Source organism: Juglans regia, chromosome 15, assembly GCF_001411555.2.
Source record: "Juglans regia cultivar Chandler chromosome 15, Walnut 2.0, whole genome shotgun sequence".
Taxonomy (NCBI): domain Eukaryota; kingdom Viridiplantae; phylum Streptophyta; class Magnoliopsida; order Fagales; family Juglandaceae; genus Juglans; species Juglans regia.
The window spans coordinates 4,456,076-4,600,254 of record NC_049915.1 but is presented as its reverse complement, the minus strand read 5'-3'; the positions used below and the strand labels follow the sequence as shown (position 1 = coordinate 4,600,254).

General features: G+C 34.6%; 6 protein-coding genes and 1 long non-coding RNA gene across 14 annotated transcripts; 3 read left to right on the top strand and 4 right to left on the bottom strand.

Moving 5' to 3' along the window:
- Positions 1 to 924: 924 nt before the first annotated feature.
- LOC108990350 (probable carbohydrate esterase At4g34215) lies at positions 925 to 2,044 on the top strand. Its single transcript, XM_018964292.1, has 2 exons — positions 925 to 1,518; positions 1,838 to 2,044. Exons 1-2 carry the CDS (start codon positions 925 to 927, stop codon positions 2,042 to 2,044), a joined length of 801 nt encoding a protein of 266 aa, XP_018819837.1.
- A 54,954-nt stretch (positions 2,045 to 56,998) lies between these two features.
- On the bottom strand, positions 56,999 to 60,799 carry LOC108990378. Of its 3 annotated transcripts, XR_004798482.1 has the most exons (7): positions 60,735 to 60,799; positions 60,522 to 60,620; positions 59,931 to 59,986; positions 58,274 to 58,432; positions 58,056 to 58,170; positions 57,885 to 57,959; positions 56,999 to 57,291 (listed from the first exon to the last, which is right to left on the bottom strand). It is a non-coding gene; the product is annotated as an uncharacterized LOC108990378 (long non-coding RNA). The 3 variants fall into 3 exon arrangements; XR_004798481.1 differs by lacking the exon at positions 56,999 to 57,291 and having other exon boundaries at positions 57,595 to 57,959; XR_001995969.2 differs by lacking the exons at positions 56,999 to 57,291; positions 59,931 to 59,986 and having other exon boundaries at positions 57,595 to 57,959.
- Positions 60,800 to 78,306: 17,507 nt separating this feature from the next.
- Positions 78,307 to 93,564, top strand: LOC108990383 (kinesin-like protein KIN-4A). Of its 6 annotated transcripts, XM_018964327.2 has the most exons (27): positions 78,307 to 78,647; positions 80,178 to 80,324; positions 80,402 to 80,551; positions 81,352 to 81,605; positions 82,209 to 82,396; positions 82,483 to 82,607; positions 83,300 to 83,336; positions 84,798 to 84,889; positions 85,052 to 85,159; positions 85,521 to 85,634; positions 85,753 to 85,846; positions 86,062 to 86,183; positions 86,543 to 86,641; positions 86,722 to 86,835; positions 86,939 to 87,055; positions 87,729 to 87,809; positions 89,105 to 89,176; positions 89,721 to 89,814; positions 90,061 to 90,092; positions 90,179 to 90,276; positions 90,357 to 90,455; positions 90,804 to 91,025; positions 91,306 to 91,468; positions 92,085 to 92,255; positions 92,337 to 92,652; positions 92,868 to 92,955; positions 93,082 to 93,564. In XM_018964327.2, the coding sequence occupies exons 1-25, from the start codon at positions 78,528 to 78,530 to the stop codon at positions 92,553 to 92,555; spliced, it is 3,132 nt and encodes a 1,043-aa protein (XP_018819872.1). In that variant the 5' UTR covers positions 78,307 to 78,527; the 3' UTR covers positions 92,556 to 92,652; positions 92,868 to 92,955; positions 93,082 to 93,564. The 6 variants fall into 6 exon arrangements, with proteins under 6 accessions (XP_018819872.1, XP_018819877.1, XP_018819875.1 ...); XM_018964332.2 differs by lacking the exon at positions 92,868 to 92,955 and having other exon boundaries at positions 86,071 to 86,183; positions 92,100 to 92,255; XM_018964330.2 differs by lacking the exon at positions 92,868 to 92,955 and having other exon boundaries at positions 86,071 to 86,183.
- A 511-nt stretch (positions 93,565 to 94,075) lies between these two features.
- On the bottom strand, positions 94,076 to 97,196 carry LOC108990384 (probable inactive receptor kinase At5g67200). Its single transcript, XM_018964333.2, has 2 exons — positions 95,510 to 97,196; positions 94,076 to 94,748 (listed from the first exon to the last, which is right to left on the bottom strand). Exons 1-2 carry the CDS (start codon positions 97,002 to 97,004, stop codon positions 94,177 to 94,179), a joined length of 2,067 nt encoding a protein of 688 aa, XP_018819878.1. The 5' UTR covers positions 97,005 to 97,196; the 3' UTR covers positions 94,076 to 94,176.
- An 8,565-nt stretch (positions 97,197 to 105,761) lies between these two features.
- LOC108990339 (uncharacterized protein At4g06744-like) lies at positions 105,762 to 111,398 on the bottom strand. The gene is made up of 2 exons (XM_018964280.2): positions 111,061 to 111,398; positions 105,762 to 107,025 (listed from the first exon to the last, which is right to left on the bottom strand). Exons 1-2 carry the CDS (start codon positions 111,353 to 111,355, stop codon positions 105,953 to 105,955), a joined length of 1,368 nt encoding a protein of 455 aa, XP_018819825.1. The 5' UTR covers positions 111,356 to 111,398; the 3' UTR covers positions 105,762 to 105,952.
- A 5,839-nt stretch (positions 111,399 to 117,237) lies between these two features.
- Positions 117,238 to 119,523, bottom strand: LOC108990349 (zinc finger MYM-type protein 1-like). The gene is made up of 2 exons (XM_035685756.1): positions 118,651 to 119,523; positions 117,238 to 118,554 (listed from the first exon to the last, which is right to left on the bottom strand). The coding sequence occupies exons 1-2, from the start codon at positions 119,521 to 119,523 to the stop codon at positions 117,238 to 117,240; spliced, it is 2,190 nt and encodes a 729-aa protein (XP_035541649.1).
- Positions 119,524 to 129,498: 9,975 nt separating this feature from the next.
- Positions 129,499 to 132,292, top strand: LOC108990394. The gene is made up of 2 exons (XM_035685744.1): positions 129,499 to 131,451; positions 131,625 to 132,292. Exons 1-2 carry the CDS (start codon positions 129,777 to 129,779, stop codon positions 132,170 to 132,172), a joined length of 2,223 nt encoding a protein of 740 aa, XP_035541637.1. The 5' UTR covers positions 129,499 to 129,776; the 3' UTR covers positions 132,173 to 132,292.
- The last annotated feature ends 11,887 nt before the right edge of the window (positions 132,293 to 144,179 follow it).

Genomic DNA, 144,179 nt, shown 5'->3' with positions numbered 1-144,179 from the left:
AACAAATAAGTAATTTTAGTGTATGTAACGTTGGCAGGGCAAGAAGAGATGAGGGGTTATATTGTGACCTTTCAAATTTTATTATTACAATTTGTTTTAATTTAATTTAAATGATAAAAACAAGGAATGACGTGGCTCAAACAGGGATGGACCTGCCATGCATTTTGTTATTTAATTTATTGGTATAATTATGATATTTTTTTTTTGTTAATTAGCCTTTTGACAATTGGTAAAAGAGCATTAGATCCAATAAAATTCACTTTTCACAACTTTTGCAAAAATTGTCTTAAATAATATAATAACAATCAAATTAACTATTAATGAAAATGAGTTTAAAAATCACGAGTACTGTAATCAAGTTTGTTTTCTCAGTTACAGAGATGGGGCAATATTTTATTTAATTTATTGGTATTATTAAGATAATTTTTTCTTGTTAATATATATAGCAATTGAGAAATAATAATTAGCACCTGACAATTCGTATCAAAGCGTTTGATCCAATCGAAACCGATTTTCATAACTTTTTTAAAGAATGGCTTCATGATATATATAACAATCAAATTTACAAGAAGTACTGAAAACAAATCTCAGTTATAAAGACGAGGCAAAAAAAGGAACTAAATTAATTGAAATCAGAAATCAAAGGATCACAAGCGAAAAATACTAACTACTTTGGTGGTTTTGTTTTATTTTTATTTGTTTACCTTTAATTTGGTGGTCGAAAGTTCCTGATTATATTGAGAGCTAGTTAGGTTGTTTCCTTGGTTAGAGAGTTGAGGGCTAAAAATATATCACACACCCTGTGCTGCTAATAAATTGCATGGAGTTCCAGTATGTCTATATATATATATAGGCCACCAACTTGTATTCCATTATTGCACAAAGCTCATGTACTGATCAATATCTAAAAGACAAGCAAAAAGGATGTTTCTCTTCGTTATCTTCTTCGTGCTTGTTACTCATGTTGGTTCTATTATGCCTGGGGAGCTCAAACCCGACAACATATTCCTCTTAGCAGGACAAAGCAACATGGCTGGTCGAGGAGGTGTCTATAATGACACCGTAACCAACTTGCTCAAGTGGGATGGATTGGTTCCTCCACAATGCACTCCCACTCCCAACATCCTCACACTCTCTTTAAACAAGACTTGGGAGATAGCTCGTGAACCTCTCCATAAGGAAATTGATAATCTGAAGACCTGCGGGGTGGGACCAGGAATGCCCTTTACCAACCAAATATTGGCAGAACGACCAGACTTTGGCGTGATTGGTCTGGTCCCTTGCGCAATAGGAGGAACAAAGATAGAACAGTGGCAAAAGGGTACAATACTGTATAATCAGTTGATGGATAGGGCAAGAGCTGCAAGCCAAAGTGGTGGACGTATTTGTGCACTGCTTTGGTATCAAGGAGAGAGTGATTGTGGAGAGCAAGACGCCATGCTCTATAAGGGAAGGCTGGAGAAGTTTTTCAATGATGTTCGAGAAGATCTCAACTCTCCTTACCTCCCTATTAACTTGGTATTTTCTTTTGTTTATTTATTACTTTCCTAGTTCAATATGTTTGTGTAAAGTTTCTTAATTTTATGTATGGTTTTAAACTCATAAACTGACATAGTTTCATATCATTATACGTTAGATCTAGCTTATAATAAAAGTGATTTTACAATCTAATGAAAGCTTTTTGTGGAAGCTTTTTGTGGCTAAATCATTTCTCCTTTCACAAATTAGTTAGAGTACACGCAACAAACACACACACACACACACACACACACACACATAATGCCTCTTTGCAAATCATTATAAAAATTCTAAACATATATATACGTATTTGTTGCAGGTTGTAATTTCTAGTGGAGAAGGAGAGTTCCTAACATCTGTAAGAGATGCTCAGCTGAATATAAACCTGAGTAATTTCAATAGCGTTGATGCTGTGGGCTCAACCTTTATAGCAGATCATCTGCATTTGGATACACGTTCTGCTGTTCGCATTGGTCAAAAGCTAGCTGATAGTTTTCTATACATCATTAGCCCTAGAAGTAATTAATCCAGTAAAAAAAACCCGATCGATCGTCGAAACTCATTGATTTAAACAAATAACATATGTTTGTATGGGAGTAATGTACTTGATTTAGACTTAAGGTATCCAGTAAATAAACCTGATCGATGGTCAAAATCCAATAATCTAGATAAATAACATGTTGTGTCTGTATCATCTTAAATAATGTAAGATCGATCAAAGAGAAATGGGAGAAATCAACTAGTGATCAATATTGTCCCATATCCACGAATATTGCTCTTTCTTTCTATGTTTGTGATGTCCTCTGTCAATGCTTTGATTTTCTATGATTATGATGTACTCTAATATGCTACCCTTTGGTAGCTAGAGAAATGTAATTTGAACTATCTTGAGAATTAAGGTGCCGTTTGGATAGTGAGTTGAAATTATATGAGATAAGTTGAGATAAAATTTGAAATTTAAATAAAATATTGTCATAAAATTATTTTTTAATATTATTATTATTTTGAGATTTGAAAAAGTTGAATTGTTTATTATATTTTGTGTGAGAATTTGAGAAAATTGTAATGATGAGATGAGATGAAACACTTTTATTATCCAAACGAGGCTAAAACTCATGCATGGAATGAGTTACCGACTAAAAATGTGCGTACAGGAAGTGTTGTGCCTCAGTTGCATGGAATCTAGCTATGATGATCGATCAACATGTTTCTCCATTATCTTCTAATAAGGTTTCTGCCTTTAGTTGCGCTCACAACATTCTTATGTTGAAGAAAATATCAAATCCAAGTGATTTGATGACTATGAAAATTAAATCAAGATAATATCAAATCAAATTATTGATTTGATATATATATCAACCACTTAAATTAATAACCACTCAAAGTATGATATATTTGCTAATGTATTTGAAAATGACAAAATTTAGGTTAAAATAAGTCAGTTATTGAAATTTCTGCTCAAAGATTATATATAATAGCATGAGATATATATATATATATAGTATTTTATCTTATAATTGGATCATTGATCAGATTAAAAGGGTGGTGAGCACCTTCATGCCGTTTATTCGTTGAAAATTGTTAATTTAATAATTTGTGATCTTGAATTATTAATGTAAAATAATGTATGAAAATTTTTGTCTACTACAGCCGTTAATTTCATGAGTTAGCCTTTTGCGACTATAAAAGAAAAATACGATTTAGACGGCCAATTTATCTATAAGTTCATCCATGGAGGCAACTCTAGTTGTAAAAGCAGAAGTAGAATTATGGGCTCAGGCATGATCACAACCAAAATCTCTAATAAGGAGGTTGAACTCGACATCCTTAATTAAGGCCAGACGTCAGACGCGTTTGTTTTCACAACCATTCTCAAGTCATCTCATCTCATCATTAAAAAATTTTTAGATTCTTATTCAAAATAAAATAATATTAAAAAAATATATTTTAGCAATATTTTATAACTTTCAACTTTCATATATCTCAACTCATCTCATCTTATTTCATATTATCTATGAAAACAAATGAGACAGCTAACCTCAACCTATTAAATTCAAGCCGTCCAGTAAACCAAAAGTCCTAGAATTAAATTCTTAAGGCCGTGTACTGGCCCTACTGGTTATGGGATAATTTCATAATTATTATAAAAAATATGAATATTTATAATGAGTTATTTTCTACAAAAATGATTATGTTTGACGATAAATTAATTTTGACAAAAAATAATTATTTTCGTAAGAATTAACTTACAACAAATAAGCTTTTTCTTATAGTACATGCAACAAGTGACGTACCTCATGCTGCATTACTGTCACATTATTATGGTATGTTTAGCTTGAGGAATTAATGGAATAAAAATCTATTGGTTAAGTTTCAAAACAAATAATGGAATATTGAATATTTCATTAATTTCTTAAAATAAGATATATAACTATATATAAGACATTGTTATATGAATTGTACGTTAAAAAAGATCCTTATAGTTTTAGAAACTTCTATATTTTTATTTTTTTAAAGGTTAATTTGGTTGGCCAATCAGCCCTGGCCCACGTAATCATGGGCCATGGGGTGGTGGAAACAACCCCGGCCCACATAATCCTTAAACAGGATTATGCTACTCAATATCTCATATCACAGACCATATATTTTAAAAATTTTATTTTTTTTTTAATTTACTTTATTCCTGTTAAACTAATTGAGTTGTTCTACTCATCATGCATATACCACATACTTATTATAGAAAAAAGGAAACAAAAATGAAAAGAAATGTGAGGTGTGTGATGTGTGGGATGCTAAGTAGAATTATTCTAATATATAAATTTTTTTTTATAGCCCAAATGAAAAGGAAGAATTGTGGGTGTAACCAGTCCAATTCGGTCCGGTTTTGGACTTAATTTAGAACCGAACCGGTATACACCTGTTTTGAGATTTGAAGGACCGATACCGCACCTATTACACCCCTAAATCAGTACTTTCAGTTTTACCAGTTCTGGTTCGATTTGGTCCGGTATATTATATATATAGTACATATAATATGCTATATATATTATAGTACATAATAATATAGTGACAATATATTGTAAAATAGTATAATATATATTATGATTGTATTATAGACTATAGTCATATATTATAATATATCATATAGTTATATATTATAGTGTATTATAATATATAGAGATATTGTATTAGTATAACTACTAATACTATAGACTATAGTAATAATATATAGTTATTTATATATGATTTTAAAATTTAATGTTATTTTAATTAGTGATTTTGCTTATAATACAAGGTTATTTTATATATTAGATATAAAATTTATATATAATATAAAAAATCATATAAAAAATATTTTATATAATATAAAAAATTTAAAAAAATATATATTTATATGATCCGGTCAGTTTGGTATAAGAACAAAAAAAATCGAAATCGGATCAATTTCAATCAATTCTAAAAAATATAAAATCATTATCGAACCAAACCGATTTAGAACCGAGCAGAACGTTCTGTCCCTTTTATTCTTTCACCCCCACCAAGAATCGATTAGAGAGAGATAGAGAGTTTTCTAATATATATAGCGTACTTGACAGTATCGATACGTACCCTTGAATTAAGTACAAGACAAGTGCATCATCCGTACATTTTTTAATTTGTTTTTAGCTTATATCTTAAGCCATTATTTGTTACTTTATTTACACTTTTGAAAGAAAGTTTTTGAATTCCAACTGCACCGGAGGATTGTCCCTAAACAATTAGAGCGAACTGGGCTGTTGTAAAGTTTTGGAGATTGATATATGCCAATACCAAGGCTAATCATTTCGTATGAATTGGGGTAGCGAATGGTGTCTTAGAAAACAACGTAGCAAGACTTTGCAGAAAATCGTTGAAAGAAAATAAAATTGTATTTCTCATATATGCAAGACCTTTTAAACGAAGACATCTAGTTCAAGAAGCCTTTTTAGTCATATCTATCTATTTCTATTATCTATTATCTCAATTATAAAAGCGGCTATCCGCTAATGAATACTAAATTTTTGCCATATTTTCAATCTCATTTTTATCCTTCTGTTTGCCGAATGTTTTTGCTTGAGCCATCGTTGTTTTTTCCCTTTTTGAGGTTAAAATTGGTTTTTAATGACTGGTCCTTTACTGTTATGCATTGTCAAATGTGAGGGATGTTTTCTCCCTACTGAGTGCAGTGATATTATCTCTGAAAAATTTCAGACCCCACTAAACTCTCTCTCTCTCAACTCAGAACCCCTCTTTTCTCTCTCTCCACCTCAAGGCCCTTGCAATCGTCAGTAGCTGCGGAGCACGCCGGACATGAGGGTTTTGTCATCCCTCGCTGTCTGATGCTTCTTTTTCCAACAAACACCAAAGCCCATAGAGAGAGAATGTGAGGCTTCCGAATGTATTCCTAGGAATTGACGGAAACCACTTCTCCACGGTCGACGGCAGCCAATTCGACAAAAACTCTACTCAGAGGCTTCTGATTCTTCACCTTGGGTTCTTCAGGTTCGACAAAAACCACCTTCGGAATCTTCACCAAAGACATCTTTGCCTAGGGTTTCTCTCTCAACACGCCATTTCTCTCTCTCTCTCTCTCTCTCTCTCTCTCTCTCTCTCTCTCTCTCTCTCTCTCTCTCTCTTAAAGCTTGTCTCTTGTTTTTGTTTTGTATTTTTTTTCCTGGTTTTCACAGGCTTTTGAATGTATTCCTAGGGTTCGACGGAGACCACCTCTTCACGGTCAACGATGGCCAGCTCGACGGAAACTCTGCTCAGAGGCTTCAAAATTTTTACCGATAGAATCTTTGCCTAGGGTTTGGGCAGCCGTGGAGTGTGGCGCCCTTGACCCCCACGTGTGATTTGGTGACAATTGTGACACCAGGATGATAACCACACGGATCATACACTCCATCGCATTGTGCAAGTGTGTGCAAACATGGAAAATGTGTACATCATAAATATCGCAGGGAAAAAATATAAGGCTGCCAGAAACTAAGTACCATAAAGTTTAACAACAATACAACCCGAAATAAAGTCCTCTGAGAGGTTAATACAATCATCCGGCTGAAATATAGGAAATGAAAACAAAGGTCAAACGACAACTAATGCGAAACGTCTAGGCCCATCACTCCTCAGGTGGGGCTGGTCCCTTCTGCTCATACCCTTCCTCTGCATCAAAGTCTATAATTCCATGAAACGGAACCATAGGTACTAAAACCACAATGAGATTTCAGTAAATAAATCAACAGAACCACAACCAAGAGATTCAAGCATGAAATTATACAAGAAATCATATTCAACAGTTATGAAAGCAACTACTCGAAATAGCCATTTTTATCAACTTCCCAAAAAATCATTTAATTACAACCACACACTCTGAAAATTTCATTTGTACCCAAACACAACTATTTATTCTTGTGTATAACATGGTCTCCCCTGAGGACCACTTGCACACCTTGGCTCTCTTCATCACACTGCTTGTAACGACCATGTGTGGGACTTCGTTACGAGCGATGCCTAGCTTCTCGTCCGGCGTGTAACGTGACCAGGCATCCTTTAGTCCTCGTTAGCAGAGGGCTCCAGAGGAGTTGTACCAAGACCGTTACCGTCTTGACTGAGCCTGCTGTTGCTTGGAGACAACCTAGGGGACATCATTCAATTTTACATGCTCCAGAGTGACCAGAGGAGCTACATCAAGATAATGCCTCATCTTGGCTTGGGGTTATGAGACGCACGCACCCACACAAAAATATATTTACCAAAAATCTGTTTTTCAGATTACGCAACATAACATAGAACATAGCACAGTTTAATAAGTCAAGACAGATATCAATAACTGTAATATGCAGATGCAGGACATGCAATTTATTGGGTGGCATGGAATAGCACACAACAGTCACACACAACAACGCAGTAGTCACAAATTCGTAGTTTCAAAAACCCCAACTACACGCTTTTCCCATCCTCCATCTGGCCCTTGGCCCAAATTTCAACAACAACTACGTCAAATAATCCTAACACTTTCCCGGCCCAAGCCCCAGACTGCAACGAAGTTTGCAATAATTTCATGTTAGAAATTTATGGGTCGTGCTGGAGCGTTACTTACAAAGCGGAAGGCAAATATTCTAGATGATCGTGCGTGATGGTTTACGGGGTCCCACAATAGAATTATTGAGCGCGTCGCTACGAGGACGAACAAAGTTGGCTAGATAAAAAACTGGACATTCGATAAAATGAAACACAAGGCGAGAGGCATAAAGGCTTACTGTCATGGCGTCTAGAGGAACAGAGCAGCGGCGACAAGTGGTGGTATTGGTGAAACGGCCTGAACAGATGGGTTAAAATGGGTTTCTTTTAACAAAGATGGCAGATCTGACGTGATAATGGGTGAAGGTGAGGATTTTTGAGGTGGGATAGAGGCTCTAGTGAGCTTTAACCCAAGGGTTGGGTGGAACACAGGGGAGCGAACGACGGGAAAGGGAATTGTGGTACACGTGGGTGGTTGCGCGACCACTAGAAGATAGCTAGGAGTGGCAGTGAACAACAGTGTTAGGGCAAAATTGAGCCTAAGGGTTTCGAAATGCAGATCAAAGGGTGGGGAAAAACTAGAACACGATTTTGAAGAGGATGAGGCCGATTGAGGGGTGGTTTGAGGGATGAGGAGCTCAGCCTATTTATAGGCCGATGGGTGGTTCTCGACAATTGCGGCACGGGCTTCATGAGTGTCGCATGCGTGGCATGCGATGAGTGGCTCGTGGAGTCGACAAGGCTTCACCATGGCCGATGCGAGCTCGGGAGCAGAGGGAGTGGGAGAAGACTAGAGAAAAAGGGCGCTCGGATTGAGGAAGAAGAGAGGTGGGGTAGTCAACAATACAGGTTCGTGCTCGATGCACGCGTGAAGAGGAAAAAAAATGATAGGAAAGGAAAAGAGAAGGGTGCATCGCCTAGGGAAGAAGGAAGGAAAAAACATTCACTTCCTCATGCCACAAAACGGCACCATTTTGAAGGAAGGGACTGGGCTAACAGCTAGTCCACGGGTTGGGTCGAGTTCTCCTCTCTTTCAAGCCTAAAACAATTGGCCCACCGCACCTACGAAACCTAAAAAAACCCACATGCATCCAATTGGGCTCATATTAAGAAAAAAAAATAAACCCTTAAAAAAAAGAATAAAATACAATAAAATAAAATAAATCACACTAAGTTTTTGGGGTCTCACACAGAGTGCGCCAAACATTAGCCCCTCTCTCTCGGTTTCTCCTACGCTTCCCTCCTTAAACTCTGTATGGTTTGTGAGAAAGTTGAAAAGGTACGATTAGATATACATTCTTACTGAGCTTGTTTTGCCTCAAGATTTTTATCCCCTGTAAACATAAAGATCCAGATTTTATTGTAAGGGTAAATGATTTAATGATGTGCTTGTTTTCTCAAATTTTCTGGTATTTTTTGCTCTTGTTTTTTTTTTTTTTTGTTTTAATAGTACAGAGCGTGTGAAGAAATGGGGAAAGGAAAAGCAATTCTGGATGAAGCATGTGTTGTAGACATGGTCCAGATACTCCTTTAAGCTTTCCACAAAGCCACTTCTTCAGCATTGGCGGTACTAGCAAAATATGTTCTCGATCATCATCCAAACGTGCTTTCAAAACTCACAGTTTGTAAATAAATATTAATGCTTAATGAAGTGTAATTTAGTGAACTTTCCACATTTCCTTAGCCTTCTTAATATATCTAACTAACATTAATAGTGCAGAAAGAGCACGAGGCGATTCTTAAAAGCAAGAACACTCATGAGCAATCTGAAATTACATGGCAAGAGTATAAGTCAATGACTTCCACCCATATGGTACTATAAGTTGCTTAAATGATGTGCATGGTGTGAGACTTCTGTGTACCACAACTCCACATATATATATATATATATATTAAACCCTTCAATATGTATTAGAGTTTATAGCTTCAGTTTAGCTATTGATATTTGCAAAATATTCAATGGTCTGTCAAAAGTGAAGTACCATGTGGCCATGTGGCCATGTGGTCATTTGTTTGTGGGGAAGTTAAAATTTTAAATCTATTGTCAAAATCATTGTATATGATTGACTATATACGAATATTTTTGTGCAGGTATTGTTGCACGTGATGAAATAATTGGCTTGTACCGGGGTTTTGTTCCCAATGCTTTAAAAACCCTACCAAGTAGCAAGTTCAGATTAATAGCAATTTAATTTCATATGGAATGTAACCTTGGATTTTTTTTCTTGTATTGACTTTTTAGTACAGTAGTATAATTTTTACAATCACTTTTAAAAATTCCAAGCATGGTTCTTGTATAATTGAGTTGATTCCTAAATCTTTGGTCTTTTTCTGTCCTTTTTCTCAAGCAAATGAGTATAATTTTATCATTATCATTTTCCTACACTTTGTACATGGTAAATCATTTGAGAATTGACTTTTTGTGGCAGTAAGGAATTAGGATGCTGATTCTTTCTAAGTAAATCATTTTCCATCAAGATACCAACCCCTTGTGTGGATTAACTATGATCTGTCAAGAGTCTTTAGCTTGAACTGACACCTTGTTTGAAGGCTATGTTTTGTTATTCAATCAATTGTGCACATTTTGAACTTTCCACATTTCCTGTAGTAATAAAATAATTGAAGATGAACTAATGACTACTGCATAATATGCATGGAAATCTACCTATAGTGTACTGAAAGGACGTAAGTTGCTATGTTCTGAGTTATTACAGCTTTAATACCAATACCATTGTGTTATTTGTAATGAACACGTTTCTTAATCAATTTGTGCTATTATCTATTGTGCCAGACTGAAGTGGATGTTTTGATGCCAAGTAAAACTGTTATTTGTCTGGTCATGTTTTTGCAAATTCTGCCCATGTGGATCGGATAAAGACCATTCTCACTCCTTCCTTGTAGAAGAATCTTCCTTGTTGCAATGTCCTTAACATAGAAATGATTAGAGGTAAGTACAAAGAAACAAGCATTGTCATTGCAAAATTATTGGATTGAAAGTAAATTTGTAGAAGCTTTTGGACAGTGTAAGATATGTTGTAATTTAAAAGATGCACCATTTGCTTGAAGATTAGCAGAACCAATGTCTGTAATGCTGAGATTAGACCCATTTCCCACAGCTACAGATTCATTTCCTTGGAAAGGCTGCTAGAAACTCAAGTTTTCAAGAGAAGCAGTAATGTGTTGATTTGCTCCACTATCTGCAAACCAAGGATCAGTGTCTTCAACCTCAGCATTCGTTTGAGGAACCATTGCCATCCTGTGAAAACAGTCAAGAGCATGATTATTAGTCTTTCCAAAAATCTGACATGGAACTCAAGTATTGCTTTGAAATATGGATGAAGATATTGGTGAGGAGAATGATTGGAAGAATTTGCTGATTTTATTGCTTTGGAGGGAAAGATTTTGAACTTGTGGACAGTTTAAACATTCAACGATTGAAATTTTTATGACCTTTTTTTGTGAAAAGAGCAAATGAAACAGCTTTAGGCACTAAGTTGAAGTTTAGTACTGCGTATCACCCTCAAACAGACGGTCAATCAGAGCGTACTATTCAGACTCTGGAGGATATGTCGCGGTCTTGTGTCATGGAATTTCAGAGGAGTTGGGAGAATCATCTGCTGCTTATTGAGTTCTCTTATAATAACAGTTTTCATTCCTCCATTCAGATGGCCCTGTATGAAGCTTTGTATGGAAGGAAGTGTAGGTCGCACTTGTGTTGGGATGAAGTTGGCGAGAGCAAATTGTTTGGGCCTGAGATAATTCAAGAAATGAAGGATCAAGTTCAGATTATAAGGACTAAAATGGCGGAAGCGCAAAGTCACCAGAAGAGTTACGCAGATACAAGAAGAAGAGACTTATCCTTTGAAGTAGGTGATTATGTTTATCTCAAAGTCTCTCCTATGAAGGGTGTTAAGCGCTTTGGTAAGAAAGGAAAGCTTAGCCAAGATATGTTGGCCCTTTTCAGATCGTAGAGAAGGTTGGGCTTGTTGCTTATAGAGTTGCCTTGCCGGACTATTTTGAGGATGTTCATGATATGTTTCATTTGTTTTCGTTGAAGAAGAGTTTTGGACAGCAAGAGCCACGTTTTGTTGACCCTGAACGCATTCAACTTCAGCCTAACCTTACTTATGAAGTTGCTCCGATGCATATCGTGGATCAGAAAGAGCAAAGGTTAAGGTCCAAGACAATACCCTTGGTGAAAGTAGCGTGGGGCAATCCGTCGGCTCAAGATTTCTCTTGGGAGAGAGAAGCTGACATGAGAGAGCAATATCCATACTTGTTTGATTGATTCTGACGGTATGTTCTAAAGTCTGCTCTTAGTTGAATCTTGATCCTATCGTAGCATTAATTTTTGACCTTGCTAATTTCGAGGACGAAATTTTATTTAAGGGGAGGAGGATGTAACACCCTGTATTTTAGTGTATTTTTACTGAAGGATTATTTTTTATTTATTCAAAGATTTATTTTCTTGTTTTAAAATTGTTGGATTTTTAGTGGGTTTATTTTATGATTTTTAATTTTGTGAAAATTATATTTTGAAGTGCTTTCTTATTATTAATTATTATTATATGTTTAAAATCTCTTTATTCTAAATTAATTACTATGGGATTTAATTATTTTAATTTCACTTTACCATTATGTTTAAATTATTTTATCTAACTTGTGGTTTTGAAATCGTTTCCGTTAGATCATTTTTGTGACCCAAGATATGAGGATTAGACCTCATTTCTTTCCCTCCATTTTTCTTCCCTCTCCTTTTCTTTTCTTCTTTCTTTATTTTTCCTCATTTTTCTCCTTCGGTTCCCTCCCGCACGACGCACTTTCTCTCCCTTTTTTCCATCCGTTTGCTTCTTCTCCACCCAGTGCCGCCTTGAGCCAGCGGTGACCGACACTGCCCAGCCCATTAGCCTCCCCAGCCACCGGCGACCTCACCCCACCAACCTCAGCTCCTCTTGCGTCGCCGTTAGCCACCTCGAGCCTCTCCAAGCCACGGCACTCATTGCGCCGCTGCGACGCCGTCGCACCACCATTGGCCACCATCTTCTCACCACCTCATCCTCGACCTCTTAGCAACCCATTGGACCCAACCCCAACTCCGATCCGTCACCGGTGAAGCACTTCCAACTCTATTTCCGTTTTTGGTGTTTTTGCACTTCAACCGCCTATTGCACCGCCGCCCACGGCCAACCACCACCATCATTAGCTTCACCGACATCCCTAGGCCCTACCCTATCATTCTTGGGTCTTCGTTTGTCTCCGTTGAAAAGTGGGTATTTGAGACCCACGGCCAAAGTGCATTTTGCACTGTTACATTGCTCAGAGGTCACTTATTGCAGCTCCGTGATCCTCCGAAAATTATTATATAGCACTGTAAGTATTTCTCCAAAGAACTTTCATGATTTAAATGTATTTTTGCACTAACTCATTTCACTGTATTTGGTTGGACATGCCGGACTGAGTCCGAGGAGTACGGGGGTCAGATCGATTTGTGGAGGAAGTTTGTTTGTGTTATTTGGGCTGTGTTGAATTGTTGGTTTGGATATTGTGTTGTTCATGTACATTGCATTTTGCACGCATGATCATGTTTGTAAAGGAAACTGGATTTTCATGTATTGTATTCATATTCATGTGTTTATGAAAACTGGGTTTTCATATGAGAATGGATTTTTGGGTGCGTGTGTATCACGACCCCAAGCCGAGATGGGGCATTATCTCGATGGAGCTCCTCTGGTTACTCGAGAGTGGAATATACTAAGTAACGTCCCCTGGATTGTCGCTGGGCGACAATGGGATCGGACAAGATGGTCTCGTGCCGACTCCGCGGTCCTTCTGCTGGCGGGGACTAGAGGATGTCTGGCTATGAACGCGCTGGGCACGGAACTGGGCATCGCTACGAAGCCAGGACGTACGGATGGTCCCTAGGGGAGACCATGGTGCATATGGTAATAATGGATTAATTGGCTATTTTTCGGGAAAATAGTGTATTGGATTTTGTGTAAATCATTTTCTGGGAAAATTTTTTACTGATATTTTGGGCCAAATGAGATTTTGGCGTGTGTGAAAATAATCATTTTCGGAAAAAATGATATTTTAAGAATAAAGCATATTTCATCATATGCATGTATGTTGGTTGCATTAATACATTTTTATTTCTGAGGGTTGTTTGGGTTATACTTACCTGCGGTACCGTTTGTGGTAACGCAGATTTTGATGCAGATGAAGAGGAGGGTGAGCCTGAGGATACGGCTCCGCCCGAGGAGTGATCTGGGATCATTTGCTTAGATGGGGATCAGGGGATGTGTGACCGTGTTGTCATCATCCTGACATCTCGATTCCCGTGTTTGCTTAAATGGAGATCGAGGGCGTCACACAAATCATGTCAATTAAGTATATGTTTGATGAAGAATGTCAAGTAAACATTCGGAATGATGTCATACGTACAAACATCAAGACATTAATTTACTTTAAACGATGTCATACAAATAATTATAGAAACAAAAATGTTATATATTCAAACGTTAATTTACCTGAACTGGTACGTCGTACTAGTTCGAATATGTATTTGTTTAAGCGCGGGTATAAAGCTTCCTTATAGCATTTATGATCTATTGTATTATGTGGCATCATATCAATTCGTACGTGTATGTTAGTTGGATTTGTCCGTTATTATATTTTAATATGGCGGTTCAGATCATAAGGTAGTACAAATTAGCAATCGCAAGTTATTAATTGCTATTAACAATTACTATATAGTTGCATTTAAGTTTATAATTATAATGTAATTTTTAATCTTTAATTGTGTGAAGTTTTTTAAACATGATTTTCTTCGATTACAGTTCTCATGAAATTGTAATGAAGTGGTAACAAAGGATATCACTACAAAAAAAAAAAAAGTATTTGAGACAGATTATTTGCGATGAAAATGACCATTTGGGACAAAAACAGACTCATTTTGACAAAAAATTATCATTTTTACAAAAAATAATTGACAACAAATAAGCAATTAGCAATTTTAGTGTATGTAACTTGGCAGGGCAAGAAGAGATGAGGGGTTATATTGTGACCTTTCAAATTTTATTATTACAATTTGTTTTAATTTAATTTAAATGATAAAAAAAAAAGAATGACGTGGCTCAATCAGGGATGGACCAATTTATTGGTATAATTATGATATATTGTTAATTAGCCTTTTGACAATTGGTATAAGAGCATTAGAACCAATAAAATTCACTTTTCACAACTTTTTCAAAAATTGTCTTAAATAATATAATACCAATCAAATTAACTATTAATGAAAATGAGTTTAAAAATCACGAGTACTGTAATCAAGTTTGTTTTCTCAGTTACAGAGATGGGGCAATATTTTATTTAATTTATTGGTATTATTAAGATAGATCCAATCAAGTGGGATTGGATAAAATTACTATGGGTAACAGCAACACATAGAAAACAATTCATACACTTTTAAAATGGACCGGTAGTATAAAACCAAAGAGAGATAGGAAACAATGACTCCCTTTGTTTGTTGAGAAGTTGTGCAGAGATGGGTATCGCACGGTTGGTGACGACATCGTGCAAAAGGAAACGCTTCTAATGGTGCACCCAATGTTACAGTTCCTTTTTCTCGATTTTTTTTTTTTTTTTTTGGTTTTGTGTTTTTCAGCACCTACTATCTCTGGGCATTTTTGTACCTCTCAAATCACAACAAGGTCTATTTTAGTACTGGTTTGTTGATTTTTGGTAGTTTTGTTTCTGGTCTGGGTTTCGGAATATTGAAGAAGAAGATGAACGGGTTGGTTTTGGTTTGGATCGAGGGGAATTCTTCGATGGCGATGGGTTTTGTGGCTTCCGAAGATTACTCTACTATTTAATAAAACAATAGAAATGGCTCTTGATACCAAATATGATGTAGGATAAAAGATAAGAAAGCAATAGAACAATGGCGGCAAAAAAGAAAAAAGCCAGAAAATATAAAGAAAAAGAAGACAAAGAAAGGGGTTAGAGAATGACGGTAGCACTCACTTGTTTAATCTAAAAAACTGCTCTTTAATATTTCATTACAAGCATTTAAATAGTAAAATAACACAAACCCTAAATAAACCTTAGAAAGTCTATGTGCTAAAACTCAAGACCATTAATACAAATCCAAATAAAATAAATAAAACATAAGTAAAATAACCAAAATAACAATAATAGGAGATGTCCTCATCAAGAGAACTTTACTTTCTCATTGATATCCTTACATGCAGTCTATCATATATTTATGTAGAATAGACACATCATTCTTCCATATTATATCTGATAATTATATTTCTTAATCTGTTTTGTGATATTATTTGCCTCTACAAAGGATTTATATATTTTAGTGGATTTACTTATAGTTCAAGTAGTACTTGATTTTGTTTTTTTCTCTTTTGAAGGCCTGCTTGACTATAAATGATCTATTAGGTTTGAAGTAATGATATTACTCCAATACTCGCAAATACTTGGTGTTGCTGCATCCATTAGCAATCATTTCTGAATGTTTTATAGTTATAATTCATTAAGAAATCAAGGGAAAATGATTGAAAACTTGAAGAACCCGAGAGAGAAAAGAACTTGTTGCTGTCTGTTATAGTTTTTGCTGGTGTCTGTATCAATTTTTTGTATTGCCTGTTTTGTTTTTTCTGTTGCCTGTTGTTTGTGATTTTGTGTGGCTTATTTGACTTGCACCTTCCATGGAAGAGAAAAGAAGAAAATCATGAAGAGACCTGGAGGTTTGGACTGCAGTTGGACTGGAAAAGAAGTGAAAGGAAATTAAGTTCTAACCAAAGTTTTGAATATCGTGCCATATCGGCCGGTACGAACAGTATTTACTGTGACGGAACAGTAACTAGCATGGGGAGATAGGTCTTTCGTATCGGATCAAATACTGGCAATTTCGGTGCGTTTCGGTCAATACCGGCCGGTTTTCGAAATACTGACCACTTTTCAGTGTACCGACTAGTTTTCAATGTACCGGCCGAAATTTTGTATTTTTATATTTTCAATGTATTTTCATAATTTTCACTCCAATTCTCACATTTAAAGACTATTTCCTTAACTTTTTTTTTAATCCCTTTTCTCGAGAACTAAGAATCAAATTCCTACTCCCATTTTCGTGATAAAGATGAGTAATTATTTTTTTAATAATTGGATTGAGAACTTATAAGTATTATTGAGTTTTATAAATATGTGTTTTTAACTTTTTAAGACTTGCATTGATGTTATTTTGAAATATAATTTATACATATATAATTAATTTATCTATATATAGACTATCTCGAAACGATACTGGTATCGAAATATTTCGTTCCAATACCTTAACCGAAACGGTCACTGAAACGGTATTCAAAACTTTAGTTCTAATGAGATAAAAGACATGTTACTTTTGTAGCCTTTTAAAGGAAAAAATGGTTACTTATAGGAGAAAGGAAATTGAGTTTATAATTTTAATTGTTGAAAGTTAATGTGGTTTATTCACTGCAAGAAGAACATTGTCTTTTTTTCCCTTTGGGATTAATGAACTTAGTACGTGTACTATTAATCATGTATTTAGCATATAATTCTTACAGGGTGGGAGAGTTAAGCTCAATGAAAATTCCATCCTATCACCAAGATTGATGAGCACAAGTGAACTTGAGTAATATGCATAATCTTTTATTTTTTAATTCGTCTTTTCGAAATCCGAGGTTCTCTTACATATATGATTGTATTCAAACTTTGTAGGGAGTTTCAGCCTCTTATTAAATTCAAACGTGATCGCGAGACTGACACCGTTTTCAAAGTTCTTGATGGTCTGATGTTCAAGGGTGTATATTTGTTCAAGAAAATGCCAACATATTCTTTAAGTTTTTGGGGAGTTAAGCCATCAGAAGAGGAGCTCCTGAAGTTTAAACCTTCTATGAATACTAAATATGATAATTTGGAGTGGCTTTCACAGCTTTATGGTGAACAAAAGAAAAAGTTGATAATAAGAAGTGATAAATGGGGTGGGAAACAAGAGGGTTCCTCAAGATTTGGTGATGTGAATAGCTTTGAGCTGTATGATCTTGTTTGTTTTGGTTTTCAATTTGAGCAATTTCCATAGATGTTTGTTGATATTATTTTCTATGCTATTGTGCATTGAGCTGTTTACTAATGATTAATCTTACATACTCTTTCGATTTTCTTGTTGATTGTGAACTAACATTGAATTACAAAGATTTTGTGCCACATGCAATGAGTCACAATTTGTTGATGTTTGGACACATTATTTTCACAATTTTTTTCTTTCTAACTAGGTAAATGTGCCTTGCATGTTAAACCATTGTTAGTATATATAATATGAGGAGGAAAGGAAAACTTTAAACTTATTCTCTTTGAGAGAGAGTGATACATATTGACTACATTTTCTTCTCTTTTCTTTCCAATGATCAGATAAAAGTACTGATCGGAAAGATTTGAAAGAATAATCTCACTTTGAGGGTGAGGACCTCTAGGAAGAAGAAGAAGAAATTGAACTTTTGATTCAGATTTTACTACCTTACAAGTGCGTACTCCACGCTACAAATACTAACCCCCCTCTGGGCTTCTACTAACTAATGGGCCAGAGGTCAACTTAACCAGACAATGAAATGAGACAGTTCAAACAACTCTATTAAATAGTAAAGGAGCCTTGGCCTGACTTGAGAATAACATTCAAATAAAAGAAATGGCCATACTAAAGGACGGAGGCCCACACACAACTAGGGGACTGTGGCCAACTACTAAACCTTTATTGCTTAAACCCAAGCCCACAATGCCTTGGTCCACTACTGTGACAGACAAAATAACCGATCCGGTCATGTTCTTGTCGCATGCACAGCTATTTAAATCGGACTTCAGGTCCAGGACGCCCTAAATCAACGGTCTTGAAGTGCAGTACGTACGACCTATAAGACATGGCTGCAAGTGGAATAAGAATTGTAAGGATGACAAGTTCTCGGTTTAAACAAGCAGCACCGTGAAGGTTTGAGGTAGTTGAAATACCGTATGCAACGGAAAATGAGACTAAGCCAATCAATACCTCTGGGAAAAAGGGGAATGGGAATAAAAGAAACAGAATGACGTAGATGGACGTAGCAAATGCTATCGTATTAAAGAAATAGAAAACTCTGCAATTATGTGGGTAAGAACCCAAAATTGCGGTGCCCGCTTCATGATTTACCCCATGGTCTTTCGTGGTGTCTTGCCAAACCCCACCGGGAGGGTGTAGTCCAACTTGGAAGGTAGCGGCAGCAATCAGTGCCATCACCACTAAAAGTGCATTTCGTACCTCACTGGCGTTCTCTCGTCCTGACTTAAATCTAAAGTTGGGAACCAAATTCGGTCCGGACGTTGAATCAGGCTGGATAGGCGGCACGATGGGCGGGGCATCCATTTCAGGCGAGGAAACAGCTGGTTGGTTGGGTTGGGTAGACATCTCTATACTAGGCATGTAGCAAATAGCAAGTTAAGTCGCGATGCCAAGGTAAAGCTTTAAATAGAGACCTAGCCTAGTACCTACCTTTGGTGTGGCGTAATTCGTTAAATTGGTGGCTGCAAAAAGTTGATTATCCAACACATGAATTTTTATTCATCTTCATGCATCCTACATTACATATATTTTTTATATTTTTAAACTGATTAAATTATTCTACCCATCATTCATATCGCACGCATTTGATAAAAAATAAATAAATAATAAATAAAAAAAATATAATGTGTGATGTATAAAAATGATGAATAAAATTTTCACCCAATATATATATTATTATTCATTATTCAAGCGAAAAAATTTATTATATCCAGGATGTTAAAGTCTTTGGAATATATTAGAAGAAATGATATTTACAATCTTGAAATGTGAAACATTGTACAATTCCTTTAAAAAAAATAAGTAAATATGTAATTTATATTAAAAAAAAATTAATATTTGGTTCTCACGTCATCTTCCTGATCATTGTCAAAATCCATTAAGCACCTTGTAGGATATGGTGCCTTCTGATCATATTTTCAAAATACCTATATCTACAGCTAGCTGTCGCAACCTCCGGACGACTTGTCTCTATGCATGTCTTCCAAGCCAACACTTTCTATGATGAGAAACTCATGGGAAGAGTTCGGTGCATACGGGTCACACTTATTGCGTGATTTCTACATCTTATAACCTCACGAAGTATCAAAGATTACATACTTAGGAATACACATACGTATGTAGAAGTGTTGTAGTTACAAAAAAAATTTATAAAAATTAATTTACAAATTAATTTAGTGATTTCATATAATATGCTATATCTATTTTAGAATAAAGATAATTTTAAAATTAAACGTACCACATCAAATCATATAAATTTATAAATAATTTATTTTATGAAATTTTTTATAGTTAAAACATTTTTCATATATATATATATAGAGTAAAGTTACTTTCACTACCAGTCTCGCTATATTTTTTTAATTTTTTTAATATTATTTTTTACTTAGTGATTAAGTAAATATTTTTTAATAATATTATTATTTTTTTATTTTTTAAAAAATATTTTACAGTGTTAAAAAAATAAATGTATAAAAAAATAAAATAAAAAAACACAATAATTTACGCTAACGGTGAATCCCAGGAGCGGTCGAGCCACCCATACATATATATGTATGTATGACAAGTCCTAGATCTTTAATTAGGCTTTGTTTGGTTCCTCAACTCATCCCAACTCATCTCAATTCACCATTACAACTTTTTCAAATCCCAACATAAAATATAATAAACAATTCAATTTTTTTAAATTTTAAAATAATAATAATATTAAAAAATAATATTCTAATAATATTTTATCATCTTAACTCACTTTAACATCCAAACACAACCTAATATTTCGTTGGTTCATTTTTCAATTTACTAGACGCGAGGTTTTTGACCAATTCAAAGATCAAGGTATATACTAAAATCCCTTAATATGCATTGTACGTGATGTGATGTCTGACAACTTGGCAATTAAAACATTTTTCATATATCTATATATATAAAGAGTCTATGAAACGAAATTTTCTTGTTTTAACAAAATTTCTTATTTTAACAGAATATGTTAATTTTTATTAATTTTCCATCCGTTTATAATAATTACAGAACACAGAGATATAATTGTGTTTTTATTTTCACTCTATTTATGATTATTTTTATGATTTCTGTTAGTTTTTATTCCACTATTAATATCTTTAAATATACTAATAAAGCATATTTATTATAATAATAATCATGGATTCAATTTTTAATTTAAAAATACGTTATAATAGGAAAATATATTTATGTAAATTTATCTTTTCGTATTTATTATAATAAGAAATTATTATAATAATTTACAAATAGTCTATCTTTTAATAACTTTTAAAATATATATTAATAATTAAATAATAAGATATATGTATTTTATTTTTATTTTAATAAAATATATTAATATTTTGAACTACACATTACGTACGTAACATCTTACTAATATATATATAATATATGAAAAGTACTCCAAGGTTTTTAATTAATTTTTGGGTCAGACTATGCCGTCCAGCCAGCTCAAATGCCGCCCAGCCAGCTCAAAGTTATCGCCTCTTCATTTTTTAAGTTTTTTATTTTTATTATTTTTTCATATTTTTAATATATTTAAATATTTTAAAAAAATAAAAAAAATATATTAATATATTTAAAATTATTTTTTAATTATTAAATAAAATAAAATAAAATTAACAAGCGATTAAATGAAACGATTTAAATGGAACGGCAGAGTAGCTTTTTTCTTAATTTTTAGTTGGTTAATTTTTAAATTTATTAGACGCGAGGTCGTCGATCAATTCAAAGCACAAACTAACAACCCTATTAATTATGTAGTGTACAAGAGGATGTGATGTTTGACAATTTGGCACCCGACATCGAAATATGACTAAAAATTTTTCGTGTGAATTGCGAATGCTCTATTTTAGAGTGAGTTCAGATGCAAACTCATCTCAATTTATTTTAATTTATTATTATAATTTTTTAAATTTTAATATAAAATATAATAAATAATTCAATTTTTTAAAATTTTAAAATAATATTAATATTAAAAAATAATATTCTAACAATATTTTATCACCTTAACTCAACTCAATTCAATTCAGTTCAACATCTAAACACACCCTTAGAAATCACTAAAATTTATTTTTTCTATTTTATCTTATCTTTTAAAATATATTATTAAAATATATTTTTTCTATTTTAATTTTTATAAAAAATTATACATAAACTTATCTATTTTTTTATATCATTTTAATATTCTTTTTTTAATATTTTTTATTCATTTATAATATTACTTCTGACTACTAATAAATTTGTAACTGAGTGAAAAAATAATTAAAAATATTTTAGAATTATAAACAGTTATCTCTACATCTAGAAGATTATTATAGTAAAATATAAAATAAAGATCAAAATACAAAATCTATTTGAATAGTCTTTTGATAAACTTTCTTTATATTTTATAAAAAAATATATTTTATATAAGCTATTGTGAATGCTCTTACAAGTGCATACTCCACACACTACAAATACTGACACCCCTTTAGGCTTCTACTAACTAATGGCCAGAGGTCAATTTAACCACACAAAGAAATGATACAACTTTATTAAATAGTAAAGGAGCCTTGACCTGACTTGAGAATAACATTCAAATAAAAGAAATGGCCATCGGCCCACACACAACCAGGGGACTGAGGCGGACGACTAAACCTTTATTTCTTAAACCCAAGCCCATAATGCCTTGGTCCACTACTGTGATGTCCTGAACTGTGACAGACTATAAATAACCGATCCGGTCATGTTCTTGTCGCATGCACAGCTATGTAGATTGGCCTTGAAGTGCAGTACGCGCTGTACTGGCCACGCTTTCTTTATACGTATGGTACAACCTAATCAACAGGATTACCAGTGGAAGCAAATATGCAACGACGAGTAGTGATTCGTTTAAACAAGCAGGACTGCAAAGGTTTAAGGAGATAGCTGAAATAGCGTATGCAACGGAAAATGAGAGCATGCCAATATATACCTCTACGAAAAAGGGCAATTGGAATACAAGAAACAGAATGACGTAGATGGACGTAGCAAATGCTAGCGTATTAAAGAAAAAGAAAACTACGCATTTTTTGGGGTAAGAACCCAAAATTGCGGTGCACGCTTCATGATTTACCCCATGGTTTTTTGTGGTGTCTTGCCAAACCCCACCGGGAGGGTTGAGTCCGGCTTGGAAGGTAGCGGCAGCAATCAGTGCCATCACCACTAGAAGTGCACTTCTTACCTCACTGGCGGTATCTCCTCGCTTAAATAGGAAGTCTAAAACCCGATTCGTTCTGGACTTTTGAAGCGAGGACACAGCTGGTTGGTTGAGTTGGGTAGACATCTGTAGCACTAGGCACGTTGCAGTACTAGGCACGTAGCAAATAGCAAGTCAAGGCGCGATACCAAGGCAAAGCTTTAAATATAGACCTAGCCTAGTACCTACCTTTGGCGTGGCGTAATTGGTTAAATTAGTGGCTGCAAAAAGTTGACTACCCAACATGAGCTTTCTTATTTATTATCTTTACACATTAAATTTATTATACATCATATTTTTTTTTATCCTGCTTAAATTAATTAAATTATCCTACCCATTATTCATATAACACACATTCGATAAAATAAATAAAATATAATATATAATGTGTGAAGATGATAAATATAACTTTTCATCCAATATATATACTATTATTCATTTTTCAAACCAAAATATTTATTATATCCTGCATGTTAAAGTTATTATAATTTATTAGGAGAAATGATATTTACAATTTTGAAGTACGTAAACGCCCCACAATCCCTTTATAAAAAATATGTAAATATTTAACTTATTAAATGAAAAAAAAACTATTTCTATAACATTACTCTTTAATTAATATTTGGTTCTCGCGTCATCTTGCTGATTACTGTCAAAATCCATTGCGCACCTTGTTGCATGGCTATGGTGCCTTCTGATCATATTCTCAAAATACCTGTATCTACAGCTAGCTGTGGCAACCTCCGGAGGAGTACCTGTCTCTATGCATTTCTTCCAAGCCAACACTTTCTATGATGAGAAACTCATGGGAAGAGAAGAGTTCGGTGCACAGTGTAAGGGAAAATAGCCTGCGTAATGCATGGCTTGTTCTCTACTTAAATAATGTTTTACAGAAAGGAAAACAGAGTATATCAAGAGACATGCTGCTATACAGAAAGTAAATAAGGAAATGAACACCAAAAATAAGAATATATATGCTATTTACACGAGTGCGAGAATCATGCACTGCTATGGTAAGATTACAACAACCATTCACGGAGAAATATTAGCAGCCATTGATGGAGAAATATCAGCAACAAATCAGAGATATGTCTCTTCACACTAACCTTTATAAATTTGGTGGTTGAAAGTTCCTGATTATATTGAGAGCTAGCTTGTTTTCTTGGTTAGAGAGTTAAGGGCTCAAAACAAATCATACGCCCTGTAATACTACTGCTACTAAATTGCATGGAGTTTCAAGCTGTATATATATATATATATATATATATATATATATATATATATATATATATATATGCTTCCCTTTAATTAGTAGCTAGCTAGAGAAATATTTGATCTGTTATGAGAAAATGAAAGGAAATTATTGAAGGAAAATGTTGCAAACTAGAAGATCAGTACTTTTGAACTTCAGATCAGGAAGTGAAGATCATATGCCCGAGTTCTTAATTATTCTGCATGCTTCTCCATTATGATCTTCATCGGTTGCACTTGCATCAACTTTAATTTGTACTGCTCTTCAGCGTTGATTTTATCTTCTTCTTCTTCCCTTTTTTTTTCTTTTTTTTTTTTTTTACCACACTGACATATTTTAAATGGTTTTAGAAATCAGTTACTTATATTATAAGCCACCCAAAGTATAACGCCCTAGGTGGTGTGACTGGAAATGAAAAAATAACATATATCTTAAGATCATGCATGGCCGCTTATCTAGTGTTTGGGATGCGATGCTTTCCATCTCTATCGCATGAATACTTCAAAGTCAAGATATTTGCATGCGGTCCCGTCCTAATAAATCTTGCAATAGAAATATTCTTACCCATCAAATTAGACGTCAAACCCAAATCTATATCAACCATGCAAACATCTTATTTTAGCATTGAAAAAGGTTGAGTCATTCAAGAAGTGCCATTTGGCAAGAAATGGTGAATAGTTAGAGTAGATTAGGACTGTTCATCCAGGTTCCGACTCGGGAACCCGACTATACCTGGAATGGAACGAGTCGGAACCCGACTATACCTGAAATGGAATTCGGGTTTTAAATTCGAGCCGGAATCCGTACCGTGTTAGTTCGGATTTAAAACTCTGGATGAATAGTCCTAGAGTAGATCTATATACAGCCTCAAACAAGATTCTTGTAAATAGTTTGTAGAAGTCTCAATTGTTGGCAATCTCATGTACCTTTGTGTTCACGAATAGATATTTGTTTAAGTTTCACTTGCCTTTACAAAAATGCCTTTAATTTATAGCAAAGTTGTGATATATATAATTGAAAAAGAGAAGTTACACTTTTGTAGTTTCCTAATTGTGTTGTTTATAAATACGTCTCGCTAGTCACCATTAATATTACTTTTAACTGTTGTCTTTTTTCAGGAAAGAGAGATTTATAAGATTATTGGCTCCACTTTCCAACCTCGAAACTTCAATTGCCATTTAATTTTTTTTGTCATTATTTCGTCGAACTTTAATTTCCTACAAGGATTCTTGGGTAGGAATCGGTTAAGCCAATGGATCAATTGATGGTCCTGCTGGTAATACAGACGGATTTCTTTCATGACTATGACCAATTAAAATTATGATTATGACATTATAGAAAATTCAGAATACTCAACAGTCAACAATATATATATATATATATATAACAATTTGAGAATATAATAATTTTTAAATATTTTTTCTTCTTAATTTTTCAATCTAATTAGTGATTCATTGTAAGTACTGGTGATGAAAATTAGGTTGGTTAATTTGGTTACACAAAACTAAACTATCTTATCTCATATAATCATTATAATTTTTTCAAACTCGAAATTTTCACACAAAATATAATAAATAATTCAAAATTTTCAAATTTCAAAACAATAATAATATTAAAAATTTATATTATAATAATATTTTATATAACTTTGAACAAAATATATCATCTCAATGCATCTGAACTGTGTAACCAAATAAAACTGTTAGTTGAAGGCATAAATTCAAGAATTTATGATTGGCAGTCGAATTAGGTATAAAAGAGAGTCAAGCATTTGGTCTTTCTTCATTCTAATGGTTTAATTAATATTGCTAACGAGAAAGCAGTTGTTTGATTAAAGTCTTTTATTCACGTGGTTTAGCTGTTTCTTTGGATATGAAAACCTCTTGAGATTTTTATAATCATCGAGAAATTGTACGTATGTATAGTTATTATACTCTAATGTTTCATTAAAATCAATTTTGACAGCACCAAGCTAGGTTGGTTGTTGTGAAGTGACATCTTTCCCTCTAATGCATTTTTTTTTTTTTTTTTAGAAAAAGAAAGTAGCACAGATAGAGATTCTATGAAATTAAAATCATAAAACATGTTTGGTTACAACATTTCATCTCATCTAAATCTTATATAATTATTATAATTATTATAAATACTAATATAAAATATAATAAACAATTTAATTTTTTAAAAAATTAAAATAAAAATTATATTCTAATAATATTTTATTTAATTTTCAACTTTTATTTCATCTCATCTATATAACCAAACGAGGCCTAAATTAATATTGCCCTTCATATGATACGTTAGTAAATTTACAATCTAACATATTACAATAAATATATTATATCAAATTAAGTTAATTTAATTTATCAAATTAATCCTTCTAATAAAAAAAATCTAAGAATATATATTCTTTATAAAAATTTAATGATTAAGCTACAATTCTCTTTATAATTTTTTATATTTTAAATTGAGAGTATATATCATTATTATATAAGTTATTTTATAAAAATGTAATTCATTTAAAATATATGTAAAAATAATATATATTTTTTATTAAAAAAACCAATACGATGTCGTACCAAGAGTGGGTGGTGGTGTTTTGATCACCATCTTCAAATGCGGTCATCAAGATGTACGAGGGAAAAAATAAAACAATAAAGACTAGCCACATATATCGGACTTCCGATATCCTCTCTCGATCTGGTAAAGAATCATATCAGGCATTTAAATTTTTAATTAGAAGCAATCCCGTCCTTTTCACTTTTCAGGTATTTAAAACCCATGATATTATCAGAGAGGCATGAATATGAACAGATTGACTCAGTTAATTGCTTCAACATAAAATTATGCTCTGAAAAGCAAAACTATGGAACCAAAGCAATGACTATTTTGTGTGGTAGATCATTGAGAATTTTTGTGAGAAGCAAGTGGCAATGTTAAGAAGAGAACTTTACTTTCTTATTGATATCCTTAAAGGAAAAAGTTTATGTAGTTTATAATTTTAATTGTTGAAAGTTTATGTAGTTTATTCACTGCAGTCAGAATATTGTCTCTTTTTTCCCCTTTGGGATTAATGAACTAAGTACATGTACTATTAATCATGTATTTAGCATATCATTCTTGTAAGGTCAAGGAAATTCCATCTCATCATCGAGATTGATGAACACAAGTGAACTTGAGTAATATGCAAAATCTTTAATTTTTTTTAATTCGTCTTTTCAAAGTATGAGGTTCTCTTTCATATATGTTAGTATTCAAACTTTGTAGAGAGTTTCGGCCTCTTGTTAAATTCAAACGTGATCGCGAGACTGACACCATTTTTAAGGTTCTTGAGGATCTAATGTTCAAGGGTGGATATTTGTTCAAGAAAATGCCAACAAATTCTTTAAGTTGCTGGAGAGTTGAGTCATCAGAAGAAAAGCTCCTGAAGTTTAAACCTTATGTAAATACTGAATATGATAATTTGGTGTGGCTTTCACAACTTTATGGTGAACAAAAGAAAAAATGGATAATAATAAGTGATAAAGGGGATGAGAAACAAGAGAGGATCTGGTGATGTGAACAACTTTGAATTGTATGATCATGTTTATTTTGGTTTTCAATTTGAGTAATTTCCATAGATGTTTGCTGATATTATGTTTTATGCTATTGTGCCTTGAGTTCTTTACTAATGATTAATCTTATATACTCTTTCAATTTTTTTGTTGATTGTGAACTAACACTGAATTACAAAAATTTTGTGCCACATGCAAGGAGTCACAATTTTTTGATGTTTGGACACATTATTTTCACAAATTTTTTTCTTTCTAACTAGGCAAACGTGTCTTACACGTTAAACGACTACTCATTCTGTTTGAGAGAGAGTGATCCATATTGACTACTTTTTTTTCTCTTTTCATTCCAATGATCATATAAGTATAGTAATACTGTAACACACCAGAAAGATTTGAAAGAATAATCTCACTTCGAAGGTGAGGACTTCCAGGAAGAAGAAGAAGTAGATAGAAGAAGAAAAAGAAGAAGAAGAAGAAATTGAACTTTTGATTCAGATTTTACCTGCCGTAGAGCATTCCTAATGGCTACTTATATCCTATCATTCAAAATACATTACCAAAATCTACTTTTTCTTTTTTACATACCGATTTTTACAATAAGTCATACATAAGATTATCTATTTTTTCTCTATATCATTTAAATATTATTTTTTTAATATTTTTATTCATTTTAAATATTTCTTCTAACTATCAATATAATGAATTTGCAAAGGAGAGAGAAAATAATTAAAAATATTTTAGAGTTATGAACAATATTCTTTACATCTACAGGATCACTATAGCAAAATATAAAATAAAGATTAAAATACAAAATCTATTAGAATAGTCTTTTTGATAAACTTTCTTTATATTTTACATACAATGTTACGAGCACGAGTGATTGATCGCGTAATTGGAGGTTCAACAGGAAAAGACGCAGGATCAACCCGGCGTGCTTTACCTATTGTGAATAAATCAAAATAAAAGAATGGGTTGTTTGAGAGGGACCCAACCTCGGCAACACGTTACTGGAATAATTTTTAGATACCCTTTCAATAATTCTTCCCAAACTTATAAGTATTGAACTTACAAGGAAAGGATTTTACATTGCCATAGGGGACTTACGTACGTAAACAACGGACGCTACTTACGTACGTAAACGACGCATGCAACTTAACAAAATTGAACTAATTGATTTCAAAACCAAATAAAGCAAGTCAATGCCTTACTTTCCTTATTCAGAAAACAGTAAATGGAAAGTAATAACTGTGGCGCTAAACTTCCGTATCATACAAATATATTTTATATGAGCTATTGTGAATGCTCTTACAACTACAAATACTGACACTCCTATAGACTTCTACTAACTAATGGGTCAGAGGTCAACTTAATCAAACAAGGAAATGGTACAGTTCAAACAACTCTAATAAATAGTAAAGGAGCCTAGGCCTGACTTGAGAATAACATTCAAATAAACAGTAAACATACCTTCGCAACACGGGCTTAAAAATCTCGTTCATCAACGACTGAAACGTTGCTGGGGCGTTTGTGAGTCCGAATGGCATCACGAGAAACTCATAGTGTCCATGGTGTGCGAAATGCTGTTTTTTCAATGTCCGAACCGTGCATCCTTATCTGATGGTAACCCGATCGGAGATCAAGTTTTGAAAATACCTTCGCTCCGTTTAATTCATCTAGTAACTCATCAATGACAGGTATAGGAAATTTGTCCTTTAATGTGATCAAATTGAGAGCTCTATAATCCACGCATAGTTGCCACGATCCATCTTTTTTTTTCACCATTAAAACAGGCGAAGAATAGGGACTGCTACTTGGTTGCACTACTTCGGATTGCAATAAGCTAGTGATTACTTTCTCAATTTCTCCCTTGATGTAATGTGGATAGCGATATGGCCTCATGTTGACTGGCCCTGCTCCTTGCTTCAAAACTATTTTGTGGTGCTGCATTCGGTCTGGAGGAAGGCCCGTTGGTTCAGCAAACAAGTTTTTGAACTCCTGCAAGATGGCTTTCAAGCTATCTGTAAGTGTTGAAGGACCTGCAAAACTAGCACCCAATTTAATGGAAAAATTTGGCTTCTCTGCATCTCCATTCCGTGGCTCGAATGGAAGTAACTGGCACAACAAACCATTTTTTTTCCGCCTCAACTCCTTGGCCGCGACTCTGCCTTCCACCACTTTATGTGTGGGTGTGTGGGACCCTTGATCCCTTTCAACTCCATCCGTTTACTAGAGTAATCGAAATTCATCACCATTTTGTTAAAATCCAAACATATAGGTCCCAAAGTCCGCATCCATTGAGTGCCGAGAACTACATCACATCCTTCAATGGCTAATAGAAAAAAATCAATGGTGAACAAATTACCATGGAAAGTTATCTGAACTCCATCACACCTTCCCTTGCAATCTAACTTCTCACCGTTGGCAACCATTACCTTCATCCCGTGCATTTGCTGTTGTGGCAAGCCCATTGTATCAGCAAATGAGGTGTTCAGGAAATTGTGAGAGCTTCCTGTGTCTAGCAAAATGGTGATACTATGACCCTTCACCACTCCTCTGATTCTCATGGTCTGTGGCGATGTTGATCCTACAATTGCGTGGAGTGAAATAACTGGATCATGCTCACTATTTATCAATCGTTCCCCCTCTCCAACGTCCTCCTCATCGTCTTCGTTTACAATGATTCCTTCAATAAAAAACAATTTTTTACAACGATGGCCTGGTGTAAAGTTCTCGTCACAATTAAAGCATAGTCCTCTTCTTCTACGTTCTTGTATTTCACTTGGGCTCAATCGCTTTGTTTGTGGTATTTTGTTCCTTGCTAAACTTGCCGAAGGCAGCGGTGGTGGCATTGATTCTATGTTGGTTGGTCGCCTTGCTTCCAAGATCACGGGTCTCTTCGCATGTCTAGTTTCAAATAATCGGGCTAGGCCAATGGCGTCCGTGATGGATGTTGGACGAGCCGCCTGTACGTCAGTTCGCACCGGTTCCTTAAGTCCACTTATGAAACATCCCAGTTGATGAGTTGGGGCCAACTCTCCAACACGGCTCAGTAATTGCTCAAATTGCAGTTGGTATTCTCGAACCGTTCCCGTTTGTCGCAGCTTGCTCAACGAACCAAAGTGATCCTCGAACATTGTTGGTCCGTAGCGAATACGAAGTCCTCTTTTTAACGCCTCCCATGATGTGATTTCTTCGGTATCTTTAAATAATTGATACCACATCTGCACCTCTCCTTCCAAGTGATAAGCGGCTAGTGGTAATTTTTCAATCTCCTCCGTTTGTTGATAGTCAAAGAACTGCTCCACGCGGTAGATCCAACTGGTCGGATCATCCATGCAATTGTATCGTGGAAAATCCAACTTGGCGAGTTTGGGGACTGCCGAGTTGTTCCCTCCACCATAGTTCCGTGCATTCCTATTCCTCGACCCCGATCCTTCTCCATCGCCCGAACTCTTGTTGGCCAAAGAATCCACCTTCGCACTTGTCTCCTCGAATTTTTTCATTAAACGTTCCATAAGGCTCCCAAAATTAGTCATTTGTTGTTTCAAACGCTCGACTCGAGAATCTGCCATGACCGGCTCTGATGCCAAATTGTTACGAGCACGAGTGATTGATCGCGTAATTGGAGGTTCAACAGGAAAAGACGCAGGTTCAACCCGGCGTACTTTACCTATTTTGAATAAATCAAAATAAAAGAATGGGTTGTTTGAGAGGGACCCAACCTCGGCAACACGTTACTGGAATAATTTTTAGATACCCTTTCAATAATTCTTCCCAAACTTATAAGTATTGAACTTACAAGGAAAGGATTTTACATTGTCATAGGGGACTTACGTACGTAAACGACGGACGCTACTTACGTATGTAAACGACGCACGCAACTTAACAAAATTGAACTAATTGATTTCAAAACCAAATAAAGCAAGTCAATACCTTACTTTCCTTATTCAAAAAACAGTAAATGGAAAGTAATAACTATGGCGCTAAACTTCCGTATCATACAAATATATTTTATATGAACTATTGTGAATGCTCTTACAACTACAAATACTGACACTCCTATGGACTTCTACTAACTAATGGGTCAGAGGTCAATTTAATCAGACAAGGAAATGGTACAGTTCAAACAACTCTAATAAATAGTAAAGGAGCCCAGGCCTGACTTGAGAATAACATTCAAATAAAAAGAAATGCCCATAGGCCCACACACAACTAATGAACTGAGGCCAACAACTAAACCTTGATTGCTTAAATAACCGATCCGGTCATGTTCTTGAAGTGCAGTACGCCCGCCCTCTATTGATCAGTTGATTGATGAGTTGATAATTTACGCCACGCCCTCTTTAAACGGTGCCGCGCAAACAACGTTACAAGTGGAAGAAAAAATGCAACGGTGACGAGTGGTTTGTTTAGACAAACAGCACCGCGAAGGTTTAAGGAGCCAGCTGAAATACCGTAAGTAGCGGAAAATGAGAATAAGCCAATCCATATCTGTACAAAAAAGGGGAATCCGTATACAAGATAGATAATGACGTAGATGGACGAAGAAAATGCTAGCGTATTAAAGAAATAGAAAACTCTGCAACTTTGGCTGTGAGAACCCAAAATTGCGGTGCCAGCTTCATGGCCGTCCTTTTCTTGCCAAACCCCACCGGGAGGGTTGAGTCCAGCTTGGAAGGTAGCGGCAGCAATCAGTGCCAACACCACAGTGCATTTCGTACATCATTTGGGCAATCTCGTTCTGGCTTATATTGGAAGTATGAATCCAAATCAAGATCTACGGACTTTTGATCAGGATGGATAGGCCGCTCGATGGGCGGGACATCCATTTCAAGCGAGGAAACAGCTGGTTGGTTGGGTTGGGTAGACATAAGCTAAGGCGCGCAACCAAGGTAAAGCTTTAAATAAAGCTTTATTAAGCAGATAAGATCAGGATACGGATGCAGGCCTGCATCTAATCACCAAGGTCATCATCCAATCAAATGCTATTACCAATAATTTTTATTTTTATTTTTTTACCCGAGCACGTTAAGTGTGTTGGGCTCCTTTACACAGTAGTGTGTGAAGCAGAGTTTTTCATTACCAATAAATGCTTCTAATAAAAAAAACACTAAGAATATATATTTTTTTATAAAAATGTAATTATTAAGCTACAGTTCTCTTTATAATTTTTTTTATAATTATATTTTAAATTGAGAGAATCATTATTATAAAAGTTATTTTATAAAAATGTAATTCATTTAAAATATATGTAAAAATAATATATATTTTTTTATTAAAAAATAATTTGAATAGAAAAAAACCAAGACGATGGAGTACCTTTCTCGTACCATGCGTGGGTGTTGCATCATGTTATTCATGCATGTGTTTTGATCACCGATTCACCAGCTTCAAGACGTACGAGGGAAAAAAACAAAACAATAAAGACTAGCAACATATATCGGACTTCCGATATCCTTAGGCAGGTTTGGGGTGAGATGAGAATTTTATGTTTTATTTTGAAGTTTAAAATATTATGTTTTAATATTATTATTATTTTGAGATTTGAAAAAAATGTATTAGGATTTGAAAAAGTTGAATTGCTTATTATATTTTATATGAAGATTTAAAAAAAGTGTAATGATGAAATGAAATAAGATAAAAATTTTATATTTTGTCTCGAGTATTCATGCAAATTTCAAACGAAAAGATAAAGAAGTCTCCGATGTATTTATTGCTTTATATAAATTTAATGCATTTTGTATTTCTCAACTGCATCCTCTCTCGATCTGGTGAAGAATCCATGTCAGGCATTTAATTAGAAGCAACCTAAATAAATGGTCATTTCCTTAATGGAGATGTCCTTTCTTCCTGAAGGGTAAGGCGGGGAGTAGAGTTTGGTACATAATTGTTCTTTAGTTTCCAGACTAGTAAACATGATAGAAGAAGTGACGAGCTTCTGGGCAAATTTCAACCTAACAGAGACTCAGAGAGAAGTAACTATGACTAAGATTTGGATTTGAAGATGACTTAAAATGATTTGAGATGAGTTGAGATGGATTGTGAATAGTAATGAGATGAGTTGTGAATAGTAGTGAGATTTGTGAGTTAAAGTTGCTGAATAGTAGTGAGATGAGTTGAGATGAGCTGAGATGAGTTGAGATGAGCTGAGATCACTTACGAATCCAAACGAGTAAGAAGCTTTCAAAGTAACTATGACTAAGATTTGGAATTAGTATAATTTTTTATGAGGTGGGACATCATCGATACCTAGTAGAATTTCAGAAATTTGTGGACATAGAACGTGAATGAAAGGTGGTAGACCTTGGTCTTTTGATAAGCGCTTAATCTGTATACAACCATTCGAAAGTAGCAACCCTCCCAATGAAGTTCTAAGAAGTCCCACACAACTTAGGAACAAATTCATCCTGGGTTTGATAAGGAGTTACTTCACTCCTCCTATTAGGCCTTATAAAGCCCAGGATGAGTTTGTTCTTAAGTGTTGTGGGACTTCTCAACACGCCCCCTCATGTGTGGGCTGATATTTTCGGTACCATCATCGTGGGTAGGTTGCAGGAGCCCATCATCAGTCATAGGTTAACCTGCTCTGATACCATATAGAAATACATATTTCTATCCATAAAAAATCTAATAGGAGGAGTGAGGTAACTCCTTATAAAACCCAGGATGAGTTTGTTCCTAAGCCTTGTGGGACTTCTCAACACGCCTCCTCACGTGTGGGCCGGTATTTCCAGTACCTTCATCGTCGGTAGGTCACAGGAGCTCATTATCAGTCATAGGTTAACCTGCTCTGATACCATGTAAAAATATATATTTCTCCCCATAAACATAAAATGCCTAATAGGAGGAGTGATGTAACTCCTTATAAAGCCCATAATGAATTTGTTCCTAAGCCGTGCGGGACTTCTCGAAATGAAGTTCTTTTTACACATGAACCATTTTGGATTCAATTATATGGACTGCCTCTTGCAGCTATGACAACGGAAGGGCTCAAAGAATTGGATCATCAATAGGAGAAGTTATAGCTGTGGATGTGGATGAGGAAGGGGTAGGGTGGGGAAAATACTTTCAAATCAAGGTGAACATGGACATAACTCAACCTCTTCCAAGAGGAAAACTGATTAAAGTTGATGGTAAACAAAACTGAATTGATTTCAAATATGAGAGGCTTTCTTTATTCTGCTTTTAGTGTGGAGCAATTCAGCATGTTCATAAGGATTGGTTAGTGGAAAAAAAACAGATTGATAAATAAGGATACTGTTACATCTCAATATGGCCAGTGGTTGAGAGCAATTGCTTTTAATTTAATGGGAACTAGTGATAAGAGAGAAGGGGAAACAGAACAACAAATGATCAACAAGGCTATGTAGAAGGACAAAGTAGCATGACTCCTATGTCTAAGCAGATGACTCATATACATATTGAGGAAGTTTCTCTTGAATCCACTCCTAAGCAACAACCAGAGAACCTGTCCCAAGTCATTGACCCAACAAACAAGGGGAAACACATTATGTAGATAGAGTTGCTAGATCAAGAAGATATTGATGATATACAGAGGCAGCTCTCTCAAGAGGAAGATTATCAAGAGGTAACCCTTACTAATGTATTAATGAGGTTTATGTGGTTTATTCACTGTAGTCAGAACATTGTCTCTTTTTTCCCCTTTGGGATTAATGAACTTTGTGCATGTACTATTAATCATGTATTTAACATATCATTCTTACAAGGTTAAGGAAATTCCATCTCATCATCAACTTTATGGTGAACAAAGAAAACGTGGATAATAAGAAATGATAAAGGGGACGGGAAACAAGTGGGTTCCTTAGGATCTGATGATGTGAACAACTTTGAACTGTATAATCTTGTTTATTTTGGTTTTCAATTTGAGCAATTTCCATAGATGTTTGTGTTGATATTATGTTTAATGCTACTGTGCATTGAGTTGTTTACTAATGATTAATTTTATGTACTCTTTCAATTTTCTTGTTGATTGTGAACTAACATTGAATTACTAAAATTTTGTGCCACATGCAAGGAGTCACAATTTTTTTCTTTCTAACTAGGTAAACGTGCCTTGCACGTTGAACAACTACTTATTCTCTTTGAGAGAAAGTGATACATATTGACTACTTTTTTTTCTTTTTTCATTCCAATGATCAGGTAAGTATACTAATACTGTAACACCATAAAGATTTGAAAGAATAATCTCACTTTGAAGGTGAGGACCTCCAGGAAGAAGAAGAAGTAGATAGAAGAAGAAAAAGAAGAAAAAGAAGAAATTGAACTTTTGATTCAGATTTTACCTGCCTTAAAGCATTCCCAATGGTTACTTTATCCTATCAAAAAACATCACCATTCTATTTTATATATTGGTTTTTATAATAAGTCATACATAAGTTTACCTATTTTTTCTCCATATCATTTAAATATTCTTTTTTTAATATTTTTTATTCATTTCAAATACTTCTTCTAACTACCGATATAATGAATTTGGAAATGAGAGAGAAAATAATTAAAAATATTTTAGAGTTATGAACAATATTCTCTACATCTAGAGGATTACAATAACAAAATGTAAAATAAAGATCAAAATATAAAATCTATTGAAAGGATCTTTTGATAAACTTTCTTTATATTTTACAGAATAATATATTTTACATGAACCATTGTGAATGCTCTTACAAGTGCATACTCCACACAATACAAATACTGACACCCCTCTGGGCTTCTACTAACTAATGGGCTAGAGGTCAACTTAACCAGACAAAGAAACGATACAACTCTATTAAATAGTAAAGGAGCTGGCCATAGGCCGGGGACTGAGGCCAACGACTAAACCTTTATTGCTTACACCCAAGCCCACAATGCCTTGGTCCACTACTGTGACGTCCTCAACTGTCAGAGAAAATAACCTTGAAGTGCAGTACGCCCACAATTGATCAGTTTGATAATCCAAGTTGATAATCTACGCCACGCCCTCTTTAAATGGATCATCGCAGGCAACGTTACAAGTGGAAGAAGAAATGCAACGACGAGGAGTAGTTCGTCTAGACAAGCAGCACTGCCAAGTTTTAAGGAGGCAGTTGAAATACCGTATGTAGTGGAAAACGAGAATAAGCCAAGCCATATCTGTATAAAAAAGGGGAATCCGGATACAAGATAGAAAATGATGCAGATGGATGAAGAAAATGCTAGCGTATTAAAGAAAAAGAAAACTCTGCGATTATAGGGGTAAGAACCCAAAATTGCGGTGCCAGCTTCCTGCTTTACCCCATGGTTGTTCTCGGTTTCTTGCCAAACCCCACCGGGAGGGTTGAGTCCAGCTTGGAAGGTAGCGGCAGCAATCAGTGCCAACACCACTAAAAGTGCATTTCGTACATCACTGGGCAATCTCGTCCTGGCTTAAATTTGAAGTATGAATCCAAATCAAAATCTTCGGACTTTTGATCAGGCTGGATAGGCCGCTCGATGGGCTGGGCATCCACTTCAAGCGAGGAAACAGCTGGTTGGTTGGGTTGGGTAGACATCTCTAGTACTAGGCAAGTAGCAAATAGCAAGCTTAGGCGCGCAACCAAGGTAAAGCTTTAAATAGAGACCTAGCTGCCTACTTTTGGTGTGGCATAATTGGTTAGAGCAATGCTAGAGAGAAGCCACTATAGCAGTGCACACTTTACACTCACTGTATGACTGCTTCTAATTGATTGTTCACAACACTCACTTGGGGAGATGTGTGGTCTAGATGATGCTACATCATGTGTGCAAAATGGATGCTCCCAATAGTGGCTTCTATATATATTTATTCAATTGGTTAAACTAGTGGCTGCAACAAAGTTGATTATCCAGCTTTCCGATTCATTATCCACATACATCATACATCACATTTTATTTATTTATTTGATTTTATTCTTTTTAAATTAATTAAATTATTTACTCATTATCCATATAGCACACATTTGATAAGAGAAAAAAAATAGTGTGTAGTGTGTGAGGATGATAAATAGAATTTTTCATCCAACATATATATTATTATTCATTATTCAAGCAAAAATATTTAATATATCATGCATGTTAAAGTCTTTGGAATTTATTAGGAGAAATGATATTTATAATTTTAGAGTGCCTAAGCATCGCACAATATATTCATTTAAAAAAGTGAGTAAATATGTAACTTATATGAAAAAAAAATATATATTTTTTAAATAGTAGATCTAATTCTTTTTCAAAAAAATTGCACAATACTTACACATTCTTCCGCAATTGCATCTAACATTACTCTTTAATTAATATTGGATTCTCGCGTCATCTTATTGATTACTGTCAAAATCCATTGCGCACCTTGTTGGCTTTGGCCGTGCCTTCTGATCATATTCTCAAAATACCTATATCTACAGCTAGCTGTGGCAACCTCGATCCGGAGGACTTGTCTCTATGCATGTCTTCCCAGCCAACACTTTCTATGATGAGAAACTAATGGAATAGTTCGGTGCACTGTGTAAGGGAAAATAGCCTGCGTAATGCATGGCTTGTTCTTTACTTAAATAATGTTTTACAGAAAGAAAAACAGAGTACATCAAGAGACCTACTAGCTTTACAGAAAGTAAATAAGGAAATGAACACAAAAAATAAGAATATTTATGCTATTTACACCAGTGCAAGAATCATGCACTACTATGGTAAGATTACAACAACTATTCACGGAGAAATATTAGCAGCCATTGATCGAGAAATATCATAAACAAATCAGGGATATGTCTCTTCACACTGACCTTTAATTTGGTGGTTGAAAGTTCCTGATTATATTCTTGTTTTCTTTGTTAGAGAGTTAAGTGCTCAAAACAAATCATACGTCCTGCAGTACTACTGCTACTAAATTGCATGGAGTTTCAGGCTATGTATAATATATATGCTTCCCCTTAATTACTTACTAGCTAGCTAGAGAAATATTTGATCTGTTATGAGAAAACGAAAGGAAATTATGGAAGAAAAATGTTGGAAACCAGAAGATCATGAGTACTTTTGAACTTTAGAGGAAGTGAAGATCATATGCCCGAGTTCTTAATTATTCTGCATGTTTCTCCATTATCTTCATCGGTTGCACTTGCATCAAATTTAATTTGTGCTGCTCCTCAGCGTTGATTTCTCTCTTTTTTTTTTTTTACCACACAGACATATTTTAAATGGTTTTAGAAGTCATTTAGTTATATTATAAGCTAGCCACCCAAAGTATAACGTCCTAGGTGGTGTGACTGAAAATGACAAAATAACATATATCTCAAGATCATGGCTTATCTAGTGGTCGAGATGCGATGCTTGACAATCTCTATTGCATGAATACTTCAAACTCGAGATATAATTTGCATGCAGTCCCGTACAAATAAATCTTGCAATAGAAATATTCTTACACATCAGATTAGACGTCAAACCAAAATCTATATCAACCATGCAAACATCTTATTTTAGCACTGAAAAAGGTTGAGTCATTCAAGAAGTGCCATTTGGCAAGAAATGGTGAATAGTTAAATCAGTAGATCATCTATATACAGCCTCAAACAATATTCTTGTCAATAGTTTGTATATCAAGTCTCAATTGTAGGCAATCTCATGTATGTACCTTTGTGTTCACGAGCAGATATTTGTTTAAGTTTCATTTGCCTTCACAAAAATGCCTTTAACTTATAGCAAAGTTGTGATATATATAATTGAAAAAGACAAGCTACATTTTTGTAGTATCCTAGTTGTGTGGTTTATAAATACCTCTCGATAGTCACCATTAATATTGCTTTTAACTGTTTGTCTTTTTTCACGAAAGAGATATTTGTCTTTTTATAAGATTATTGGCTCCACTTTCCAAACTTGAAACTTCAATGGCCATTTAATGTTTTTTGTCATTATGTCGAAGAAATTTAATTTCCAGCATTAATTTTCTTAGGTAGGAATCGCTGAAGCCAGCCAATGGATCAATTGATGGTCCTACTAGCCGTAATAGTACATACAGGTTTCTTTCATGATTATGACCGATTAAGATTATGACTATAGACTTATAGAAAATTTAGAATATTCAACAGTCAACAACATATATATATATATATATTTATAATATAATATACATATATATTATTTTTATATTTTATTTTATAAAATTATCCATCATTTCAAATATAGTTATGTAAAGTTGTTAACTAATAATTCTAAAATATTACAAAGTAAAATTATATATTACACATTAATCTAATTTTCTTATAAATTAATTTAAAAATATTACAAATAGTTCTGAATAACATTAATATTAAAAATTACAATACATGAAAAAGGAAATAAAGATGGAAAATATAACAAATCATTTACAAAGATCAAATTAATGTGCGGCCAATGTGGATTGAGATGGAGCCTTTCAATCTAATAGATCCACCGACCACGTCCACCATTTTGTAGCGATCATCATCATCATAATTAAGACTGCATATATATTACAATGACTATATTGTCCAAATTAGAATACAAAAGAACAAAACACGTTATTGATTCTTTACCCCATGTATTTGGAAGCTTGTCTCCATCTGTGCGTATTTATCTTTGGAATTTATTGATCTTTATTTATAGATAACATTATAATATAAATTCAAGAATTTATGATAGGCAGTCGAATTAGGTATGAAAGAGAGTCAAGCATTTGGTCTTTCTTCATTTTAGTGGTTTAATTAATATTGCTAACTAGAAGTACGAAGTTGTTTTATTAAAGTCTTTTATTCATGAATATGAAAACCTCTAGAGATTTTTATAACCATCGAGAAATTGTACGTATGTATAGTTATTATACTCTAATGTTTCATTAAAATCAATTTTGACAGCACCAATGCAATTTTTTTTTTTTTCAAGTCATTAGAAGAAATAACGCTTGTTGCGAAGATTTATTGTTTGTAGGGAATAAAATCGCCACAATAAGGTAGCAATTATGGCGATTTGTTTGCCAATGCGGCCTCCAAACAGAAACTTTTTGGAAATACCTTTTGCAATGATTTTAACCCAAAGGCGGTGAAAAAAATTGCCGGAAAAGGCCTATAACATGTTGCGATGGAAACTTTTGCTGGAATTGCACTTTTAATGGAAGAGTTATTCCTGGCAAATTCTTAAGCTTTTGTAACGATATATATATCACTGCAATTGGCAAGAAATGGTGAATAGTTAGAATAGATCTATATACAGCCTTAAACAAGATTCTTGTAAATACTTTGTATATCAAGTCTCAATTGTTGACAATCTCATGTACCTTTGTGTTCACGAACAGATATTTGTTTAAGTTTCATTTGCCTTTACAAAAATGCCTTTAATTTATAGCAAAGTTGTGATATATATAATTGAAAAAGAGATCAAGTGACATTTTTGTAGTTTCCTAATTGTGTGGTTTATAAATACGTCTCACTAGTCACCATTAGTATTGTTTTTAATTGTTGTCTTTTTTCACGAAAGAGAGATTTATAACATTATTGGCTCTACTTTCCAAACTCAAAACTTCAATTGTCATTTATTTATTTATTTATTTTTGTCATTATGTCGAAGAACTTTAATTTCTAGCATTAATTTTCTTAGGTAGGAATCGATGAAGCCAATGGATCAATTGATGGTCCTGCCAGCCGCCGTAATATAGGCGACATTCTTTTATGACTATGACCGATTAAGATTGGTTATGACATTATAGAAAATTTAAAATTGGCAGGAATCGGTGAAGCGAATAGATTAATTAATGGAAAAAAATATTTATTACTTTAATATTTTGGACCTCTTTAACAATATATTATTATAATTAAACAAGCCATGCTTGTTTATGCATTGGAACAAGGTACTCATCTTTCGAACATTTATGTTCCATTCGAATAGGTTTAAGAAAATTCTAGCCAATTTTAATTTAATTTTTCACAAACTATCTGTTCGAATGCACAAATTTGGTATTCGAACAAAATAGTTGTTGTTCAAACAGTCTTGCAACCTTCCCGCTAGATTTTCCTACCAAATCTCTCTTGTTTAAACAAACGAATTACAGTTTAAACGGTTTTAAACTTTTCTCGGCAAAATAAATTACTTACCCACCCAAATTATTATTCGAACAGATTATACACCACTCGAACAGACATTAATTTCCTATTCAAACAAATTTTTTGTCGTTCGAACGATTTTGACTTTTTGAGACACTATAACAGAATTTGGCTTTTGTGACGGACGAAACCGTCACAAAAAATGAGAAAACCGTCGCAAAACCTTTTTTGTGACTCACCCAAACCGTCACCTAAAAGGTATCACAGAACTTTTTGTGACAGTTTACTGTTCAACCGTCACAAAACTTTTTTTTGTGATGGTTGAAAGTCTTTCGTGAGATGTAACGTTCGAACGTGATAATTTTTTGTGACAGTTAAAAATCATAACAGAAAGTAACATTTACATGTATAAACCGACGTTCGAACGTTAACCCGACTGATTAACATTTGCAAGTAAAAAAATTGACGTTCGTTGTTTTTGCTTCACACAAATGATATTTACGTTCAAACAACAACGTTCGAACGTTAACTCGGATGTTTGAATGTAGCATTCGGATGTTAAAGGAGAAGAGTTCGAACGTAAAATTTTTAGAAGTTCGGATGTTAGTCTGTTGTTGGCATGTATCTATTCTAATCATTCGAACGTTTAGATTGTTTGTGCGTTATATGCCTTGTAGTACTACTGCTACTAAATTGCATGGAGTTTCAAGCTGTGTATATATATGCTTCCCTTTAATTAGTAGCTAGCTAGAGAAATATTTGATCTGTTATGAGAAAATGAAAGGAATTTATTGAAGAAAAATGTTGTAAACCAGACGATCATGAGTACTTTTGAACTTCAAGGAAGTGAAGATCATATGCCCGAGTTCTTAATTATTCTGCATGTTTCTCCATTATCTTCATCGGTTGCACTTGCATCAACTTTAATTTGTGCTGCTCTTCAGCGTTGATTTTATCTTCTTTTTTACCCACACAGACATATTTTAAATGGTTTTAGAAGTCAGTTACTTATATTATAAGCCACCCAAAGTATAACGCCCTAGGTGGTGTGACTGGAAATGACAAAATAACATATATCTTAAGATCATGCATGGCCGCTATCTAGTGGTCGGGATGTGATGCTTGACCATCTCTATGGCATGAATACTTCAAAGTCGAGATATTTGCATGTAGTCCCCCCGTACTAATAAATCTTGTAATAGAAATATATTTACCCATCAAATTAGACGAACCCAAATCTATATCAACCATGCAAACATCTTATGAATTTAGCACTAAAAAAGATTAAGTCATTCAAGAAGTGCCATTTAGCATGAAATGGTGAATAGTTGGAGTAGATTAGGACTATTCATTCGGGTTTCGGCTCGGGAACTGAAGTATACCTAGACTGGAACCCGGGTTTTAAACCCAGGCTGGGTTAATCCAGATTTAAAATTCAGCCCGGATGAACAGTCCAATAGTAGATCTATATACAGCCTCAAACAAGATTCTTGTAAATAGTTTGTACAAGTCTCAATTGTTGGCAATCTCATGTACTTTTGTGTTCAAGAACAAATATTTGTTTAAGTTTCAGTTGCCTTTACAAAAATGGCTTTAATTTATAGCAAAGTTTTGATATAATTGAAAAAGAGATCAAGTTACATTTTTGTAGTTTCCTAATTGTGTGGTTTATGAATACGTCTCGCTAGTCACCATTGATATTGCTTTTAATTGTTTGTCTTTTTTCACGAAAGAGAGATTTATAAGGTTATTGGCTCCACTTTCCAAACTCAAAACTTCAATTGTCATTTAATTTTTTAATTTTTCATTATGTAGAAGAATTTTAATTTCCAGCAACGGTGGAATTTTCTTAGGTAGGAATCGGTGAAGCAAATGGATCAATTATTGCTGGTCCTGCATGGTAATACAGACGGATTTCTTTCATGACTATGACCGCTTAAGATTATGATTATGGCATTATATATAGAAAATTCAGAATACTCAACAGACAGATTTCCTTCATGACTATGACCGATTAAGATTATGGCATTATACATAGAAAATTCAGAATACTCAACAGTCAACAACATATATATATATATATATACACACACACATATATATAATATACATATATTTTATTTTTATATTTTATTTTATTAAATTATCAATCATTTCAAATATAGTTCTGTAAAGTTGTTAACTAATAATTCTAAAATATTACAATGTATTCTAAAATTATATATTACACATTAATCTAAATTCATTATAAATTAATTTAAAAATATTACAAATAGTTCTGAATAAAAGTAAAGATGGAAAATATAACAAATCATTTGCAAAGATCAAATTAATGTTTGGCCAATGTGGATTGTGATGGAGCCTTTCAATCTAATTATAATATATCCACGTCCACCATTATGTATTTGGAAGCTTGTCTTCATCTGTACGTATTTATCCTTGGAATTTCTTGATCTTTATTTATAGATAACATTATAATATAAATTCAAGACTTAATTATGATAGGCAGTCGAATTAGGTATATATTAAAAGAGAGTCAAACATTTGGTCATTCTTCATTCTAGTGGTTTAATTAATACTGCCAACTAGAAGTACGCAGTTGTTTTATTCAGGTGGTTTAGCTGTTTAATTCTTTGGATATGAAAACCTCTAGAGATTTTTATAATCATCGAGAAATTGTAGGTATGTATAGTTATTATACTCTGATGTTTCATTAAAATCAATTTTGACAGCACCAATGCAATTTAAAAAAAAAAAAAAAAGTCATTAGAAGAAATAATGCCTGTTGTGGCAATTTTTTGTTTGTCCGGAATAAAATCGCCGCAATAAGGTAGCAATTATGGCAATTTGTTTGTCGATGCGGCCTCCAAACAGAAACTTTTTGAAAATACCTTTTGCAACGATTTTAACCCAAAGGCGGTGAAAAAAATTGCCGGAAAAGGCCTAAAACATGTTGCGATGGAAACTTTTGCTGGAATTGCATTTTTAATGGAAGAGTCATTCCCAGCAAATTCTTAAGCTTTTGTGACGATATATTCCACTGCAATTGGCAAGAAATGGTGAATAGTTAGAGTATATCCATATACAGCCTCAAACAAGATTCCCGTAAATATTTTGTAAATCAAGTCTCAATTGTTGGCAATCTCATGTACCTTTGTGTTCACGAACAAATACTTGTTTAAGTTTCATTTGCCTTTACAAAAATGCCTTTAATTTATAGCAAATTTGTGATATATATATATATATATATATAATTGAAAAAGAGATCAAGTGACATTTTTGTAGTTTTCCAATTGTGTGGTTTATAAATACGTCTCACTAGTCACCATTAATATTGCTTTTAATTGTTTGTCTTTTTTCACGAAAGAGATATTTGTCTTTTTATAAGATTATTGGCTCCACTTTCCAAACTCAAAACTTCAATTGCCATTTAATTTTGTTTGTCATTATGTAGAAGAACTTTAATTTCCAGCATTAATTTTCTTAGGTAGGAATCGGTGAAGCCAATGGATCAATTGATGGCCCTGCCCGCCGTAATACAGACTTGTTTCTTTCATGACTATGACTGATTAAGATTATGATCATGAGATTATAGAAAATTTAGAATTGGTAGGAATCGGTGAAGCAAATGGATCAATTAATGGAAAAAAAATTTATTACTTTAATATTTTGGACCTCTTTAACAATATATTATTATAATTAAACAAGCCAACGCTTGTTTATGCATTGGAACAAGGTACTCATCTTTCGAACATTTATGTTCCGTTTGAACAAGTTTAAGAAAATCCTAGCCAATTTTAATTTAATTTCCCACAAACTATCTGTTCGAATGCACAAATGTGGTGTTCAAACATGTTCGAACGAAATATGTGTCGTTCGAACAGTCTTGCAACCTTCCTGTCAGATTTTCCCACCAAATCTCTCTTGTTCTAACTAAGTACGCAGTTGTTTTATTAAAGTCTTTTATTCACGTTGTTTAGCTATTTCAAGCATTTGGTCTTTCCTCATTCCAATGGTTTAATTATTCACGTGGTTTAGCTGTTTTATAGGAGAAAGGAAATTGAGTTTATAATTTTAATTGTTGAAAGTTTATGTGGTTTATTCACTGCCATATTGACTACTTTTGTTTCTCTTTTCATTCCAATGATCATATAAGTATACTAATATTGTAACACACCAGAAAGATTTGAAAGAATAATCTCACTTCGAAGGTGAGGACTTCCAAGAAGAAGAAGTAGATAGAAGAAGAAAAAGAAGAAGAAGAAGAAATTGAACTTTTGATTCAGATTTTACCTGTCGTAGAGCATTCCTAATGGCTACTTATATCCTATCATTCAAAATACAATACCAAAATCCACTTTTTCTTTTTTACATACCGATTTCTACAATAAGTCATACATAAGCTTATCTATTTTTTCTCTATATCATTTAAATATTTTTTTTTTAATATTTTTTATTCATTTCAAATATTTCTTTTAACTACCAATATAATGAATTTGCAAAGGAGAGAGAAAATAAATAAAAATATTTTAGAGTCATGAACAATATTCTCTACATCTACTGGATCACTATAGCAAAATATAAAATAAAGATCAAAATACAAAATCTATTAGAATAGTCTTTTTGATAAACTTTTTTAATATTTTACATACAAATATATTTTAAATGAGTTATTGTGAATGCTCTTACAACTACAAATACTGACACTCTTTTGGACTTCTACTAACTAATGGGCCAGAGGTCAACTTAACCAGACAAGGAAATAGTACAGTTCAAACAACTCTAATAAATAGTAAAGGAGCCTAGGCCTGACTTGAGAATAACATTCAAATAAAAAGAAATGCCCATAGGCCCACACACAACTAAACCTTGATTGCTTAAATAACCGATCCGGTCATGTTCTTGAAGTGCAGTACGCCGGCCCTCTATTGATCAGTTGACTGATGAGTTGATAATTTACGCCACGCCCTCTTTAAAGGGTACCTCGCAAACAACGTTACAAGTGGAAGAAAAAATGCAACAGCGACGAGTAGTTCGTTTAGACAAGCAGCACCGCGAAGGTTTAAGGAGGCAGTTGAAATACCGTATGTAGCGGAAAATGAGACTAAGCCAATCCATATCTCCACAAAAAAGGGGAATCCGTATACAAGATACATAATGACATAGATGGACGAAGCAAATGCTAGCGTATTAAAGAAAAAGAAAACTTTGCAATTATGTGGGTAAGAACCCAAAATTGCGGTGCCAGCTTCCTGATTTACCCCATGGTCGTTCTTGTTGTCTTGCCAAACCCCACCGGGAGGGTTGAGTCCAGCTTGGAAGGTAGCTGCAGCAATCAGTGCCATCACTACTAGAAGTGCACTTCGTACATCACTGGCGGAATCTCGTTCTGGCTTATATTGGAAGTATGAAACCCAATCATCTCTGAACGTTTGATCAGGCTGGATAGGCCGCATCATGGGCTGGGCATCCATTTCTAACGAGGAAACAGCTGGTTGGTTGGGTTGGGTTGACATCTGTAGTACTAGGCATGTAGCAAATACCAAGCTTACAAGGCGCGCAACATTTAAATAGAGACCTCGCCTCGTTGTTCTTAGAGATAAGATAAATTAGAATAATAGTTAAAAATTAAATAAAATATTATTAAAATATAATTTTTTAATATAATTTTTATTTTGAGATTTGAAAAAATTAAATTGTTTATTTTATTTTATGTAATAATTTAAAAAAATTGTAATGATTAGATGAAATGAGATAAAATGAAAAATTTTGTGAAAATGAACTAGACCCTAGCCTACCTTAGGTGTTGCATAATTTGGTTAAATTAATGGCTGCAAAAAGTTGATTATCTAATGAGATTTGCTACTCATCATCTCCACATATTATACACTATATTTTATTTTATTTTATTATTCTTAAACTAATTGAATTATTCTATTCATCATCCACATACCACACACTTGGTAAAAAAAAAAAAATGATGCGTAGTGTGTGAGAATAATAAATAGAAATTTTCATCGAACATATATATTATTATTCATTAGTCAAGCGAAAATATGTCTTATATCCTGCATGTTAAAGTTTTGGGAATTATTAAGAAAAATAATATTTGTAATTTTTGAATGTGTAAACGCTGCACAACCCTTTTAAAAAAATAAGTAAATATGTAACTTACAAATATATATATTTTTAATAATAGATCACATTTTTTTTTAAAGAATTGAAAATCACTTGCACACTCCTCCACGACGACTATATCTAATATTACTATTTAATTAATATTTGATTCTCGCGTCATCTTGTTGATCATTGTCAAAATCCATTACGGACCTTGTTAGCTATGGTGCCTTTATTCATATTCTCAAAATACCTATATATACAGCTGTGGCAACCTCTGGATCTGGAGGACCTGTCTCTATACATGTCTTCCAAGCCAACACTTACAATTATGAGAAACTCATGAGAAGGGTTCGATGCATACGGGTCACACACTTATTCCTCACGAAGTATCGAATATTACAATTTACAAACTTAGGAATACATATACGAATATAGAAGTGTTGTAGTCACAAAAAAATTTCATAAAAATAAATTTACAAATTAATGTAGTAGCTTCATATAATATATTAAATCTACTTTATAATAAAGATAGTTTTAAAATTTAACGTACTACATCAAATCATATAAATTTGTGAATAATTTATTTTATGAAATTTTATATAGTTAAAACATTTTTCATATATATATATGACAAGTCCTAGGTCTTTAATTAATATTTCGTTGGTTCATTTTTCAATTTACTAGACGCGAGGGCTTTGATCAATTCAAAGATCATGGTAAAAACCCTTAATATGCATTTTACATGATGCGATGTCTGACAACTTGGCAATTAAAGCATTTTTCATATATCATGGGTCATTATCTAATTGTAAATAGTAATTTTTATTATTTTTTTGTCAAGTCTTTTAAATCCTCTTTTACTAAAAATTTATTAAAATTCTTGATCATTTTATGTATAGTTCTATTATAAAATTTAATGAAAGATCATGTTTTATCAAAAAAAATTTAATATTAAATTAATAATATTTTATTATTATATATAGAGTAAATAGATAATCTAATATGAATGTAGACTAATGCTCATATTTTGCTAAAGTTTAGATTTTTTTAAAATTTAATTTTTGTCTTTCTTTAATCTTATATTTTTTGTTTTCAGACAAATAAGTTACTTAATTTTTCACTTTTTTTTATTTAAATCATTATGTTAGATGTATTCTGAGACTAACGCTTCCGAAGTCGTTCCTATTATATATATATATATATATTATTTATATAATATATGAAAAGTCCTAGGTCTTTAATTAATTTTTCGTTGGTTATTTTTTAATATACTATACGCGAGGTCTTTGATCAATTCAAAGAACAAACTAAAAACCCTTTAATTATGCATTGTACAAGACGATATGATGTCTGACAATTTGGCACCCGACATCGAAACATGACTAATTTAATGCAAGAATTTTGTTATTCATCATTGATGTCACATTTATTTTTATTTATTTTAGAGATCATAGGATGCGCCCCTCACTAGATCAGATTGCATGCTTAGATTCATGACCTGGTCCTAAACGAGAAGATCATCATGCGTACGTAGATATTATATAATATATTACCAATCAAGTTTACATGTATTGAAAATGATCAGTACATAGAAATCAAGTTTGTTTTCTCAGTTACATAGATATTGGGGCAATGTTTTATTTAATTTAATTATTTGTATTATTAATTTATTATGAAAATTTTTTCTGACCGATAATAATTGAGAAATAATATTTTCAGTCATAAGATATGCAAGCGCACGTTACACACTTATTTTGAAAAAAATAAGTAAATATCGAAATCACAAAAATTTAATTTTGAATAGTCGATTTCACTCTTTTTTAAAAGGAGTACGCAACAATTAAACAATCTATAACTGTATCTAGCAATTCAATCCAATAAAATCCGATTTTCTTAACTTTTTCAAAGATATATAATAAGCAAGTTTACAAGAAGTATTGAAAACGATTGTTTTTTTTTTTTTTTTGATAATAAAGGATCACATTCTATTTATAAAAAAAGACATACAACTTTGACTTAAAAAATCAGTTACAAACGTTAATAGCACCTCAGCACACTTTCGTGGCTGACATGGTCTAGCCCAGACGACAGAACTCTAAAGACCGAAGTCTAAGAGATTCGTCGTACACATCTCTGTCCCCGACAGAGTAAACAAACCCCATACCCCGACTACGCGAGGTAGGGTACACCAATCCCATACACCGCCAAAGCGGAGATGGGGACATACCACCAGTTCGGACCACGGTCCGCGGGGACTAAATTTTTTATTTTTTATTTTTTTTTATAAAAACAGAACACAAGAAAATACATTGGAACACAACTAAAACCAACAGCAGAAAAAGAGCTCCGAACGGCTGCGGAGGCGCGTGCAGAACACGCGCCACTCCGGATGGCATCGCCTTCGGTAGACTTGAAGATCGGCTGCTGGGCAACACCATGGAGAGGCGCGTGCTGATCTATTGCCGCCGGAAAGACCAGATCCGGTGTTCCCCCTTATTTAGCCTACAAAACAAAAAAAATACAAAAACGGAGCGCTGTGGGCAGAGAGCGGACGGAGGAGGGAGAGGTGGGGAGAGGGGGAAGGAGCCAAAGCTCCCACCCCCTCGAGAGAGACGGGTTCGAGGCGCTAAGGGAGGCGGGCGGGTTCGGGAGAGACGAGAGAAGTTCGGGGAGACTGAAAACGATTGTTTTCTTGAGAGCTAGTTAAGTCGTTTTCTTGGTTAGAGAGTTGAGGCTCAAAATAAATCATACAGTCGTACCCTGTACTACTGCTACGTACTAAATTGCATGGAGTTTCAAGCTGTGTATAAATATGCTTAATTCCCTTTAATTAGTAGCTAGAGAAATATTTGATCTGTTATGAGAAAATGCAAGGAAATTATTGAAGAAAAATGTTGAAGATCGTGAGTACTTTTGAACTTCAATTCAGAGGATGTGAAGATATACACGAGTTCTTTTCAGCGCCGTTGATTTTTTTTTTTTTTTTTACAACACAGACATATTTTAAATGGTTTTATAAGTCAGTTACATATATTATAAGCTACCCAAAATATAATGCGCTGACTGAAAATAACAAAATAACATGTATCATAAGATCATGGCTTATCTAGTAGTCGGGATGCGATGCTTGACAGTGATCTCTATTGCATGAATACTAATTCAAAGTACGTCTTATTTTAGCACTGAAAAGGGTTGAGTCATTCAACTTTGTAAGCAAACTAAGACCTCGTTTGTTTTCAGAGATGATAATTAGGCCTATAAGTTCGCCTCTTCAAAGACATTATCGCTTGGGTATTTTATTTTGTTTTTTATTTTTTTATTCTTTTTAATGGTTAAAGAAGTAATTATTAGTGAAATGACTGTATTTTTTTTTATTTTTAAAAATATTTAAAGATGTTTAAAAAATATTTAAAATAAAAATAAAAAAATAAAAAAGTATAATTTGCGCTAGTTGTAAGTTTGAGGTGGCAAACTCACAGGACTGAGTAGCATGCCTGAGTAGGAATACCCTTACATCATCCAAACTGATCTGTTTGTTCGATTATTTTTCTCCCTTTTGTTAAGTATATAATATGCCATTCTTACTCCAGTTTCTTTACGTGACGAGCCCACATCCTTCTCCTAACTAGTCGAACATTCTAATTTTATTAACAATAAAATATAAATAATTAAATCTATCATTTCACGTCTAACTTAAACTTTTAAAATTTTGGCGTCATTACTTGTAGTGAATTCTATAATTTTTTTCTCTATGACAGAATAGAATTCCTTACCAAGATTACCAAGAAACTAATAGGAAATAAAATAGTAAAAGAAGAATATAAAAAACACAAGAGAATCATGTGGTTCGATTTTAATGATCTACATCCACGACAGGAACGGTCTAGAATCTTTCATTCACGGTCAGAATTGTACAACTTTGTGAGATTACAAGAACACTCTTCTTGCTCTCTTAGATTCTTGAAGAATCTTCCCTTCAGACATATACTCTCTCTAATCTCTCATGTACTCTCTTACGCATTACAAAGATGATCTCAAAATTACATAGCCTCATATTTATACATATGTATAGAATACACAAAATAGCCCTGCAGCCCTCCACCTCAAAGTAATTTGATTTACCCGAGTCTTGATTCTTGGCTGCAAGCTTTAGTTCGTTTTGACATGTGTAAGGATCTAATTGGTTGACATCTTATTTAACAAATCTCTACCTTGGCAAGCAATTAGTCCTTGCAAGCTGTCTTCTTCCTCCTAACTGCTCCTGCAGGTTCCCCCTAGAGGGTACTTAACAATTTCCCATGTTAATCAAGTTCAAGCGCCTGAAGTTGATTGTTCGTAATGACTTTGTCATCATGTCTGAACGGTTGTCTTCTGTTGGGAATCTTTTCCAACCCAATCTCTCCAGTTGATATAATATCCCTTACAAAATGTAATCTAATATTTATATGCTTTGATCTCTCATGGTATACCTGATTTTTGGCAAGGTGAATAGTACTTTGATTATTACAGTGAACTGTGACATCTCCTTTATACATGCCTAACTTGTGAGACATACCTTTTAACCATATAGCCTCCTTTGTTGCCTCAGTCATTGCAATGTACTCTACTTTAGGTGTTGATAGGGCCACTACTGGTTGCAAGTTTGCCTTCCAACTGGCAGTACCTCCAAAAATAGTAAAACAAAACCAGTCAAGGACTTTCTTGTGTCTAGATTTCCAACATAATCTAAGTCAACAAAGCCTTGGAGATCAAATCCTAGTAGTGAATTTTCACCAAACTTTAATCCTAAACTTCTTGTCCCATAGAGGTATTGAAAAATGCATTTGATAGCATGCCAATGTCACTTACCTGGATTGCTCATAAACCTGCTAACTATGCTAACAACATAAGTCAGGTCTAGCCTAGAACATACCATAGCATACATGATGCTTCCCACCATGCTAGCATATGGAATTTTATCCATAAATTCCCTCTCTTCATCAGTTTCTAGTGCTTGAGAAACTAGCAGTTTAGAATGTTGCCCAATAGGTGTACTAACAATCTTTATTTGATCCATACCAAATTTGTTATAATTGGGAAATGTATGACTTTTGAGATAGATAGAGAAGCTTTTTATTCCTTTCCCTTACTATCTCCATTCCCAAAATTCTTTTAGCACGACCTAGTTCTTTCATTTCAAATTCTAATTTTAATATGCCTTTGACTAGATCAATCTGAATTTTATCCTTAAAAGCAATTAGCATATCATCTACATAAAGCAGTAGACAAATTGGATTTTCTTCAATTTGCTTGTAATATACACAGCTATTATAATTGCTTCTATTGAAACCAATGTTAATCATATGGGAGTCAAACTTTTTATACCACTGTTTAGGGGACTGTTTAAGTGCATACAGTGATTTTTTCAGTAAACATACTTGACTCTTAGTTGTTTCTGCTGTGAAGCTTTCGGGTGGTCACATGTATATAACTTCTTCAAGTTCTCCATGCAAAAAAAACTGTCTTCACATCTAGTTGTTCTAAATGCATATCTTGGTGAGCAACAAAAGAAATTAACAGTCTTATTGAACTGTGCTTAACCACAGGAGAAAAGATTTCAATATAATCCACCCCCTCTCTCTCTCTATGTAAACCCATTTGCTACCAACCTAGCCTTGTACCTAGGTAACTCAACGCCTGGTATGCCTTCTTTCTTTTTACAGATCCATTTGGATCCAATAAGTTTCTATTTTTCTGGTTTTGGAACCATTTCCCACGTTTAGTTTTGTTTAAAGATTTCATTTCTTCTTGCATTGCAAGCATCCATTTCTCAGCCTCTTTACTAGTAGCCATGGCCTCTTTAAAAGACCTTGGCTCCAACTCAATTATTTCCCCAGCAACAGTTAGAGAAAAAGTTGTTAGTTCATCTTGCCCATACCTCTGAGGTAGTCAGATAACTCTTTTTTCTCTGTCTCTTACTAGATTGTAAGAGTTTTCTCCACCTTGAGTTTTATGCTCTGTGCTTTTACGCATTTTTATTTATTGATTATCCTGATGACATGGTGAGTCTATTGATTTTTCCACCTCAAGTTGCATATGAGTAATGGTAGGTTGATGTCCTAGATTTTCTGGTTTAGATTTCTGTCAAGCCATTTGCCCCTCATTGAAGGTCACATCTCTACTAACCTTTAACACCATTTGGGTATCCCACAAAAATGCACTTAAGTGCTCTAGGTTCTAACTTGTCAGATTTAGTATGTGCATAAGCCACACATCCAAAAACTCTTAGATGGTCATACATAGATGGTTTTCCAGACTATATCTCTTGTGGTGTTTTAAAGTTTAAAGCTGAGGAGGGACATCTATTATCAAGGGAACTGCTGTGGTGGCAGCCTCAGCCTAAAAGAATTTTGGTAATCCTGAGGTTGACAGTATACACCTCACTCTCTCCATAATGGTTCGGTTCATTCTCTCAGCTAAACCATTTTGTTGAGGGGTTTCCCTTACTGTTTTATGCCTAGCTATGCCCTCATTTTGATAGAAAATACTAAAATCATTGGATAGATATTCTAGGCCATTATCTGTCCTTAACCTCTTAATTTTCCTGCCAACCTAATTTTAACTAGAGCTTTCCATTCTTTGAACTTGGAAAAAGTATCACTTTTATTTTTTAGAACATATAACCATACATTTCTTGAGTAGTCATCAATAATGCATAAAAAATACATTACCCCACCATGTGAGTTGACCATTGCTAGCCCCCAGAGATTTGAGTGAATGTAATCCAAGATCTGCTTGGTTTGATTTATCACTAGTTTGAAGCTGACTCTTGTGGCCTTTCCAAAAATGCAATCCTCATAGTAAGGTAGTTCTCCCAACCTTTCTTCCTCGGGTAGACCTTGTTTTTGTAGTTCTTGAAGACCCTTCTGACTAATGTGTCCCAGTCTCAAGTGCCATAGTCTAACCTTGTCTTCCTTTCTATTTTGCACAGGTGATGCCTCACCAATGACAATCTTGCCTACCAGCGTGTACAGCCCCATTTTTATGATCCCCTTCATTACTATCAGAGAACCCTTGGCAACTCTCAGTGTTCCAGATTTTGACTTAAAAATATTGCCAGATTTTTCAAGCATTCCCAGATAAATCAGATTTCTCTTCAATTCAGGTATGTATCTTACTTCTTGTAGTAACCTTTCCATACCATCAAACATTTTTAGCTTAACTGACCTAATTTCGAGAATCTTACATGTTTTATTGTTACCAAGAATTGCATGTCCTCCATCCAACTCTGTGAATGTTTCAACCTATGATCTAGAAGGGCACATGTGAAATGAACATCCTGAATCAAGGATCCATTCCTTTCCTAAGTCAACTTTTGAAAAATTCAAGACCTCAGCATTGTCATACCCATCCAATACCATTGCTACATTCCCATCTTTCTTAGACTTATTTCTCACATTCTGTTTTCTGTCAAGACAATCCCTCTTGAAATAATGTCCTTCTTTATGGCATATGAAGCATTTTAATTTATTCCCTTTTGATTGTGATCTTTCCTTTATGGTTCTGTTTTTCTAGTCTACCCCTAACTATCAAGTCTTCTCCAGTTTCAGTTTTGATATTTGCTTTATTGTGTAGTTCCCTCGAGTGCAATACAGATTGAACCTCTTCTAATGACAAACTGTCTCTACCACACATCATGGTTTCTTTAAGATTTGCATAAGAATCTAAAGAACTTAACAGCAGGATAGCCTGGTCCTCATAATCAATTTTTATGTCAATGTTTGCAAGGTCCAAGATGATCTTGTTAAATTTATCAAGATGTCCTTCCATAGACGTACCTGGAGTCATTTTGAAAGTATAGAGCTTGGTCTTCTTGTGGAGTCAATTTGGCAAATATTTGGTCATGTATAGGCTTTCTAATTTTAGCCAAACTTCTATTGCAGTGTCTTCTTTGGCAACTTCCCTCAAGACTTTGTCTCCAAGGGACAAGATGATGGTGCTATGAGTCTTCTACAAGACCTGTAATTTCTCTTTGTCTGATAAAGAACTCAAGTTCTTTTCACCAAGAAATGCATCTTGAAAGCCCTGTTGAACCAGTAATGCTTTCATCTTAATCCTCCACAGACCAAAGTCATTCTTTCCTGTGAATTTCTCAACATCAAACTTGACTATCTCTATCGAACCTGGCTCTTGATGCCACTTGTAGTGAATTCTGTACGTAATTCTTTCTCTATGACAGAATAGAATTCCTTGCTAAGATTGCCAAGAAACTTGTAGGAAATAAAATAGTAAAAGAAGAATATAAAAAACACAAGAGAATTACATGGTTCGATCCTAATGATCTACATCCACGGTAGGAATAGTCTAGAGTCTTTTTCATTCATGATTAGAATTGTACAGTTTTGTGAGATTACAAGAACACTCTTCTTACTCTCTCAAATTCTTGAAGAATCTTCCCTTCAGAAATATACTCTCTCTAATCTCTCTTGTACTCTCTCACGTATTACAAAGATGATCTCAAAATTACATAGCCTCATATTTATACATATGTATAGAATACACAAAATGATCTTGCAGCCCTCCACCTCAAAGTAATCTAATTTACCCGAGTCTTGATTCTTGGCTGCAAGCTTTAGTTCATTTTGACATGTGTAAGGATCTATTTGGCAAGAAATGGTGAACAGTTAAGAGTACTAGATCATCTATATACAGCCTCAAACAAGATTCTTGTAAATAGTTTGTAGAAGTCTCAATTGTTGGCAATCTCGTCAATGTCAATATCATATTGACCTGCTCCTTAATTGTTTGCTTGTATGGAAAAATATTCGACTTTCATTGATCAAACACCCCCGTCCTTCTTTTAAAACGAATTGTATTTTAATTTCATCCCTCTTAAATTTTTATTTTTTCAAATATTTTTAATTTTAAAATATTTATCAATAAAAAATATTTTTTTTTCATGTGTCATCTTAGTATATTTTTTATAGATACTTGTTTTCTATTAAATAAGATGGACGAGATTGGTAAAAGAAGAGGCAAATTTCAAGTTTGTCATAACACGGTGCATGTAGAGTTATATATAGACCAAATTTCAGTTTTAGATTTCTAACAAAGTATTAGAACTCTCGACTAACGCCAAACTCGATCCGTCCCGTGGAGTATTTCTATTAATTAGTTAATCAAAGCCTTTGTCAATCATGCCACACACCTCCACCAGCCAAGCCATGCATGCACGTACTTGCATGCTCACCCACACGTTGATCCTGATCTTCTATAATCACAAGTTGATCGAGTAACTTGAAACACTAGAGCTAGGCGTGCTGCACTCAACAATGACATTCTTAAAACCGCGTGTATCTAGTGCTCGTTTGCTTAGATCTATAAATTCAAAGTTTTAATTGCACTCGACGACGTCCGGTCGTCTCATCAATGGGATACGAAAATACTAGTACCTGAACATTCCAACATAACATTTAGACAAACCAGAACAGTTTATCCATGTATGTTATAATTAATCAATATCATATGTATCGTGATCAAACTAACTTCCATATATAGACCAGTTTCAACTACCATGCGAGGATGAAAAATAAATATATACCAGCCAAAACAAAGAAATCAAACACAAACAAATGGTATGGAGTGGAATACGAGTTTTCTACAAAAGTTATAAACCAATACTTTTTAACCATTGTGGGGATCCACTTCATTGGTACTGAATTAAGTGTGTCAAAAACCAAGCTTCCAAAAAAAAAAAAAATGGTGGAGTATACAAAGTATTTTGAGCAAGATAGAACAAGGGCATTGGGTGTACCAATTTACAAGTTGGCCCCAAATTTTCACCCATTCTAATTGGAACCAAATGGATTTGATGTCTATGATGATAAAAGGGGAGGGTGCATGGGCCTCTTGATCAGTGACTAAACTTACTGGTGATGTGCATTGTAACAAAGAGAATGACAGAACATGAGAAAAAGAAACTACACTATGCCATATGCATTTAAAGAACTACTATAGCCATGTTTGGAAAACAATCAAAACCCACCAATAATGCTAGACAGGAGGGTGCATACTTCTTGGCCTGCTGCTCATGCAACCTTCTTCTGTACTCAGATGGTTCCTGCATGATAGGCCCACAAAAGTACCAATTCTTCATTAGCAAGACTTCAAATTTCAGAGAAATTCTAGAATTTGAGATAGGTGGAATTTCAACAACCTGGATGAAGACCTGGTAGCCATCAGTTTGTGCTGGATCGGCAGGGTTGGGTTTCCCCAGCAAATCCTGAATGCCCACTAGAATTTGCTTTATAGTAATGGCAGGTCTCCACCCCCTGAAAACAACATTAAGAGGTCAAATAGCTGCAAGTTTTCCTCATCGATTATGTTAATAAAGGTCACAATCTGTGAATCCATATAAATGCAATGTTTGATTACTTATACTGTCCTCATTGAGAATTGACAAACAAACGGTTCCAGAGGGGTAGACATTTGGACGGAAGAAACTCTGTGGAAACTTGCAGTTTGGGCGGTTTACTTGGATAGTCCTCACTGAAAAATAATTGTATGTGGAAAATAGCCACCCTCCCAATCAGTCTGCAACATTTATTTTTGGGTAAGTCAGTTTAATTGAAGAAAATCCAAAGTACGATGTTGCGGGGAAAACCCTGTATACTTGTATAAAAAAAAGAGACACAAGAAATCCAGTGCCGGAGAAAGCCACCACCCATTACAACTAGAGTAGCACCATTAACACAACTAGCAACAGAATGCACCGAAAGTGACAGTCTATAACATTAAGAAGATAGATGCATTGCCAATAATTGAGACATTGAACCAATGTAATTAAACCAAAAAAGTTATATCAGCTTATACTTCCACAAACCTCATCTCCTAGCTAGATCCCTATAAGCTAAAAGAAAATTTTTTTGATTTGATCTGGCTTATATAAAAGCAATTCAGATTATTACCATTACATGCCTTCACATTCAATGGATAAAACAATGTATCATGGTAAATGTTTGTCTTGCATCCCAAGTATCTGTGGGAAAAGCCCTAAAATATCTTTTAGTTGTGTACTACATAATCTCTACAGCTCAATTATACTGTTGAGAACCATGATGATGTCCAGATTGTCTTTTGACACATCTTCTTAATCTCCATTATAGTGGATCAACAAGCCTTCATTGAAATACTTGGCCCTGCCATGCAATTCCACTTCGCAAAAAAATCTTTTCCCAAGGCATTTATTTTCTCACAGTAGAGACCATATATCGTGTCATCCATCACTACCTCAATCCATGTCCACTTCTTCTGCAAGCTAGATTAACCAAAACATATAACTCCCTTGTCCTTGTTATGTGTAATTGGTAGTCTTTTCCCCAAAAAGTCAGTGCAGTAACCCACTCTTTTGTAATCATGCCGAATCATCCTAGAATGTAAATTCAAAACTAAGAATTAAAATGTAGTAAAAACTCAGAGAGTAAGTCAACAGTCAAAAAACAATGAATGAAAGGGGATATTATATCATTGTTAATATAATCATCCTAGAAATGAGGGATTTCACAGCCCACTCTGTATAATTTGCTGTAAAAGGACTATCTGCCAGACTCGCAAATTTCCCAAACACAATGGTACAAGCTGTAACATAGGCTCAATGGAGAACATATGAATGATTCAAGGAGGGCAGCCTGACTGCCAATAAGCTTTGACCCAAACGGTAGTTCCAGAGGTCAATTACATCAAAACTAGCCATAAAAAAGGGCATTCCTAATAGCTTTTTCTTAACAATAAATTGTTAAAACGATTGTGCATATTTTCAGATCCAGTTCTGTAAACCCGTTTCTCCAATATTTATGTGACAGTAATAAGCAATACAAAGAACATGTCATGGTTAAATATAAGCATGACATGAAGGGATCAGAGTGTAGTTAAGCAACTAAAACTAACTTTACTACAAGGAAATGAGCCCCAGAAATGATCATCACCACGGTTGATTTAGATGTAGAAACACAAACTATTATATTTAACTGTAAGACAAAAGATTATGCCAGTTTTAACAAAGAAAAGCAATCCAATCAAAGCACTCATATACCGGAAAACAGGCAAGGTAGGGCAAAATTGCAGTTGTTGTCATTGTGTCTTCAAACACTACACCAAGAGCAACAGCGAACCATCAAAGAAAGTGTTGGTGTCAAAACTAACCCCCAACAGCAGAAGAAACCGAGATATTACTGAAACAACAATTTTCAAAACTTTTTGGCGGTTAGTTCAAGCAAAAAGATATTCAGAGAGAAAGCCTACTCCCTTGGAGACATGGCTGAGAAACTGTGCAATTACAACATAAAATGGTCACTATAACCCCGAAGAAAGACTCGATACAATTCCAACTAAGATAAGTTTAACATATTATATACATATATAACTTAACCAAGGGAGAAATAAATTACACATAACATGACTGCATTACAAGTACCATTGCAAAAACAGGTCCCATTCTTTATACTAAAGAAAACGAATACCAGCAAGAATTTAAAAAAGAACAAGAATCAGTAAGATCATGCATAACAAATACAAAACACACAAGACAAAGTAGGGAGAAAAGATTCTAAAAAAATCCCAACTTTCTATATCACAGACCCTATAAATTTTTCCGGTAAAGCCCAACAAAAGAAAACGAACTCACCCCAGCCTTGCCAGGGAAGATGCACTGCCAGACCATCATATTCACGGACCCTTGTCAAAAAAAAAAAATTCACGGACCCATCTCTGGACCGGTCTCAGGCTACAGGCCCACAAAACCGTAAAAAATAAATACATAAACGAATAAGCAGTGAGCTAGAACATCAATGGATGATTAAGAAGAAAGAAGCAGAGAAAGAAAGGGTTGAGAACGGACATGGGAGTGATTCGTGCGCCAGGATTTTCGCTCCGAGTGGCACTACAGCCACCGATGGAATGTCCCGAGAAAATGTCCCGAAAAGTGTTTTTTTTTTTAATGTATTTATTTAGAAAAATGCTACTTGCCCCGCTGGGGGCTTCCGCTGGAGCTCCCGCCGGGCTGTGGCATTTTTTTATTTAGTTTATTTAATTTTTTTTATATAGATATTTTTAATAATTTAAAATATTTTAAAAAATAAAATAAAAATTATAATATTATTAAAAAATATTTTCTTAATCATAAAATAGAATAAAAAATAATATTTATTCTATTTCGTAATTAAGAAAGTATTTTTTAATGATTTTTTTTTTTACTTTATGATTAAGGAAGTATTTTTTAATGATATTTTAAATTTATTTTATTTTTTAAAATATTTTAAATTATTTAAAATGGACATGCTTACAGTCTCATTGGAGGCTCCGGTTGGGCTTAACATGTACCTTTTTATGTGTATTTTTTTAATTTATTTTTTATATTAATTTTTTTACACTTTTAAATATTTTTAAAAAATAAAATAAATTTAAAATATCATTAAAAACACTTCCTTAATCATAAAGTAAAAAAAAAAATCATTAAAAAATACTTCCTTAATCACGAAATAGAATAAAGATTATTTTTTATTCTATTTTATGATTATGAAAGTATTTTTTAATAATATTATAGTTTTTATTTTATTTTTTAAAATATTTTAAATTATTAAAAATATCTATATAAAAAAAATTAAATAAAATTAAATAAAAAAATGCTACAGGCCCAGCGGGAGCCCCCAGCGGGGCAAGTAGCATTGCCCATTTTTTTAACCATCAAAAATATTTTTTTTTAAAGAATAAAAAAATTTAAAATCACTAAAAAAATACTTTCTTAATTATTAAATAATAAAAATAAATAAATAAAAATATTACCCTACTCTCGAATAATTATGAGTGTCAAATCGTATTAACGAGTCGTGTTCGTGTCGTGTCAAAGTATGTACTTTATACTTAATATGTCAATACGAATACGACCCGTTAAGGATTTTGTGTCAAAATTCTAAATCCGAACACGACACGATAAGATAACGGGTTGACACGACACGACCTGTTATGACCGGTTAATGAATAAGAAATAAATTGGCACGACACTACACTACACGACCTGTTTGACTTAATTGATTTTATATAAATATTTAAATATAAAAAATATCTATAAAAAATAAAAAAACTAACTACAAGTCTAAAATTACAATCCAAACAAATATAATCCACACAATTTGTAATAATATTCATTATTAAAATTAAATCTCAAATATAATAAACAAAACATACAATATAAATATATTAATGTTACAATCCCAAATATAATAAAAAATTAAAAACACAAATCTAAACAAATTTAGAACTTGAAGAAGGAAGTGGAACGTCCTCCTTACCCTTTAGGTCTAAGGGTATAAAGGTAAATTTAATTTTCTTAATGGGTCATAACGGGTTGACCCGGCCGTTAATGACTCGTTAAGTAATCATGTCTTAATAGGTCAACCCGTTTTGACCCGAACCCATTAAGGCTAAACCCTAACCCGCTTTTATCGTGTCGTGTTCGTATTGGGTTAACAGGTCGTGTCACATATTACCACCCCTACTCTCGATAAGTATAATATTTTCCTTTGGCTACTCGGCAAGACTTGGCCAGTCTCAATGCCTCACATTCTCTCATTTTGTAAATTATGTTATTTTTTAATAGATTAATAAATGATATTTTGTAATTTAAACTTAAAATTTAAAACAAGTGTCATTTTGATAGAAAATTTTGTCAATCAAGATGAATGGATGACGAAAATATTTATTTTTCAAAAATAATATTTATAACTCAATATTATTAAAAATAAAAGGTAATGTTTTCGATGATTCTTCACTTCATTAAGTCAATAAATTATAAAAAATTCTATACACTACATTATCATTTTATTTTTATCTCACTATATAAGATGAAACACATTTATTACCATTGAATGATCTTTTATTGGATGACTTTTGATCATCTAATAGTGATAAATGTTTCACATCTTACATAGTAAGATGAGAGTGAAATTAGAGTGTGGTGTATAGTATTATTCATAATTATATAAATTATTTTTCAAGAATTGAAGGACTAGTGAGAAGGTTTGTCAAAAAGTATCCTCTCTTTTTCTCTCGAAAAAGAAGTGGAGAGTGAGTAAGTGAGTGGAATGTGTGAGGTGGTTATAACGGCAGGGTGAGGCAGTGGGGTGGTCCCTATAGCGTGAGGCAAGTTCTCTAGCAGCCAACTGTCATCAGGTGGTTGTGGGGTACGGGTAACCATGGTGGAAATAGTGGAAGAACACCTAGGTGACGCCATTTCTTTGGGGAATACTAGTGTATGCTACGGAGGAATGTAGGACTTGGAGGAAAAATGGAAGGAGTTAAGGCTGCTTGATGAGGAAAGAAAGGTGATCGAGATTGATGATGATGTACAAAGGGAACTGCTGTTGAAAGAACAGAAATCTCTAATGGAGAAATTTTGCTCAACAAGGTTGATCAAGGAGATTTTAGAAATCACGCTAGCAAAAATATGGAGAATTAGCAAGGAGACAAAGTTTACTGAGGTGAGTCCAAATACCTTTACCATTGTTTTCGATAATGTTGGTGACAAACAAAGGGTTTGGTCGAGGAGACCATGGTTGTTTTTGGAAACCACGCCAGCAAAAAAAGGTTTGATAATGTTGTTTTTTATAATGTTGCTGACAAGCAAAGGGTTTGCTGACAACCAGCTTCTGGTCCTAAATGAATTCGATGGGAATACTCCTCTCAAACAAGTTGGATTCCACTTAGAGAGTTTTGGGTGAGATTTCACAACTTACCGTTATCATGTATGACAGAAAAGAGAGGGGAGCAGATAGGGGTACGGTGGGAAGGGTGGAGAAGGTAGATGTGCAAGAAGATGGGAGTGGATGGGGGAAGTACTTGAGAGTTCAGATCCACATGGACATAACTCAACCTCTGGCAAGAGGAAGAACTCTCACGGTTAAGGGAAACAATATTTGGGTCTCATTTAGCTATGAAAAGATGCCAATAATTTGTTTCTAGTGTGGATGCATATGCCATGGGATTAATGGTTGTAATTTTTAGAGGGGGGAGCTCGTCAGAAGAAGAAAATCAATATGGCCAATGGCTGAGGGCAACACAGTCTAAAAAAAAAAGATGTTTAGCAATGCTTATGGAGAAATGAAGAGAGAAGTAGATGCAGAAGGGAAAAGGAAAACATGTTTCAAGATGGAGGAAGAAGGGGGGAATCAGTAAAATGAGAGCAGTAGGGAATGAGGGAGGAAAAAGAGAGAGGGAAAAAAGTCAAGCAATTGAAAATGAGGTGAGTGAAAAATTAAAGGAGGGAGGTGAGTTAGAGGGGGAAAGCTTTTTGTTGTAGTATTGCCTAAACAAGTTGTCTTCAATGATAGGGGACAATGCACTGCAGGAAGTTGAAGTGCAATTTGAATCTATAGTGGGGGAGGAGAATCCTGTGAAAGTAGTGGAAGAAGAAGGCAACTTGGTGGTGGACAGTAAGGTAGAAAAGATGAGAGTATGGAAGAGGAGGGCACGGGCTAAACACAAACCAGAAGGGGTAGTCTCAAAAAAAAAATCACAAAAGAAAAGCGATGGGGCTGAGATGGAAGGTATGGGTGGTGACAATGTATGCAAGAGAAGGAAATGGTGTGATATGGCTTATATGCCTATTGTAATGGCGGAGGCTATGATACAACCCCGCCAATCATCATGAAACTCTTGAGTTGGAACTGCCGAGGGTTGGGGGACTCTCGGACAATTCAAGATCTCTGCTCTATGGCAGAGACGTCAAGACCCAGTATAATTTTTATTATGGAAACTAAACTCAATAATAAGAAATGTGATAAAACAAGAAGAAGGCTGATGTGTGATAGGTGTTTTGGCTTGGATGCAGTTGGAAAGAGGGGGGGGGTTTGGTTTTGTTTTGGAATGATAATGTGCAACTGAAAATTGTAAACTTTTCCCAAATGTACATTAATACATGGGTTGTAGGAGAAGGGAAGAATAGATGGTTGTTGACCTGTATTTATGGCGCACCTGAAACTGTGAAAAGGAAAGAGGCATGGTTGTTGCTTAAAACTATGAAATCTAGTGGTAATGAAGGGTAGTTTATAGTGGGAGACTTCAATGAAATTATCACAAATGATGAGAAGTGTGGAGGGAAGGCTAGGCCTGAGGTCAAATGGAATTGTTTAGAGAATTGATGAGTGATGGGAACTTGTATGATTTGGGACGGAGGGGGGACAAGTATGCTTGGAGCAATTCTCATATGGATGCAACATTTACTAAAGAAAAGTTAGATAGAGCTGTGGCGAATCCCCAATGGATGAACATCTATACTGAGGCCTGGGTGGAAGTATTGGTGGCTATAACTTCTGATCATAAGCCATTGTTGGTCCATATTAATGTGCAGGGTCAAGATAAAGGGTTGCAAGTAAGGTAGAGGAAAAGAGGTTTCAAATATGAGGCTAGTTGGGCTTTAGAATAGGACTCTGAAGTGATATTAAAATAGGCATGGAGAAGGACTGAGTCACCAAATGTTACTGGACTTCTAAATGATAGCAAGAAAGCCTTCCAGAGGTGGAATAAGAATAGGAAGCAGAGAAATGGAAAGGAAGTAGAGGAAAAAACAAAGATCTTACAGAATTTACAGACTGTGGAAAATGGGAGCAATGTGGAGGAAATCAGAAAGGTTTCCAAAGAGTTGCATCTAGCATTAGAGAATGAGGATCTTTGGTGGAAACAACGAGCCAAGAGAAATTTGTACAAGTATGGAGATAGAAATACTAAGTATTTCCATACTTGTGCCAATCAAAGAAGGAAAAGAAATTTTATTAAAGAAATGGAAGATGAAAGTAGCAGATCTTTTACTGGTTTTAAGAAGGTGGAAGAAACTTTTAGAAGTTTTTTGACAGGTTATTTCAAACTACAAAACCAAGTCAAGATGACATTGAAAGATGTCTTGTGGGTATGAATAAGAGGGTAACCATAAAGATGAATGAAAGGCTATCAAGAAGGTTCACATCAATAGAAGTTGAGGAATCAGTGAAACAAATGGCCCAATTAAAATCCCCTGGGCCAGATGGATTCAATCCTTGTTTCTATCAAAATCAATGGGGTGTAGTGGCTGAAGGAGTAGAGTTACACTAGATATTTTGAATGGTAACCCTATTAATCTCTGCCTCAATTATACCTATATAACTTTGATCCCAAAAATTGAGTCCCCCAAAAAAGTTACTAAATACAGATCCATAAGTCTGTGTAATATAGTGTATAAAATAGTTTCCAAAGTAAGTACAAATAGGTTCAAATACGTCTTATATGAGATAATCTCCCCTTCTCAAAATGCTTTCCTGTCTGGTAGAATGATAAATGACAATGTCATGGTGGCCTATGAGTTATTGTACTCAATGAAGAGCAGAAATAAAGGGAAAGTAGAAAGTATGACCATGAAGTTAGACATGTCAAAGGCCTATGATCGTGTGGAGTGGGATTTTTTAGAGGCTGTGTTGACTAAACTTGGGTTCTGTGATCAGTGGGTAGAGTTGGTGATGAAATATGTAAAATTTGTCTCATACTCATTTTTTATCAATGGAGTACCTGGCCATAAGTTTTGGATTTCAAGAGGATTGAGACAAGGTGACCCATTGTCACCTTATATGTTCATTGTCTATGCTGAAAGACTGAGTAGTTTGATGGATTTTTATGAGAAGAGTAAACTTACAAGAGGGGTGCAAGTGGCTCGAGGGGGAACTAGTATCAATCATCTACTTTTTGCAGATGATTGTATCTTATTTGAAAGAGCAAAAATTGAGGAATGGAGGAAAATCCAAGAAGTACTGCTTGTATATGAGAAGGCCTCTGGACAAATCCTTAACAAAGACATAACTTATGTGTTTTTCATCCACAATACTCAATTGGCAGACAAGCAGGCCATAAAGGAAGCTGGTAATTCTTTTGTTTGTGACACCTATGAAAAATATCTTAGACTTCCTGCTATGGTAGGGAGATCAAGGTTCAACACTTTTAGAAACCTTAAATAGAAGATCTGGCAAAAAATGTCTAGTTGGAAAAATAATTTATTATCTCAAGCTAGAAAAGAAGTGCTAATTAAGGCAGTGTTGCAGTCCATCCCAACTTACACTATGGAGGTCTTTAAACTCCTAAACAAATTGTGCAAAGAGATCAATGTAATGCTCTCTAAATTCTTGTGCCGGGGTATAGCAGGAAGGGAGAGAATTTGGAGAGGAATGGTGTGGAGGAAATGAGAGAACATGAGTATGCAAAAAGGGAAAGAGGGAATGAGATTCAAGGATTTATAGAGTTTTAATGTTGCACTCCTTGCTAAATAAGGGTGGAAGATACTCAAATACCCTCTTTCCTTGGCAGCAATTTTATTTGAAGAAAAATATTTCAGACATGGAAGTTTTTTGAATGCTAAGTAAGGCACTCATCCTTCTTTGGTCTGGAGGAGCATATGGTCTGTCAGGGACCTCTTAAAAAAAGAGTTAAGGTGAAAAGTGGGGGATGGAAAAGAGATTAATATATGGGGATCAAAATGGCTTCCTAAACCCATCTCATATGTTGTACAGTCCCCAGTGACCATACTGCAGAATGATGCTAAAGTTGAAGAATTGATTGTCAGGTAAAAGGGAGAGTGGGAGAAACAAAAATCAGAGCCATCTTTTTTGATGTAGAAGTTGAACAGATCTTTAGCTTGCCTTTGAGCAGAGGTAAATCAAAGGACAAGATCTTTTGGGGACCAGCTAAGAAGGGTTTGTTTACGGTTAGAAGTGTTTACTTTTTGCACTTGGAGTTAAAAGAGAGAAGCAAAGGAGAGAGCTCATCAGAGAGGAAAGTAGATGATAGATGGAGGAGCATATGGGACCTTGAGGTGCCAGGCGTGACAAAGCTATTTTATGGAAAGCTGCAAATAATTTGTTGCCAACAAAAGAGAATTTGTACAAAAGGAAGGTGATAGTGGATAAAAGATGCCCTATGTTTGATGCAGAAAAAGAATCTCTCATACATGTATTGTGGGAGTGCCCTGCAGCAAATGAATTATAGGGTATGGATGCAAGTTATGTCAAGAAATTGACTAGATAAGAAATGGACTTTCTGGAACTATGGGAGCAACTCAAGAGCAAACTAAACAAAAATCAGCTGGAAGAGATGGCAACGATGTTAAGAAAAGTCTAGCTTAGGAGAAATGAATGGATTTTTGAAAAGAGATTGGGTTGCCCCAAGAACTCCTGCTTTGCTACAAGGGCATCTCTACAAGAGTATCATGAATCTCATATTCAAGTTCATCAAGGAAGGCAGAATGGTGCACATTAGAGTAACTCAATGCAGTAGTTGGTGGCTTGGGAGAAACCAGCAAGAGGTTTTGTTAAGGTTAATTGGGATTCCTCTTTAGATGTAAAAAGGAAGAGAATGCGGATTGAGATCATGATTAGGGATGAAGAAGGAGAGGCTTTGGTGGCTATGTGTGATCATAAGACTAATGTGGTGAATGCAGCAGTTGCAGAAAGTTTTGTCTTGAGGAAAACAGTGGAACTGTGCTCAGACCTCAACATTCAAAATGCCATTTTCAAGGGTGATACAAAGGGAGTGATCGATGCTGTACATAGTGAAGATGAAGCCACATTTGATTTTAGTTCTATCATTGAAGATGTTAAGTTCCATTTCAAAAATAGGACAGATTGGTTTTTACAATTTGCTATTAGAAAAAAGAATATGGTAACTCATACTCTAGCAAAAAAATCTTTAGAGATAGGGGAAGAACAAGTTTGGATAGAAGAGGTCTCAGACTTCATTGTGGGATACTTGTTTGGTGATACAAATTGTAATACGTAAAGATCAATAGAAAGTTCCTAAGGTTATTTAAAAAAAAAAAAAAATTGAAGGGAAAATAACCAAAGGCCTCCTAATTTTTCCCCCACTTTTGCTACCGGATTAATCTATTACAAATTTGCTTTCTTTTATAATTTATCAATATATACAACTTTTTTTTATATTTTATTATTATCAATCACATGAAATAAAGTATTTTATAAGTAAATCATTTAGATAAAAGTCACGTATAAAATGTGATACATTAGTTAGGGTTTGTTTTGAAAAAGTTTCCATCTCAAAATTTTCATATAATTTCATTTCATGTCATTTCAAACATTACTCAAACATACATACTTTATAACTATTCTTATCTCATTTCATCTAATCATTACAACTTTTTCAAATTCTCACACAAAATAAAATAAACAATTCAACTATTTCAAATTTCAAAATAAAAATAATATAAAAAATATATTCTAATAATATTTTATTTAACTTTTAACTTTTATCTCAACTCATTTTATCTCATCTGCAAAAACAAACGAGGTAAACTAATCATTATTCATTACAACTTTCTAAAACTTCCAAACAAAAAATAAAAAACAATTCAACATTTTCAAATCTCCAAATAAAAATTATATTAAAAAATTATATTCTAACAATATTTTATCTTTATAATATTTTTTATTCAACTTTTTCTCTCTCATTTCCCAAAACCCCATATTTGTTTGGAAAATCCATCACAAAATTCTCATCTCATCGCATTCTCAAATATCACTCAAACACAAATACTTTCAAACTAACAATTACAACTTTTTTAAACTAATCATTTCAACTTTTCCAAACTTTCAAACAAAAAAAAAAAATCAACTTTTTCTAGCAATATGTAATTAATTTTATAATATTTTGTATTTAACTTTTTCTCTCTGTTTTTTCAAAACTCAATAAAACATTACTAAAATTATTTCACTACTATTCACAAATTATCTTATTACTATTCATAAAATTTTCATCTCATTTCACTCTTCTCATATTAATGTAACTGAAAATAACAAAATACATGATGAAGAGCAATAAATCAATTATTATTAAAAATTTATCACAAATTGTAAAAGCTTATATATATATATATATATATATATATACTCTTTAATAAAGCCTGAGTATTTTATATGAAGCGACACACTATCAAATTGGTCGGGTGTAAAATAGTTGTACCAATATCATTAATCTTTCTAAAATAATTGTTTTTCGAGTTTTTTTCTCATCATATATTATTTTAGAGTAATATCAAATATAATCATAGAATACGCATGCGCCACATAATCTTTTTAAAAATATAATTTCTCATTACTTTAAAATATTCTTAATTTATTGTTAAAACACGTATTAAATACTAAGTTGGCAAAAGTCCTGGAGATTGAGGTGACTAAAATTCAATTATTTTGTTATAACATATAAGTTTATAATTCCCTAAAAGTTTCGAGAATCGAAGTCACTAATTTTTATTATATTTCACTTAAATCAAACAAGATAAATTGAACAAAATGACTTCATGCCCTATAAATAGCCTTAATTTGACTCCTATCTTCACTTAGGCAAAGTTTATGAGATAGAAGATTGACTTGTTTAATCTTAATACTAGAGATTAAATACTAAAATTGACAATTTTTTAATAACACTTCTATTACATAATGTTATTTCAACGTATGCTAAGTTGGTTGGTTAGATTATTCTTCATTTAGTAAATGTACATATATATTTAATATTGTGCATTGCACATACACTATACAACTAATTATACATATATATGCCCAAGGAACTTACCTCACTAAACTTCATGTTGGATAGCCGGGTCGAATCTGAAAAATAACCAACTCCGACTCCATTGTTGAGGCAAGTTTGCATAAAGGAATCTTATTTTTTGAAATTAATGAAGAAATGAGTAAAGCTACTCTCATCGCTCCCAACTCTCTCTTTATTTTTTTTTAATTTTTTTTACTTAATGATTTAAGTATTTTTTAATAATATTGTCCGTAGCTCCCAACCAAAGTTGAGAGCGGTGGCAACAGAGCCATCTATGAAAAAATTTATTTGCAAGCATGTTCATAGATATGCTAGAGAGACTGTTGATGTGAAAACATGTCATATCAGTTAGCATAAAATAGTATTAGTGCTATGACATTTTTTTATAATTATAATGAATCTCATTATAAATGGTGTATCTGTGCAACAGCCGAGTTGTGTATAGATACATTTGAGGCATATTATATCCTTGTGATCGACCCTGATGCACATGTTCTGTCTCCACTCTCCTTAGCTTTTTAGCATAGAGCTCGGAATAAGGGAGTGCACATAGTACAGAGGTAGCAGAGCTTTAGGGTTTCAAAGGGTGGGCATTGCATTAAGCTGTTATCCAAGACAGGATATGGTGGGAGACAAAACTAAAAAAAGAATCATTTCCCAATATTTGAGTGGACAAGATGATCATCATGAGGACCTGCATTCATAATTATGCCATCGATCAGAATCATATCTCTCCTCTATATATCAAACCATAATCTACATACATATATATATATATATATATATGTTTAATGGACCTAGCTACAACCTGCTGCATGCCTTATAATTTGGAACACAAGATTGATAGTCCTAAGTTAAAGAGTCATTTGGATTCAGAGATGAGTTGAGATGATTTGTGAATAGTTAAATAAAAGTTGAATTGTTTATTATATTTTATGTGGAAATTTGATAAAGTTGTTTTGGAATTTGAAAATGTTGAATTGTTTATTATATTTTGTGTGAAAAATTGGAAAGTTGTAATAATGAGTTGAGATGAGTTTTGAATTCAAACGAGACTTAGTCATAATGAATTATACGGTATTAATTAAGAAAAATACTTTAGTCGATTTCACAAAAATAAACTTACAAATTGACGTGACTTGATAAGATATCATGTCAGAGTGTAAAGTTATTTATAGCGTGAAGTAGATCTAATGTATTATATGAAACTACGTCAGTTTGTGAATTTACTTTTGTAAAATTTCTTTACATATAATCGTAACATGACTATCATTAATTAATATTTATGGTAACTAAAGAAGATCTGCTTCGTAATGATGATCAAAGGGGACATGAGAGATTGAGATCGACTATTAATGTTATGATCATGTAAAGCTCAACATCACCACATGGTTATAATTACCATAAAGAAAGCCCTGCAACAGAAGTAGCGGCCTCTCCAAAAAAGGAGCACTTGCATTGTTTTCTAAATGATTTTCTTTTTCTTTTTCTTTTCTCTGATCAATATCTGTGTTGTAGTACTCATGCTCATGATCCAGCAAGAGTACTTTTGTCTTGCACCTTCAATTGTTTCTTCATTTATTGTCCTTTTATATATTAATTAATGCACCTTCAAACAAAGAAAAAAAAATGCTGAAATCTCCATCTTCTTATAAAGAGTTAACTATGATCAATATCATATCATATCACATATTTTTTATTTATCTTTAACGGTCAAGACTAGACGGATGGATGGTACTCTTCGATAAAAACTCTCGTTTGTTTATATAAATGAGATGAGATGAAATAAAAATTGAATAAAATATTATTTTTTAATATTATTTTCGTTTTAAGATTTGAAAAAATTAAATTAATTTTATAATAATGAAATGAGATAAAATTTGTGAAAACAAACCGGACCTGATAGTTTGCAATCATACGATGTATCAAAAATAATAACTTCGACACCATGCAAATTTACAAAAGCGATCGATATATAGTAAAGTATAGGGTGGAGAGCATATTTTCCAACCATTTGACATGTCAAGTTTACCCTTTTAATTAACAAGCTGATTGTATGTGTTACCATAATAAGGGCTCCTAACAAACTTGTTCAAGCAAGATCAAGCATTTCTAGCTAGTTGATCATCTGTCGAAAACGATGTCGTTTTCATTCTAGACCCTAATATCGTTTTCATTACCATAGTAATGGTTCCTAAATAATGATTATCGATAGTCATTATTTACCGAAATAACAAACTAAATATCATTCTTAGACCCTTTGATGATAGGGGTTGGTAATTAAGATAGGTTTAAACACAAAAATCCAAGAAAATTAACAACTAGCTATGATTAATAAAACGACAACATATAGCCAGGTGTGATCGATTTGTATGGAACAACATAGGCGGGGCCTATGTATATGGCCGTTGCTTGGTCTCCATCCTACAAGCTAACGGTCGGATTTAACATACATATATATGTAGGGAAACCCAAATGAAGGGCCAGGATCAGTTAGGTTGTGAAAAGGAATGGGAACTTCAGGGTTGGTAACTTTTTTTTTCCAAATGAAGGAGTACGTACTTGGAAAACTGCAGAAAGAATTGGCATGTCGGGATGTTTGCTTGGCTTGCAGTCTACACCATGGAAAATAAAAGGGGCCCCTGAATATATATATATATATATATATATATATATATATATCTATATATATATATATATTTATATATTGAAAGAATGGTTTGTTAGTTTTCATGGAAATTGGGAAGAAAAACATCTTCGATCACTTTCCTAGTGAAATTTCTTCTTAAAATAAGTTCGAGTTAACATAGGAACAGGTTGGTTACGCATGTGTTATAGACCAAGTTCATACCACATGACATTGGCGTAGGTAATTGAGATCATCGTGTAAAGCCTTCATTGGAGAAGGCTCAATCAAAACTACATGCATACATATGATCTATCTGAGTAATGCTATATACCACACTATTATATATTCCATTTTTATAAATTTGATTCTTTCTATCACTTTTGTATAATGGCTTATTTTTTTCAAAAAACAAAAATTGAATTCAATGGTTGATGAGCAATGCTATCTCATTCTTTACAATTTAATTACGTGGGTCACAATATTTTCTCCTCGTCCTTTTACATCACTCATAATATTTTCTTTCTCTTGTTTTCCTTCATCACTCTTGATTATAATTGTTATCAACTAAGCTGGTTTTAGTTGATTGATTCTCCAAGTTCTGTTTTCTTATTATCATAATTGAGAAATACCATAATTACAAAGAGATTACACAAAAGTAGATTTATAAACTGATGTGGTTTGATGCAGTACGTCGATTGTAAAGTTACTTTTAATATAAAGTAGATTTAACACATCATGCGAAACCACGTCAGTTTATGAGTTTATTTTTATGTAATCTATTTATGTTTGTAGCAGTTCTCTTCATAATTTCAGGTTACATCATATTATATATATGGTTCAGAACTATATATGATAACATATCCATTTTTCTTATTTTTTATATTTGAACTCACTAATATTTAAGCACACATTCATTTTTAAAGAAAATATGTCTGGTAAGAGATATGAATTCCAGGAAAATAAAAATTGAAAATTAAGAAGAAGAAGAGAATTGTTACTAATTAAATTAACTCAATCTCAACCCTTTAAGAAAATTATAGACAATCAACAGAAGAATTAAAAATTGAACAACCAATTATCAAAGAATTTATTTTTCTTTTTACATAAAATTTAATTATTAACACTAATGCAATATTCTATTATTTTTAAAATTAATAGACATTATATATCTTAGTTCCTCGCCTTTAAATCCTAACATTTCATTATCACGTCAGATGGCCAATTATCATAGCATAATTATCAGATTTGTGGCATAAATATATATATATATATATTAATTACTACTTCTCATAATAATTTACAAACCCACATTATACACTTAAGGACTCATGATCATGTACGTAAGACTTGGTGCATGATATTATCAGGTCCAATACAGCCATACAGTTCTCTTCAATTTCTTGACTGAGTCGGGAATAACCCATGAAATGTAAATGTTCATGTTATTATGCAGAGTTGATACTCATTATAAGAAATCAGACATTTTTTAGAGCTGGTTGTCTAAAAGTCTTATATATACACAGAAAGCTTTAAAATACCATTATGACCACATGCATGGTGTATTTATCTCTCTTAAAAATAAGATAATTCAAATCGATCAAATAAGAAGAGATCCATTACAAAAAAAAAAAAAAATGTTTATTTTATGTCAAAATAAGTCTGTTTTCATCGTAAATAGTAATTGTCTTCATAAATAATCCGTCACAAATGTCGAAAACAATTTATTAATGGCATCCAATATGCTATATATCACACCACTTTGTATACATATCATGAATCCCAATCCCACATGTAGAGGGATCAATTTGATTAACTTGGATTTGAACATTTACATTTGAACTTTTACTATAAGAAAAAATGGTTATTAATTCGCAATTAATTATTTATGATAAAAATGATTATTTGTTACGAGAATTGATGATCCATTCATAATAAAGTGTCATCAAGGATAGTTAGCATACAACAAAAACGAAGAAGTGATTGATGGTGGCTGTTTATCTACTTGGATGGATCGCTTGGCTTGAATCCTGATCTAATTATATTAATGACATCCAACAACTCTGCCACCAGCAACACCTTGCCCAAATAACTCGGCGGGGGCTACTGATCCAAAGCTCCCCCATAAAGTTGTATATACTTAGATCGTGTCACGTACGTGTTCTAAGTTTATTTCAGTGGATATTGCAATATCTTTTAGCCACACGAGTGTTTACCATTTTTGTAGAGAAACTATTTAATATTAATAGAAAAGAGTAATGTTAGATATAATTTTAAAGTATGTAAGTTCTGTTCATTCTTTTTGAAAAAAATTGAGATCTATTATTAAAAAAAATTATGTGAATCTCATATTTATTCATTTTTTTCAAAAGGAATACTGTGCAAGAGTTGCATACTTTAATACTGCAAATATTATTTCTTATAGTAAAATTCATTGCATTAGTTCCCTACGACTTCATATATATTTTGAAGGGCTCATTTAGATATTAAAAATATTTCAGAATATTTATGAATCATTTGTTAATAACAATAAAATAATTTTAAAATATCTAAGAATAATCGTGTTCCTAAACAGATATTTCAGAATATCTGTACACTATCATTAATCGCCAATGCTATACAAACGTGTGATGGTGGAGTTTACAAGTTATGTAGGTTTCTATAAATTAAAAGTTCAAATTTATCAGAGTTTAAATAATTTTTTTAATAGAGATCAGTAATTTGAAAATTATGCAAATATAACATATATTTTATTCGGTTAGACCTCTGATTCATGCAATGCACCCATATTACGCAGATAAATCATCAGGTTTTAATCAATGAAATTAATAGATTTTACTTTGTTTTTGTGTAAGAAAACATTTTCTTAATTGTAAAAATTTGAAAAAGATTCTCACAATTGAGTTTGCATTTTGTGGGTGCAAAAATAAATATTCAATTATTTATTTTCCAAATTTCAATTGCACCCACTCTACATATATGCCAATAGTTTGTGCATAAAAAATGTTAAATTTTATAATTTATATTACAAAAATATAATAATTAGGAACTAAATAATTAGATATATAATACTTATCCCGCATAGAAAAGTATATATATATATATATTTAATTGATGATAAAGAATTTTTTTAAAATATTTAAAGATATTAAAAAAATGTATAAAAAAAAGACCAAATAATCTTCTCGGTAGACACTGGAGAGTTTATGTGGCTGTAGCATTGTCCTAAATAATTATATGTAAAAAAAAAAGAAATTAAGAAAACAAATAGAAAATGACAAGTCGAGACAAAAAAAACAAAAGAAAATGATAACAATGGTGTAAAAGGTCTAAAGATTCATATGAATTTAGTCAATGAAATTTGTGGATTAGATTAAAACCCAATTATATTGTTGGGTCCATATATGATGATGAAGTGTTTGTGATTAACTTTTTGTAACACCGTGCTTTAAAAGCTGCAAAAAAACAAAGATATATATATATATATATATATATATATCTATATATAAAGTAATGTTATATACAATCTTTAGATGAAGTCTGTATTATAAATTTAGTTAATTTTATTTTTAATTTTTTTTAAATTATAATAATATTTTTATTAAAATAATATTTTTTTATTTAATAAAAAAATTGTATATACAATTTCTAAATAAAAATTATAAATAAAATTTTTCATATATATATATATAATATATAATATTAGAGCTGTATATTTGTAAACGTGGGCCAGCCTAGTTTCTGACTGAGTGATTGTGGTGGTCCATTGGGTTATAGGTCACTAAAAGGCCATGTGATGAGTAGAAACCACCAGCTGGCTATGTCCACTGTGTTGGTCTCACTTTTTCCAATTCCTCAGCCTTTCCTCTCTATTTTTTTTTAAGGCTAATATTAAATATAATCATGTGTTGGATAATTATCATATAGTCTTTTTAAAAAAAATAAAATTTATTATTAAAAAATTAATTTTTTTTTTTATGTAAAACTCATATTTACTTATTTTTTTTAAAAAAAATATACTGTGTTCATATATTTTATGACTGTACATTTTATTTTTATTTTTTAATTATTTTATTATTTTATTATCAAATTGTGGTAGATAACACGTCATTTATATATAAAATTTAAATTAATATAAAGTATTTATACATGAACAATGCTAGATACAGTTCTTATTTGGGGATTGTAATACAAGTCTAGGCAATTTTATCTTTAATTTTTTTTAAAATTACAAAACTATCCATCCTAAAATAATATTTTTTCTCATTTAATGAAGGACCTGCACATGCAGTCTCCAAGTAGAGACTGTAAATAGAATTTTTCTTTATACATTAGCGATCTATTGAGTGTATCGACACTGAAAAACTATGCCTCTTATGTATTGACTTTTGTTTTCTCGCTGGTCCAACAATTAATTCTCATTTTTCTTTATTGATGTGATATACGAGTTCGACATGTAAATTACAATTACTTAATACATGTCATGCATTGTGTATAATTGGGAGAGTTTTAACATATAAAATGTTTGAAAAATAATATTTGTAGCCGTACAGTATGTAAGTCTTATATAATTTTTTTAAAAAAATAGATAAATTTAAAATTTATATGAAAAAAATATTTTCTAATAATAAATTTTACTTTTTTCGTCAAAAAAATATACGAAACTCATATACTCTAAAATGTCATGGCCATGTATCTTTGATAAAGAAACTTCCAAGAATAAAGATGTTATGGTTATGTAATTGTATATGATGATTGTACGTCATGTGTCACGCTCATCGATAATACTATGTTTTTTAAAAAATAAAGAATAATTAAGGAATAATATGATCAAGAGGAAAAGGAATAAATTATAAAGAAGAATAGTGGACGAGGGGCAAGATGGTAAAATAAGGAGGGAGCAGAAAGACGGGGGGTCCTTACTTGATGAGGGGAAGGTGAGAGCCGTTGGGGAGGGGAAGGAGGAAGGGGTAATTTGGGAAAGAGTGGCATGAAAGTTACGATAAACGGGAGCCGTCTAAGCAGGTGGGGAGTGTGAAGTGCAGTGAAGCTTAAGGAAACATGACAGTGACAGTGGTGGTTGTCGTTGCAGTTACCTCTGCCACTTGAAATTCCACAACTGCCCCTCCCTTTCTGTTCTCTCCATCAACTATTTCTACTACTTTCTCTCTCTAACGTTGTTGTCTGAAGAAACACTCACGCGCGCGCGCACACTCTCTCTCTCTCTCTCTCTGTGTTGTCTGCTTGTTTGTCTGTTTGTTTTTCTCTGTTAGTTGCTGAATCGCTTTCCGGTCATTGGGAAAATGGGAATTGTCAGACAATGACAACGGTTTTTCCTTGGATATTGAGGAATCTCTTCTGGGTTCTCTCTTGATTTCATTTCTTGTTTTGTGATCCTTCTCTTTCTCTGGTTGGCTGGCTACCTAGCTAGCTATGGAAGCAGCTGGGGAAGCTTGTTGTGTTAAAGTAGCGGTTCACGTCCGACCGCTCATCGCCGATGAGCGGCTCCAAGGCTGTAAAGACTGTGTCACTGTCGTGCCCGGGAAGCCTCAGGTAGACGACTCTCTCTCTCTCTCTCTCTCTCTCGCACACATTCGACAAGCCAATGCTCTAATTCTGTGTGCGTGTGTGTTTTTCAATTTCAAGTGAAATGCTCAACCAATTCTCTCCCTGTTGTCTTGTTCATGAATTTAGCCATTGTACAACGCTGTAAATACTTTTTTGTTTTCCTGCCGTTTTAGTAGAAAATTCTTGACTTCTGTATCATGGGAGATCTGGATCCATATTTGGTTGGTTGCCGGCCATTGATGGCTTAATTGGTCTCTTTCTGTGACGGAAAAGTGAAGGGGGGTCTTTTCCATCCAATTGACTCACATAGTTGTGCAGCTTTATAATCTGATTTTGGATCGGAGTTAAGTTATTGCCTGGAATACTCGCTATGGAGTTATTAGTTATAGATGGGAGGAAATGGATTGTCTAATTATTAGACGTGGGGATTACATAGAAAAGTTGCAGTTCGCTTAAATTATCGGATTATACCTATACCCCACCCACCTACTATGTCGGTTGAGTCTATTATGTTTTGCATTTAATAATTTCCTGACTTGGGTTAAATTTTGCAGTGTTGTATTCTTCTGCTTACTTCTAGTGTAAGACCAGGCCAAAGCAGTTAATTATATACTACAAATATCCCCCTTTATTATCCTTTTTTCATGTGTTGGTGTATTTGGAGGGAGAGAATTGCTAGAAGTTTCGAAGATCAAGAGAGAACAATGGATGAGCTAAAACTCTTCCTTTTTTAAGTCATTGTTCTTATGGGCGGGGGCCATATGTAACGGACTTAGTGTCCATGATCTTCTTCTTTCTATTGTAACCTCTAGTTAGGCGATCTTCATGTATACTTCCTGTGTACCTGGACTTTGCCTTTTTCTATGAATATAATATCTTTGATTACCTATAAAAAAAATATATATTTTTATTAGCCGAAACCTACTATAACTGGTCTTCTTCATGCTGCTTGGTGCACTTTCTATTTGATAGTCAATTTTATATGCATTTTTTTTATATGATGAGTGTAACAATCCATGAAAAGTCTAAGTAACATTTGGGTGTATATTCCAAAGGACCAGTCTGTTACATTAGTGGTTCCTTGGAATCATTATAAAACCTGAACAGCTTCTCCCTCTCAAGCAATGTAGGATCTCATTTACCACTTTCCCATACTAAATCCATGGTATTACAATAACTAGGTTTAATGTAGTGGTTCAGTTTGTCAAATTTTAGTAGTTGTTAAATGGAAATTGCATTTAAGTTTCCCTTTGTTCAAGATAAGAACTCAACGATGTGTCAACAATTTAAAAAAAAAAAAAAAATATGATTTCTAATTACTTGTATATTGTATGGTGCAAAAACCTATACATGACTATCTCAGGAATACACAGCTAATGTAGACACTTTCTGTTTCTTGAGCATGCATTGACACACATATGGTAACCATGTGTTTTAAGTTCCTATACACACCTCCGAGTATTGTAATAAATTCATATTAAGTCGTTAAATGTGGTGGTTGTAACTGTGATGCAGGTACAGATTGGCGCGCATTCCTTTACCTTTGATCGTGTCTATGGGAGCACTGCTTCTCCCTCATCTGAAATGTTTAAAGAATGTATTGCTCCACTTGTTGATGGCTTGTTCCAAGGATACAATGCTACAGTTCTCGCTTATGGTCAGGTAAAGCTTTGTTGCTCAAGCAATGCTCACTTTTCTGTTTCCTTCCCCTTGTGGTTGACATTTCCAATCTGTTACAGACAGGTTCCGGTAAAACATATACCATGGGCACTGGCTTCAAAGATGGTTGCCCAACAGGAATAATCCCTCAAGTTATGGATGTTCTGTTCAGCAAGATTGAAAATCTAAAGCATCAAACCGAATTCCAATTGCATGTTTCCTTTATTGAGGTCTGTGGAAAATTTGTTTCCATGTATGTTCTTGTTAATTTGAATGCCATCGGTTTTTCCCTGTGGTACATCCTATAGTTCTTGTAGCTGATGGATATTTATATCAAAAGATCATGTTCCATACAAATATGAGTCATGTTGTATGTAACTGGCTTCTAGAAAAAAATTTATTTCATCAAGGGATTTATGCATCAATCACATCACACATAGCAGCAAATTAGATGATTCTCCACGATGGCTGCAGATGTAGTTGTCAACATTTATGTATGTGCTTTCTAATATTCAAATTATTATAGTTATTGAGATTAGTTTTATATAAGCCCCTTGCCCCTTTTTTTAATTAGTTGGCTTGGAGGTTTCTTTCGTTTTTTTTATTCACTTGTATCCAAGGTGCAACATACTTGTACCAAGTTGCAAGATCACCATATTAGTTAAGGAAAATTATATTTGCAAGCCGGTGTGAAGGACAAACCCTCCACACTGCTAACATGGCAAAATTTGATTTGCAAGAAATGTTAATTCTAATCGCTTCTTGTAATTCTGCTATTTCATTGGAGTGGAAGGTGTGTTCTCCACACTGAATTACAACGAAGACTCTTAATTTAACTAATTGCTATGGAATGGCCTATCCTATTTCTGAGCATACCTTCTAATCTCTGTTGATTTGGACTCTTCTGTGGATGTGTAATGTCATGGTCATGGATTGTGAAGTTTCTTCATACTAGCTAGTGTATGTGCTATGCATCTAAAGCTATTCTGCCTTCTCAAAGCGTCTGACTGAAAGATTTCAATGTGAAAAGATTCTGAAAGAAGAAGTACAAGACTTGCTGGATCCCACTTCATTGAGCAAACCAGAAACTGCAAATGGCCATGCAGGGAAAGTTCCCAGTCCCGTGAAATCACCCATACAAATCCGTGAAACATCAAATGGTGTGATTACATTGGCAGGTTCTACTGAAGTCAGTGTAAGTACGCTAAAGGAAATGGCTGCATGCCTGGAACAAGGATCACTAAGCAGGGCAACTGGGAGTACAAATATGAACAACCAATCAAGGTTAGTTATGCATTTCCTTTTCATTCTAAATTATAATGTATTCAAGTATTTGTGTTTTCAGTTTTCTTAACTGAAGAATATATTCTATTTGATATATTATTCTGGCATATAGAGAATGAAACTCTCTTTTCCGATTTTGTTTATCAAAATGGATACTTGGATTGTGCATATGGTATTCTTATGATTGGTGCCACAGATGGAAAAGTTAGGATAGATCTGTGAAAGAAGCAAATTTTTGGCAAGGCTTATTCCAGGCATTTACCAGTGATGGAAAAAGCCCAGGATGAACATGTTTGCCAATTGAACCTGTTACTTGGCAAATTTTGCAACATGCTAAAATACTAAAATATGAATGACTGCAATATATAGCTCAAGATACAAATGCTTGGTTCACTCATTAAAGAATTCGAGTTTATAATACAAATTTTGGAATAATATCCAGATCCTTTCATCTTATGTTAGCCTTTTGACCAGCTATCTGATGTTTTAATTCTGACTATAAGGCTGGCTTTTATAAGCATTGATTTAAAATGGGTGGTGTGTTCAATATGCATACTACACTACTGGATTTAGTGACATTTTTCTTTTTTTTGCTTGTTATAGTCGTTCTCATGCCATCTTCACCATTACATTGGAGCAAATGCGCAAGTTCAATCCATCTATTTCTAGTGATAGCAATCTTAGTGAAACTGAGAATGAAGAATATCTATGTGCCAAGTTGCATTTAGTGGATCTTGCTGGATCAGAGCGAGCTAAAAGAACAGGTTCTGATGGTCTGCGTTTTAAGGAAGGTAGGTAGCAAAATACATAAACTGTTGCATCTAGATGAGCTTTCTGGTCATAGAGAAATCACATGGACATTTTCATCTGCAATCAGGTGTTCACATTAACAAGGGCCTTCTTGCACTGGGTAATGTCATCAGCGCACTTGGTGATGAGAAAAAACGCAAAGAAGGTGTTCATGTTCCTTATAGGGATAGTAAACTTACTCGGCTTTTGCAGGTTCGATATATTTCTTTGAAATGTGTGAATCTCTTCTTGTTAATTCTTGATAGTCCTGTATTATTATGAAAGAGGGTAACAATGTGAAGAACTGTATTCAAAGGGGAAATTTATTTCCTAAACAGATCTTATAGCAATTCCTTAGTCTGCTTTCCGTTCGATTATTATGATGATGGTGGACATGAGATTCATTTAGCATTAATGTGGAACCATTAACTTATTGCAATTTATAATAGATTATATTTTGTAGAAAAGGTACAAAGTAAGTACCTGAGTATGAAGTGTTTTTTTATTTCAAAGCTAAATTAAGTCTTAATATTAGCAATTATTGGCTAATATTTACACAGTTTCTAGTCTTCTGGAACTTACTTGGCAGGATTTGACATTTTTATTGCATTTATCCATGCTTATTTGCTACAAAGAACATGAGGAGGGAGTCTTATAGATGTGTATACATGCCTAGTAGGCTTTCCTTTTTGAAGGGTTTTACTATGTTTTTTTGAGTTTAAGGTTAACTAAACTTTCGCCCCCAAAGTGTAAAACACATGGTAGTTTAGGGGTGAAAAATGTATTTAACCCTTAAGTTTATTCATAACTTTGCTATTTCTCTGTATTATTTGTTTGACATGAAACCTGATATATTTTCCTTTTCATTTCTCAATATTTTGTAATAAACTAATGCATTTGCACAGGATTCGCTTGGCGGTAACAGCAGAACTGTAATGATAGGTAAGTTACTTGTGTATCATTAATTTGTTTGCTCATGAGTAGTATGTTAGATTACTTTGGCAATGGGGCTTCTGAAGCTTTATTCTTATCATAACAGTCACTCAAATGTAATTGTTTTTTATATGTGCAACAGAAGCCATAAGAAAAATATATGTTTTCAGGAACTACTGTCTTGTAAACATGATAAGAAACCTCCTTTTTTGTTTTTTGTTTTTTGTTTGTTGTGAAAGGGTTGAGATCTGACCATTGAGATTGTGCTACATGTCCTATTCATCATATTTAACTGTCAAATCTTAACAGTATACAAATTGCCAAAACTTTGGGAATGCCTGGTGCCAATGATCAAATTTGGCCATTTATTATGCAAATAAAAAATTTTGTTATAATTCAAAGGTGCAAAATGTAATTCACCAAAAAATTTGTATATTGGTATACATATCTACACATTACACCTACTTCGCTCGTCTTGTTCCCAAAAGGTGTGACCTTCAAAGTCTCACGAGCATGTCCTGTTACAAAGAAGCTAGAATGAAGACATATGTTTCACATGTTCTCGCATTGCTCTTTTTTTTACCCGTTATTTTATATACATATATATATATTGGTAACTCTATGGTCCTTTTATTAAAATCCCTCACTTGTGGTGGAGGAATACCGTGGTTATATTTTAAGATCCTTATTGGTTTACCAAACAGATTATTCCTGAAAATATACAAAACACACAAATAATGAGCATTCTTCTGCACAGTCCGCAGCTGGTAATCCTCTGACCTCCCTTGGAAGCATCTGAGAGCTTCTTGTAGTTTCGCGAGAATTTCCTTGAGCTCCATTCTTTGCAAGCTAGTCAGCAACCTGGTTTTCCTCTCTGAAAATGTGGGATATAGTTATATGGCATGAAGCCAGAAGTAAAGAGATGCCAACCTAAATATCTCACTGTCCATGGTATCTCCTCTCCCACCAGCAGCCAGTTAACAAACAGCTGCACTCTGCTGATCCCAAGTTTCCTGCACAACTCTAGGCCATTTAAAACTGCTGAACCTTCAGCCAAGGAATTTGTTTCCTCACCATAACTGGCAGCAAAGCATGCTATGAAACACCCCATTGAATCTCTAATGACCCCACCACCCCCACAACTTCCCAGGTTACTAAGACTGGGCATTGCTCATGGCATGCAGGCAATTACACTTAAGCTCAATAATCTAGATAGCATATTCTGGCTTTTCTTTTTGGTCCAGAACATGCTTTTTCAACAAATGTTAACTGGTTTTTCGGTTTTCTTAAACTTGAATAAGATACCAGAATAATAACACTATTTTCCGTATGTTTTATTTTATGTGTTGCTTGGTCTTCTTATTATATCTCTCAATTTCCATTATCTTTCTTCCCCAAGATTTTCTTTGAGTTTCTTTCTCTTACATATGGTCGAAACTTTATCACGTTTTCCTGCCCATCCTTTTCCAGCCTGCATTAGTCCTGCTGATATCAATGCTGAAGAAACCCTTAACACTTTGAAGTATGCAAATCGTGCCCGCAACATCCAAAATAAGCCTGTTGTAAGTCTTTTGGATTGAATCTTCTTTCTTTCTATCTATCTATCTATCTATCTTTCTTTATTTCTTCTTTTTCCAGTTCCTTTTCATCTTTAAATGCAGACAAAAATTCTTTCGACTGTGAATGTGTCATATATATAACTTCTTTGTTTTATCATTAAAAAGGTCAATAGAGATCCCATGTCAAATGAGATGCTAAAAATGCGACAACAACTAGAGTATTTGCAAGCTGAGCTTTGTGCCCGAATGGGAGGATCTTCTGAGGAAGTACAGGTATTTTGCAACTTATATATCTCTTTGTTGGTCATTATTACAACAAATTGAGCATGTTTTACAAATACATTCTTGAAGATACTTGAGTCATTGACAGAAGTTACTTGATAAAACTAATTGTGCAGGTTGTTAAGAAAAAGAGTAATAATGCTAGATACAAGCCAAGGTCTTACAAGCTCCGTGCAAGCCATTTGAGAAAAGTTAGACCCACCATAAAAAAAGTGGGTTTTTGAGATGGGTCCCACTTTTTTCAAAAGTGCTTGCACAGGCCTTGTGCATTGCTCATTCTTTTCAATATTGTTTTGGAAATAAAGTATATTTTATTACTCAAATAAGTTATCTAATCGAGCAGATTGTGTAGGTTCTAAAGGAAAGGATTGCTTGGCTTGAAGCTGCCAATGAAGATCTTTGTCGGGAACTTCATGAATACCGTAGTGGATGCCCAGTTGCAGAACAATATGAAACGGATGGTCAAGTATGTTCTAGATTCTCCTACTGATTTTCTTTGGTGACTTTAGCCTTCCACTATCACTTAACTCAAGGCTGGGTTAATATATCATCTGGATACACGTGAACCTAAAACTGTCCACCAGGATGGTAGTACCTGCCCAGTAAAAAGTGATGGACTTAAAAGGGGCTTGCGCAGCATGGAGTCATCTGATTATCAAATGGGTGAAACAATGACAGGTATGACTCCTCTGTAGTTTGAGACTTTTTTACACATTTCGTAATCAATGATATCTGCTCAAATTAAGCTTGAACTTCATCCATGGTTTGTTGTATATGGTTTGCTACCTATTTATCATCACTTCTTTTCTCACCATCCTTTTCTTTCTGTTTTCTTTTGTAACATAAGTAAGTTTGTTCAGTTAGAACCGTTTTATCTAGGCTGTATTTGAAAGTTTTAGCAGGGGACTCAAGGGAGATTGAGGAAGAAGTAGCGAAGGAATGGGAGCACACACTTCTGCAGAATACTATGGACAAAGAGTTAAATGAGTTAAATAAACGTTTAGAACAGAAAGAGGTATGCATGGACAGCATTCAACAGCATTTGATATTCTTACTGCATGAGCCTGAAAGCCGGGAAAAAAAGATTCTATTATTTAGTATAAAACTTTACTGGAATATTATTCTAAAATGAATATAAGAAGAAAAATAGCATTATTTGATAATGACCAGTAGTGGAAAAGTCTGAATCTGGAAGAACTACCGATTAGGTATGTATTGACTGGCATTGTCTTTTACAAGAGCAAATAAGGTTTATACACATAAGTATCACCTGTTTAAGATTATGTGTCCATGATGCTCAATTTAAACGTGGACATGGAATTCACATGACATGTTCTTGTGGTTCACCCCTCCATGGCGTGTATGTCGATGCAGTCGGAGATGAAACTTTTTGGCGAGTCTGACACTGCAACACTCAAGCAGCACTTTGGAAAGAAAATCATGGAACTTGAGGATGAGAAAAAATCAGTGCAGGTTCAATATGAATTTTTAAAATTTGCATGCTTTTATTGAGGAAACAGATAATTACAAGTTCGTCTGTTCTATTAATGCAGCAAGAGAGGGATCATTTGTTGGCTGAAGTTGAAAATCTTGCTGCTGGTTCTGATGGACAAACACAGAGGTTGCAAGATATTCATGCCCAAAAACTGAAGGCACTTGAGGCTCAGGTGAAGATCTTTTCTGTTTTCTATTTTTCTTTCTCAGATAATATTTCTTGTAGAAGGTACTTTTCACAACTAATAAATACCTTCTACAAATCATGCTCACCAGATTTCGGATCTTAAGAAGAAACAGGAGAGTCAGGTTCAGCTTTTAAAGCAAAAGCAAAAAAGTGACGAAGCAGCAAAGCGATTGCAAGACGAAATTCAATTTATAAAGGCACAAAAGGTTAAATATCATTTTAGTCTTCATTATCTCTATACACTAGTCGCAGACCCGAGCAATGTGTGGGAATATATATATTTAAAAAATAATACATTTTTTTAAATAATTTTAATTTAAAATAGTTTAAATATATTTAAATATGTTAAAATATATAGAAAAATATTTTAGACTCATTTTATACCACATACTACAACAAATCAATGAAAAAGTTGAGGAACCCATCTTTCTAACTCTTTTTTTTTTCTTTTGCACTATTATCAAATGATGCAGTTAGTCATATCTCTATACTCTTTCTCAGATTTATTTCTCTTTAAAAGAAGCATGTTTTGAAAACTAAAAGACTGCCAATTTTTAATAAAATTTAGTTACTTGGTTAAATATGTTATTTTATACTTAATAGTTTTATTTTTAAATTGAAATTATTAATTTAGTTAGATGTATTATCATCCATTTAATAATTTTAACTTCATTGTATGTATTATTTATTTTTCATTTAACAAGAACATAATTGGAGGGATGATGTGGCTTTATAGGAATAGTTTTCATTTAATGCCAATAAAAATGTGATAGCGGATGAAGTGACGTCATGAGAGCAAGGATTTTGCTTTGCAAATTATATAGCATATAAATTCCCTAACCTATTTTCCGCTGTATGTGCTACTTTATTAACTTCTAGGTTCAATTGCAACAAAGGATAAAACAAGAGGCAGAACAATTTCGGCAGTGGAAGGCCTCTCGAGAGAAGGAGCTGCTACAGGTACTCAACACTCTCCTTACCTTTTTCTTTTTCAAAAATGAAAGTTCTTGATATTATTGAAGAGACAAGTTAGTCCACCCTCTTGGACTCTTACCAGCAAATTCTTTTGGCTAGAGGTGTGGTCTATGTTTCTTGGTTGTTGCTTTTAAAGAAGTGAAATTGAGCTCAAATGTGATAGAATTTGCAATTTATTTGCTTTTTTATGGTAAATTTATTAAAACGTGGTAGTCTTGATTACTTCATTTAGCACACATGGCAGATCAAAAGTGTTGTCCTCATACAACTAAGGGTTACTGGCTACTTATGGGCATAAGCTGTTGACCTAAATTCAACTATTAGAACATTCATGCTCATGCAGACTTTGGGAGCCTGCAATTAACTACATTCATGATGACTTATTGTTTATTATTTCAGTTAAATCTGCCAAAATTATGTTATAAGAGGTACACCTCATCCTTGGTGAGTAAGGTTTTGTTTCTAAGATTGGTGGCACATGATATCAACATCAAACTTGAAGCACACGATACAAGCCTCCTGCTGGGGGGACCGTGGTTCATGTGTGGGTTGGCAGATTATGGCTTTTCATAAAAGACAGTTATGACATGATAGTTATTACCGTACACTAGATATATTTTCCTTACTAGACTGCAAGAACCCTGAACTCATGAGGCAACAGTAACTTCTAGGGTTCACTATATTATTCACCACTAACTACTAGATTGTTTTGCAGCTTACACCCCAAACTACCAAGAACTGACAAAAAGTACTCCCCCTTTAATTTTTTTGACTGTTAAGATGACAAAAAGTAAATGATGTGGCCCAATCTTGACCATTGGATTTTATCGGAGGATGGTATTTGACAGTCGATAGGAATCGAAGAGTGCAATGCATAAAATACTTGGTAATTTAGGGGTGAAAAGGATGTTTAACTCCGAAACTTAAGGGTCATTCTTTGATACGATTAAGAAAATAAGTATGGGATAATATTGTTCTATGGGACTTTTGTTTAGTATATCTTGTCTGTAGAAACGGCTGATGAAAATCTTATCCATCACCCCATAAGGATGTGTTAATGGGCATGGTTCAAGTTCCATTTGGGGGGGCGGGGAATTTACCTAGGGAAAGGATTTTTATTTTTATGAGAGAATAGCAACTTGTGAATGTTTCTATAATGCTGACACCTCCATAATGCTGGTTTCCATTGGGTATGCTTTCAGATTTTAATCACATAGGCACGATTTGATTGACTATGTTGTTTGTGTTATCCTTATTGTTATGCATGTTTGCAAAATCAGTTACGGAAGGAGGGGAGGAGAAATGAGTATGAAAGGCATAAGCTTCAAGCTTTAAACCAGCGCCAGAAAATGGTGAGTATCTATCTATTACTGGCCTAAATACTTATTTAGTCATAACTCTCTGACACATAGTACCGTTTAATATCTGATATGCTACTACCATAAAATGGGTTTTTGTGGAATATGGATGTCAAGTAGTTGCAGTAGCTCCCTACAATCTGGAATCATTGCCCGTCTTTCCATACCGAGAAACACTTCAGATGCTACCATCAAACAACAGATGCTCATCTCTAAAGAGTTGAGAGAGAGAGAGAGACAATTAACATATTAGAAACTACAGGAATTGAAAGTTTGGGGCTGCATCAGTCATTGGTTAAAAGGCATGCTTTTAGATGTGTTACCTTATGACATCAGAGTCCTTTTTCTTCAAGAATTATGAGTAATGAATGCAGTAAGATTGCCAAATAACAATGAAGGACTGTGGAAGTTACTATTCCCAACTCCCAAGGCTTCTAATTGTAACATACTTATATGTGATAAGTAAATCACTTCTATTTATTGTTTCTAGATTTGGCAAGTGTAGCTATTTTTTGAATGTTTCAGTGTTTTCATTCAGGTTCTTCAAAGAAAGACAGAAGAGGCTGCAGTGGCCACCAAGAGGCTAAAAGAATTACTAGAAGCTCGGAAGTCTTCTTCCCGTGACAGCTCAGGTACGTCGTGTTAACTATGACTAATTATATGTTTTGTATGGAAGCCCTTCGTTTCCTCCTATTGTGTGACTCTATGAAACATTAATTTGTCATCATTCTCTATAAATATGAAAATGTTGAATTTACCCATCATTGGAGTGTGTGCTCAGTAGTTAGAGTAGTGCCTTGTAGAAAAATGTGGGGGTGTTTACACAATAGGACCTTTCCTTTCACTCTCCAAGTTTCTAATTGTCTTTCTTATTCCAGTTATTACCAATGGAAATGGGACAAACGGCCAGGTAATGATGTTTGTTTCATCTTCTTGGGATACATATTGATGGTATTCTATGATTTAAATCCATCCTAACATAAGTCTCATCTATAGAGCAACGAGAAAGCCTTGCAACGTTGGCTTGATCATGAGCTGGAAGTCATGGTAAATGTGCAGGAAGTTCGTAATGAATATGAGAAGCAAAGTCAAGTGTATGTACTATATATTTTCATCTTATAATATTGCTGATGTGTAGTGATAGTCTACTTATTATTTTTGCCGCAATCTCCAGGCGAGCTGCCCTGGCAGAAGAGTTAGCCATCCTGAAGCAAGTGGATGAATTTGCTTCAAAAGGCCTTAGTCCTCCAAGAGGAAAGAATGGAATTGCGAGGTAAATTTTGATCAATAAGTTAGATTAATTAATCCTGAATTTTCTTTTTTGCAGCCTATGATTTATCAAATAAGATTACATGTCTTTTATAAGCACTCTACTTAGCTGGTTCTCTGCTATAGTACTGAAGGGTGGGGCTGTAAACGAGTTCTTGTCTTTGTTTTTCTAAGTTTTAGAATGTAACTAGGTGTTTCTTGTGTATACTTACTGTGTACTCGGGCTTTGCCTATTACATTGTGCTTAATAAAGTTTTTACTTATCAAAAAAAATGAATCAGGTAGAACAGAGAAAGCTTCATCCCCCTCCCCCCTCTCTAGGGTTTTTTACTACTTTACCTTTCTTGTTCAGAGCATCCTCCATGTCACCAAATGCAAGAATGGCCAGAATATCTTCACTAGAGAGCATGCTCAGTATTGCCTCCAATTCACTTGTAGCTATGGCCTCACAACTTTCAGAGGCAGAAGAGCGGGAGCGTGCCTTCACTAGCCGTGGGCGTTGGAACCAGTTGCGCTCCATGGGAGATGCAAAGAATTTGCTTCAGTATATGTTCAATTCTCTTGCAGATGCCAGGTGCTTCCTTTGAGCTGACAACCTTCTAATAACTTCAGTTTTAACGCACTGTAAAGTTGGCCAACTTGATTGATCCAATCAGCTTATCATTAATATATTTATTGTAATTTCATAATATATGAATCAGCAACATGGGTAGTTCATTTTTTTTTTTATAAGAAGATATTTTATTGATATAAAGATAGGAAAAACATGGGTAATTCTTTTTTAATAATGGGGGTTATGGGTAATTTGTTTTCCTTATCAAAATTTCAAGATTTAGTTCCCATGTTTTTTACAGGTGTCAACAATGGGAGAAGGATATGGAAATCAAGGAAATGAAAGAGCAACTTAAAGAACTAGTGGGACTATTGCGACAAAGTGAGACACGAAGAAAGGATGTTGAAAAGGAACTAAAATCAAGAGAGCAAGCAGTTGCAATTGCATTGGCTACACCTCCTTCAGTAAGATTATATAATTGCGTTTGAAATTCCACCGTGCACAAGCTCTACGAGTTTACAGCCTAATTATGGCTTAAACCTCAAGTTATGTAGCTGACTTTAGACTACTACCATAACTAGAGTATTGAATTTGAATATTGGCCCTGTAAAAAAGTCATTAAAAGAAGAATCCTGTCAAAAAAAATTATAAATTGAACAAGTAATCTTGAAGGAGGTTGCTCAAGTGACTTTATGCAATCTTTGGAGTTACAAAGTAACTCACTAGTAAAGTATTTAGAGTATTAAATAATTAGAAAAGACTAATGCTAGATACAATCGAGAGTTGTGCAAGTGCTGCACATGCTCTCCATTTAAAAATGAGTGGGGTCCACTATTAAAAATTTACTTTTTTCATGTGGATCCCATATTTATTCATTTTTTTCCAAAGGAGTGTGCGGCGCTTGCGTACTCTGACTGCAAATATCATTTCTCATTAGAAAAACACATATGATGTTGGTGCCCTTTCTACAGGTTTATATAGCTGTTGTTGGTGCTGTCATGGTTTCCTTAACATATTATTCAAGATTTGAAATATAGTTTTTTAGTGTTATTCCTATTTTGATTTTTTAAAATTCTTCAGGATAATCTTGAACAGGTGAACTCACAGAATTCATTGAAACACTTTGCTGATGAAATGAGTGGTCCCTTGTCTCCAATGTCTGTGCCGGCACAAAAACAGCTCAAATATACACCAGGCATTGCTAATGGCTCGGTCAGAGAATCAGCAGCATTTATAGATCAGTCAAGAAAGGTTAATGCTCTGATCCTTCAATTGAGGAATTGCTATCTGGTTTACTGTTTGGCTAAGAAAGATGGATTGGCTTTAATGCAGATGGTACCAATTGGGCAGTTATCAATGAAAAAATTGGCAGTCATGGGACAGGCTGGGAAGCTCTGGAGGTGGAAGAGAAGCCATCACCAATGGCTTGTACAATTTAAATGGAAGTGGCAGAAGCCATGGAGACTTTCAGAATGGATCAGGCACAGCGATGAAACAATTATGAGGGCAAGGCCACGACCACGTCCACAGTCTCTGCCACGTATGACGTAATCCTCTAAGGACACCAGTTTATGGTTGCCAATATTCATCTTTGACCTATAACTATGACCCATTACATACCACGGGGAGCAAATAAAAATATGTGCAGGTAATCTTTTTCTGACAAGCTCATATTTGAGAACTACTTACAAGTCTATTTATATTATTTCCCTTTCCTTTTAATTTTCTGTTCCTTGGATGGCGGGGAAAAAAGGAGGGTTTGATTTGTATGAAATACACCACTTGATTGGCAGTAGTTATGCAGATATATTTATACAAAACCCTCCACTTACATTGGAAATTGCCAATAAAATTTTCCTTCAGAGTCAATAAAAAGTAGTCCTAGCTGTCAAGTACTTGCAACGAAATAGTCAGCTGAAACTCCGATATGCTGCTGAGAAATTATATGCAGGTTTCCAAATTAACTCCTTGACATCCAATCGTCAATATTTTTGTGCCTAGGTCAAATATCAAAACAGGTTGAAAGATCTTACTACGCATCAGTGAAGATTATTACCTCCTTGTTTTCTGTGTGCAGTGTGCAGTAAGTGGTTGTGGAGGATATCTGCTTGTAGCAGTCTTGGATGAGATGATTTTGAAGAAGCTGGTTTGTAATCTTGAATTCTTTTAGCGGTGGTTGCTGCATTCGGAGCATCTTGTAAAGCAGTGTTCGATGCTGCTGATGATTCTGAGATAAACAAGAAAGAGACTGAAAGCTGTGATGGTGCAAATGGTGATGCATTCATAAAAGAATATGTCTGGAAGTGGAGCCAATGTTTTGGTATATCTTCTCTCCATTGTCATATACTTAGAGGGAAGAAATTCTTTAGCCTAGTCATATAATTGTGTATAAAGGGTTTTTTTGTACCGTTTCTTCTTTCTCTTCTAATTGTGATCTGACTAGCTAATATGTATTAGTGCTTAACTGTTTACTGTGTGTAATAAGAAACGATATGATATGGTGAAATGAATTGAACATGTAGTCTTTCTGCTATGATATGGTAAAATGTATATTTTCCTAGTTCTTGGTTTGTGTAAAGGCTACAGTCAAAGCAAAAGGGAAACTGTCCGGGATGAAATTTATTAAGAAATTACAAACTGACGTGGTTTGAGGCAATGCATCATATTGTAAAGTTTTTTTTATTATAAAATAGATCTAATGGATCACGTAAAATCATATCAATTTATGAATTTATTTTTGTGCATTTTCTGTGTCTTAGCAGTTCTCAATTTATTATGCTTCTTTTATCTTTCTAAGTATGCTTTTGTAATTTATTTAATTCAAAGCTTGAAAAAAGGATTCAATTCAGCCGATTCAATTTGAATTCATCAAATACCGAACCGATTTCAACTAAATTTAAACCAATTCAAGTCAATTCAAAATGTATTTTTAAAAAAAAAAATGCTTTAATTGCATTAAATGAGTTTTTATTTTTTTTATTAACACAAAAATACTTTATTTAACTTTTATTTAACTTCCAAAGCAACAGCAAGATAGGGAAAGAACAGAAGAAGTAGAAATCAAGCAAAAGTAACATTGCACTTGTTGTCATCTCTATATATATTTTCTATTTTCTATGCATAACTCATGGAATAACTAGTACAAATCATATTAACCAGGACAGGACATCTCCTAATGTGGGTCCAATTCATTATCCTCCATTAATACTGTCTCTTTAATCTCTTGGAGCATCTTCAATACCTGCCACATAGTGGGCCTCTGCTCGGGGGAGCTGAGGGTACAATTTATGGCCACCTCAAGAAGCATTTCCATCCTATTATCTACCCTACCATCCCTACCATCATCCTCTTCCCTCACGGATCTTACCCAATTTACCATTTCATTTGGCACCAAATATGGGAGCTGTGACGGAGCCTTGCCAGTTAGAAGCTCTAGCAACAGGATACCATACGAGTACACGTCCGATTTGGAGGTTGCTTGGCGACCCGAGTTGCGAGTTTCTGGTGCTTTGTACACGGCAGTGGAGTCGGGATCGGGGTCGGAGTACGGGTTGGCGAGGACAGAGAGACAGTAGTCTGCCACGCATGCCTCAAAGTCGGGACCGAGGAGGACATTGGAGGACTTGAGATTGCCATGGACTAGCCTCCATGCTTGATGAATGTAAGAGAGGCCTTGTGCTACGTCCTCTGCTATTTTTAAGCATGATGTCCAATGCAGTGGCTTTGCCCTCCTTGATTTTGAACCTGCATAGGCAAATTTTTTTTTTTAAATGGTATTAGATGGAAACCGATGCAATTTTAAGGGCTTGTTTGGACATGTAGAATTTTTAATTTTTTTTAAATTTTTCATAATTTCATTATCAAAATATAAAATACTTTCAATTTCAAATATTCAACTATTTGATATAATTATTATTCAAACATAAAAATAAATAAAATTTTTATAAACTTTAAAATAAAAATAATATTAAAAATTTATATATAAATAATTTTTTAACTTTACAATATATTTATTCAATTTATCTCTCATTTTTCAAAACTTAATAAAATATTTTCACCCAATCCATACAAAATTCTGAAATACTGTTCAATCATGCCCGACTAATAATTTTTGGCAATCAACATCAGACACGTATTCGTGATGAAATTTATAGGTAGGGTATATGTAATTGCATGCATCTTATAAAAAGATGTGAATATTATTAAGCTCCCAAGCAAACATGTCAATTCCAAGAAGGAATGTGCTTTGACAAGTCAAAACGTCCATCTTAACGTCAAATGTCAGCAGCAGCAAGATTCTCGGTGTTTTAATTGATAAACTAAAGTCATAGCCATATCAATCAGATATCAATGATCATCCCCTACAAATCCTCTTTCTCTACGAATAAACTTTTAAAGATTCTCGATCGCTGTTTTCTACGTTGTTGCAAGTTATGGATGATGCAAGTAACTTTGAAAACGAAGCTGAGAAATTTAATGAAGGAGCTCGATCGCTTACTACTTACCGTGAATGAGGGAGAAGAGACTGCCATTCCTTTGGAAATCATAAACCACAAGCCTTTCTTCCTTGTTCTGGAAATACGCTCTCATAGGAACCAGATTCGGGTGCCTCAGTCCTCCCACTGATTCCATGTGCCGCTCGAACGTCTCCTTGCTCGTGCTCTGATCTAGTTTTCCGGCATCCAGCCTCTTCACGCTCACTGTCATCCGATTATCGAGCACTGCCTTGTACGTTGTACCAATGGTGCCCCTGCCAAGTAGTTCCGCTGAGCCCCTCATCAGCTGTTCCATCGTATACAGCTGCGCCTCCCCCGCGCAGAACACTAAGCTCCCACTCTTTGCCACTTGCATTCCCTGCACTCTCTTCACCTTCTCCTCCAGCTCCTTTTCTTGCTCTGTCTGCATCACCGCCGCGGCCTCGGCCGCGGCTGCCGTGTCCACCGAACTGATCATTACGGGCGTCGACGAGGAATCTTTATTGTTCCTGCCGCCTTTCTTCACGGCTGTGGCGAAGCAGATGAGCGAGCAGATGAGGACCAGAACGCCTACCGAGAACCCCATGATCACGGCGGTTCTCTTGTGCTTCTTCTTTTGAAACGCCTCGTGATCAGCTGTCAACTCCAACCCGTGTACTTGAGCGCTTTGACCGAGCACCGACGAGCGAGGCGGAGCCGCAAACGGTGCCGACAGACCGAAAAAGGGTGGGCCGGGATGGCACACTTTTTTAATGATCTCGCCGCAGAGATTGGGGTTCCATGAGAACGAGGAAGGACTGAAGCGTATCAGAGTTGGTGTAACTGGAATGGGACCCGAAAGGTTGTTTCCTGAGACGTTGAAGATTTGGAGGGACGACTGCCTAAGCGCAGGAACCGTTCCATTCAACCTGTTCCAGTCGAGACGGAGGTAGTAGAGCCGGTCAAGGGAAGCCAACCTGGAAGGCAACATTCCGGTAAGGTTGTTGTAAGAGATATCTATAGTACGTAGCCGAGGGAGGGACAAGATGGAAGTCGGGAAAGAACCCGTGAACAAGTTATGGTCGAGGAACAGAGTTTTGAGGTTGAAGAGTTCGGAGAGGTCGGGAATGGTTCCGGTTAGATAGTTGTTCTGCAAACTCAGAACTCGGAGCTGGTCAAGTCGTGACAAAGTGTCGGGAGCGAGAACTCCACACAGATCTAGACCTTCGAGGACGAGGCGAACAACTTTATGTTTGGCGCATTTGACTCCTTGCCATTGACAGAAATGAGAGGTCGCATTGGGAGAGAAGAAAAGTTTGTTCTTGGAATCGGCATTGGATTTGAATGCCAGAAGATTGAGTGCATCATCACGCGGGCCGGGTCCTTCAAGGTTGAGAGAAGATGGAGACCGAGGATGGGTAAGCTGAAAGGGCCTAGAAGAAGAAGCTGCATTAACGAAGCTGCAAAGTGACAGCCAAAAAGAAGCTCCATTCAATACAAACAACAAGAAGATCAATGGACGGGGCTGCCTTCTCTTCCTCAGCATTATTGGAGATCAAACGGGGGAATGATGAAAGGAAGAAGAAAGAAGGAACCCCAGCTTGGATTTTCTGCTATCTGCAACAGGTACGTGACAAAAGCATGGGGAAGAGAACCTAGGAGCGGCTGTCGGACAGCAAACTCAGAAATCACGTGAAGACTAGAATAAATAAATAAAACTAGAGTTTTCAGTTAAAATGATAGCGTACAATTAGTAAGGTAAAATAACTTATAAAATATCACATTTTTTTATAAATATTTTATTTTAAAATATAATTATATAAAAAATTATTAAAAAAAAAAAAAAGAAGTTATGCGTGTATGTTGCTTGAATCTGTGTAATAATAGGCTTATTATTATTTATCTACTACTCAAATATATTTCAAAGTTTTTTTATTTTTTTATCATTTTTTTAAATATTTTTTTAACATCTTTAATCACTAAAAAAAATTAAAAATATATATAATTTTACTAATATAATTTTATTAATATTTACTTTCTTAATTATCAAATAAAATTAAAAATTAAAAAAAATCAAATATAAAAAGAGTAATAAGATAGTAACTCTATTATTTTTATTATTAATACAAAAATTAAGTGTGGTATGTTGTATAAAAATGAAGTATAGAAAAATAAAAAATTTATACAATTTCATATTATTCACACAACTTCCACACATCATATTTTTTTTTAATTTTTGTTAACTTTTTTCTTTTATTAAATATTTAATATATGAATAACAAATAAAAAAATTAAATTAGTTTAAAAAGAATAAATTCAAAAAAAAATTAAAAATTTTAAAAAATATGTTTTGTAGAGGATGAGAGGTTGTATAGCATTACTCTTTTATCTGTTTTAAAGAAAAATTTAAAGATTTGTAGACAATAACAGTTTGCAGTGAAATAAAGATGAGATAAAATTGTAGAATGTAGACTTTTCCTCCCATAATAAATATATATTTTTATAAACATCTTTTAAGGTTTTTAGTCGAAACTTAAGGAATAGAGTAAAGGAGATATAGTCTAGAGATATAAAATAATGTACCCTAAAATATTGTAAAATCTATTTCACGTGTTTTAATTTTTATTTTTTATCTCAACACTCTAAATTAGAAATTCAAATCTTATTTTTTTAATGAAATAACAAATGCAAGTTTTTTAGAATAATTCTATTTGGATAACTTTACATTATACATCATTTACATGATATAATTTAATTTTAAAAATAATTTTTTTAAGGAAAATATCATCATTTATTCATCAAGAGAAACTTACATTCATGACTGGAGATATCTCAATATCAACTATTTGGAACTCTACTAATACACTACTCGACTAGTCTAGATTTCAATACTATTAATACTATTTACAGACAAGTATTCAAAAGACAACTCTCAAACTCAACCTCCATGGATTAACCGTCCAAGAGACAAACTTTTCTTTTAACTACACAATAGAGAAAACAAGAACGAAAAAATATAGATTACACTTTGGACTAATTTCGGTAGACTTTAGAATTTGTGACGACCGTAAAAGCTATAAATTTTTTCTCTTTTCAGCACAAAAGTCATATCTGAAAAAAAATCTAGTGATTGCAATTTCGATGATCTGACGAGTGTGAAGAGAAAAGCTACCGAAATTGATGGTACATAAGGATTACGCACAATGATTTTTGTAAGGCTACAGCCACAATCCTCTGAACGATATGTAGATTGAGTCTTTTTATACTGTACATGTCTCTCGAGAGCTGTCAAAAAATTATAAATCTAACTTTTTTGATATTAAAGAAGAATGATAAATTTTTTTAATAATAAATTTAAATCTTATAAATTAAATTATAGTATATAAATAATGTGCTGGGGAAAAGACTTCAAATAATATTATTTTTTATCTTTAAAAAAAATATACGGGTCACCTGCCCAATAAACCTTTGTTATTTTGAAAAATGTGCGTCCAAATTAAAAATTACGTAGGCAAAACAAAAAGGAAAATCTGATGCGTCACTTGCTGTCCAGACCACGTAGCCTTTCGGCCCCTTCTCTTTCTCACAAGAAAGACTGTCACCTTTCCTCTGGGGTAGCCATACCTTTTTTACTTTTTGAGCTTGGACGGTGTTCTGTGACTCAACAGTACTTCATTATAATGCTCCCGCATGATCTCGTATCAATATATAAATTTCTTTCATATATATTTTTTATTAATATATTTATTAATTTCAAATTTAATAATTTACAACATATTAATAAATAACACGTAAAAAATAAATTTTTTATAAAAAAAAATTTAATTATAATTAATATTTTTTTATATTTTCTTAAAAAGTATGCTCGAAAAATTATATGAGATGATAATTTTATAAAGAGTGATGTTATGTACTATACTATACTCTCATTTATAATTATGTAAATTACATCAAGGTGTGAGTTTATTTAATTAGAAATAGGTGTATTTTAATTGTCTTTAATTTGACTTTGGAAGAGTTCCAAGTGGAAAGAAATAAATTAAAGTAGCTAGCTAGGTGTGGTTAGGGGAGAAATCTCGAGCATTCCGAATAAGGTTCGAGTGAGCATTGGAGCTCGTCTCGAGCGTGCAAAATAAGATTATATTTAGATGTTAAATTGAGTTTAGTTATTTATAAATAGTAATAAGTTGAATAGTAGATAGAATTATATAGGATCCATCTAAACTGTATTTAAAATATGTTTAGATGTTAAGATGAATTTAATACTTTTATAGAAAGTTGAAAAAAAGTTATAAATTCTATGTATAAAGATGTGTTAAGTTGAAAATTGTTATAGGTCTCACGTGTAAGGAAGTTTTAAATTGAGATAAATTTAATAATTTGAAAGTTGAGTGTTTACAACCAAATATAGCCTAAGTCTTGGGCGTGCAATGAAACGTGCTTCGAGCATATATATATATATATATATATATATATATATATATAATGGGCACAATTTGGGACAAGCAATGAAGCTTGCCTCAAGCGCATGGATAAAATCTTGGATGAAAATTAATCTCGCCCCGAGCACTCAATGTAATTTAGGGGCCAGCAATATTGGCAATAACTATCTATCCAAGTATCTAACTAGTAATGTTAGGTAGAAGTTTTAAATATACAAGATTCACACGTGTCTTTTATAAAATGTAAGTCCTACTAAGAAAATATAATTTTTTTTTTTTTTTACACTTTTTGAAGTGGAAAATCTACCTTTTTACAAAGAAATTGTACTAAAATTACGTCTCGTTTGTTTTTACAGACGGGTTGAGATAAAAGTTAAAAGTTGAATAAAATATTATTAGAATATATTTTTTTAATATTATTTTTATTTTAAGATTTGATAAAGTTGAATTGTTTATTTTATTTTGTATAAAAATTTGAGAAAATTATAATGATTATATCAAATCAAAAATATATTTGTGAAAACAAACTATTTAAAACTTGTACAAAATATTTTTTATATCCAAATTACTTGAGTTATTTTCGAAACATGAACAGAATTGATTTGGGAAATAACGTGAGGCTCCAGTTAAAATGGGAGAAACATGAATAGAAAAAAGAGAAGGCAGAGAAAGATCACTGTTGAGAACTCAATGAATAGAAGAAGAAAACTGAAAACAGAGAAGAAAGTTGGAAGGACTCGAGAGCATGTGTTATCTAAACTGAACAAAATGAAAATACTTGATAGTTTAATACATGAAAGTCTTTATTATTTATACTACATAATAACTCTATACCAGAAATAACGGCTTCTAAGTCTTCTCTTCTGCCTTTAGCTTTTCTTCCTTGGACTTTAATTCCATGCTGTCAATATGAGAGGCTATACTCCAACACCCCCCTTCAAGATGAGCATGTATGTTTATAATGTTCATCTTGAGCAAATTATGATGGAAAGGCAGTGATCCGAGAGGTTTTGTAAAGATATCTGCTAGTTGTAATCTTGAGGGAATAAAAAAAAGCTTTATAACATTCTGCTGCAGTTTTTCCCTAACAAGGTGACAATCGATTTGAATGTGTTTTGTCCTCTCATGTTTTACTGGATTGGTTGCAATGGACAAAGCTGATTTGCTGTCAGTGTAGAGCATTGTTGGCTGAGGATGATCAACACTAAGATCTTGAAGAGCATAAAGTAACCACTGCACCTCACATGTTGTGGTTGCAAGAGCCCTATATTCTGCTTCTGCAGATGATTTACTGACTGTGGCTTGTTTCTTCGATTTCCATGAGATTAATGAATCTCCTAGAAAAATTGCATAACCTGTAACACTTCTCCTGGTGTCTAAGCAACCTGCCCAATCACTATCAGAGAAGGCTTTCAACTTTAAATCTGAAGATGAAGAAAAGAATAACCCTTGGCCTGGTGTTGCTTTTAAGTATCTAAGCACACAAATAGCAGCTTGATAATGAGACATTGCTGGTTTAGCAAGAAATTGGCTAAGGACTTGAACAGAATAGGCCAGGTCAAGCCTTGTAATTGTCAAATATAGTAGTCTACCAATTAATCTTCTGTAACCCGAGACATCTTCATAAAGATTGGAATCATCTGCAGTAAGTTTAAGGTTAGATTCCATTGGAAATGCAGCTGGCTTGGAACCTATGAGACCTGTATCTTGAAATATGTCCAAAGCATACTTTCTTTGGCATAGAGAAATTCTAGATTTAGATCTGGCTACTTCCAACCCCAAGAAGTACTTTAGCTGACCCAAGTCCTTGATTGTAAATTTATCATGCAAAAATGTCTTGAGTTGCTGAATCTCAATTAGACTATCACTAGCTAGTACAACATCATCAACATATACTAGTAGTGCTATGAAAGAAGTGGCAGTTTTCTTAATGAAAAGTGAGCAATCAGAATTGCCTTGAGTAAAACCATAATCAATAAGAGCTTGAGAGAGTTTTGCAAACCATTGTCGAGAGGCCTGCTTCAAACCATAAAGACTCTTTAACAGTTTACAAACCATATTGGGCTGTTTAACATCCAAACCAGGGGGCACTTCCATGTAAACTTCTTCATATAATTCACCATGTAAAAAAGCATTATTTACATCTAATTGGTGAATATGCCAACCCCTAATAGCAGCAACAGCTAACAATAACCGAATTGAAGTGAGTTTTGCCACTGGAGAAAAAGTATCAAAGAAGTCTAATCCTTCTTGTTGAGTGTAGCCTTTGGCTACCAGCCTTGCTTTATGTCTTTCTATAGTTCCATCAGCCTTGTATTTTACTCGAAAAACCCATTTACAACCTATGGTCTGTTTATTTTTAGGGAGAGTAACAAGTTTCCAAGTTTTGTTTAACTCTAAAGCATTGAGTTCATTTCTCATAGCAACTTGCCATTCATGTAATTTTGTAGCTTGTTTGTATGTTTTGGGTTCTTTGGTAACAGAAATTGAAGCTAAAAAAGCTTTGTGTGGTGCTGAAAGTCTATTGACAGAAATGAAAGATGAGATAGGATAGAAATTACCTGTGTTAGAGGAGCAACCAATGGAAGCAGATGAGTTGGGTGCATAAGGAAACAAAGAGACAGTACCACAATAATAATCCTGCAAAAATTTTGGTTGTTGTTTAATTCTGGAGGATTTTCTGACATGTGAACCAGTAGGAATGGAATCTGGTAGATCAGTTTGATGATCACTGTCAATATGAGAAGAATCTGATTCACTAGAATTTATTAAGGAGTTATTTTGATCAGAAGGAATAGGATTATTTATAGGAGAGGAATCATGTTGGAATTCTGAAGGAGGAAATAAAAAAGTGGATATTTCAGAATTAATTGGAAGAACTTTGAATGGAAAGTTGGTTTCATGAAACACAACATTTCTGGAAATGATAATTCTGTTTTTGTGTAGGTCCATGAGTTTATAACCTTTGACATCAGAAGGATATCCTAAAAATAGACATTTAGTTGCTCTTGGATCGAACTTTTGTCTGTGACTAGTAATTGTAGAAGCAAAGCATAAGCATCCAAAAACCTTTAAATGGGAAAGATTTGGTGATTTATGAAATAACATTTAAAAAGGGGTTTTGTTTTGGAGAAGAGGAGTTGGAATTCGATTTATAATGTGTGTTGCAGTCAGTACACAATCACTCCAAAAAATTAAAGGTAAGTTTGCTTGAAATATCAAAGCTCTAGCTGTGTTTAGTAAGTGTTGATGTTTTCTTTCAACAACTCCATTTTGTTGTGGGGTTTCTACACAGCTTCTTTGATGTAAAATTCCATTTTCACTATAAAATTTTGTAAGAATAAATTCTGAACCATTGTCTGTTCTTATGGTTTTGATAGAAGTGTTGAACTGAGTTGTAACCATCTTACAAAAATTTGGCAGCAAAGATGAAACCTCAGATTTATTTTTAAGCATATACATCCAAGTGCATCTTGTAAAATCATCTACTATAGTTAGAAAAAATTTAAAACTAGAATATGATATAGTAGCAAATGGACCCCATATATCACAATGAATCAAATCAAACTCTTTATTAGAAATATTCTGTGATACAGGGAAGGAAAGCTTCTTTTGCTTTGCTAGTGGACAGATTTCACAGACATTTGTACTATCAAATGTTATTGAATTGTCTATTTGTCTAAGAAAAGGTATTCTAGAATTTGAGACATGACCTAGTCTATAATGCCAAATGTGTGACTGGTTTTGAGTAATAGCTGATGCAAAGATTGGTGTAGAATTAAACTGATATTGCTGGCAGGAATTAGCTTTTGAAGAAGCTTGAGATAAGTGATAAAGTCCTTGTTTCTCAAAGGCAATCCCAATCATCTTCTTCATTGATTGGTCCTGTAAAAGGCAATAAGAACCAAAAAAGGAGAGACAAAGATTAGATTCTTTGGTTAGTTTAGAGACAGATAATAGATTGAATGAAAAACTAGGAACACACAAGACATTATTTAAATGTAATGTGCTAGAAAGGCTTACAGTTCCAGTATATAATGCTGGAACAGTTTGTCCATTAGGAAGATTAATGGAATTTGTAACTGATTTAGGAGTAGAAGAATATAGTAGAGGTGAACAGATCATATGATCTGTTGCACCAGTATCTAAGATCCAAGAAAATTCAGAATGTAACTTGGTAGAGGCAGAATTACATTGATTAAAAGGGTTACCAGAAAACTGAGGGGTAATGGCTAGATTCACTGCTGTTGTGGATGCATCAGTGTTCTGAATGGATGAGTTTGAATTGGCAAGTGCTAAGAGCTTATTAAATTCTTCAGCAGTTAAACTAAACCTTTGGTTCTCATTACTATCTTGAATGTAGACCTCTTTGGTTGAAATGGCTGCATGTGCAGAGGGAGGATTTCTTTTTCCCTTAGGTCCAGTCCAGCCAGGAGGATAACCATGCAGTTGAAAACACTTGTCAATTCTATGACCATTATAGCCACAGTGAGTACAGTGTAGGGAGGATTTCTTCAACTTGTCTTTGGAGAACTTGGACTGAGCAATCTGATTAGGCTGTGTGTATTGCTTTGCTAACAAAGCATGTGTTTCAGTACTTGTAAAATTAGTCAATTGTCTCTGACTTTCTTCTTGAAGCAGCAAAGAAAACACTTTAGCCATGCTAGGCAATGGAACAGCAAGTAACAATTGACTTCTTACTGAAGCATAAGAATCATTCAAGCCTACAAGAAACTTTAGCACATAATCTGACTGCTGTCGAAATAGCAAGAAATTGAATAAATCACAAGTGCAAGAAGCCATCTTGCCACATGTACAGGTTGGGAAGGGTCTATAACTGACATATTCATCCCAAAGAGTCTTGAAAGCACTGAAATACTTTGTAATTGAAGATGAACCCTGATTTATACAACTTAAAGATTTTTCAAGATGAAAAACCCTTGGGCCATCACTTCTCAAATATCTTGTTTTTAGCTCATTCCAGAGATCTACAGCAGATGCAACATAAAGCAAGCTATTTCTAATATCTTTAGAAATAGAATTCATGAGCCAAGAAAGTACCAAATTATTGGCACGAAGCCAGGCAGTATGATTAACACGCTGACTAGTAGGAGGAGCAGTAATTGAACCATCAATAAAAGATACCTTGTTCTTGACAGTCAGAGCAATAGTAATCGATCGACTCCAAGCAATATAATTGTCCCCTACAAAGATTTCTGAGACCAAGAGAGAACCCGGATTATCACTAGGATGAAGATAAAATGGGCTAGAAGAATCATCGGAAGGATTAGAGGAACGAGAAGAATCTGAAGAATTTAGAGAGTTTGCTTCTGTCATTTTACCAAGAAAATGCAAGAAACATAGGATTCTTGAGAAAAATTCTCAAGCAGAATTTGCAATATAGATTGCAAGATTAGAAAAATGAAAATATGCGGAAGTAAGTATGATTTTCAATCTGATACCATGTTGAGAACTCAATGAATAGAAGAAGAAAACTGAAAACAGAGAAGAAAGTTGGAAGGACTCGAGAGCATGTGTTATCTAAACTGAACAAAATGAAAATACTTGATAGTTTAATACATGAAGGTCTTTATTATTTATACTACATAATAACTCTATAACAGAAATAACGGCTTCTAAGTCTTCTCTTCTGCCTTTAGCTTTTCTTCCTTGGACTTTAATTCCATGCTGTCAATATGAGAGGCTATACTCCAACAATCACAAAGACGGACTTTTTTTATTTTCAAAACACATGATAGCTAGCTATATACCAAGCAAACACGTACGAAGTTATACAAAGTAATATACGGATCGATCAATTTCCATTTCCAAAAATTAAAAAATAAAAAGAAGGAAGATCATGAGGAGCATGCAGATCGAGAACATGCATGAGCTGATCTCCTGCATCAACATTCACGAAAAAAAAATGGTAATTACATGCAAAGCTGATAAACTCAGACGACAACTTTATTCTACGTCCTAATTAGGCTTTACGAACTGGCTCAGTACTACATACTACGCATGCATACGTACTACCATCCGATTATTATCATCAATGATGAGGCTTCGCGAGTGCGGCGTAGGTTTTCGGTGATGGAGGGGTCATTTCATCAATGGTAGTAAGGACCACACCTTCTTCATCTTCTTCTTCTTCTTCCAAGGACGCCGCCGCAGTATTACTTACCCCAGTACAGGGAACGATGTTGAAAGTATTCTCTCTCGGGCAGCTTCGAGTATTTCTCGAGAAGAAACGCGAGCACTCAACGGCTGACTTTTGCTGCGGAAGCCCAGTAATGCAGTTCCTCCTCACGTCAAGCCTTTTTTCCCTAATCCGCTTCCTGCACGCCGGGCCGACTTGGCTGAAATAGTTGTAAGAAAGCGAGAAATTGTACGCGTTCGGAAGCCTGCACAAGGACTCGGGAATGGCCCCATAGAACTGGTTATGAGCAAGGTTGAGCAGTTCCAGCTTCGTCATGCACCCGAATGACTGCGGTATCGGACCTGTCAAGAGGTTCCCTCCAACGTCGAACACGGTCGTCTTGTTCAAGTAGCCGATTTCGAAAGGGAGACAGCCGGTTAATCTGTTGTTCAAGAACAACACCTCGAGCAGGGTGTTCCAAGCTCGGCCAATGCTGCGAGGGATGGGACCGGTGAATTTGTTGTTAGCGAGGGTGAGGAAGAGTGCCGGCGTGTTCCCCAATGTGGCAGGAATCGTCTTGTTGAATCCATTGTTGTTGATGAACAACACATCTGTGTCCATATTGAATAACCGAGGCGGGACCGTTCCTGCATAAGTATTAAACCTGAGGTCCACGAAGGTCAGATTCGTGGCACCAAGGACACTCGCTGGGAATCCTCCCAAGAACTTGTTGTTACTCAGATCGAGCTCATACAAGTAGCGTAACTGGTTGAGGTTCCGATTGATTACGCCGCTAAAGTTGTTGGAGTTTGCATGGAAGATAGCTATGTCCGGTAAATTACGGATAAAGCGATAAAAGTTCAAGAAACGACCTCCAAATCTTGCTCCATTGAAGACAATGCCGGCGAGTCCGGTGATGTTCAGATCAGGTACGGTATCGCAATAGAAACCTTTGAAGACGCAGTAATTTTTCCCAACCCAGGTATATTGAGCTCACAACAGACTCAGATACTCAAGGCTCCACCAGATAAAAACGAAATGGTGCAATAACATGCATGATTTCCATTCTGTTAGGATTTGTTAGATTTGTCAGAATATTCTTTCATCCTTCCTTGCACGATGTAATCTATATATATATTACGTACTGTAAATAAAACAAAAGATATAGAGAATACTTAAAAAACTTTTCTTCCATTACTCTGCTTTTGCCAACCTCTAGCTCCTTTTCGTGCTACTCTCAACATGGTATCAGAGAAATGAGCCAATCTACCTCTGACACCGACTCAGAAAATTCTCCAGAATCCGATACCACCATGCCTCGCAATACTGAAACCAATCCCGAAACTAATCCTCATAACCCTGCCAGTCCTTACTACATTCAGCCCGGTGAAGGGGCTTCAAACCCACTCGTTCCAGACCTGCTCACAACAGAGAACTACGTAATATGGGCTAGGACAATGCGACGGGCTCTCAATATCAAAAATAAACTTGGATTCATCGACGGCAAACTTCCCAAACCAGCAAGCACTACTGACCCCCTATATGCTCCGTGGGAAAGATGCAACGATATGATCATTGCCTGGATCCAACATTCAGTTGGTTCAGAACATCGGTCGAGCATCGCCCATGCAGATTCAGCAGCCACTGTGTGGAATGACCTTCGGGACAGGTTCTCAATCCAAAATGCTCCACGCATTTTTCAATTAACCAAATCTATTTCTACTCTTACGCAGGAAGAATACTCTGTCAGCCAATACTATAACAAGCTCAAAAGCTTCTGGGATGAATTGGAGATTTATGAACCCATGCCTCTCTGTACATGTGGTTCGGTGACAACTCTCATGAAATACACGCACCGCAACAAAGTCATGCAGTTCCTCATGGGACTCAATGACTCTTACGATGCTATCCGAGCTCAAATCCTACTTCATGATGATCTCCCTGCACTCAACCGCGTCATCTCCCTCGTCCAGCAGGAAGAACGGCGTAGGCAGCTTCACTCACCCTCAATGCCCGTTGCCATGATTGCCAGAGTTCCAGACCAACGGAATTTTCCTTCCTCACGCAAGGACCGCCTCTTTTGTTCACATTGCAACATTTCTGGACATTCTCTAGAACGCTGCTTCAAGGCCAATCCTCATCTTCCAGTGTGCTCTCATTGCCACATTCCAGGCCATACCAAAGAAAAATGTTATAAACTCAACGGTTTTCCCCCTGGCCACAAGCACCACAATAAGTATAAATCATTTGCTAACCAATCTACTCTTGAACAGGAACAAATCAACCATGGACCACCTATTACTCAGGAGCAGTATAGTCATCTCCTTGCTCTACTCCATCACTCTAATCCAACTACCTCCACATCCGCAGCCAACCATGCCAGCGTCTCTGATCCTCCTCAAGTGTCTGGTATCTCCTTTTGCAACTTCACTCATTCACGACAGATAGACATAGATGCCACTTGGATTATTGACACTGGAGCTACAGATCACATGATCTGTAACCCATCCCTTTTCACTCACAACGTTACTTCTGTTTCACATACCATTAAACTTCCAAATGGAGCCACAACTGCAGCTACACATCTTGGTGACATTCGGCTTACAAATTCCTTGACACTTAAAAATGTCTTATGTGTCCCTGCATTTTCATTCAATTTAATTTCAGCAAAATCATTAACCACTCATTCATCTTGTTGTCTAATTTTTTTCTCAAATTGTTGTTTTATTCAGGACCTTTCATCTTGGATGACGATTGGACTGGGGAAGGTGCATAATGGCTTGTATCACCTCCAAATGCCAAGACCAAACTCTACTACTTCACGTCAATTTGCTGCTTTACATTCAAATATTGTTAATTCCTCCAATGTTTCCAAACTTGATGAATTTGAATTATGGCACTATCGGTTTGGACACAGTTCAATGACTCAGCAAATACTCAATGACATTTATAAAGACAAATCCAAACCCAATGTGTTTTCTAAAAGTCCCTGTGAAATCTGTCCAATTGCAAAACAACACAAGCTACCTTTTCCTTCATCATCCATCACGGCAACCAACCCTTTTGATCTCATCTCAGCAGATATTTGGGGCCCAAATAAGACATATGCATATAATGGTGCTCGGTACTTCCTCACAATTGTTGATCAACATACCCGTTGCACTTGGATTTATATCCTTCAAACCAAATCACAGGCTCGTCAATCTCTTCAAAATTTCTTTTCTCTAGTTGAGACTCAATTTGCAGCAAAAATCAAAATAGTTCGAACCGATAATGGAGCTGAGTTTCACATGCCAAATTATTTCCATTCCAAAGGTGTCACACATCAATTAACATGTGTCGCCACACCTCAACAAAACGCTCTAGCTGAGCGTAAACATCAGCATATTCTCAACGTTGCAAGGGCCTTAAGATTTCAATCCGGACTCCCCATGCACTATTGGCCTGATTTTATCCACACTGCAGTCTACCTAATAAACCGAACCCCCACCCCTCTCCTGCATTTCAAATCTCCTTTCGAACTCCTATATAAAACTAAACCCAATTATCTTCATCTCAAAGTATTCGGCTGCCTTTGTTTTGCCTCCACACACAATCATGCCCGCTCCAAATTTGACCCAAGAGCTCGACGATGCTTATTCCTTGGCTACCCGTATGGAGTCAAAGGATATAAGCTTCTTGATCTTAACACAAACCAGATATTTTTATCTCGCGACGTCATATTTCATGAAGCAATTTTCCCTCTAAAACACACCAACCCAATCCATGCTTCCGTACCAAACAATGGCTCACAATCAACCCCACTCCAATACAATATCCAGTTTAATACATCTATCCCAACCTTCCAGCATTACACCCCTCCTACGTCCTCCACCTCCTCCACTCCATCAAATTCTTCTCCACCCCTTGAAACAACAAATCCAGATCACCAACCCATTCAAGGTTCGAACCTCACCAATTCCCCAAGACGTTCAAATAGACTGAGAAAAGCCCCAGCTTATCTACAAGATTTTCATTGTCAGCAAGTCACTGCCCCTGCCGCTCTCCAATCAACAACCAAGCATGAAGATCACGGTCCTCTCAACAATCCAAAGGTAATTTTCCCTCTCACTTCTGTTCTCTCTTACCACACCCTTTCACCCTCTTTCAAAGCTTTCACAACCTCCATATCTATGAACCAAGAACCAACTTCTTACACACAAGCTGTCAAAGAGCCAATATGGCGTGCAGCAATGGAGCAAGAGCTCACTGCTCTTGAACTTAATGAGACATGGTCCATGGTTGATCTACCTCCTGGCAAGAAACCGATTGCATGTAAATGGATTTACAAATACAAATTCAATGCAGATGGGTCCATTGAACGTGCCAAAGCCAGATTAGTCGCAAAGGGATTCACACAACGTGAAGGTATAGATTTCCACGACACCTTTTCCCCAGTTGCTAAAATGGTCTCCATTCGCTGCCTTATTGCAGTAGCTGCCATTAAAGGTTGGGACCTTCAACAGCTGGACATCAACAATGCATTCCTATATGGAGAGCTCGACGAAGAACTCTATATGAAGCCCCCTCCTGGACATCCCTCAGCTAAGACAAATCAGGTTTGTCATTTACACAAAAGCCTTTATGGTTTGCGCCAAGCGTCCCGACAATGGAACACCAAACTGTCTTCTTCCTTAGCTGAATTCGGCTTCATCCAGTCCAAAGCAGATTACAGTCTATTTACCAAGCAAACGCATGCTTCTTTCACTGCACTTCTTATTTATGTCGACGACATAATTTTATTAAGCTCTGACCCCACCTCCAGCAACAATGTGAAGCAGTTTCTTGCCACCAAATTCAAGATCAAAACATTGGGTCCACTACGCTACTTCCTCGGCATGGAGATAGCTCGCTCTAAGACAGGGATTCAGTTGTGTCAGCGCAAGTATGCACTCGATATACTCTCCGAAACAGGATTACTCGCAGCCAAACCATCCCCCTTGCCCATGGAGCCGAATCTCAAACTCACAAAGGATGATGGAGAGTATAGTTATTTGGGTCGTAGGTGATATTCCTTTTGAGCTCCTGAGTGATGAACAGAATTCTAGCTCGGTTTGACAAGGGTCCGGGATTTCTCCGAGGCTGGCGCGGCATAAGATTGAGCGAAGGTGGGTACAAAGGCGGTCGAGGACGGGTGAAATTGATTAAAGGTTTGGGAGGAGGTGGTGGTGATATTAGAGGACATCTTGGTGCTGGGGGACATTGAGCAGGCTGTGCATAGCCATGCGAGAAAAAGGAAGAAAGGACGAACAAAGCTGAAAGAAACCAGGGAAGCATCTTGGTGCAGTAGAAAGAAAGCAGAGAGATCAGGGGGATGGAAGCTAGGGTTGCAGTCAGCAGAAGTACTTGGCCTCTACTTATAAATCTCAATTTCTTAGCTTTTTTTATACACTTTGTTATAGAAAGCTGAGGGGAAGGATGTGGAAACAGCAGATCAGTGCCAACTTGATCTTGTAAATCTTTCTTAGCTTTATTCTTACACTTCTTTCTTTCTTTTTTTCTTTTTATGCTAAGCTTTTGATATACTTGTTTACGTGCAACTTTGTTTTTTCTGTTTACATGAGAAGATAGAAATTTCTAATTAAGTGGTCCAAACTCAGAAAAAAGATAGAATCTTATGGATACGTGTGTATATAATATATATTTATATATATAAATGTGTGTTAATTCAAACTGAGTGATAAATGATAAATGATAGATAGTATATGAGATCCCATATTATTTAGAAAAGAAAAGTTTGTACTTTTATAATGATTTTAATACAAATCTACTTCTATATTTTAGAGTATATATATATATATATAGATAGATAGATATATCGAAATTAAACGTGCAAATGATCTTCCAATCGTGTGAATGAATAATCAGCCATTTCATTTCATTAGATCATATAAAAACTATGCCACGTGATTTTCGTTGTTTCTCTTTTTGTACAAAAGAAAAAATAAAATAAAATAAAGAAGAAGCTGTGCACCGAAAAAAGAAGGCAGTACTCGGAGTAGGACTGATCCAATTATCCAAAACTCCCACTTTTACATATAAAAGTACTGGGAGAGTGTACTCTGAACTTTTGCTTTGTAAATATCAGTAAGACAGCCAATGTATTCTATATTCGATCTGTTCTTTTCTAGACAGAGAAGAGATAAAAGTAGCTCAACAATGGAGTCTGGAGGAAGAAAGGGAAGCTAAAGCAAGCATGGAATAATTGAAACAAAGTATATATAGAGAATAATATAAAGAAATGAATAAAATTATTTTTAAAATATTTAGAAGAGGAAAAGAGTGGCAGAATAAAGGGGTTTCTCAAAATCATTAGTGCATCTTTACGATCCTCTGCAGTACCCCGCAAGTAAGTACCCAGCAAGCAGGAAAATATATGTATATGCATGGACGACCACCGACACATAGTTCGATCGGAACAAAGGCAACCTTGCACCTCAAGTCAAACATTTTTTTTTTTTTTTAAAATACGTTGTGAGTGGAGTAATCCTCACAAATAGACCCGGCCAAGCCAGGGCCTGAGGACAAGGGGTGGGCCAGACCATGTCGGCCCAGGAGGACAAGCTGTCAAGCAACACACGCTGGCTAGGGGCTAGAAGGCAAAATTGTTTGACACTACTACTGGCAAATAGCCCCGGCGTGAGAGGCCAAGGAATGTCCCTATCCCTGAACCTTGGCGTTTGGACAGGCCTAAAGAGTGGATGCATCTGACCGAAGCCACGTCGCATTTAATGAAAGGCAGCAACAGGCACACTACAACAAGGAGTCAAGCCACATTTAACGAAGTTTGAGGCTAGGCACCCCACGTCGTGCCTCCTGGGTTGTCAGTGGTCACCACGATCAAGTTTAACAAGTCTATTGCACAGCAGAGAGCTGGCAGGGACACACCACTCGAGTAGGGAGCGACACATCCACAATCCCTTTCCCCAATGAGGGGAGGGGTTCAGATATTTTGATACTTAAGATTTAATAATTCCCACAAGGAAATCATATACTGACTATGGCATCAGAGGTGTGCCCCACCACCTCAAAACCCTCATTTATTCATAGTTGCAGGTGGACGAACTAGACCCCCGTGGAGTTGTTCAAGCTGCAAAACACGACATCAACGATGGCGTCTTTTGTGGGATCTCTTTTTCTATAGTAGTGTGTCCTTCGCATGCTGGCAACAACATGTTCCCAAGCTTCATGACGAGAAGAACAATTCGAAGCGATGGAAGCAAGGACCAACGAGTTGGGTGAAACCATACAAAAATTGATGGAACAGGAAGCGGCTCTCTGCAAGGAGAATGCCACTCTGTGGAGAACCGATGGAGAATTGGAGGGAGGCGAGCCTAGCCAACACACCAAATCACGGTGAATACCGGAGGCCACCACGGCAGAAGAAAAGAGGCGCATAATGCACCACGAGCTCCGGGATAAATACGCCGAAATGGCCAAACAGATAGGCACGTCATCCTCCGTGGACCAGCTGCTCATTAGCACAAACCTGCCGTATAGCCCCGAAGTGATGGCAATTCCTCTCCCCCCAAGATTCAAAGTTCCACAAATGGATGCGTACAGTGGGTCCAAATACCTCCTGCAGCACTTGAAAATGTTCAAGGCTCACATGACCCTACACAGGTTTCCAGGAGAAGTCGCGTGCAGAGCATTCCCACTCACATTGAAGGGGGCGGCGAGGGCTTGGTTTGGATCCTTGTTGCCCTCTTGACAATGAAGCAACGGGACGACGAAAGCCTGAAGGCATATCTCTCTCAATTCAATTGGGAGTGTATGACCACGGACGACCAGGATGAGAAGATCATCCTGACAGCCCTACTGAGGGGAATTTGGCCTCGAATCCCGTTCATGACCAAGATAGCCTAGAGAACCCCCATAACACTAAGGGAGTTTATGGACCAAGTCAACAACTTCATTAATGCTAAGTACACCTTCAAGGCCTTGATGGCTCAAAAGGAACCACGACAAGTCCTCGAGAGCCGCAATTACTGCGACTACCACCTGACAGACCGGCATAGTACTGATGGCTACTACACCCTGAAGTAAAAGAAGGAGGTGTTGGAGGGCCTGCTAGACCGACAGCGGCATACGACAACTATTCGAGGGCCCAATGGAGTGAGAGCCCGAGGAGATGAAGGCCTATGAGAGAGGCCCTAAGGAGCCCGCGACGCTGGAGCCTAGTGAGGGCAAGCAGCCTAGTGGGTGAGATCTGAACGATAGTGGGAGGATACGCGGGAGGAGGTTCCACCTCGTCGGATCAGAGGACCCACACTCGAAGGGCTTGATACGAGGAAGTGTTCATTATGGGAAGGGCCGCAACTGGCACCAGGAAACATGCTGGGGGAACAGAGAAAACCTTCAGTGAGAAGGATGAGAAGGGCATCTTCCACCCCCACGATGCGTTGGTGGTTACCGTGAAGAAACCCTCATTTCTTCATAGTTGTAGGTGGACAAACTGGGCCACCGTGAAGTTGTTTGGGCTGCAAAACACGACATCAACATATATAATATATACTTTGATTTAATAATCTATAAATAAAATGACACATAAAGTTGCATTCACAAAGTTCTTATGCTTTTTTGTTGACTTTTTGTTTTTTAATTATCTCATCACCCATAAGCCTTTTTCCACTAAAAAATAATTCTGTTTGTCAAAAGACTTTCTCAGCATAATAATGTTAATTTCTAAGTTTATCATTCTAATAAATTTAAGTAATGATACACGTCTAATTTTTTTTATAATATTTTTACAATCATGTTTTAAAATGATGTTATTTATAGAAAATGATGTTATTTTTATAAATAATTTTAAAAAATACAAATCATTTAAAATATAAATGTATAAATAATTATAAAAAAATGGTTATATGTCTATTATTTTCCTTCTAAATAATATAGTTATTTTTTTAATCAAGTTTTTGTACCTCGGGGCACGAATTATTACCTTTGTATATATACAAGCAAGTACGTTATATATGTTAGTTTAGCTAAGGGTTTGCAACTGGATTTAGATTTGGATATCCGGTCATAACGGAATCCGGATCCGGATCCGGATCTTAAAAATTGAGTGGTTATCCGATCGGATTAATCTATAAATAATCCGGGTGAATAACTGGATTCATTCCGGATTTCTGGATTTTTTTCCCCTTTTTTTACTATAAATCGGGATATCCGGATTGTAACCGGATTTATTAATACTTTAAAAAACATTGTTTAAACTTTAAAAAATATCTTTATAGCACTATTTTTTTAAAAAAAATTATGATATCGTGTTTAAATTGCCCAGATTGTTTTAAAAAAATAATTTAAACACTTTTTAAAAGTTTTTTTTTAAAATAAAATAAATAACAATGCAAAATAAATAATATTATTGTTACATCACAATGCAAAATATTAATTTACAAAAAACAAAATAAATAATATTACATCATAACTAATTAGACTTATACAATACTACTATTATTCACATCTTGAATATGAAATTGGGAGAAAAATTGAAAGCATAAATATTTTTTTAAAAAAGGGATCCGATTACAAATAACCGGATCATAAAATCGGATCTGGGTTTCTCTCAACCGTCCGGGTGTAATCCGGGCTGATAACTACCTGGATACACCCAGATTCTAACTTTTGGATCAGATCGGGAAAAAATTCAGTTCGTATCCGCACCCCTAAATTTAACAAATGTATTCCTAAACTAACCCTAAACAGTTTGGAAAAATACTAACACATAGGAATTTAGAACAAATAGAATATTTTTTAAATTAGAAAAGAAATTATTATTTTTTTTTTATAGAAAATAACTATTAAAAGCAGGGAAATAAAGGATCATCTTAGGATGTATTCAATATAAGTGTCGTATATAGGCCACCCTTTTCGAGGTGGCCATGTGGAACCAATATTCTCGAGTCAAGATCCGCCAGAGAGGGTAGAGGACCGCAATCCACCCTTCGAGGCTTTAATATTTCCATTAAAGGTGATAAATATTTCAATATTAAAAAAATTATATAAAAATAAATTTATAAATTAATATAATTTGGTGTTATACTGATATGTTAGGTTATAAAATTATTTTTATTATAAAATAAATTTAACATATTATATGAAAATATGTTAGTTAATGAATTTATTCTTATGACATTTATTTGTGATTGTAGCACTTATTTAATCTTAATCAGCTCATCGAACATAATCTCATTCACTAAGATTAAGATTAAGATAAAAAGATAAAAGCAAAGAAAAACTAACCAAAAAAGAAAAAAAAAAACTAACCATCAGGATAATATATGCTTTTGGATCCAACAAAAAAAATATGCCAACGTGATTCGCGTGGCAGACTGTTATATTTTATAACTTTGTAATTAGCATACAGCAAAATGACTCATTAATTAGTCGCAAGGCCAGTTAATGATCAGGAGCATGTTGAAGGTCTTGAGCAAAAATTAATTAATATATAAATAAGTTCCCATCATAACACATCTTTTTTTCTTTCTTTCTTAGAGAGAGATGTGAACAAATCAAAACAGGAGACATTGTTAATTGAGATATTCCTATTAGAGTTCTTTTGTAGACAAGTAAGATTGCGTTTAAATGTTGAATTGAGTTCAGATGAGTTTAGTTATTTATAAATAGTAGTAAATTGAGATGGTTGAGTGGATCTTGTAGGATCCACTTAAGATAAATTTATATGTGTTTAGATGTTAAAATAAGTTTAGATATATTTATAGAAAATTATGAAATAATTGAGTCCCACCATAAATATACTGTTCACATGCCAATATTTTCTCCCGCGCAACCAATGAGTATTCCACTATTCGCACATTGTTAGAACCGGCTAGTCACAGTACCCATTCTTCAAGGGAAAAATCTAATTGTAAGCAATTATGCGCACTAATACGTGCAGTTAGGGGCGGAACTAGGATTTGATGTTTGGGGAGGCGATTGACAAAGTGTGTGGTATGTGTGAGTATGAGTAATATGTATTTTTTACACGTGACTATATAAAAAATAATAATCATACGTCATAAAATTACATACAAAAAATACATGTCTATAAATCATCTTATAAATATAATTTTCCTTAAAATTTTCATAGTTTGCTAGAGACCATTACAAAAAGAAAGAAAAATGAAATATCAACTTAGGATTTTCGCTTCAAATTAAGCTCGACGACGATCTTTCATAGAATAAAATTCATTCATTATCATCTCCGAAGTGAAATTCTTGGCAATTTCTTCCTCAATATAAACTAGCAAATGATCTGCAAGAAACTCATCTTCCATTCGAGTACGCAATCTAATTTTTATAAGTTTCATGGCAGAAAATGCTCCCTCAGTAGTAGCAGTAGAAAAAGGAAGAGTTAATACTAGACGAATTAACCTGTCAATCAAATAATAAATCTTTGACTTTTCTGAAATTGCTAGTTCTCTGCATAGCTCAGATAATGTAGACATATCTTGAAAATCTAGATGCATCAGCACATCAAGCTCATAATGTTGCAATTGAATTCTCAAAAGGAATTTTTCTTGCTCAGTAAAATCTTGTGGATAAAACTTCTCAACCAATTTGCATATATCATCAATTTTAAATGATTTGTATGCACCTTTAGGGCTTAAAGCAGCACTAAGAATGAGAAGTTCCATTGTATTCTCGTTAAATCTATTATTCAATTCTAGTAACTGAAAGTCTATTGTAGCAGTAAATATATCAATCATAAAATGATGCTCCATTGACTTGTCAACTAGATGACGAGATTTGCCTCTAGCTCTTGTATATTGGCCATTCATATCAGGAATATCAATTTGGTGTTTTTCACAAAATAATATAACATCAGTAAGCAAAGACTCCCACCCATCATCTCTCAGATTTTGAATGAGCATTTTTGTGGTTGAAACTAGGCTCATGGCATTCACAATATCTTGAAAATTTTGTTGCAAAGATTGGCAAAGTGCATTAGTGATTCCCATGATTTTTTTCATCATATATAATATCAGAATAAATTCAAAAGATGTTAATACCATGTAAGCTGCTTCAGCATCACCACGTTGAGAATAATTTGATCCCTCATTTGAGATAGTATTGATAACTGAGCAAGTAGCACTGAACATCCTCATCAAGCTACAAATAGATTGAAAATGAGATCCCCATCTAGTATCTCCAGCTCGTTGTAGCGTACCAATTTGATTTGCCCCTTTTCCAGTCTCAATCTCATTGGAAGCAATCAAACTTTCAATTTCAGCAGCTTGAGCAGATTGTAATTCATCATGACGTTTAGAAGAACCAACAACAATATTGATAATGGATGTCAAATGGACGAAAAACCGATGAACATGTTTGGTTTCTCTAGAGGCTGCAACTAAAGCTAATTGTAGTTTATGAGCCCAACAATGCACATAATATGCATAGGGACAATCTTTCAGAAATAAAACTTGTAATCCATTCCATTCACCGCGCATATTACTTCCTCCATCATATCCCTGACCTCAAATATTCTCAATTTGAAGGTCGTAACAAGAAAGAAGAGCACATATCTCATTTTTTAGAGTTAGTGCCATAGTATCTTTGACATGTACAATATGAAAAAATCGCTCTCTAATAAAACCATCTTTATCAACAAACCTCAAAATGATAGCCATTTGTTCTCTTTTAGACTCATCCCGAGCTTCGTCAACAAGAATACAAAATTTGGCATCCCCGATTTTTTCGCGAATCACATTCCGTACGTTATTTGCAAATATATGCAAAATTTCCTTTTGAATTTTGGGTGATGTATATTTGGCATTCTGTGGAGCATTTTTCAAGACAACTTCATTAACTTGATCATTATAACTTGCCAAAATTTTTATCAGTTTAATAAAGTTATCTTGATTTTTTGAGTCAGAGCTTTCATCATGACCTCTAAAAGCACAAGCTTGGAACGTAAGCCATCGAACACTTTCTATCGAAGTTTTGAGCCGCAACCGATTATTCTCCATATCTTGTGATACTTGTTTTTCAACTAACTTGTCAATATGTCTTGACTGATTCATTAGATCCTCACAACATTTTACAGCATTTTTATGTGGTGAATTTGGATCTCTTCCCACATGTCCTATTAAAGGACAATTCATTCCATCATTCACTTTTTTCCAATAGTCAAAACCTTTAATGGTAAATACATCTGATCCTGGACGGCCTGTTGATTTCTTAGCAAAAATGTAGCATGGAAGACAAAATATAGCATTCTTCGATGGTGAGTACTCCAACCAATTTGAATATCTTTGAAACCAAGAAAATTGAAATCGACGATGTTGATTGCCTATTCCCGAAAATGGATATTCTGAAAGTTTAGGTTGATATGGACCAGCTTTAAGATAGGCACGTCGGATCTCATCTTGTAGGTTAGTAGGAAATTCCCATATTTGTGGACGTAATCCTGGATCACGTTCCAAAGAGGTAGCATCCATCTCTTCAGGTTGGATTCTTGAAATTTTAGAGGGACGCTCGTCAGTGATAGAAGCATCATGTTCTGAAGTTACCGAGCTCTCTAAATGTATATTACTCTCCAAATTGTCCACATCTTTTTTTTTTTTAAAAAGAATCAATTGTTCTTGGCTTGTTCATATTTTTCTATACTTTAAGAAAAATTTATAGATTAAGAATAAACCTGAGAAGTACCTAATAAGTAATGACATAAAGTTGTTAGATTTTTTTGTATAGTTTGTATTTATTAAAGTGAACAAAAAAAAACTAGATGCAAATGTTCTATCATGCTATCAGCAACAAAATAATCATCAAGCTGGTAGAATTGAAAAATTCATAAAGTACCTTTTAGAAATCTGTGGCGGCGTGACCCTCTCTCAAAGATCTTAAGGCATCTTTTATAAGCATTTGATCCCTGAAATAAACTCATAGAAAAGATACAGACAAATTAGATAACACTACTTAAAAGTTTATGAGTAACCTACACAAAATAACAAACTTTTTTTTTTTTCAGCATTTCATACGAATCAAAATAAAAATCCCAACTAATTTTTTTTCTTATTTAAAAAAAATGTACATAGAACACTCATGAGTTATTATATATTATTCACAAGAAAAATTATTGTTTTTATCAATTAAAAAAAAAAGCACATCTTTAACTTTTTTCTTTTCTCCAACTTACAAGAAAAGTCGACAACCTTCCAGAATCCAAACTTTTTTCTTTTACTTTATTAGTTCATCAAGATTCAAGGCATTAGGCAAGGTGTCTGGTTACTTTATTAGTTCATCGTACACCATTCAATGCCCCGTCTTACTCTTAGCCTCTTAATATATAATAATAAATTATAAAGGGCAAAGGCACTGAGTTGCAGAATCCATTTTTCTAAAATAAAATAAAAAAAAATAGAAAGACCAAACAAAACTGGACAGTCGAGACTCGAGTTCAACTTACTTCGGTGAATCGGTGTCCTGTGAGGTCAAGAAGTAGAAGAAGAAGAGTAGAAGCACTGCAGCTGATGAAAGGTGAAGCACTGAAGAGGCGAAGCTCACAGTCACTGCAGATGCAGAAAAGTTGAGATTTGAGAAACTTTCCAAGTTCAACCTCACTGCAGATGCAGATGCGGAAATGTGAAAATAACTAATATTCGATGTTCAAATAAAAAAAAATGAAACTTGTAGCCTGCAGGTCCGTAGGAAATGAGCCTTGATGAGAAAGTAAAAAGTTTTATATTTCCAAGATATGATCATGCATGCAAGGCCCAGACTTGACTCTTGAGTTGCCACTTGTCCGTTGGTATTTTCATCTCTGATATGTTATCTGCCTGTAAGTGTTCTTCTCAAGATTTATGCTTTATCGATAAACAACAAATATTTGTGTGTCAGGTAAAATGAAGTGAAAAGTTAGAGTGAAGTGACGTGAGTATTGGGATTTGGGGGATAATTTTAATAAAAATTTTGAAAGTTTGAATATTGGGGGGGCGATTTTAATTATATAAAGAAAGTTTGAGTACTTGGGGGGGAATTTAATTTATTTACATACTATATGAATATTTTAAAAAACTGCCCCCCCAACCTTATAGCTAGTTCCGCCTCTGTGCCCAGTACTCAATCAATATGATTGGTCAGAAAGTAGATTTTACTGAAAACAATATTAATTTGAATTTAGAGTATGAAGGCAATAATATTAGTATACAGATTGATACGCAAACTTGCTTGTATATAGCAAAACTTTTTTTCCACCTTGCGCCCAAGTATGAAATATTTCTGACAAAACAATGAGACTTTTTTTTTTCCTCTGATTTCAATGTTCTCAGCAACAATGGGACTTTCTCATTTGAGTTGATTTTTTTTCCAAAGCCGGCGCTCCACACAACAACCAGTTGTGAGTTTATTATTTATTTTACTAATAATATTACCCACACCAACCAGGTTGTAACAAAATAACATAAAAAAGCATTATTTTTTTTGCAAATATTTTCTTACTCTGAATTTATAAAAACTAAATAAAATAATTATCAATAAAATACAACATTATCATGCCAACATTTTATTTTAATTATTTATTTACATATTATTTAATTACTAGTAAAAATGTTGCCCCCTCAACTATAGAAAAATTTACCCACGATTGCCTCAAAATTTAAAGCTGTCGATTGTGATTGGGAAAAAATTCTTTGACGCGCGGTGAAGTTTTCTACGTTGGCTACCGAGAGGGTTTTGAATGGAACTTCAATTTTGGAATGTTCTGGAAGACGGGTTGGGGAAGAACATGGACGGGAGGGAGGGAGGGAGAGAGAGAGAGAGAGAGAGAGAGAGAGAGAGAGAGAGAGTTATAACGGAAAGGAAAAAAAAGTAAAGACATGCACAAAGTAATGTCAGGAATCCTGTAAAGTTAATGTCTTACATCTATCTCCAGTGGTGAAATGAGTTGAATGCTTTTTACATTGCTCAAAGTGCGTTTGGATGTTAGATGAAGTTCAAATTTAAACTGAGCTGAGCTGCTTTTATCTTCCAAACACACCTAACTGTTCCCATCCCACAACCCACACTTGATGTGATTTTTATCTTTTAGTTTTTTTTTTTTAAACGCTGAAACGTCGTTTTGATCGTAGCCTTCTTCTCAACGATTTTTTTTCCCCTTAAGTAACCAAATAGTTCAATAAGAAATAAATAAATGGGGGAAAAGGACTCGGAGGTGATAGAGATATCTCCCTCGTCGCCTGACAGAAAGTCAAGAAGAAAGATCATTCAAGAAAGTCATGATTTTTATTTTTTTTAGTTTCTTCATTATGTTCTGCAGAGGAAGATGAGACTCCCATGAGACCCATGCTTTGCCTCAATAGCAAGTGCAGCGTAAATATCAAAAGCGAGCATCAAAGAAGTGGAGGACTACTTTATCTTGGACTTCGACCCATTTGAGTCCATCAACCTTATCAAGCTCTCTGTCCATATGATGCTTTTGCTGCTTCTGATGTCACTAGTGATCTCTGTGTCATTGCAAGAAAGGGCCAAGTTTGTGCAGAATATATATTGGTAAAAAGAGATTGAAAAATGAAGAATTATGGCTAACTTAAAGTTCCATTTATTAATTTAGGGTTGCAGGAGAAAAGAAAGGAGACGAACCTAAGGAGAAGAAGGTCGCGCGACCCAAGCCAAAGCACCATTCGTGAAGCCCGATTCTGCAATGTGAAAATGAGAGGAAGAGAGAAAGGGAAGAGAGAAAACATGCGGGGAGGAAATAAAGTGAGGGGGAAATGAAAAAAGAAAATCCATTGGAGATTAAACATAAATAAAAAATAGATTTGCTTGGTGAACAGTAACTCTTCAAATGTGAAGAAACCTATCCATTTACTGTAATTCAAAGCTTCCCACTTATTCCTTTGCCTAATCCAATGCAATTGTGTTTTGATGAAATTCATCAAATTTTACATTTGGTTAGACTTTTGATGAAACTAATGTCAATGCTCGTGACCTCATGATTCACCATCCTCTCTTCTTTGTTCTTTCTCTTCTCCTCATTTTCCGCTTAAATCGGTTTCTCCGCCAGTTGTAGTGGGACACGGCCAAGCCGTAGTCTACGACAGTAAGACCACAACTTGGCCATAGGTCTCTACGACCCAAGACCAATCACCACTGTAGATTTGTAACTTAAAGACCCACTACTGAGATTATAGGTTTGCAAGTTTTATGGCCCTGCATGGGTCTGTGAGTTTTATGACCCACAGCTGTGGGCCTAGGTCTATGGGGTTTAGAGCATAGATATGTATTTTTGTACATAGATATGAAGATGTATACGATTTGTTGAATTTGTTGAGACTTCTTGCTAGATTTGTGCGATTTTTGTTATGTATATGCGATTTTATTGAACTTTTTTATATAAAAAATATGTTGTCGGAGATGGTGGTCGGACAATGGTGGCGTTAATCTGTCTGCCTGGTAGGCGGATACCGATCATGGTTAGAAATATGGGCAGGGACAGGATGCGGGGGTTGATCTTCACCCGCCCAGGCAGGGATGGGTGACTACCCACTCGTATATGGAGGGTAGAACTCCTATGTTGATTACTTCAATGCACGAGAAATATGCGCAACGTTGGGATAAAATGTAAGAGCATTCTCATCCGATTCCCTAAATTTTTCTCTAAATTTTAGCTAAAAAGGACACTCCCTATAATTTTATCCTAAATTTTACTTATTTTTAAAAAACCTTCTACATCACATTCCATATCATTTCTCTATTCTATTAAAATAATATTCTTCTATTATTTCTTTATTACTTTTTTCTCTCACTTCCATTTTCAAACTTCACTACTTAATATTTTTTCTTATGTTTTGAACTATTATTATAGTAAATATTTTAAATAAAAATTTAAATTATTTTTTTAAGGGTTTAATAATATTTTTAAAATTATTATTTTTATATTTTAGTAATTATTTAAATTATTTTTAAAAATATTATTTAAAAGTATAATAAATATGAGTATAAGAGAAAATGTAGTTGATTGAAAAAAGAATTTATTTTATGTATTTGAATAAAATATTAATAAAAAATGATTTAGGGGATGAACAGTGGTTCCCTATATTTAGGGAACCACTGTTCATTTCCTAAATCAAAATCCTAAAATAGAAAATGGGATGGGAGGGGGTTTTTGAGCTTTTTCCTAAAATTTTTCCTATAATTTAAAGATAATAATAGTATAGGAAATGGGATGAGGATGCTCTAAGGCTGTGTTTGGGTGACCAAGTGTCCTCAACACTTTTCAAGTATTCTCGTACTTTTGAAAATACTTCACATACCAAACAACTTAAAATACTCTCAATGGGACCCACAAACTCACTTCAATCTCTACTCATAACTATTCACAAATATTCTATAATACTTATCACTATTATATATAAATAAAAAATAAAATCACTATAATATTTATAACTATTAAATATAAATAAAAAAATCGTTATAATATATAAATAAATAAAATCACTATAATATATAAATAAAAAATAAAATCACTATAATATATAAATAAAAAATATTTATCACTATTATATATAAATAAAAAATAAAATCACTATAATATTTATCACTATTAAATATAAATAAAAAAAATCATTATAATATATAAATAATAAAAAATCACTATAATATATAAATAAGAAATATTTATCACTATTATATATAAATAAAAAATAAAATCACTATAATATATAAATAAAAAATATTTATCACTATAATATATAAATAAAAAATAAAATCACTATAATATATAAATAAAAAATATTTATCACTATTATATATAAATAAAAAATAAAATCACTATAATATTTATCACTATTAAATATAAATAAAAAATCATTATAATATATAAATAATAAAAAATCACTATAATATATAAATAAAAAATATTTATCACTATTATATATAAATAAAAAATAAAATCACTATATTATATAAATAAAAAATAAAATCACTATAATATATAAATTAAAATTAAAATCACTATAATATATAAATAAAAAATAAAATCACTATAATATATAAATAAAAAATAAAATCACTATAATATATAAATAAAAAATATTTATAACTATTATATATAAATAAAAAATAAAATCGCTATAATATATAAATAAAAAATAAAATCACTATAATATTTATCACTATTAAATATAAAAAAAAATCATTATAATATATAAATAAATAAAAATCACTATAATATATAAATAAAAAATATTTATCACTATTATATATAAATAAAAAATAAAATCACTATATTATATAAATAAAAAATAAAATCACTATAATATATAAATTAAAATTAAAATCACTATAATATATAAATAAAAAATAAAATCACTATAATATATAATATATAAATAAAAAATAAAATCACTATAATATATAAATAAAAAATAAAATCAATAATATTTATCACTATTAAATATAAATATAATCATTATAATATATATATAATAAATAAAATCACTATAATATATAAATAATAAATAAAATCACTATAATATTTATCACTATTAAATATAAAAAAAATCATTATAATATATAAATAAATAAAAATCACTATAATATATAAATAAAAAATATTTATCACTATTATATATAAATAAAAAATAAAATCATTATATTATATAAATAAAAAATAAAATCACTATAATATATAAATTAAAATTAAAATCACTATAATATATAAATAAAAAATAAAATCACTATAATATATAAATAAAAAATATTTATAACTATAATATATAAATAAAAAATAAAATCACTATAATATATAAATAATAAATAAAATCACTATAATATTTATCACTATTAAATATAAATAAAAAATAAAATCATTATAATATATAAATAAAAAATAAAATCACTATAATATATAAATAAAAAATAAAATTACTATAATATTTATAACTATTATATATATAAATAAAATCATTATAATATTTATCACAATTATATATAAATTAAAAATAAAATCATTATACTATTTATCATTATTATATATAAAAGTAAAATAAAATCACTACAATATTTATTAATATTAAAAAATCACTATAATAAAATCATTATAATATTTATTATTAAAAATAAAATCACTATAATATTTATGGGACCCACACATTTATCAACTACTTACTCAAAAGTCAACAACTCAACATACTTCACACATCCAAACAACTTAAAATACTCTCAATGGGACCCACAAACTCACTCCAATCTCTACTCATAACTATTCACAAATATTCTCAACATTTCTCAACACTTTTCAACACCCAAACGTACCCTAAGACCATTAGCAGAAGAGAGCGACAAATAAATAAGATAGACCGGCCGGCAGAGAACGACAAATAAATAATAGGTGATGGACTGGCCGGCATACAAAATGCTGAAAGACTTTCAGTGAAAGTGACAAAAAAAAAAAAAAAAGGGTTAGGTTGTAATTAAACATTTGGGATAATATATAATAAAGCAAGCAACATAATTTCGAGGAAAAGAAATGAGATAAATAAAATGAGGAAACTTCTTCGGCTGATCTCTCTCCAAATTAGACATGTTATCAACTCATTTCATGTAATTAGTATTATTTTTTTAAAATTTCACATTAAATATAATAAATAATTTAATTTTTTTAAATCTTAAATTAATAAAAATAATATTAAAAAATAATATTTTATTTAACTTTCATCAAATCTCAACTCACTATTCAAATCTAATCCCGACCTTAAAAATTGCCAAATATATAGTGGATTTTACATTTCAAAAGATCGTGGACATAATTAGTCTTAATATCAAATCATATAAATCTCAATGTGTAATTTTATTTACTGTTCAAATTGTGGATGAGCACCTAATTAACATCGTACCTCCATCCAAGCACCATCACAAGCATTTCAATCATACCGTAATTGGCATCTGGCCTTGACGGAAAACTTCAACACACAATACTAAATGCATGCGGATAGTGGGTTTACAATAACTAGGAATTTTATACGAACGACATTAATCATTGTATATATGACCCATATTACATGACTATCATTATCGAATTAAACCATCAATCTCTACTCAAGTGTACGTATGCATGTGTGCTTATACATAATGTTAACTGAAGCTCAATAGAGGATGAATCATGAGGAATCTCAAAATATATAATTGAAATGTAATTTACGTGAAAACTGCATGAAACGATTGATGAATGAAATCAAACAACAACGATTGAACCTGAAAAAGAGTTCTTATTTTCTAAATGAACATGATGATATAGATTGCCATGCTATATATAATATTGGCTAGCTAGCTAGACAATTTTTTAGCAAAGAAACTTAAAAGGCCAGAGCATTAGGAGTGTAAAAATTAATCGGGAAATCGAAAAATCGGTCTGAATCGGTTCGGTACTGGTTCCCTTAGTTCCAAAACCGGCCGGTAGTAGCGGTCTGGTTCCGGTTCTATATTTTTTAGGACTGGACTAGTTCACTATATTATATATTTTTAATTAATTTCTTTAATATTATATATAATTTTATATATAATATATATAATAATATAAATTATAATTATATATAAGATAATATTATTATAATTTATAACATAAAATTTTAATCTTAAATATGAAAATTTATTTGATCATATACTTTAAACATAAAATATATATATTAATAATATTTTATAGCCTAATAAATTCTCAACTTATTCATTTTGATAAATACATAATACATTAGTAATACTAATATACATTAGCATATTAATTACATTTCGCTTTAATTAATTAGTAAACATTAGTATACTAATGTATATTAGTATATTAATTACATTTTATGCCCTAATACTAATACTATTTAAACCGAAAAACCGAACCAAACAGAATTGGAATCGGTAAAACCGGAGGTACCAATTTAGGAGGGTAACCGGTGCGTAATCGGTTTACGAAAATATAAAACCAGTGCATACCGGTTTGATCTTAAATTTTGTCCAAAATCGAACCAGACCGGTTACACCCGTAATGACTTTAAGATTTATGACTGCAAACGATAAAATTAATTAAGAAATTACCCTTTCTATTTTTCCTTTCTTGTTTTGGGGGGCTTTATATATATATATATATATATATATATACATATTAGGGAACAGCCTCGGATGCATTAGTCTCGGGGTGCACCTGACATAATGATTTAAATAAAAAAAAAGTGAAAAAGTCAGCAACTTATTTGTCTGGGAAAAGAAAATATAAGGTTAAAGAAAGATAAAAAATCAAGATTAAAAAAAAATCTAAATTTCAATAAAGTATGAGCATTGGTCTACATCTATATTGGATTATCTATTTACTCTCTATATAATAATAAAATATTATTAATTTTTTTTATTTTAAAACAATTGAAACAAAAAGAAAGGAAAATGAGTATACTGTACAAAAAGGACATGAAAAATATACGTCAATTCATGTGAGCCGTGGGGCTATTAAGGTTCTTTTGGTAAAACATGATCTTTCATTAAATTCTAAAAGGAAGCTACACGTCAAATGGTCAAGAGTATTGAGGACTTTTTAGTAAAACAAGATCCTTCATGAAATTCTACAAGGAAACTATACGTTAAATGATCAAGAATTTTAAGAGTCTTTTAGTAAAACAAGACTTAATGGACTTAACAGAAAAATAACAAAAGTTAACGAAAAAATAATAAAAGTTAATATTTACAATTAGAAACTTTACGAATTTTGAGAATTCTATGTTTACACAAACATGCCATAGTCTTTTATGTTTTTAAGCAAAATCACAGTAGTCTATCAAAGCAACATTTGATTTGTAAACACAAACGTTTCACTGCAATAGAGATTTTCATTAAGGAGAGATTTGGATTCAAAACTCAGCTCAATTTATTTCATCTTATCATTATAATTTTTTCAAATTTTCTCATAAAATATAATAAATAATTTAATTTTTTCAAATCTCAAAATAATTTTTTCAAATTCTCACACCAAATATAATAAATAATTCAACTTTTATTTTACTATTTACAAACTATCTCAATTCATCTCTAAATTCAAATCTCTCTTTACGACATTTGTATTTCTAGTGGTGAATATTTAATAATATTATTATTAGAATATTATTTTTTAATATTATTATTATTTAAAAATTTTAAAAATTTAATTAATTATTATAATTTTATATAAAATTTTTAAAATATATATATAATAATTAAATAATATGAAATGAGGATTCATTATATTGTCGTTCATGTGACTGTGGTCCGCGGAACTGAGGTTTTGAAATGAAATTATTTAAATATTGGTTCTCTATCAAAAATAAAATAAAATAAAACAGAAGAAAAGGACAGAAAAGATATAAAAGTAACGACTTGACTTCCTGGTATGCGTGTTAGCTGGCTTTATGTAACCAGGGTTAGTCAACTGCTCCGGTCTCCCCAACCTTCGCGACGACCCCAAGTCTTCTCTTCACTGTCTGTCTACGTCCTACTTTGCTTCTCCATTTTTCAGTCCCAGCACACACAGATTCACCAACTAGACCGGCACGCTCTGATCTAGCTTCTGCTTCTCCATCTCTGTCGCTTGGCGTAAGTTCTTCGATAGAGGTTCCGAGGCGCTGAGGCAGAGTACGTAGTAAATGGGCGAGCTTGCATTGTTTCCGTTTTGTTACTAAGGGAGACTTTTGCTCAAGAAGTCATAGTTGAAGCCAAAGATCAGAAGGAAAAAAAGTGACCAAAAATGTGGAGATCATTGTGGGAGGTCATTCCGCCCAGTCTCAAGAAGACATGGGAGAGGCAGAATATCAGGGGAGTTGTTCTCTTAAGCTTTTTACTGCAAACCATTTTGATTTTGGGTGCTCCGTTTAGAAAACGAACAGGAAAAAAGTGGGTCATCCTGCTCATCTGGTTATCTTACTCGTTTGCCGACTGGGCTGCCAGCTTTGCTGTCGGACTCATCTCCACCAGTCAAAGCTCCAAGCCTGGTGAGAACAGTGACCTTCTTGCATTTTGGGCACCGTTCCTGCTGTTACATCTTGGTGGCCCGGACACCATAACTGCTTTTGCCCTTGAGGATAATGAGCTCTGGCTTAGGCACTTCCTTAACCTAGTATTTCAGGTTGTCGCCACAGTTTATGTCTTCCTGCAAACAATTCCCGACAACAACCTATGGCTCGCGACTCTCCTCATGTTCTTCGCAGGTATCATCAAGTATGCTGAACGGACCCGTTCTCTGTATCTTGCAAGCACGGCTGGGTTCCGAGAATCCATGCTTGAGGAACCAAATCCGGGGCCAAACTACGCGAAGCTCATGGAGGAATACTCTTCAAAGCAAGACGCCGGACATCCTACAAAGATAGACGTGACAGCAGAGCCTGACAAAGAATCAAAGGTTGCCTTTTTTACTGTGAAAGAGGACAGGCTAAATGATTTTGAAGTTGTGGAATATGCTTACCATTTCTTCAAAATCTTTAAGGGACTCATTGTTGATCTCATCTTTAGCTTCCGTAGGCGCAATGAGAGCCGAGCATTTTTCCAGGCGAGAACTTCAGAAGATGCGCTTAGAGTGATAGAGGTTGAACTCAACTTCATCTATGAAGTTCTTTATACGAAGGTGGTTGTGGTGCATGATTTAAAAGGATACTTCTTCCGTGTTCTATCCTTCGCTTCAATTTGGGTGGCCCTAGCGCTCTTTATTTCATTAGACAAGCCTCGCTTAAGGAAGTTTCATATTGGAATTACCTACACACTGTTGATCGGTGCCTTGAGCTTGGACTTAATAGCTCTATTCATGCTTATTTTCTCGGATTGGACTATAGCTTCTCTCAAGAAGACAAAGAATTTTCCAATTATTGGGACCATCTTCAAAACATATGTCAAAATTAAGAATTCAAGGTGGGCTGAAGGCAAGGAAGGTTCTGATACTATATTTTCAAAGTTGGCCACACCAATTATACTTCGTAGGTGGTCTGAATCCGTGTCAGGATTCAACTTGATAACATATTGCCTCATGGAACGTCCAAAAAAGTTCCATGAAGTCAAAGTTGAGTCCTGGCTTGGCTGGATTGGCTATTTGAAAATTATATGGGAATATTGCTGGAAAAAAGTCGTTGATCGTTTAGGTGCTAAGGATTTTCTCGATGAGTTGAAATATGTTGCCAGCAAGCCCTTCAAAAAAAACCTTTGGCAATTTATCTTTTTGGAGCTGATGCAGAAATCTAAAGGTGCAGATGATGCAGAAAGTACAAGGAGAATCTGTTCAGCTAGAGGTTCTTATGTTCTTGAAGAATATGGAAAGGTCATGGACATAGATAAAAAATTAATAGCAGATTACATTGGAAACGTTAATTTTGATGAGAGCCTTCTGCTTTGGCATATTGCTACTGAACTTTGCTACGAAAAAGAAATAAACAAAGGTGATCATCCAGCAAAACAAGGAGGCATAATTGATTCAGTGAGAAGATGGATCCATTGGCTTTGGCACAATGCTAAAGAAATCTGTTGTGTGAAAAAAGTCATCATAGGTGATGATGCAGCAAAAGGAAGCAAAATGGTTCAGTGAAAACGGATGGCAATGCTAATGATTCAGCAGGAACAGCAACCAGTACTGCTGATGATTTAACAACAATTGATCATCGTGAATTCAGCAAGCTCCTTTCAGATTATATGCTATATCTTCTATTGATGCAACCTACTATTATGTCTGCTGTGGCAGGTGTTGGGCGAATAAGATTTCGTGATACATGTGCTGAGGCAGAAAGATTCTTTAGCAGTAGGGGACTAGGACCAACCCAGGAACATGGTGCTTGTGCAAGCCTCCTCGATGTGAATACAGATGTTAAACCTATTCATGTGAAGGGTGATAGAAGCAAATCTGTACTGTTTGATGCATGTTTGCTGTCCAAAGAGCTGCAAAAATTGGGGGAAAAGGAGAAATGGGTGATAATGAGTAAAGTTTGCTTGGAAATGTTGTCATATGCATCAAGTCATTGCACACCATTCACGCATGCTCAGCATGTTAGTAAAGGTGGACAACTTCTTACCCTAGTTTGGTTACTGATGGCTCATTTTGGGCTTGGAGAACAGCTCCAAATCAATGAGGGTCTTCCTAGGGCAAAGTTGATCGTGGGTAAATAGTTCAATCCATGTTGCTTTTTCATTTTTATATTTTGAAAAGTGTGTTACAGGGGATGTTGGGGTAATGGTATGTATGTTTTATGGGAGAGAAGTGTTATATCTATGCAGACTATAAATTGATGTAGCTTGGACTGAAATATTAGATCTACTTTAAAATAAAAAGTATTTTACAATATAATATATCACATAACGTTACATCAATTTGAATTGAGTTGAGTTGAAAGTTGAAAGTTAATCAGTAAAATATTGTTAGAATATTATTTTTATTTTTGAATTTAAAAATTTTGAATTATTTTTTATTTTTTATTTAAAAATTTGAGAAAATTATAATAATTAAATGAGTTGAGTTGAGATAGTTTCACTATACAAATAAATAAATAGTAGTCATTTGATTCGTGAACACGAAATTCTCGCCTTTGCAGATATGTTCACAATGCTTTAATTTTGCTAGGTTTTCTAGTAAGGCGACATTTTCTGTTTTCATTTCTGGCGACGATAGAAGTACAATTTCATTTTGCCTTTGGAATTTCATTCCCAACTTGCTCTTAAACCCATTTTTAGGATTTCGCTTGAATTAAGAAAAATTTGGGGTAAAATATACAAACTACCACTTAATTTGTAGTCCTCCCAAACCATCAATTACGGCAGTTACTCCTCAAAAAATCAAAAGATTATAATGCATCCCTCCATAAAATTTTTCTTTTGAATGGAAGTCTTCAGTTGTTTCCTTTTGAATCCTGCAAAGTATCCCATGAGAGAGAAAAATCTTTATTAATTTTGGAAATCAGAAATTAAACAGTACCTTACAAAAGAAATACTTGCAATTTTAATTTTTTGTCACAAAAACAACCTTTTTGAGATGAAAGATCTCGTCCCAAAAAATACTAATGTAAATTTGAAAAAACAAATGTAGGGTTTAAAGAATTTATAGATTTGATCCAATGCAAAATTTACTTTAAAAAGCAATATGTTATTAGATAGCTGTATAAAAATCATGCAATAGTTATATCTATAGCATTCTTTACAAAATATACCATGGAGATGGACCTCAAGAATGTCTCCTAACTCTCGTTTGATTTTCCCGTCTCTTGAATTATTTTGTTTGATCTTCTCGTCTCTTTGCCACTTGCAATAAGGTTCAAAGTCAATGTAACAACGATTTAGGGTGCTACATTTGTCGTTGTTTGCCATGGCACAACAAGAAATCAGACCTTTTTTAGCGCTTAGAATCGTCGCAAATACACTACAAAATCGCTACATTTGATCAATTTTCGCAATTTTTAATCACTGCAGGTTTGATGAAATCCTAAAGCCGCTTTTGATCAATTTTGGCGATTCTAAAAACTTTTTGAGAAAAACACTTTTTCTGGCTATTAAATGCTGCCGCAAAAAGCACTAAAAAGCGTCGGAAATGGTGGTCTCGGTTTCCTACTCAATCGTCGAGAAATATTAAAAGCAACGAAAAATGTCATCGCAAATGTGCAATTAATCGCCGCAAATAATCTGTATTTTTACTAGTGATATCTTATTTTCGTCAATATTATTTATTTCCCACAAATAATTATCGCCGCTAATTTACAATTATTCGCCGTAAATATCTTCATTTATTTTCAACAATCCTCATTTTCATTGCAAATGAAGTTATTTTCAATAGAGAAAAATCGCAGCAAAAGTAATTGTGTCGCAGCAAAAATTTTATTGCGACGATTTTGCTTATTGTCAATTTAGATATTTGCACGTAAGATCAGTTTTTCCGGCGCATAAAAATCACCGAAATTGACTTTTTGCATCGATTATTTATATGTTGCTGACTATGTAACACTATTTTCGGCGATCAATAATCGTTGCTAATAACTTGTAAATGTGATCAGTGGTCATTTCTAGCTAGTTTTAATTTCTACGCAACGTTCTTTTGTTTTTTTTTTTTCTTTGAGACTTTTATTGAAGTTTTCACTCAACGACTAGTGTGTGTATATATATGATCTCTCTTTTGAGAAAGAGCATCCAAAAGGTTTGGTCTAAGAGGTATGGTTTGCTTTTTTTTAAGGTAAGATAATCAATCTTTTTCTTAGCTCATTTCCTTGAGTTATTTGTTGTGTTTATTCTTTGAGGTCTTTAGGCACACTGGTTTTTTTTTTTTATACATATACTGTGGATGTGAATACATATGTTAAACATATTCATGTGAAGGGTGATAGAAGCAAATCTGTACTGTTTGATGCATGTATGCTGTCCAAAGAGCTGCAAAAATGGGAGAAAAAGGAGAAATGAGTGATAATGAGTAAGTGTGGGTGGAGATGTTGTCATATGCATCAAGTCATTGCAGACCATTCACGCATGCTCAACAAGTTAGTAAAGGTGGATAGCTTATTACCTTAGTTTGGTTATTGATGTTTTAAGGAAGAAGAGAGAAAGTCATGTCATATCTACGCAGAGATAAATAAAAGTAAACTTATAAATTGACGTAGCTTGACATGAAATAGCAATAATAACAATAATAATTCGATCCCTTTACTTACATAGATTTTTCCTTTATATAGAGCTCTGTCATCTATCTTTGTTCCCTCATAGATAGTGGTTATCCTTTATTCAAATTCGAATTTAGAGATGAGGATTCATCTCTTAGCAAACTCGAATAATAACCTCATTTATCTTTTACCATTGGCTGGATAGCTACCCGTCGATATTAGCTTATCCAGTCGTTATTGGTCATGGACTGGTTTCCTTTGTACTGGGTTGGGCTACTCGGTTATGATATGGGCTTTAGTTGTTGCTAAGGGCCCAGGTCCATCTTAAGGGCTAATCGGTTGGAATATCCTCTCCAGTTGTCCCGCGAAGTCTCATTGCGCATGGTGTGGTGAGACTTAATTATTAGGCGTCGTTTCTTTCTTCGAGGTGTGTTAGTATGCCGCTCCGTTTCCTCTTCTCGGACACGCCAACCACCACTTCATTTCAACTCCTATTTATTGCCTATTTTTCCTCTTCTTTTGGTCTTCTGTCACGTTTCTTGCTTTTCTCTAATTCTCTTGAGTTCTTGCATTTCTCTTCTATAGGTTCTTGCATTTTTCTTCTCTCTTCGAGTTCTTGCCTCTTTGTGATTTTTTTTAATCCTTCCATGGCTTCCTCTTCTTCCAAGGGTAAGGCAGTTGCTGCTTCGGACTCTTCTCCACCCCGCGACTCCCCTCCTCGACTCGTTGTCACTTCGCTTGAGTTGGTGAATGCTCGGAATAATTTCAACATCCCTAATTCCACCGAGTTGAAAGCTCCAGCTCCCAACCAGAAACCTATCGACGCCAAAGGTATGGTTGTCTCTGTTGCTCTTTACCTTGCTATGTTCTATGTTCATTATGGGGTTTCGTCTGCCCTTTGTGAGCCTTGTTCGCGACGTGTTAGACGTCTTAGGGCTTTCTCCTACTTAGTTGGTGCCTAACGCCTAGAGGATCTTGATGGCCTGCTGTGTTTTGTGGCTACGGGTGCTAGAACCCGTGGGCTATGAGTACCCAAACCTAACAACCCATGAGTTTTTGTCCATTCACGGGTTTAGGCGTCTAGATGGTAATTTCTGCAGTTTTAGAGCCCGTCAGGCCTTGGTTTATTTAGAGTGCAAATACTCTCATGTGAAGAAATGGACCAATAAAATTTTCTTTATTGCCGACTCTGGCTAGAATTTCCCGCTGATGAAATTCCTAATAAGAAATTTTCCATTAAGGCTTGTTGGTCTCCTGTCTCCGATGGGGATGATTACGAAGTGATTCTTTCCCCTCGTGAGGAGGCCCGTGTTAGGCTAGTAGAGTCTTGGGCTCAAGCTCACCCCAAATTGTGCCTCTCGGATACGCTTTTAACCCTTAGTAACATTGAGAGGTTTGTGATGGTTCCCAGTCGGGCCCATATTTTGGGGCGTGATATTTTAGGTGCTCCCCCGCCGGCGGGAGATTTGAAAAAGAAGAAATGTCAGGGTGAAGGCGGGAAGAAACAAAGAAATGTTAAAAAAGCTCGTGTCTCGCCTCACTCTGACGAGTCCATTTCATCCAAAAGTGGTGTTCTACTCCCCTCAGCAGAGGGCGGAGATACAAAAATAGTGCTTCCTAAAAAACAGAGTGGGACCAAGTTAAGTTCTTCTTAAGAGTTGCCGAGTAGAACTGCCTCTCAGAAAGGTGGGAGCACCAAGGTGGCCACTTCTTAGGAGGAACTAAGTGTTATGGATCCACTGCCTTTTTCTTTGGATGACGTCATGTTCAAGGTCGAGGAAGACCTCGAAAGTATACTCGCCGCAGAGATGGCCACCGAAGCTGCTCCATAGCCTTCAACGGCTCCGACCAATGCTTCCCGGCACTCTAGTGGAAGAAGACATTTTTGTTTTGAACCCTGTCCTCCTTACAACGCCACCTTCCGCTCCTCCGAGCTTCCCACCCTTTCAAGCTTCTACGCCTCTACTGACCTCGGCCATGCTAATTGTTTTTGTGCCTTCTGACTTTCCTTCAAATCTACCTCGATTGGAGTGGATGAAGAGGGGAGTACTCAAGAGTTAGTTGCGGTGCTTAGTTCCCCCTTACCTCAACAACTTCAGGTGGGGTTACTCCGGATTTGCTCTTTGTTTTTCTAGCCCTCTCCCTCACCAGGGGCAGCGGGGTTTCGATTCCTTCGCCGCCTTTTAGTGTTTCTCCTCGAGGGAGTGGCGAAGCATCTTTGACAACTCTTGAGGAGGATCTCAAGACTAATTAGGCTGTACCCCACCATGATGAAACTAGTGAGATAGGAAAGGCCAAAAATTGCTCGGCCCTCCTATTGAACCATCTGTTTGTTGTCCTTTGCTCGTTGTTACTGAAGCCACCTCTTCCCAGGGAGATTTTGCTAAGGTCTCCTCGTCGACTATCAACCCGAGAGGTTCTTCTAGCTCCTATCCGATGGCTTCCCCGACATCCCTACATACTCACCGAGCAGATGTCATCAATGCATTTGTTCAACAGCTTCTTAGCGTTTTTACGCCGGTATTATTCCATTCTCCTTAATACTTTTGGCCAATTACTCTAGAGAACATATTTTTAATCCTATCCCCCTTTTCCTTTTTTTTATAAGGGGTTGATCACCTTGCTGCTGACTTGGTGGAAGATTAGATGCACTTGGAGGGTGAGAAAAATCAATTGGCCGACGAGTTGGCCCAATTTGAGGCTTGCTCCCATTCATCTGATGACGAGTGGTTACCCTTGGCGCCTAAGTTGCCTCTCTCCAGGAGGAGTTGGCGATTTTCGTTGCGGATGCTAACCACTACCATCGGGAGGTAATAGCAATCGGGAAAGAGCGGGATGACCTTGCTACTCGCCTAAACGAAGCAGAGGGAGCTGTGCGGGAGAGAGACAACCTAGTTGCTTGGGCAAAGGCGTTTAATAAAGAACGTGATGAGTTGGCAGCTCAGGTGGAGCATGTTTTGAAAGAATGTGATGGCTTCACCACCAGCCTTGATTGTACGAACTTAGAAATCAAAGGATTGGCTAAGTCCAAATCCAAATATACTTCTTGCCTGGCCTTTCTAGGCGACGAAAAAATGGAGTTGCTTATAAAGCTGGGGGCAGCTGAAGGGATGAAAGCTGAAGCCGAAAAACACTTGGCTGAGGTGAAGGGACTTGTTAAAGACAACAATTGCTAATACCTTCAGCTCGACGAAGTTGTTAAATCTGCCAAGAAAACAATTTCTATCCTGGAACGCAGGTTGGCTAAGATGGGATCCGCTTTGTAGAATTCTCAGAATGACCTTAATCTCCTCAGTTGGTTGCTGCCCCTAAGATTCAATTGCGGGCCTGGGGTATAGGCTTCAAGTTGGGGGTACAACAGCTTTGTGAGCTTCTTCCTTTGTGAGCTTCTTCTTCGGGAACCCACAACGAACCTGCATACCTTAGAATGAAAGTCTATTCGGGATAATGAGGTTGCCCTTCATTTATGTGTCTCCCTTGGTCGGGCCGAGATGCCTGACGCTTTTTGCTGCCCATCTTGACGCCTGCTCAGTTTGGAGCTTTCTCATTCCTCTCGGAATTTGCTTTTGATTTTATTTTTTGTTAGCCTTGTAAATGATTGAATTTTGAAAGATTTTTTTTTTTTTACTAGTCCTTTATAAGCAGTTTTTTAAGCTTTCGAACTTTCTTTGTTGGTTGTGAAGTATTCATTGCTGCTTCTGCATTATAATATCAACCCATGCTATTCATACCTTATGTATTAGCCTTTATGTTGTTCTCGATTGTGAGTGGTATGTCGCCTATCGGTAGGAGTTTCTCTTGACCTCTTTTACCCCTTTAGGGATAGTGGGAGAGTTCCTCCACCACGTCGCTTGCTGGCGAGAAGATGATAACTGGAGAGTGCATCGACCATTTTAACCTTTAAGTTTTTAGGCTCGTGGGAGAGTTCATCAACCATGTTACCTCTTGGCGTGAAGGTGTTAATGAGAGAGTTCCTCGATCGTTTTAACCTTTAAGTTTTTAAGCTCGTCGGAGAGTTCCTCAACCACGTCGCCTTTTGTCGTGAAGGTGTTAATAGGAGAGTTTCTCGACCGTTTTAACCTTTAAGTTTTGAGGCTTGTGGGGGAGTTCCTCGGCCACATCGCTTTTTGGTCTGAAGGTGTTAACAGGAGGGTTCCTTGACTGTTTTAACCTTTGAGTTTTAAGCCTCGTAGGAGGGTTCCTCGACCATGTTGCCTTTTGGCGTGAAGGTGGTAACGAGAGAGTTCCTCGACCGTTTTAACCTTTAAGTTTTTAGGCTCATGGGAGAGTTCCTTGACCATGTCGCCTTTTGGCGTGAAGGTGTTAACGGGATAGTTCATCGACCGTTTTAACCTTTAAATTTTTAGGCTTGTGGGAGAGTTTCTTGATCACATCGCCTTTTGGGGTGAAGTTGTTACTGGGAGAGCTCCTCGACCGTTTTAACTTTTAAGTTTTTAACCTGGGATACTTATTGCAAAGCCAAAAGGAACAAAAAAAAAAGTGGACAAAACGTGCCGGCATTTATTGAAAACGATATTCATACGTAAATCAACACATGAAATGAAAGAAAACTACTTTCGTAGGTGCTCTGTGTTCCATGGGTGAGGTAGTTGGCATCAGGTTGTAAGTCCCCGGCCTGTGGCTTACCACTATAACGTAAGGTCCCTACCACTAACTTCCCTTCTTCTTCCAAGGTCACGCCAATTTCCTTCAGTACTAAATCGCCTGCTTTGAATGACCTGGGTCTCACTAGTCTGTTAAAATATTGCTCCGCTTTCCTCCTAGAAGCTGCAACTCTGACTTTTGCATCTGTCCTTTTCTCCCCTAATAGGTCTAAGTTTTCTTCTAATCTTGCTACATTTGCTTCTGGATCAAAATTCCTTCTTCTGTAGCTCGGTGACCCGACCTCTACTAGTGCCATCACCTCACTCCATTAAGCTAGGGCGAAAGGTGTTTGGCCTGTTGAGGTTTTTGCTGTCGTTCTGTAAGCCTACAAAATTTTCTGGAGCTCGTCGGCCCATAGCCCTTTTCTGTTGCCTATATTCTTTTCAGTAATCCCATGATATTTTTATTAGTTACTTCCACTTGTCCGTTTGCTTGAGGATGGCCTGGGGAGGAGTACTTAACCTTGATTCCTAGTTCTGCACACCATTGACAATAATGTTCGGAGTTGAATTGTCTTCCGTTATCAGAAATGATACATTGAGGTATCCCGAACCTGCATATTACTATCTTCCATAGGAATTTTGTCGCGCTTTGAGCAGTTATTGTAGCCATCGCCTCCACTTCTACCCACTTTGTAAAGTAGTCAACAGTTACGATTATAAATTTGGTTCCTCCTTTACTAGGGGTCATAGGGCCTACCAAGTCTACTCCCCATTGGGCAAACAACCATAGAGATGTTATGGATATCAACTCTTCAGGGGGTGCACCTGGGATTGGTGCATGAATATGGCATTGAACACATTTTTTCACGAACTCCTTTGCATTTTTGAGTGCGTTTAGCCAATGGTACATTGCCCTTACAATCTTTGCGGCGAGTGATCGTCCTCCTGAGTGACTCCCGCAAATCCCTTCATGTACTTCCTTCATTACATATCCAACTTCTTCCTCTGTTACGCATCGCGACAATGGGTTTAAGAAACCCCGCCTGTAAAGTACTCTGTCAATTATGGTAAACCTGGTTGCCCTACTTTTTAACTTTCTCGCCTCTTTCTGAGATGAGGGAAGTTCACCTTTCTCCAAATATTTTTTTGATATCATTAGCCCATCTTGCCGTGTTTTCCCCGATGTGCAAACTTTCTTCTTCTGTTGGTCAGGATACAAACATGTTCAGAGCTGCAATCTTGCCTGCCAGTTTGTTTTTGTACTTCGTTCAAGTTTGTGGGCGACTTCACCTCTAGGGGTGTAAATTCAAACAAAAAAATAGGTCCGAGATCGGTTCTTAGAATGTGAAAATAGGTCGATTCCGGTCCGGTTTCGGTTTTAAGATTTTTCAGACCAGACTGGACCGGTTGATAAAAAATATATATAAAAAATAATATTTGTATTATTGTATATATAAGTTTTATATATTATGTATAATTATAAATTTTTATGTGAAATTTTTATATATAATATATATAATTATATATATTCATATATGAAATAATTTCTTATTATAATTTATAAATTATTACATAAAATGTTAATACTAAATCACTAAAAGTTTATAACTAATACTAATATATAATTTATAACTATACCAATAGTCTAATATTAATACTATTATATAGTCTAATATATTAATAAAAGTATAAAATAATTTTTTTTAAGTCATTTTTATTTTATTTTATTTTATAAACAAATTTTTAATGACAAATTGTGAAACTTACATATTAAAAAAATGGAAAATCGAACCAGACCGGACCGAAAACCGGTAAAACTGGAAGTACTGGTTTAGAAAGGTAACCGGTGCATAATCGGTTTTGAAAAATACAAAACCGGTACATACCGGTTCAGTCTTAGATTTTGTCCAAAATCGGGCCGAACCGGACCAGTTACACCCCTATTCACCTCTATTATTGCTTTGAGTTTCTTGAGATTTGCTTCGATTCCTCTCTCTGACACCATAAAACCGAGGAATTTTTTCGACTGTACTCCGAATGTGCATTTTGTTGGGTTGAGCTTCATTTGGTACTGACGTAAGACCTGAAAAGCCTCTCTAAGGTCTTCTATGTGTTGATCAAACTCCCTACTTTTTACTAGTAGATCATCGACGTATACCTCCATACTTCTTCTGATCTGGTTTTTAAACATTTTGTTTACCAACTTCTGGTAGATTGCCCCAGCGTTCTTCAAGTTGAAAGACATCACTTTATAGCAATACAGCTCCCGATCAATTATAAAGGCAGTTTTCTCCTGATTAGCCTTCTTCATTCTTATTTGATTGTATCTCGAGTAGGCATCCATAAATCTTAACATTTTATGCCATGTTGTTGCGTCTACTATCAGATCTATCCTTGGAAATGGGAAGCTGTCTTTTGGGCAAGACTTGTTGAGGTTGGTAAAATCCACACACATTCGTCATTTCCGTTGGACTTTTTTATTAATGCCACGTTAGACAACCACTCTGGATAACGTGCTTCTTTGATGAATCCAGCTGTTAATAGCTGATCCACCTCCTCTGTGATTGCTTTGTATTTCTCGGTACTAAAGTTTCTCTTCTTTTATTTTACTGTGTGTACCTTTGGGTCTACATTCAGCTCATGTTCGATGACTTCCTCGCCTATCTCAGACATATCTTTATGACTCCATGCGAATACATCTTTATGGTTTAGAAGGAAATCTATCAGTTGTTGTCTTTCTTCTTGTGCCAATTTTGTCCCGATCTTCACATAGCTTTCAGGATGGTTCTGCTCAAGGGTAACCAACTCTAAAGGCTCATCTGTCTCTCCATGCTTCAAGGTATCTTCATCCCTAGTCTCTAACTCCGTCACAATTACCTGTGGTCCCAGTTGGAGGATCATATGCTTTTTAGGATCCACCATGCTCACCTCATTTTGCCCTTGTATGAGCTCCTGCACATAACATTCTCTGGCCAAAACCTACTTGCTACGTACTTCGCCTATTCCTCTTGGTCTGTGTACCTTGCCTGTTGGGAACTTCATTTTTAAATGATAGGTCAAGGTAATAGCCTTTAATGCATTCAACGTGGGCCACCAAATGATTGCATTAAATGCCAACCGAGTTCTCACTACTAAAAACTCAGTCATCGCTGTGGCGACATAAGGGTCTATGCCTACAGATATTGGCAATGTAATAGACCCCATTGGTTGCACCGTATCTCCAATGAACCCTTTCAGCGTAGTTGGTGCTGGTTTCAACTACTCTTCGCCGATTCCCATTTTGCTAAAAGCATCATAGAACAAGATATCCGCCGAACTTCCATTGTCAATTAGTATTCTCCTAGTGGTAAAATTTGCCACCAACATTGTTACCACCAAAGCATCATCATGGGGGTACACGACCCATCGGCAATCTTCCTCATCAAAAGATATCGTTGGAGATCCTTGTACTCGAGGTTGTTTGACGGGCCTCTTTACACTATAAATTTCTTCATATCTTGCCCACCTTGTATAGGTCTTTCTTTCTGAGGAAGTTGGGCCACCTCCTGTGTATTTGCCGGCAATAGTGTGTATCTCGCCCAGAGGTTAGTTTCTTCAGTTTTCATCTGCTCTTACTCTTCAGTCTGGCTCCTATTTCTTCTCTTCTTGTACTCATTCTTCCTTTCATTTGTTCACGGGACTCGCCATTGTTCCTCATTTCTTCTACTTTTCATTTCAGGTTGTAACAGTCATCGGTTTTGTGTCCCTCTTATGATAAGTGCAATACTTCTCGGTTTACCGTTCTTTCTCAGTTGGTTTTTCTTCCTTTGTTTTTTCTGAATAGTGTACATAACCGTCACTATGCATTCTTACATTACCATCTTTGCCATTTGTCCTCCATCTCTGTCTTTCCTCTGTCATCCTTTCGTTTCCCGCTCACTCCTTTCTGGTTGGGTAGTCAAGGCGATCAATGTGTTTTCAGCATTAACAAAATCATCAATACTATCCATGAACTCTCGTAAGGTGGAAGGAGTTCTTCGGGCCAGCTCGCCCATAAAAGGGCTCCCAAATATTCCGCTGATGAAGGGTGCCAAACATACGTGATGTTTCGCTACAACATATATTTTCATTAAGGCGACATTTGCATTTCTAGCCGTGAATATTATTATTTAAAAATTTTAAAAAACTAATTATTTATTATAATTTATATAAGAATTTTAAAATATATATAAGAATTAAATAATTTGAAATGAGGTCAATCATTATATTTGTCGTTCATGTGATTGTGGAACTGAGGTTTTGTAATGAAATTATTTAAATATTGATTCTCTATCAAAAATAAAATAAAGAGTATTGCTACAGAGCAGTCACTGTATTTGTGAACACATTGCACACACTATGTGGCTGCTTCTAGTCCTTTTGTTTTTATTTTTTTTTTTCTGGCGCGAAACGCATCAAACAGCTTCTACCCCTCTCTCTCTCATCATCTCTCTCTCTAGCGTCTCTCTCTCATCAGCTCTCTCTTGCCAACTCTTTCTCTCTCATTGTCTCTCTCTCCTTGACTCTTTCTCTCATTCCTCATCGTCTCTCTCCTCGACTCTCTCTCATCATCTCTCTCATTCATCATCAACTCTCTCTCTCCTTTCGATCTCTCTCTCAACGTCTCTCTCTTGGTCTCTCCCATCATCTCTCTCTCATCTTTACTCTCTCTCTAATCATGGTAGTAATTTTAAATTTAGAAAATATATAATTTTAAATGATGTCACTTAGGTTGTGTTTGGATATTGAAATGAGTTGAGTTGAGATAATAAAATATTGTTAGAATATTATTTTTTAATATTATTATTATTTTAAAATTTAAAAAAATTAAATTATTTATTATATTTTATATTAAAATTTAAAAAAATTGTAATAATGTAACCAAACTCATCCCTGAGTGTGTAAAAATAACTG

What these genes read in the sequence shown, in the direction of transcription:
- LOC108990350 (XM_018964292.1), top strand. Translation starts at nt 925, where the DNA reads ATGTTTCTCTTCGTTATCTTCTTCGTGCTTGTTACTCATGTTGGTTCT. An exon ending in CTTACCTCCCTATTAACTTG is followed by an intron (nt 1,519 to 1,837) that starts GTATTTTCTTTT and finishes TATTTGTTGCAG; the next exon opens with GTTGTAATTTCTAGTGGAGA.
- LOC108990383 (XM_018964325.2), top strand. Translation starts at nt 78,528, where the DNA reads ATGGAAGCAGCTGGGGAAGCTTGTTGTGTTAAAGTAGCGGTTCACGTC. An exon ending in AATATGAACAACCAATCAAG is followed by an intron (nt 81,606 to 82,208) that starts GTTAGTTATGCA and finishes TGCTTGTTATAG; the next exon opens with TCGTTCTCATGCCATCTTCA. An exon ending in GAGAGAAGGAGCTGCTACAG is followed by an intron (nt 87,810 to 89,104) that starts GTACTCAACACT and finishes TTGCAAAATCAG; the next exon opens with TTACGGAAGGAGGGGAGGAG.
- LOC108990384 (XM_018964333.2), bottom strand. Translation starts at nt 97,004, where the DNA reads ATGCTGAGGAAGAGAAGGCAGCCCCGTCCATTGATCTTCTTGTTGTTT. An exon ending in TCTCTTCTCCCTCATTCACG is followed by an intron (nt 94,749 to 95,509) that starts GTAAGTAGTAAG and finishes TTGCCTATGCAG; the next exon opens with GTTCAAAATCAAGGAGGGCA.
- LOC108990339 (XM_018964280.2), bottom strand. Translation starts at nt 111,355, where the DNA reads ATGCTTCCCTGGTTTCTTTCAGCTTTGTTCGTCCTTTCTTCCTTTTTC. An exon ending in CGACCCAAATAACTATACTC is followed by an intron (nt 107,026 to 111,060) that starts TCCATCATCCTT and finishes TGTGAGCTCAAT; the next exon opens with ATACCTGGGTTGGGAAAAAT.
- LOC108990349 (XM_035685756.1), bottom strand. Translation starts at nt 119,523, where the DNA reads ATGGATGCTACCTCTTTGGAACGTGATCCAGGATTACGTCCACAAATA. An exon ending in GAGAGCGATTTTTTCATATT is followed by an intron (nt 118,555 to 118,650) that starts GTACATGTCAAA and finishes ATTTGAGGTCAG; the next exon opens with GGATATGATGGAGGAAGTAA.
- LOC108990394 (XM_035685744.1), top strand. Translation starts at nt 129,777, where the DNA reads ATGTGGAGATCATTGTGGGAGGTCATTCCGCCCAGTCTCAAGAAGACA. An exon ending in CGAAAAAGAAATAAACAAAG is followed by an intron (nt 131,452 to 131,624) that starts GTGATCATCCAG and finishes CTAATGATTCAG; the next exon opens with CAGGAACAGCAACCAGTACT.